At 38.5% G+C, this 121896-nt stretch overlaps 6 protein-coding genes and 1 long non-coding RNA gene across 16 annotated transcripts; 4 read left to right on the top strand and 3 right to left on the bottom strand.

The window, feature by feature from the left end:
• Window positions 1–8283: 8283 nt before the first annotated feature.
• On the bottom strand, window positions 8284–10005 carry LOC116734722 (uncharacterized). Its single transcript, XR_004342256.1, has 2 exons — window positions 9831–10005; window positions 8284–9219 (listed from the first exon to the last, which is right to left on the bottom strand). It is a non-coding gene; the product is annotated as an uncharacterized LOC116734722 (long non-coding RNA).
• Window positions 10006–15842: 5837 nt separating this feature from the next.
• On the top strand, window positions 15843–30458 carry LOC116734227 (sine oculis-binding protein homolog). 3 transcript variants are annotated; one of them, XM_032585482.1, is made up of 7 exons: window positions 15843–16212; window positions 18645–18774; window positions 19073–19267; window positions 21278–21429; window positions 22428–22523; window positions 22706–24625; window positions 27930–30458. In XM_032585482.1, exons 1-6 carry the CDS (start codon window positions 16120–16122, stop codon window positions 24614–24616), a joined length of 2577 nt encoding a protein of 858 aa, XP_032441373.1. In that variant the 5' UTR covers window positions 15843–16119; the 3' UTR covers window positions 24617–24625; window positions 27930–30458. The 3 variants fall into 3 exon arrangements, with proteins under 3 accessions (XP_032441373.1, XP_032441372.1, XP_032441374.1); XM_032585481.1 differs by having other exon boundaries at window positions 15844–16212; window positions 22685–24625; XM_032585483.1 differs by lacking the exon at window positions 15843–16212 and adding an exon at window positions 17962–18176 and having other exon boundaries at window positions 22685–24625.
• A 1236-nt stretch (window positions 30459–31694) lies between these two features.
• Window positions 31695–70972, top strand: LOC116734123 (rho-associated protein kinase 2-like). 6 transcript variants are annotated; one of them, XM_032585291.1, is made up of 34 exons: window positions 31697–32174; window positions 38439–38520; window positions 40086–40186; window positions 40797–40934; window positions 42951–43211; window positions 44233–44377; window positions 44471–44609; window positions 46524–46615; window positions 50989–51148; window positions 52136–52220; window positions 52304–52383; window positions 52828–52876; window positions 52971–53106; window positions 53189–53280; window positions 53581–53827; window positions 54676–54782; window positions 54895–55054; window positions 55739–55899; window positions 56483–56667; window positions 56819–56888; window positions 57067–57170; window positions 58325–58511; window positions 59511–59604; window positions 60282–60376; window positions 60646–60837; window positions 61667–61835; window positions 62009–62224; window positions 62753–62820; window positions 62914–63002; window positions 67697–67775; window positions 67886–68150; window positions 68352–68628; window positions 69662–69752; window positions 70470–70972. In XM_032585291.1, exons 1-33 carry the CDS (start codon window positions 32079–32081, stop codon window positions 69693–69695), a joined length of 4455 nt encoding a protein of 1484 aa, XP_032441182.1. In that variant the 5' UTR covers window positions 31697–32078; the 3' UTR covers window positions 69696–69752; window positions 70470–70972. The 6 variants fall into 6 exon arrangements, with proteins under 6 accessions (XP_032441185.1, XP_032441186.1, XP_032441182.1 ...); XM_032585290.1 differs by lacking the exon at window positions 69662–69752 and adding an exon at window positions 69959–70042; XM_032585292.1 differs by lacking the exon at window positions 69662–69752.
• A 1647-nt stretch (window positions 70973–72619) lies between these two features.
• On the top strand, window positions 72620–77446 carry LOC116734124 (leucine-rich alpha-2-glycoprotein-like). Of its 2 annotated transcripts, XM_032585296.1 has the most exons (3): window positions 72752–73135; window positions 76177–76234; window positions 76316–77446. In XM_032585296.1, exon 3 carries the CDS (start codon window positions 76331–76333, stop codon window positions 77339–77341), a length of 1011 nt encoding a protein of 336 aa, XP_032441187.1. In that variant the 5' UTR covers window positions 72752–73135; window positions 76177–76234; window positions 76316–76330; the 3' UTR covers window positions 77342–77446. The 2 variants fall into 2 exon arrangements, with proteins under 2 accessions (XP_032441189.1, XP_032441187.1); XM_032585298.1 differs by lacking the exons at window positions 76177–76234; window positions 76316–77446 and adding an exon at window positions 73274–75945 and having other exon boundaries at window positions 72620–73135.
• A 15034-nt stretch (window positions 77447–92480) lies between these two features.
• LOC116734636 (potassium voltage-gated channel subfamily F member 1-like) lies at window positions 92481–95782 on the bottom strand. Its single transcript, XM_032586129.1, has one exon. The coding sequence runs from the start codon at window positions 95211–95213 to the stop codon at window positions 93714–93716; it is 1500 nt and encodes a 499-aa protein (XP_032442020.1). The 5' UTR covers window positions 95214–95782; the 3' UTR covers window positions 92481–93713.
• A 2101-nt stretch (window positions 95783–97883) lies between these two features.
• Window positions 97884–104953, top strand: pdia6 (protein disulfide isomerase family A, member 6). Of its 2 annotated transcripts, none has more exons than XM_032585604.1 (13): window positions 97884–98018; window positions 98316–98457; window positions 99129–99186; window positions 99956–100082; window positions 100199–100305; window positions 100395–100522; window positions 100776–100890; window positions 101725–101865; window positions 102357–102441; window positions 102551–102623; window positions 102708–102866; window positions 102963–103059; window positions 104276–104953. In XM_032585604.1, exons 1-13 carry the CDS (start codon window positions 98000–98002, stop codon window positions 104345–104347), a joined length of 1323 nt encoding a protein of 440 aa, XP_032441495.1. In that variant the 5' UTR covers window positions 97884–97999; the 3' UTR covers window positions 104348–104953. The 2 variants fall into 2 exon arrangements, with proteins under 2 accessions (XP_032441495.1, XP_032441496.1); XM_032585605.1 differs by having other exon boundaries at window positions 100398–100522.
• Window positions 104871–116365, bottom strand: hpcal1 (hippocalcin-like 1). Its single transcript, XM_032585606.1, has 4 exons — window positions 115998–116365; window positions 108772–109265; window positions 107487–107592; window positions 104871–105477 (listed from the first exon to the last, which is right to left on the bottom strand). The coding sequence occupies exons 2-4, from the start codon at window positions 109147–109149 to the stop codon at window positions 105380–105382; spliced, it is 582 nt and encodes a 193-aa protein (XP_032441497.1). The 5' UTR covers window positions 109150–109265; window positions 115998–116365; the 3' UTR covers window positions 104871–105379.
• Window positions 116366–121896: the final 5531 nt, after the last annotated feature.

The raw sequence follows: 121896 nt of genomic DNA on the forward strand, positions 1-121896 counted from the left end.
TATTCAAATTGTTTTTCTTGATAGGTTGTTTATAAGGAAACACTTGGAATGAGATAGAGCATCAAACTTCCACTACCAGGTGGATTTAGTCTGAAAATGTGCCTATTATTGATTAAAAAAACATTTTTCAAATATTTTATCAACAAAATAATTGTTTTCAATTATTTTATCAACAACAAATCATCTATTATTTTAGATGATCTGTTTGCATGAGAGCATTTATTTTAAATACTGTAGAAATGCAAATGTTGGGTGTAATTTTATGAAAATCTTCCAGGATTATAAAATTATAGTTGGTTAACCTCACTAGTATGAATACCAAGAAAGCCTGTCTGATTAGTTTCTATTGTTTAGAGGGATTTCTTTTAATGACATTTAATTTTACTGAAATGTGTTTTACAAATAAACATGATTTGACTTGACAAAAGAGAATACATTGGTAAAACCTGGCAGGCTGGAGGCATGGGTATGAAATATTATAATTATAATTTTAATAGAAAACCATTCAAGAGTGATTTTTAGCTAAGAAGAAAGTGAACCAAGCATAACAATATGCCACATAACTAATGGAAAATGAACAATCAACAACCAATGTTGTTGTCTCACACCTTTTCTCAGGTGTGAGAAAAGGAAAAAAATAATTCCAAAATTAAGATCGATAGCATGGAGCTGCTCTACTCAGTACTGTTGAATCCTCCCGAGGAAACAATTCAAATCTTTCCCACCTTTAAAATCAGCTGACCTTCTCAATTACTGATCAGTAATTAAAGTGTAGATAAAATTCAAATGTTGCCGCTGACACTACATCTATTGTTTTGTGAACTGTAAATTTGATGCATTAGCAATTACATAGTTGCATCTATTTAAAATTTTTATCATCTCTTTTATTTTGTTTGCATTCAAAATTAGATGAATGTTTTCACTCGATGCTCTCTGTACTCATCAGCCATCTGAGTATTTCTGTAGATGACATTAGTCTGACTTGTGCAGGAAGTCTGAAGTGTACAAAGGAATGGTGAGAGTAAAGTGCCACATGTCCCTTCAGTTTCACAAACTGGTCTGTCTGTCAGCTATTCATTGACCAAGATGGCCTCCAACTGTGTCTCCTGGAGTTTCCGGCAAAGCAAATCAGACTGAATTGTGTGAAATGCACTGCAGAAATCAAAGAACATGATCCTCACAGTGCCGACTGCTTTGGCCAGATGACAATAGGTTTGTTGAAGGAGGTGTATGATTGTATCTTCAACTCCATCTCCATGGCAATATAAACTGCAGGGGCTCCTGATATCTACTTGTTTGCGTACTCAGGTGGGCCAAGGTGTCTTTTGTTTCAAATGCCAGACATGTAAATAATGCATGAAAGAAATAATTTTCGTTTCAGTTTAAACTGAATTAAAGACTATGTAATAAAAAAGAGAAGGCAAAAGAGAAGAAGTAAAACTTATGGAAGCATTAAGTCAACAAGGCTTATGGGAAGTAACCATCATCAGATTATCTAACAGATGCAAAGTCAGCAACTCTTTTCCCAAAGTTTCCAGGTGACCTCTGCTTTGACGAATGAGACAGCTTTCCTGTGTTAGGGAACTGTTCCAGAGAGAAGCACCATGGTTAATGATGACGGTGTTTTTGAAATCCCCCAATGACGGCATAAGCCATAATTACACAAAGAAATCCACTTTCTTCTGTTAGTTTGAAGAAAGTAAATGAAAGTAAATTTTATGACACAAAATCAAAACACATATAAATATAAAAAAGCTGTTACCTGTAGCTTTTCAAAAAAGGCTTAATAAAGCTTTAATATATGTATATACATATATATATATTTGAGTCATCCTGATGTTTTCTTGTTATTTCCATTTCACCATTAGAACATATTTGTGGGACTTTCAGTTATTACAATGCTTCTTACTGGTGAAACTACATTGACAGTAAAGCATAGACTCAGTGATATCCGGCAAACCAGATGGCCCTGACTCTGTCTCTGACCCCTGTGCTCATTGTGTGCAGGATTAGTTCATATACATTGCAGCTTCCTGGCTGAGGCTGCATATATAACCCTGTTTGTATGCTCAGTGGGTGGAAGCAATTCCCAGCAAACAGGTGCTACGGTGCTGCATCAGGTATCCTTCTAAAAGATTAACGGAGATGAAGCCGCTTTGTCCTACATATTCAGTCAGTGAGACCACAAACTGAGGAGCATCTGAGTTGCTGGCAGCAGGGACATCAGGGTTGTAAATGTGGGATACAACCTGATTTGCTTATGAAATCAGGTTAGCATTTAGGGCTCTCACTCCTGTCATGTTAAATAGGTCATTCAGTGCTTATGAAAGGACGACATGTTGCATGGTGGCAGAGCAAACGTGAATTTGTTTTATCTTATTGTGTAAAAAGAAGCAAAATCATAACCTCAACTGACTGACTACACAATGGACAAGCGATAAAGAAACACCCATCAAAAAACATTTTGATCCAAAAAGGTGCATCCTGGTTAAAGGACGGGTGTTCAGAAAACTTAGCATTATCAGGTCTCCATGGTGACTACAGCTTCCCCTCATCCATTCATCCATTTCCCTGCCTAATTGATGAGCTACATGTGATTAGAAAAAATGAGAGTGAGAAACCAAACCAGTTCCCTTTGTGCTAATTGATCTACCTCTTATGATTGTGGATGCAGCAAATGAGAGCCTTATTGTGTCTAAAAAAACAAACCTCCTGAGGGGAATGCAGTGCAGAAAAATAAATACAGCAGACCATCTGGCAGGAAGGAGTTTTTAGCTAATTTCCAGCCCTTTGGCTGCCTTTTTTTCTTTTCCTTCCTCCACTCAATGATCATATGGATGAGTCTCTGCAACCCTTTTTACCAGTACAATGGAAACCACCTGATTTACAAATCACTGAAAAATGAATTCAGCAAAGACTTATCTATAGGAACAGTGCTTATGCATACTGAAATGGATATTTTGAGGGTTTAAAAATGTGGTTCTGTTAAAAGGATGTAGGCAGTTAACTTCTCAACACCTGGAAATAACGATTTTGTCTTGGTTTGGTGCAAAGTCACAGTAGTTAAATCTAAAGCAGATCCAATTGCAAAGTGTACTCTGAATGTATTAAAGCAACGTTAATCTTAAGAAACTGCACAGCAGTTTAAGCAAACTAGTTTGTGCACCTTTAAATTGTTATGTTACAACAGCGAGCTCACTGATTATTTTCACAGGAATTTAAAGTTGGAGGAAGTGCACCACCTATTATCTTCCTCTGTGACACATGTAATAAAACTGAAGCTGTAAAGCAATTTTGTCTGGGAAAAAGAAAAGTAAAGTGAAGTAAAGTACAAATTATAACAGTGTTTGATGTTAATGCTCTTTTATTTATTTTTCACTGCCTTGCTTTTCTACCCGGTCATTGCACTGAATGACAAAACTTAGGTTTTCTGCAGAGCCAAAAACTTAATGCAATAATGTTTTTGTGGTTTTAAATCTCTTCGCCTTTGTACTAGATATTTACTCTCATCAGAAATCATTCATGTGTTTCAGTTTCAGTTTAAAACATAAATATTCCTGGTGACCTACTCCTCCTTAATGAGTGTAAATAATCATTACCTTCTCTATACACAACTACCCAATCCAAACATAGTACAGCTTCCAGGTCCAACTAATTTGATTTTATAGTAAATAGTTATCTACTACAGGTAAGGAATCGAGCAAGAGTTTAATTTCTCTCAGTTGTCAGACAAGAGTTTTGGGAATGGTGCTACAACTGAGTTAACAAATTCTAGTCACTAGTCTGAGTGACATACAGCTTCTATTTCCCAAAGGAAATTTAGAAAATCCAACACAAAGCACCATTTCTATTACCTTTTATCAGATCCTCACTTAATAAAATTCTGAATCATCACTTTCAGGTTGATCAGAATAAACAACAAAGTCGCTGTTAGCAAAGTCATCATCAACTCATTGTTTCATTATTCAACGAAACAATTCATTGTTTCGTTGAATAATGTTTCATAATTCATTGTTATAAAACAATGAGTTGTTTCATTGAACTGTTGGGAATAAATCTAAATTTGAGATGTGCTGTAACGAATGCAATAAAAAAGTAGTGCGTTTCTTTCAGCTTAGTAAGTAATTAATGTTTGATTTCTGTATTTTGCTTTTTTTTTTTTTACTCAGTCTCAAACTAACCAACCATATTTGTGTTTCTGCTCTGAGTGGCAATCTTTCTTGGAAAAAAATAAATCTGTAAATAATTTACAAGGACACTTGTCCTAACATCCAAAGAAATTGCATTATTAAGAACAAACTAAACAATTCTTTGTTAGTGTTGATAGCATTTGTAAAGAGCTTTTACTGGTTCATGCTGTGTGTCAATACATCCTGTGTTGATGAGTGAGATGTACTCACAGGCAGGAAGGACAGCAGCCTGTTCTGCTTATGAAAGGCAAATGCTAACAGGAACAGAGGATTTGCATGAACAGAGAACATAAGTGATAAAAATAAATGAGGATCAGGATGAGCTCATCATTGCATATTATTTTGCTGTACCACAGCATTTAGATTACAAGATGGTTACTCAAATGGGTGTTAATGAATTTAATTTATTACACATATGGTTTTTAATTGCCCAATATTGTTACTGTATAAGTAACTTTTGTTAGTTTAATTTCAATCCATTTGAATTAGAAAACAATATTATTCATGTTAAATTTTCACAAAATCTAGGAGAAGGGAGTAATGTTTGTATATAATCTCTGGCTCAGTGTAAGCACCTATCAGAGGGCTTTTTCTTTGCTTACAACATTCTTTTTTTTTTCAATTCACAAAAATTAGGGATCAACATGAGTTTTGGTTTCTTCTTCTTTCTTCTAAAATAACCTTTGAAGGAACATAACCTTTCTGCACACTTACTGCTGTGTGCTCCACTTAATGTTTGCATAATCCATCTCCTGAATAAGAACAGCATGACTAACATTTATTCTTCCTTCGACAGTTTTAAAAATCATATTACGCTGCGAGATCACTTCTTGAAAGCAAAACACAAAGACAGTTTGGAGCAATTAATTTAAATCCATGATGTCCCCCAGTTAATTTGGGGATAATTGACTTCATCAAAAACATAACAGATAGACTTTGAAATATAGTTTTGGTTTGTTGAATATTTAATGCTTTGCTTTTTAATAGTTTCATAACTGACTTTTGCAATTAGTACAAAGTAGAGTATAACAAGTTTTTACTGTATTGTAAATGACATTTTTCAAGATAGTATAATGTGATTTCAGAGCTCTTAGTGTTAGAGTAGGTATGCCACTTTTCTGCACATCTGACATCACCAAACATGACAGCATGTCACTGACTTGTAGTCCAGTCAGATACATTGACATTAATAGTGTCCTATAACTTCAATATAGCAATATTGAAGGTATACCTCTGTGAATGGGTACAATGAGCTGTAAAATAAACTGACTGTAAATCTAAATCCTTCTGCGCAGATAAACAGACGTTATCATTTAGACCTATGTAAAAAAAGTAAAAGCTACTTCCAGTTGTTTCCTGTTGTTTTGTGTCTTACAGACATGAAACCTGACACAAAGCAGGGAGGCCTGACCCCTGATGACCTAATCGTCACCGTATCTTATATCAGACTTTACCACCCAAGCATCCAAAACATTAAACCGTACATTTATTTTACTTCATGAGTCATAAAGAAAATTCACACCCACAAAACGTTTCTCCCATTTCACAGTACCGTATGTGAATAATGACCTTGCAATAATCCCACTGCTTGTTTTAACATACAACAAAGATATGTATGAAACAGAACATTGTTGGTGTGGGTTGGAACTGGGTCATGATATGCAGGTGAAACTGTCCCTGCAACAGTGGCACCTGTCTGAATAATTCATAGAGTCAATCAATGATTAAAGGTTTGCTGGGTGTCACACCTCATACCACGGAGAAGGTAGCTCTAGGTAGCGAGGGAACTGTATCAAAGCTGTGGTAAATGCTCTCTAGAGATGAAATGAGGATCTCAATCAGAAGATTTAACTGAAATATTTAGTTTTTATCATGGCATCATCACATCCTGTAAACACAACACTGTTGTTGCTGGTAGTAGTCAGAGTACCTTGATTCTTTACAGCAAAAATGTGGCTTGTAGACTGTTGCTGCTAATGGATCTTACTGGAAGCACCAGTTCTGGTGAAAGAAAGGATGCATCAGTGGATCCAATGAAGGAAAAGGAAATGTTTTCACTGGAAAAGTGCTTCACGGAATGAGACCATTATCAGTGGATAGCTACAAATAAATGCAAAAATACCATAAATATGCTATGAAAGAGTTTTTAAATTAAAACAGCAGGTTCTGTAAAATTAACTCTGTATCTGAAATACTTCACTATATTTTGTTAGGCTTTAACATGTACTTTTTACATTCTATTTACTTGTTTTATTTTGTTGTATTATTATGGTAAATTTTCTTTTTAATTATTTACCATTTATGCTTTTATACCTTCCGTTAGTAAATTTAGTCACATTTGTGTTTAAAAAGGGTTATGTAAATAAAATTATTATGTATGTTAAACTTCAAAAATAATTACCACTCATAAAAATAAAAGATTTGCCGCATCATTTTAAGCTGAAATAAGGTAAAAGATTGATTTATAATGCATTGCTGGAGTACCTTTATTGTGACACTCTACTGTTAATTTTAAGAATATAGTTAAAAAAGCAATTATTATTATTATTAATAATAATAATAATAATAATAATAATAATAATAATAATAATAATAATAATAATAATAATAATAAGTGTTTAAACTTTAGTTTGGACAGTAGGTAAAAATTCAATAGATTGATTCACATTAGCATTGGATAGAAAAGGAAGGTATGCTGTTAGGAAAGGGGACAATAGTGAGAATTCAGAAATAACAGGATGGATTTATTTTATGGTGAGCCGTTTCTGAGCTGCAAGCTGCTCGTTTCGCCATTGCAGGTTCCACAAATGTGCAGTGTTTGGTGTTTGTTTCCTTTTGTCTTTATGAACTTGCCCTGCTGCCTGAAAAACTAGGAACGAACTAACACAATAGTTAAAAATACAACCAAAAAATATCAGAAGTTTATAAGGAACTTCTGAAAAGTTCCTCATAAGTTCAGTACATGAGGAACTTTTCAGAAGCAGCCAGTAATTCTGGCAACTCTGAATGGGCTGCAGAGATCCACAGCTTAGAAGGGGGAACCTAGTAGGACATCAAATGCAACACAGATTTGGCCTTTATACAAGAGTAGCTTTATATATATACATATATATATATATATATATATATATATATATATATATATATATATATATATATATACAGTACAGACCAAAAGTTTGGACACAACTGTGTGTACTGTATATATATCCAGATTCAACAAACATGTGGAACAATGTATTTTGGTCTAAACTAAACATTTCAGTACTATTTGTGGCAGAAATTAACAATACAAATTGCTCTGACACATGGTCCCAGCAGTGAGACATGGTGTTGGCAACATCATGCTGTGGGGAAGAAAGTTCTGCATCTACTGTATGTGCAAAGTTGTTAGCGACATCCTTTAAAAGAATTTCAGCTGTTATTTGAGCAAAAGATGTTGACCTATTTGGGCTGAGTACAAACAAAGAAAGTCTGGGAATTTATATGAGTACTTCCCACATTTTGATTTGAAAACATTTTTCAAAACAAATTTATAATTTTTTTTTCCACCATACAATTATGTGCTACTTTGTCTTACCTTATCCTTAAGCATGTTTTTGTGCTGGTAATTCAAGGCCTACCTTAACAACATTAACTGTTTTCTTTCAGGAATGAAAATGTATTCCTTAAGTTATAAAAAAGGCATGAATTTGAATTTAATTTCAATTTCATTTAAACCTATGACAAGTGTAACACGTATCATCATGCCAGACTCAATAGCTTTACTCCTTTCTGCGTTATCAGGTAAAGAGGCGTCTGATTCTTAATTTCTACGCAATCAAGGATGACATGGCTGAAAACGCTGCCAGTTAGTGTTTCTCTGGCTGCTCTCCAAGTGAGATCTGTAGGAGGAGAATGTCGGGTCCCTTTCTGCCCTGCAGCTCAGCAGCTCCCTGTCTAGACTGGCCGACAGCTTGATGAATACATGGCCACACCCTTTAAGTCCATGTTGAATGGTTTTATGTACAAAAACATCTGCAAATTTAGAAAAAAAGAGGAGAAAAATACAGAGATGAAACTCATTTTTTAACAAAATAAGAAGCAATTCCAATTGTCTGGTTTTATAATTTATTGTACACTGTCATTTCTTCCATAATTTCATTTCAATTTCAATTTATACAAAATATAAACTACTAAGGGGAAATAAAAATCGAACATCACGCTTCCCATATTGTTTTACATACAGTCATTTCCTGGGCTGTGAGACCCATGGATGCAGTAAAGAAAGGTGCCACACCCTCATCATGAAAAGACCAGATTTAAAATTTTAAAAAATCACAGGGCAAAACTAACACAAATCATGTGGCAACATATTTGCTACATACATTTACAGACCAAAAAAGCAAAGTTTAAGAAAATCCAGCTAAATGCACCAAACTTAACTTTAACTAAACAAACACCATTCTGATGTATGGATTGTCAGGTAGATTCAAAGTGGCAAAAGAAAAAGGAATCTGCACACTCTAGTGGTCCACATTTCAATCAGAACTTGTGACATGACACCTGCAGCCCTGAGCGTCTCCAATGCATGTGATGGTGTGACTGTGGAAACGCAAACCGAGAGGGCGCGGCGGAGCGGGATGAACCAAAATTCCTTTTTGAATCCATGCAAGGCAGGGCTTTATGCAAGAGGGGCATGGGGTGGAGGGGTCCTGAACTCCTTTTGTTGAGCGTTGTCATAATTGATGAAGGTCCATCCACGTGAGTTTTGTGGTCTCTGAAGGAGGAGGAGATGCTGGATCAGTTTGGGATGACGGGAGGCAAGGCGGAGCATTGACACAGAGATGAGAAGAGAGACCATTTAGCAGTAGGGCTTTAGGAGAAAGGCCGCCATGATGACTGGGGTCAGGACAGTGAGGCCACCTGCGTTCAGCGAAACTGCCGCTCCCATGGAGGAGTGGGTGGGACTGCTTAAGATGCCTGGGGTGGTGGCGGTATGGTTGTAGGTTGAGTTGGTGAATGTTGCGTTGGTTTCCAGTGAGTCCACCTGTTGGAGGAGGCAGAAAAGACAAGATAACAATGTAGCATGTTCTGGGATAAAGATCTCGAATTGAAGAACCCTGGATGTCCATAATCTGACTGAAAACTCAATAAAATGACTATAAATTTCAGATGTGATTGTTCTAATGCACTCTGTAACAACATACTGATGATTTGTAGGTTGGTTTAAAAGACAGGAGACTTCTGTTTCGAAATGTGACACCCACATTTGGCAAATTGCACCAAAAAGAAACTTTAGATTCTTCGTCCACCTTTCCACATGGTGGAGAGACAGTCAGTCCCTAAATCATTAATCATGTGTGATGCAAACACCAGGTTTACAATAAACAAATACATTCAGATGCAGAAGATGTCTAAAATGTTCAACGTGACTGACAAGAGAACTAAATCATGAAACCTTTTTTCTAATTTGCTTCAATACAAGTTTCCACATTACTTAAATTCTGTTCATAAAGATCATAAAGTTCAATTATAAGTAATTTCCTCAAAACAAAAAACTTCCGTGCCCCTCAGAAATGTGGTTAATTCTCCCCCAATCACGATTAACATAAAATAGCGCTAAAAAAAAAAAAAGCTAGACTGTGAATGGTATCTTACCTGGGTTGATAAGCATATTGCGAACAAAACCATCCCCAGTTGAACGATCGTCATTTTGGACATTTTCAAAGATAAATTATTTTTTCCTGAAGTGGTTTGGCCAGATGGAGGAGGACAACCAACAGGCGCTGCTTCTATGTAATGTGAGCGCAGCATCAGCGGAAGGCTTTTATACCAACGGGTCTGCAGCGTAGGTGGAGCCCTAAAATCCGGAAGATTATGGAAATCTATGCTTTTTATCACTATAACACAAAATTGATAGTGACCACCGTTTTCATAACGAGAATTTAAATCGTGGATGGTTTTGATTAAATTAAATGAGTTTCTAAATTGTTTAAGTGGAGTCCCAGCACGCATGCTCGGTTGCACGTGAACAAATGATCAATTTTCAGCTATGTTGAAAGTAATTCACCTTTCTCATTAAATGTACCGTGTCGAACCCCACCTCACATCCTCCGCCAAAAATGCATCCGACCTTAGTGTTGCCATGGTGATTCTGGAGCCATCAGGAGTATGAATTCTCAGTATCCATGTTCACTAAGATGTCAACACGCCGACTACATTTATCTTCTGACAGACACATATATTTCTATTAAAACAAGCAAAAGCGCTTAAGAAATGTTCAACTGATTAGTTGGCACCTGTTGAATTCTCCAAGTGGTTTCTAAATGCAGCAACAGTGACGCCTAGCGTTAAAATTGTAAAATGATTTTTGTTTTGTTTTTCGTGCCTCAAATTAGAGTTTGTATGCTAGGTGTGTGGAAGATTCTGTAAGACATTGTCAGAAGTTTTTGTTTTTGTTTCTGTAACATGACTTTAAGGTCGACAAAAATCTAAATTTCCCACTTGGAACTCTGAATTTGCCACCTTTAAACTTATGAAATATTGAATTTTGTGTAGAAATGGAACGCAAAGTCAAGCTATATCCTTCAGCATGGATTTAGGTAGAGTTTTTGTTTAATCTGTCTTGAAGATCTTCCTCCTCCACAAGGCTTGTGGCAAACTGCAACTGAGACTTCTAACTTTCTTTCAATAACGACTTTCTTCTCAGCTATGGATCTGTGCAGCTCCTCCAGAGTTACCACCTCTGGTAACCTTATTTTCTCCACCTCTCAATAATGCTCTCCTCCAGCTTGTCAGTTCAAGTGGCTGGTATTTTCTGGGTAGATTTTGTGTAAAAGATTTTCTGTTTTCAAATGACAATCTGCTTTAAACTTGCTTCTCCAAACAGCTGTGCTCCTTGGTGTTTAAGATGCAGTTTTCACACCAATGTTTTGTAACAAACCTCTGAAGCACTTACAGAATAGGTGTGTTCATACTGAGATTAAGTTACACAGCTGTGGAATATGTATAGTAACTGTGTTCCTTCTGAAGACAATTTTTCTGTATTTTATTTCTTTACAGTAAAGCACTTAGTATGACTAATACATTTCCAATACAATACACAGACATTTGTGGTTGTACTAGAAAAAAATGCAACAAATTTGTGGGTATATGAATACTCACTTTCTCAATGCACTGTAATTATATGCAGGAAAAATATCAGATTAAAGGGCTTGTTCACCAATTATGGACAAATATCGCCCTCTGTTGGTGATAACACACAACTATAAACCACACAGACTGTATTCTTTAATCAAGCCTCATAGAGACAGACACATTTTCGTCTTTTAAATTGCAAAGAACGCTTGCTGTAATCATGTTGCCAGTTTACAGTAAAGCAAGCAATCACACACAAAGCGGCCTATTTTCATAATTCGCCCCAGATGTTGAGGATTGTAACTTAAGACCCGACAACTGTCTCTAGTCCCATGTCACTTGTGTTACCCCAGTAGATTGCTGAAGAAACAGCGAGACGTCTTTATTTCCAGCCTTCAGCCCCAGAGGAAGCCGAGGGGACAGCGCTCCCTGCAGAGGCACCAGATGTGCGCTGTTATGGAGAGCATGGAGAGAGGGGCCTTTTGTGAGGCATCAGATAAGCCCTGTTCCCAAAGCCGGGTCGGATCAGGTATCACCACTGGGTCTACGAGGGGGAGAAACCCAAGCCCTGCGCAGTGGATCGGGTTTCTGTTTACACGAGCGTGGTCTCTGGACTTCTCCAGGCAGAGTAGACAGTGAGAGGCAGGAAAGAGGGAGGGAAAAAGAAAAGTCTCGCTGTCTTGTGATTGTTTACCTGTCTGTCTCTGTGCATGAAGTTCGGTGATCTGATGGAAGTCTTGCAAGATGAAAACTTTTGCTTTACCCGATGAACTCGTTCTAACCCATTGCAATGTCCCCAGAGTTTCATCAGCAGTCTTTGAACATGATACAGTAATAAATTCCCTGGCCTTGCTTTAGGAATAATCATGCAGCAAATGTTTATGCTGAAAGCCTCAGTTTGCTCACAGAGACAGGGGAACACACCTTCCTGGTTGTTAACCCTGCCCTCAGGCATGTGTCCTCAAGCAAGGCTGCATGACTTGAGCCAATTGTGGACCTTTCAGGTGTTTTTAGTGCAGTGTGTACACACTGGCTCCACACACCGAGCCCTGATCAAACAGATGCCATTTGAGAAAGCTCCGAACCCTGTGCCATGGATATCATTTAACTCGCAGGGCCCTTTTCATCTCTTTATTTTAAGACAAGAGCGTACAGACAGTGTTTGCACTGTGTCCCCTCGGATAAAACACAGTCTTTGCATTCCTTATGAAATGTATCTGTTGAGATTTGGGAGGGGTGGGCCCAAGTGTTGGGTTACATCAAATCAGAGGGCCCTGCGCTGGTGGAACCGGGAGTCAAATGAGCCACCTTTCATAATAAAAGCGCAGCGTGGGCTAGGCATTTTGTGTAATATTTACACGTACTATAAATATATCATGTAGTTATTTTTGTAACCTGCAAAAATTAAACTTTGCAGTTAAAATGTTGAGAGAAAGCTTGCAAAAGACCTTAGATTGGTACATGATAATCAATGAACATGTTATCAATGGATGCTTATATGCAAGTTAAAGTGGAAAGACACACAAGACACAAAATCTTGTAACTTTCTCTCAGATGAAAATCACAGAAAGAGTTCAAACATTTTGCAACTCTTTTTGAACACATCTGTGACGGCGGAGAGATGCCTTACCTAACATGGCATCAGTGGGTTGTGTATCAATTGAAGCAGAAATTAGTTGTTTTTTTTGACAACTAATGCTGCCATCCTGGTGCTCTTTTTCACAGAACTTGTTCCACACACTCAGAACTTCTCTGAAAATGAACACCGGGATGGCAGTATGAACACTGACCATACTGCCACTTTACCAGCACTTCTCTGTGGGAAGATCTGGTAAACTGAGATATGGTTTCAGAAAATTTTCAAAAATAACAATCTGAAATTTGTGGCATCCATACTTTATGTATTTCTTTCCTTTATTGTGATACCCATAAATGAATCAAATGGACGTTTCCTTCAGAGTTCGCCTAATTAGTAAACACATACCAGTTAAATTAATTAGTAATTTAATCTCAGCGAAGGCTGGCCATTACCTTCCTATGCAATTTCACTCAATTCTCATCTCTTGTTAGTGCACAGTGTGGGATTTCTCCCTTTCAGTTGGATTTCCCTGGATGAATTTAAAGTGGGCCAGTCAGCGAAAAGAAGGAGGAGTTGTTAATGGTTGATTGTCAGGATCTGTGTTTTCTGTGTTCATTTAGAGTTTTTTGTGTCCTTAAGTCTCTTCGTTGTCCTGTCCTCCCCTTGATTGTTCCCAGGTGTGTCTCGTCTCTGTGATTACCCTCCTGTGTATTTAACTCCACCTGTGTTCCTTGTTCCTCGTCGGGTCCTCGTCAATGTTAGCGTCTATGTGTCGTCAGTGTTTCCTTGTGCCTGCTGCTTGTTCCTGGACTTATTTACAATTAAATTCATCATCACATTCATCTTACCTGGGTCTACAGCGTCTGCCTCACCAACCCGCACCACACCTCATGACATTGATGTTAATTTTCTGTGCTGTTTTAGAATTGTCTGCCATCGCTGTAGTTTGGCAATGACAGTGGAGCAAGTGAACAAAGGCATTCAGTTGGTGTTGGCCAAGCTTCCAAATATTGAGCAAGAGGAATGTTTAAAAATTTTTATTGCTGGCAAAGATGTTATAGACCTACTCCCCACAGGGTCTTTTACGACATACACAATTTTAGGTAGCCTTAATTGAACTGGAGCATTACCTAGCAAAACATTAGTGAGTATATAAAATCAGATCTAACAGTTTGAAACTTCAACACTGTCCATGTCTCCAGCAAGCAATCGTTTCTCAGTATCTGAGGATCCAGGCCCTCTGTGAAAAGCAAAGTGAGAAATGGCTTGGTTTTTACCAAACCAATCTCAGTATGAATCCAGCTGCTGTGTAAAGGCCTTAGAGGTTTGTTAAAGAACATTAGCAAAGAATTAGCAAAAATGAAGGTAAATGAACACATTTGGCAGGTTAGGGATAGATGTCAACACATGGCCATCAGCCTAAACCACATGTGTCAAACTCAAGGCCCGGGGGCCAAATCCGGCCCTCCATAGCTTTTTATGTGTCTTTTTACAGGTGTCAAGTAGTCCCTCCAGTTTTTCACAAATCTGCAAAATTCATACAAAATCCACACAAAATCAACAGCTCCCCACATTTCTTTTCCTGATTTTTACAGAAAATTCTTAACATTGTCTGAAAACATTGGGTTTCAGTGACTGCTGCCTCAACCTGACTTGATGTCAAGCTATAGTCCATGACCGATACGGCGAGTAATAAAAGTTACATTTAGCATCATATATTAGCAAAAAAAATAAAATCAACCACAAACAGTCACAAAATCCTGGATGGACTGGTCAGTGTGAAAAGATGTTCAATATTTAATTTTAAGAAACTGACACAAACAGCCATTCATTGATATTTTAGTGGGTTTTATACATTCTGGCCCAACCAGCCCTTTAAGAACATTCAGGTTTTTGATACGGCCCAAAATGAAAATGAGTTTGACACACCTGGCCTAAACTGACGGCTGGCCAAAAAGTGTATTATTTAGATTAGTAGCCAAGATTTTCGTGGCGCGTGTGGAGGTGCAGCAGAAACCCATACCACAAATGCAAAGTCAGCTGAACTGATTGTTATGCACTGCACAAATCTGGCTTTCATGGAACAGAGAAAAGCAACTGTTCATATTTTGCAGGGTGTCTTTTAGGACACATAAAAAATGTGGAGCATTCATTGAACTTGCTCTCATGGGAGCCTAGCCTCATTCTGTGTGGATGCTTCACCTGAGACGTGGAAGCTACTGGAAGATGTTGGAAGAAAATCTGTTAGAAGGTGCAGGATACAGAGGCATAGCATAGGTTTACCTTCTCACAGGATGACATTTTCCTTTTAATAAAGTAAAATGGTTCAACAATTTAATGGTTCAGATCAAAGCCTATAAGTTTTTGTTTTTGGGGGGGGGTTTGCAATGAACCAGTCAGAAATCAAATCTTAATCTGATCGTGAAACAATGAAAATTGATTGAGGTTTAAGCATTTTGCAAAGATTTGGCAAAAATGACACTTTAAAAGTGCAAATTGTTTCCAGCAACAAGTGTTGATTCAGGATGATTGAATGGAAATGCAAGCCGCACTTTACAGATTTTTATTTGCAAAATAAAATTGAATAAAATATAATTTTTCATTTCAGAGTTATGCAATAATTTACCAAGCAGTGCATAGCTGCAACCTTGGAAGGAAAATAATGCACTTTTTTCCCCTGTAAAACCCAAATAGAAATACATTGAAACGTAGAATAAAAATGTTTAATAATTCAAAAGATGCTCCCACGGACATTCCAAAATCTGATTCAAATCCCTAAAATATGATGAGTCTTCATTCAAATTCTTAAACTGCTGGAGAGTTTCGTTTAATCTTTAAACGTCACAGTAAATACGATGTTAATGAATTTCAAACTTTGGGTTTTCCCGCTATGGATTCACCTGTCGTGTGCAGAAGGAGTCTATTTTGAAAGTTTTAACAGGAAGAGGCATGTTGTGCATCAGTTAGAGCTTGGTAGCAGTGGAGCGAGGAGAGAGTGAGGGGATTGTTAAACAGCGGAGCCTCCAAAGAGGGGACTACACACGCATGTTCACCCCTACCCGAATGGAGCGGAGCCCTAAACGAGAGACTCAGGCGTCTGGGGAATGACAGCCACTGTCACCGGGATTGACGAATTCCCCCTGTGACTCTGCGCGACTCCGCGAAAACTTCCCCTCAGTTGACACTCGAGTCACCGATCCGGGTCGGATCCAGCCTGAACGGGACTACAGTATGCCAGAGATGGAGAAAGGCAGACCTCCGGAAAATAAACGCAGCAGGAAACCAGCGCACCCAGTGAAGAGGGAAATCAACCAGGAGATGAAGGTAGGAGGATAGATTTGGAACAATTCTCTACGCGCAAAGGGCGCACAAATCAGTGTTTGGAAAAATCCCCGACATTGAACGCTCATTCCCCCCTTTTTATATTATAATAAAAAAAAATTAATCATATTTTTTTTGTTTGTTGGTAAGTTTAGAAAAAGCATGCCGCTTTTCAATTTTAGAGGACAACAATTGCATTTAAGAAAAATATATATACTTTTTTTTAATATGAATACAATTTTGATGTTGAAGTTTTGATTAAATAATATTAAAATTTAAAAGGAAAGAACAGGCTGACACTTGGTCTTCTAGTGACGCCATGGTGGGCCAGCTGTGGCCGGGCGCGCACTATCCAATGTCCAGAGGAGATCCAGATGTGCGTCACTTCTTCCCCGCTCCCTGCGGTGCGCTCAATCGCCGCACCACAGAGGCTCATGAGAAAGAGAGGGGAGGGCATTTATATTCCTTAAATAGCCTGCTCTAGGCGCGTACTGGGAAAACTCTGCAGATCTGATGTACAACTGTAAAGAATGCAAACACGCATAGTAAATAAAACTCTCACAAAGTGTTTAGAATCCCTCATCGGGGTCCCTGGTTAAATCACAGTAACAGACACGATTCCCTCCCACCATTATGAGCCCATTGCATGGAAACCAATCCGTGGATTGTGTGCTTTGTTTGGGTTTGGACACAGGCTATTTGAGACTCTTGACTCTGCTGTTAAAATGATATTTGAGGACCCTTGAAGCCGTAGCGAGGAAATCAAAAAAGACAACACGTCTTCCTGGGAAGGATGAGGGGAGGAAGGGGCCTTCTTTAGAGGAAAAAAAATCCGTTGTTTTTGTGTGTAAGTGGTTTGGATTGCAGCGTTTGATATCCACAGGAGGTGTTTTGTTTCATCTTAACTAATTTTAATCAAAACACTTGAAACACTATCCCCCTGGCCTGATGTAAGCCTGCCTGGGCTGGATCTCTGGGTCGGCCCAGTTTGTTGCCTTTGGCTTGCAGCTCTCTCTCTCTCTCTCTGTTTCTCTCTCTCTTTCTCTTTATCCGTGGTTTGGGATATGGCTTGTCACTCTCACAAAGCAGATGTTTGTCCAAACTGCCAAAAAGAAACAAAAACAACATTGTGGGAAGTGCAGTGGGTGGATAAGGAGGAGGGAAAAGAAAAATCTCTTATATAAAAAAAAAAAAATACAGGAAAAAAGAGAAAGTGACACCGGGATATGCAGATGGAAGACGGCCCAAACAGTGAGAGAAACTGATTTCTAGTTCAACTGAGGTCTGCCCCGGTGTTTTCTTTGTAACGCATCTGTTTCAGCACCACATCGGACCCCGCTGCCTCCACGTCAGAGCCCGATTCGCAGGCACCAGACACCGGATCCTTGACTTTAATCATCGTTAGGCATATTTAGCGGGATATGATACGGCCGCTTCTACTCACTCACCCACCCACGCACACTCACCCCCACACACGCACGCACACATTCTCTCCCAGACAGGATTGCAGCGCAAGAAAGTGAGCAAGCAAATAGGGAGAGATCCATTTCTGTCGGAGGCCCCGGGTTGCGGAGGTCGGAGCGAGGAAAGAATGTGCAGTCAGTACTACAAGCGCTGCAACACCACAGCACACTGGCTGTGTTGGAAAAGGGGGTGAAACCCGAGAGGCAGCTCCGTGTCGGGTGTCAGGCCTGGAAGGTGCCGGGATGTGGAGAGGAGGACAGGGCAGGGGTGGGCGGGGGTGGGGGAGAAAAAAAATTAAAAGAAACGAGAGGAGAGTTTGGGGAAAGCTGGAAGAGGAGAGAACGAGTTGTGGACGTTAGAAAGAGAAGAGGAGAGAAGAGAGGAGCGGGGCATTTCCGAGAACCGTGGGACCACTCGGTGGTGTTGGGTGTCCCGCTCTGATTTCTGCCCGTTCCGGATCAGGTTTCTTCTCCAATCGGGTTCCTCTAAAGCCACAGAGAGAGGTGGGTGGATGAAGAGAAAGACTTTAGTATGTATTTTTTCATCAGGTCGTAATAATAATAATAATAATAATAATATAAAGTTGAGGTCACACATCTAAATTTTTCAGAATAATATTCCTCTCTCATTCTCTTTTCCAATTAAAAGGGATAAACAAAGGATGATTCATAGATTTCACACTGGTGTTGGGTTATAAACCTTTCCATCTCAGATTAAGCAAGAGTAAACAACTTGAATACATCATGGAAAAAGAGTCACACTGTACTCCACTGTGCCCCTATTCATTTCTCCCAACAGGGCCGTGGCTGAGAAAGAATCCCTCACTTTGTCTCAGACTAGGAAGCTTTGATTATGTTTACCATATGATGAAAACTTCCAGTAATAACCCCAAGATGCACGTTCACAATTTCCTATTGCTTTGCTTGACATAAGTTGGAGTTCTGACTTCTGTTCCTCCTTATTTCTGGCAGACGTTTGCTGAAAGCACCATGAATGAGCTCCTGGGATGGTACGGCTATGACAAGGTGGACCTCAGAGAGTCCGAGGCCAATGAGATCAGAAACTACAGGGAGAGGCGGCAGCATGTGTCTGTGCTAAAAGGTAAGGGGGGGAGGCGGGGCAGGTGGTGACAGGTCACTGTTTAGAGCAGTGTTACACAAACTAACAGGTTCAGCAGGTTTTTTTGCAGACATTGAGTCACTGCAAGACATCGTCTCCTGTGGCTGCAAGTCCTCAAGTTACATTTAACCAGATGTGCCTGTTGTTTGTGCAGAAGTTATTATCGTGTCCTGTAAAGCACACTGTGGTTTTATGTTGTTGTATTGTTTTACAAAGCTGGATTTCTGTTACAGTTTTTTTTATTTTATTTTATTTTTTTTATCTTTTTGTCCGCTCCCAGAAAACTCATTGCCAAAACCCAAAAGCCTGGACGCCAAAGTCAGCCACTCAGTCCTGGCCATGAAGAGTGGAGAGAGGGACCTCTCCAGTGTCCCTTCCTCCTCTCAATCTTCTTCCTCAACAAGCTCAATCCTGACCACCCCGAAGGAGCACAAGAATGCCCCTGTCATCGTCCCCCTCATAAAACCTTCAGCAGGTATGAGAGGTCTTCTCTAGCTATCAAGAACTAAGTGGCCTCTGCTAAGCCTGTACATTAAAATATGTCTTTGGTTTACAAGCATAGCGCACCAGAACTGATAATCCATGATATTTACTGTATGTCCTGAGAGGCCAGAGTGTAAGATCAGCTGCAAGTGATGGAACAGGTATTAGTTTCAGTTCTTTCCTGAGCAGTAACTGAAGCTCTGGAGAAAGTGAGGAGCTGTTGAAGTTACATGACATGTGTGTTTATCCTTCAGTTACACGGTGCTTATCACTGGTCAGTAAGTTGTAAGGTCCCACCAAAACTTAGACCAAACCTACGCCCTTGTGTAGCAGACAGCTTCTTTTTGAGCAAGAAGGCTCAAGTTAAAAACAAGTGAAAGTGTGAAACCATGAAAGAGCAAATTGACAAGCCACTACCAGAGTCTTGTATTCTGGCGTAGCAACCTGAAGGAAATACTGACTTGCCTTTTTCTTTTAAATAACTTCTTAGAGCCTTTGTGCCTCCCAGATGCTCAAAGCAGCTAACCTTTGGTGTTCTTCCTTCAGTAACAGCATCCAGACCAAAGGAGTTATTAGCAGAAACTATTAGTGCTGGAGTATGATGCATACACTATTTAACCCTCTCAACGGTCGCCCCAAAAAACACTTACATGTTGTCCAATGGGTTCATGAGGACTCTAGTGTCATCACGACTGTTAAGGGATTTAAAAAAAGATAAAATTTTGAGTTTCTGGCTGCCTGGTTAAAAAGAAAAGTTCCCAGTTCTGGTCAGCAGCTTCTTTCTCTGTGGATCTCTGGACCTCCTTCTGAATTCATGACAGTCTTCATTGGTTGTAGTAATATAATGTTGATGTACTGTGAAAATTCAAAACATGTAAAGTAATAAAATTGGTGTGAGAGAAACCTAAGTTGATATTTGGTGGGTATCATAATAGTTTGATGTGCAACGGATTTTTTGTTTGTTTGTTTGCTTGTAATCTGAAGGAGTTTGCAAATTTGCAGATAGAAATCTACTATGTTCCCAAACAGGATCTGAAAATTAAACAAGATAGCTGTAACACACTCTACCTGTCATCTACTGCAGTCAACACTGTGTCAGTTTTTGCTTCCCTAATTTGATGAAACATCCCCAGTGAAGGTACGAACTGAGCTGTCGAGAGACACCTGGACACACTGAAGGGTGTTGTAAGCATGAACTGGTACCGCTTGAGCATGGTGCCTTCACTGACCTGATTGTGGTTTTGTGTTTAAGAGTGGCTAATCACAGGTCAGAGGCTAATAAATAGCCCAATTGCAGCCAGTATCTCTAGGGATTTTAGAAGTAAATTTTATTACCTAAATCAATATAATTTTTGTTATAAATGTGGACTAGTAACATTTTTGTGGAGAACTTTTCCTGTGACTACCAATTTACCCGTTAAAGAAACATTTGAAGCAGAACTGGATTTTAATTTGAAAAGGTCTATGAGAGAAGAGTATTTCTTTCCGCTCCCTGCATGCTTTTTCACTACTCAGACATATGAGTTATCATACTCACTTTTCATGGATGTGAGTAGCCTGAAATAATGCTGACATGTTCATTATCAATCAATGATTTCTGGATAGTTTGGTCAAAACAGAATTTCACTGTCCATGTGGTTCCTCACTACAACAAACCTGCTTAAATCCCAGCTGGCAATAAGGTGAACGCAGATGTAACAGGATATCTGGACTCTGATAAAATACAAGCCCGAGACACCTTCATTTAATTTATTACAGGATGCATTGGCTGGAAGCTTTGGCGCACATCCAGTTTTAAATAAATGGTTTGAGATTCTACTCCATGTCTAACTTGTTTAGCTGTTTAATAAGCTCTGAGGAAATTAAACTGTTTTCATTGCTCCACCTGTGCAGATTTGAAGCGATGCATGCGATTTTTGCACAGAATTATGCAAAGAAATATCTCTGCAAATTCTATGCAATGATTACCCTGCTTTCTATGCTTTTTTACATCCCTCTGCAGTGGAAGATGTACAGAACGTGCAAATAGTCTGCGTTTGGTGCCAGAAGGAGGGAGTAAAGCGCTACTCGCTGTGTATGGGCTCAGAGCTCAAGAGCTTCTGCAGTGAGAAGTGTTTTGCTGCCTGTAGACGGGCCTACTTCAAGCGCAACAAGGTTGGTGATGGAGTACAACAATTAACCTTTAGATCTATGTGATTATTAATGAATTAAATACTGTATGGCTTGGCCACAAACAGTCAGGTGCCTACACAAACACATAAATCTGTGGCAGAGTGAATGTAAGGATCATATGTCGTCTTGCAGGTTCAAAGACTTTCAACAACAAATTCTTTCAATCTTTAAAGGTCAGAAGTGATTGGTTTATTTAAAGGATCCATTTAAGGAGTGGTGGGAGGGAGGTCAAACTTTGCACAGGACACGTAGGATCAGTTTCAAGTTAATGCAAAAGGGACCGACCATTAAGTGGCTTTGGTCTGGAGGACAGGAAAGCTACAACTGTAGAGAAACACTCCGATGCACATAGCCATGGTTTTTCCCTTTTCACTGCAACAAGATCTCCTGATATTTAAATATTCAGGCTGACATATCGATGTGTGGTGTTTCATCTTTCTTGTTTTTTTTTTCTTCTTTTTTAATCAACAGAGAGACACATAGTAAATCTAAGCAGAGTGTGCTCAACAAGCTGTCTAGTTTTTTTGTGGCAAGGGAGGAAAGCACTTCTGTTGGCTTGTTGCTGCTTGTCTGAGAGGAAGGCCAGAAGGCCTGGGGCGAGGTGTCCACTTTCAGTGCATACCATACCTTCAGCTGCCTCATATTTCGTAACTCAACACGACTCATTGGGTCACAGAGATGGGGGAGCACTCAGATGCTCTGCAGATCATCTTACATGAATCAGAAGGAATTTCCTTATATTAATTCTGTCACAGGAAGGAAAAATAAAGCACTGCATCAACGGTAATAGGTACCACCAAAATAAGTAGCATGAAACTTGAACTTTTTTATTGACCTTTGTATTTTGACCTTGATGCTTCATAAAGAGGAACATCAAGTGATATGTTATTATCACACAACAATTCCAGTGTAATCTTTGAAGATACTTTTAGTGTGCCTAATAGTGGTGTGTTTGTCACTTTGTGGTTTCTCCTTGTTAGGCCAGAGATGAAGACCTCCATGTCGAGACATCCCCTCAGCACCCCCATCCTGAGGACTCACCCAGACTAGTGTTAAAGATAAACACTAATGTCAGAGTAAGAGGAAATGATTAGTGTTTTCTTTATTATTCTTTGGAAATTATTTATAGGTATAAAATGTATCATCCAGATACACCAGAAGCGCCCATTTCCTCCCTGTTTCTGTATGTTTAGATAAGTTTGAAGCAAGAATGTGATCCTTCATTGACCCCCCGCAGTCTCTCTCGCCTGTACCACAGGTTTGTGACTGGTGCAAGCATGTTCGTCACACAAAGGAGTACCTGGACTTTGGATCTGGTGAGGAACGGCTTCAGTTCTGCAGCATCAAATGTCTCAACCAGTACAAGATGGATGTCTTCTACCGAGAAGCTCGTGCAGCCCTAACCAGCACCAGCTCCAGCCCAAACAGAACCAGTCAGGATGGGAGAGTGGATGGCAGTGTACCAGGGCAAAAGCTACTTACTCCTGAGTCTTGGAACAGCAGCACCATCAGTACGGGGGATGCACGCAATCGAAATCTCTCTCCCAAAGGATCAGTCCTAATTCATGGACCGGGGGATTCAACGTCTTTGTCATCCTTAGAAGCATCTTCTTCTTCTTCCTCTTCAAGGGGCTCAGTTTCAGGGCTTAAGAACCTGGAGAGATCCATTCAGCCATCCATACCTACTATGGATGTCACACCTCATCCAGCTCCTCTTCCTCCTCCACCTCCTCCTCGCCCACCTCTGGATCAAAAGCCATTACCTCAAATCCCCATACCCTTCATCAGGCCCCCGCTTCATGCTCAGGGTCTAAGGAGTCCCCTGGCCAATCCTCCCAGACATGCAGGTCCTCCTTCCAGCCCTATCCACAGACCTCCTCACTCTCCTCTTTTGCAGCCCGCTACCTCTTCTTCAATGAATCCCCCAGGACTCATGCACCCTTTTCCTGGTGCCTATTTCCCTGGCTTACACTCACCTCCTCTAAACCTAATGCCAAGAGGACCTGTCCCAGTGCCTCCAATAATGAACTATGGTATCCCCTCTTTTAGTCCTCTTTTACCCCAACCCACAGTCTTGGTTCCTTATCCTATTATTGTTCCCTTACCTGTCCCTATACCTATTCCAATTCCAATTCCAGTCCCTCCTAAAGCAGCCCTTGAAACACCAAATCATGGTGGAGTTATCCAGCCTGTACCAGAAGGGGTAGAGAGGGCTAGATCCAGGATTACTAGATCCATGTCTCCAGATATCTCTGAAGAGGCTACTAGAGTGGAGGCAAACAAACTGGGGGGGAACTCTTCTCAAACCTTCACTTCAACAAATGAATCCAACCCAAAGGACATAGATTGGGTTAAATCAGAAAGGCAATTTTTGTCCCCATTAGCCACACCTCAAACTAAACCACTCTCTCCCAGAGCACAGTGTAATGAATTGTCCTGCCCAACCAAAATCTCTGAAGGACTGACAGACTATAAAACTATACATCAGCAGACAGAGCGACAAGTCATCCAAAGGGTTCTCCAGAGGACCCAAGTGAAGTTAGAGCCCAGTGCCAATGGGATGGTGGATCTGGCAGCACTGGGAGAATCAGGACCTGGCCAGTTTAACAGACCAGGGTTCCACAATATCATCAGACCGAACATTACTCTGCCACAGTCTCCTTCAAATGACTTCCAGCAATCGGATTCCCTCACTCCATCTTCTAACAGCCCATCCAGTCCTATGGAGAGCAGCCATTCACACAATGTCAAGTCCTCCACTCAGAACCATCCTCAAAATGGTACATCATCCACACCCACGAGTTTGGACTCTTCCTTATCCCAAAGAATACCAGTGACACCCCAAGATTCTTCACTGAATGAACTTGAAGCTATCAAAGAAAACAAGTGTTCTGTTGTTAGCCCAGTGCTAGTCGAAGGTACAGTTGGTCAGTTAGAAGGGCCCTTAACAACCAGTGGGGGTGCAGGGGAGGATTCCCACGTTCCAGATGAGGACCATGCTTATGCCCTGCCCACAGCACCAAAGACAGGTGGGACCACATCCCCTTTACTCTTGCCCAAACTAAGGGACAAGGGTAGCTTACGGAGTCCTGCCAACATGCCCAATGCAGTGGAGATGGAACCAGCCCTGAAGAGGCGATGCCTGAGGATCCGAGATCAGAATAAATAGAGAACCAAGGTGAGTAACTTTACTAGAATATAATGTGGAATGTATAGCAATTACTTTAAGCATCACTTCATATCTTTGTGGTATTATGACTCGGCCCACTAACTGAACAGTTATATGGATCAGCAATTTCTTAGCAGTTTTGATATCCATATTTTTGGTTTAGGTTTCATGAGTCAGTTTCCGTTAAGACCTTATAAGGGCTGCCACACAATAAAGCAAAGTTTTTTTTTTGGTTTTTTTTAAGTAGAGTAGTAGTTTTGAATCAAATGGAAAAACATACATTAATGCATGTCACTAGCACTAACATTTATCTGGATTATATTAAACTTAAAGTTTATGCTCTTGGCTGGTACATTCACAACCTGAATGTGCTATGAGTTCATAGTTTAAATCCATTCAATTAAGAGACAAAAAAATTATTTTCTAGTATTTGACATGTTGATCACAGGTCACAGGAAAATTTTGTGCAATGAACGGCATCGCTTGTTAACTGATATTTCCAGTAATGGTTTAATAACAATGTAAAGTGTAAAAAGGTATTTGTATGGAGATTCACTCATACATGGTGCAAGATTAATCACTGGTCTCACAGTGTGCACATGGTCACTAAACAGTATGGCGCCAACCAGAGAGAATCCCGGTAACCTGGCACCTTTATGTGAGCTAAGGTTACAGCAGGGAGAGGAGGTGGAGGGCAGAAGCAGTGAGAGTGACTTTGAAAGGCAATCACTTCACCACAAGCTGACAGTCACAATGCTTTGTTTGCATGACTGCCTGCAATATAGGCTTGGATTTGCTGGTGAATATGAGTCTGTTGAAGATAGACAGAAAATATTCTGGTTTTTAATTAAACAACGCCATGCCCTCTTCAGGACCAGTTGGCAGCTTATCAAAATGTTATGAGTTTATTGCAACTGCTTACCCAAAGCAGTTTTTGAAATAAGTCACACTTATTTCAGAATATTATATTATATTTAAAGTGTGACTTAGTTAAAATATAGCTCTCCATCTAATTGATCATTCTTTGCATCTTCATTTAGCATAAATCCATCGCTGGTCTTGAAAGATGAAGATAGCATTAAGTGACAGATTAAGGTGATGGCAGCCTTCTGATACAACTCTAATCTTAATAAAAGTTTTGTGCGAACATGATTTTATGAACTTTTAAACCGTTGTCATAATTGCATTAGTTGCTTACACAAAATGTGGATGGGAAATAAAGATTGAAGCCACAGTGAAACCAGTGATCGTCGATACAATGACAAGGGAATATCTTGTCATTGCAGTGTTTTTGGTGAAAGCAACTGTCATAGAGAATTGTACGGCATTAGGTCTTAGATCTAATCTACCCCCATTTATCATGTAAATAATCATTGACCTCAATGTAGATAACTGCTAAATGCTCTGTGATTATGGTTCAGAGAGTTATAAAATAGCATTTGCAAATACCACAATGACATTTTTGATTTTGGAGTTGCTTTTACTGGTTGAGGTTCATTTTGATTTTGGCTCTACTCAGACAGTAAACTTCCATTGTCTGGACTAAAGCTTTTACTTTACCCTCAACAAAACCTCCCTTCAATAGTCTAGAACTGTCCCTTTAACTGTAAACTATGAAGTGACACCGATATCATTCTGACGTTGTTTTGTTAGAATGCAGCAGGGGAGCTTTTTCTCTTTGGACCAATCAAAAGCCCTTCTTGATTTCACTCGCCTTGTAGTCCAAATGGCAGTAACATTACCCGTCATCCTCACTTGTGGTATCTTACCATAACAAGATCATGTTTCTGGTTTACTGTATGTGCTGAGATTAATCCACTGATATTACAGAGATGGCTTAGATTTCAACCCGCCTGTTTTTCACTTCGTATCCCTTTTCAAAGGCCAGGGGTCACGTTAGTAATTGCGTTTAAATCTGACAGCTGCTAAATAGAGATTGAACAATTTATCTAAATCCGTATCTTGGATTGCAGATGTTTGACTGACTCTGTGTAGCAGAAAAGTTTTCACTCAATTAGTTTCCTTTTGCATTTTTACCAAATCACTGTCTTGCAAAGGTATTCCTCCTCCTTACAGTTACAAACTTCATTATACTTCCCTGAGATTTTCTTTGGTAGACCAATGCAAAACTAAAATGAAAGAAACTAAAGGAAAAAAGGGATGCATGGTTTTCAATTTTTGTACAAATAAAAATATGGTTGAAAACTAGCAATGTGTACAGTAATTACCGTATTAAATTATTGTCGTGGCAACAGCATGCTGTGAGGATGGAACATTGCTAACCTTTTTGACTTACATGCAAAACATTGTATGAAGAAGAAAACTAGCTCTTCGCATCACTCCAAACACTCCATTCCCACAATGATCCATAGTAGTGGCAGCATCATGCGAGGCTTTTCCTTCCACAGGGAGAATGAAGCTGATCAGAGTTGATGGGTGAAGCTTACTACAAGGAAATTCTAGAAGAAAATAAATTTAGTTTGGCATTATTTCCCTTGCAATTGAAAATTATCCACCACTTTGTTTTGATCTATTACACAAAACTGCAATAAATGACATTGAAGGTTATGGTTCTAATGTGACCAAATGTGGAAAAGTTCAAAGCACATAAATACTTCAACGGGACGTTGTATACTAACTATTATATTTGAAATAACAATGCCTTAGTCATGTTGTTCAAACAGATTTATGCTCTTTCATTGTCTGTAACAGGATCTGGCTGCTGTCTTTGGATGACTTTAGTTTGCCACCTCTATCCTCTGAGCTGAGCTGCTCTATTGTCCCAACTGTAAAAATTCTTTTTAAACAAACACCCACTCTGACAAAGTCAGCAGCCAACTGGAGGATTTTACCTCAGGAGAAAGCCAGTTTTTTTTTTCCTATTTGTCTCATTTTTCTTTGCCTTTATTTGGGATATTTTATAGCTGCGTGTAACCTGATTCCACCACATGGGTATTCACTGAGCGTTTCAAACTAAAATGCAATGGGACAGAGCAAGTACAGAGTCCTGCTTTGGTCCTTACATGTATGTGTGTGTTTAACTTTAATATGTGTGTTTGAATTAAAGTGTGCAAAAGAGAAAATAGGCCAGATGTTTTTGGTTTGATTGCACCCTATACAGCAGTTATCTGAGTGTTGACATGACTAAAAGCCTCATTCAAAGTGTTTATGTGGAATGGGTGGATTAGGGAATGAGCGTCCAGAGCTGTAGATCTTGTTTTAAGATATGGTAGAAATGAAATGTAACATTTCTTTGCTCTTTTTCCTCTTTCTCCTGTTTTTCAAACTTCTATCATCCTGTCCAAATGAACAGACTCCCTGTTTGACGTTGTCCAGCAGTGCCAGATTCAGCGCCACGCCGTTGTGTGAACAACACCAGAATGAACACCCTCCTGCCCGCCTGCCTGCCTGTCCCTCAACCCGTCAGACCAGCAGGGTGCCAACCCAGGAAGCAGTCCAGATGGCCGAGTCATCACAAATCAACAACGTGGAAGAACACACAACTCAGTCACACGTTTTTTTTCCCCCTTGGACCAAAAAGTATCACTGGGTTGTGTGTTGTATTGAGCTGACTGAGAGTTTGAAAGGGAGGTCCTCAGATCCTCGTCCTGTCTGACATTGCCCTCAAGCGTTTATATACGCACAAGTTAGTGTGGCTGCCCAGATGCGCTCCTCCTCCTCCTCCTCCTCACCTTCCTCCACTCAGCAGACAGCGCTCTGATCAGCCTTGTGTGGTCTTCTCAGATGGAGCCTGAACATGATCTCTTTCCAGGGGAAACGGTTTGTTTTCTCTGCCCGGCTTGCACAAAGAGCCACATTGTTTCTCTCCTCATATCCCACGCTAACTCCCCACTCCAGGTTTTGAATTACCTGGCCGATCGGGGCTCAAACTTCAGGAGCAGGGTTTTTCTTCCTCTTTTTATTTTTTTGAGCAAAAGCCAGGAATATAGTATAGCCTTTTCTATTCCGCCTATCCGCCCAACATAAATACAAGACATGCTACACTCACTCGGTTCTGAGATTTTATCCTCTTGCAAGTGACTGCCTGAGATTTGCCAGCCTTCTCACTTCTTCTGAGAAAGGAGAGAAATCTAGTGAGATGAATACTTTATCTGCAGGCAAGTTTCTCCGAGTGTTGGAAGAGTCAGGCCAAAGATTTCCCGAGGAAAGCTAAACTACGAAGGTATATGAGGATGCGCTCACCAGTGCACTGTAGCTTTGATAATCTAAGGTTCCTGATTGTCTAGACAAAGATGGTACACACTGGTCACTATTTCCCCTTCTGATCTACAAAATCAGAACTACTTATAGCACTGGGTGCCATGCATGCTTGCAGCCTCCTGACAGGGTATTTGATTTTAATATTTTTGCTCTTTTCTGACAATTCTGTAAAGAAAGATCAGCTTTGTAATATTACCAGATGAGGTATTACACTCGAAAGCATCAAATGCTGTAGCAAACAGTGATCAGTATTACAGTTGCCACAGTTGAGGACACATGCGTTTAGACAGATAGCTTTGAGGCTTGTCAACTCTTCATTTTTGCAATTAAAAGGTACAATTTTATGTTATATTAACTTATGGAAGAAGCATAGGTAAAGTTTCATTCGATGCATTTTTTTCTGTTGTATTTTTATTTGAATATATTTTGTGAGTGCCGAAACAATTTTGTGCCCTTTCACGTTATTATTATGATAAATGCCCACTAGAGGGGAGTGTTTGCCTTTTTTAAACTTTGCACCTGAGTACACATGGAAACTAGAATGCAGTTTGCATAAAGTCATTAGTTACAAAGATTTACTCATTGCTATTTCATATCAGATGCCAAATACAGACATTTTTGCTATTATTTTCTCTTTGATACTAAATACTGCCATCAAGGTTATATTTACTCATAATATACATTGGGCAATTCACTCCCTTTCAGCTCCTCCATATTTTGTCATACAAGTACAGACCTGGTGTACTTCCTTATGCTTGTATGTGATTGAACGGAAAATAACCACATTTTGTTGCAACCGCTGCTGTAAGTCTCTATCAGCTTTGCACTGGTAGAAATTGACATGTTTGTCAATTTTGCAAAATGTCAATTGCAAAAAGTGGAAGGAATGCATTAAATTAATTTGCAAGTAAAATATGGTTGAAAAAAAATACACTAGCCCTTACTTTGCACTCACCATTCATTCAGTGAAACATAGTGGTGGAAGGGTCATGGTGTGGGGATTCTTTGTGAAGCAGAGCTAACAAAGCTCTGCAAAGATTGCAGGTCAAACATCATTGGAAGAAGACCACCTTAGAGCTGAAAAAAAAATGGAGGCTGAGGTGACAGTTTGTCCCAAAGACTTTGTGGGCTTCAATTCTAAAATTCAGTGTGTGCTTACTCATGCAATTGCAGCACTTTTCTTTTGTTCTGTTAATTCAAGGTCACCTACAGTATATTCTGCAGGTCATGACATAATGGTGGATTCATCCTCAGCCAGTAAGGAAACTTTGTCAACAACCTCAGTGTTGAGTCAGTGGTGACATCACTCCTGAAAAACAGCTGCACTGTCAACAACCTCGTGCCCAACTTAATAGCACAGGCCAAATTATTTACAATCACAGTTGTCATTATTCATTTATTTCCTTGTATTAATTATTGGAATTTGACAAGAAAACAAAAGTTTGTTGCTTTTGTAGCCTGGCCAATAGGTACTGTCTGACCTCCACTTGACACACATTTAACCTTCAGTCTGGAATGAAACTGTCAGATTGTTTGTATTAAATAAATATTATATATCCAAGATCCTTGATTGAGATCTCTTTGTAAAATAAAAATAAATAAATGTTATTCTATGAGCAAAGACACGTTTATGATATGTTTTTTTCTTTTCTTCCTTTTTTTACAATATATTTTTTTTCAATTCTGGTCCCGTTTGAAGTTCTACAATTTACATTATGAAATCATCAAACGCGCGCATAAAAGAAATAACTATATTGTGACAGTGACGCACTATGGACCATGTAAATATCTATTCTTAGTGCCAAAGTGTCTGAAAGGCAGTGAGTCAACATTCCTAAAATACTGAAAGCTACTCCAGCCTATCTGCTGTGTCTGTAAAGTCGATGGATGAGAGAAGACAGGAGGAATCTCGGCTAATTTCAGTCGCAAAAAAAACTTTCTTTCTTATTAATATTATCAGCATCATAGAGAGACAAGTGATAGATCGACATGCTTTACGTCAGGTGTGAAGTCAAAAAGTTAAAAGCAACGAACATTGAACTTGTAAAAGGAAGTCGACGACATGTGTGAAGATTCCTTTGCAGCAAGTTACCAATCCCCTCCACGGGAGAACCGGATGTAAAGAAATTTCTCAAAATAAAATCATTTTGTTTTTCAAAATGTATTTATTTATCCAGCATTGTCTGCACTTTCTTCTTCTTGCAGGGCTGCTGGGAGTAATGAGGGATCAGGGTTCACCTGGACAGATCACCAGTCCATCACAGGGCAACACAGAGAGAGGGGACAGATAGCCATGCATTTACATATACGGGCACTTTAGACTAATCATTTAATCTGACAGGTGTGTTTCTTGACTCAACAAAGAAGCCAGAGTACCTAGCAAGAACACATAGCAACAACATAGACCAACAACATCTACACATATGACTTCTGCTTATTTTTGGCACAAATTGAACCCCACAGCAAACTCCATGCAAAAAGACTCATGCTGAGATTCAAACCAACCACCCTTTATGATGCAAGTAACATGTTACAAACACCACACATGTTAAGTTGTTTTAGTATTTAATTAATAAGGATATTTCAATTTGTGTCAGTCAGTTTTTAATTAAATAGCACTTTTATGTCTAAAATATTAAGCCCTCTGCAGTGGCTTCTTGAACTCAAAGATTATCAACATTGCTTTGAAAAAAAAAAAGATATTTATATAAATAGCAATGCACAATTAGCCAATACAAACAGTATATTTACTTCTTTCTTGTTTGCTTTTATTTTGGTAAAACAATCCTTAACCGGAAGTTGTACGGTTGTGTGTTAACCATTGGCGACCGTGTCACACAGGTTGTACCCCCCTGCGGTGTTGTGTGATTTTAGTGCAACTACCTGGTTTGTGACGCTGACGGGGCGCATCTGTGACTAAAGATCCCGTCTCTGAACTCCAAGACATCGGGATTCTCTCTCTCTCTTTTTTTTAGTCGCTTAATGTTTTATTAATGGGAGAAAAAAAGTCGGGAGGTTTTATTTTCTGTGGATGAATAATTAACCTGACAACTCAAGCCCTAGTGTACAGAGGAGCCATGATATGAGAAGCTGAGCCACGGATCGGCGTGCGCCTCCACCATTGGTCGAGAAATATATAAAAAAGAAAAAAACAAACAAACACAAAACTGCAGGTGTTTTGTTTTAGTTTGTCTTTTAGCATTTTTTACGGCATTTGAACTGGACATAGTGGACTGTAATCATGCTGGGAGCGGAGAGCAGAGTGGAAAGCCGGCTAAAGAAGCTGGAGTCCATGGTGAAGAATCCACTGTCGTCGCTTAACTTATCAACGCTACTGGTGAGTGAGCAACATGCCCTGGGGCCCCACGCAGGTACAGGCGTGAGAGAGCGAGCTGCGCGCATACTTCAGAACAATTATCCTTCCATAAAAGAGAGATCACAGCCGAAGTAAACGCATGCGGAAACGTACAGCATTAGAATAAATTATATTCTAGATTACAACTTAACGCGTTTACTGAATTAGCTTAACATCAAACTGGGGTGAAGAAAGAGGCAGAAGGAGCCCCACCTATTAATGTTCAGCCGCTTTTCCTGCGTGGAATGCAAAACTCCCTGTTTACACACTACAGCAGAGCTATATGAGTGTAAAGAGGATCAAATGTGACTGACTTCAACAGCGGACTAGAGTCTAACTGAAACTGAAAGTCATTTAAAAAATAGGCGGCTGAATGCAATCCAGTCTATTTGGAATATTTTCTAAATAATGAACATGTATTTAGACAGTAAACTAGCTGTTGTACATACTTCTACCTTAACTGATTTTGCATACCACCCCAAATCCTGAAACACTACTTCTTGTCTTCCAGCACTATGATTAATAGATATGGATCAACATGTCCTGTGCACTTCACTTTATATGGAACCACACTTTACCAAGGAAATACAACTAGATAAAAACATGTTATTTTGGTTATTCAGTTCCTCAGGGAAAGGTTGATCATACATCTAGTGAGCTTTGGAACGTTTCAAAATCATTCCAGAAAACATCTTGTACTCCAGAGAGATCAGGGATAAGTTTAAGGCAGGACTGTGCTATAAATCAATATTGGGGGGAAAAAAAGGTGTTTTGGTCAAGGAACCAAAATAGAAACATTTTGCTTACCGGTACTTTAAAAAATATACGTATACGTGAGGCTATCATCCTGGACACTAGGATAACAACGCTAAACATACAGTTTTTTTAAAAATGCAATGGTTCAGATACAACTCTGAACAATCGCATGTTCATGTGGTGGAATTTCTTGGTCAACTGGATTAAAGCAAACAGAAGTACAATGAAAAAATATTCTGAAAACTATATACGACTAATTTTTCTGCCAGCCAGCAATCATGTGCTAATTTGTGCTGGTCCGTAGCATACAATGTGAATAAAATACATGTAGGCTTGTAGTTAGGCATGACAAATGTATCAGGGGTCTGTATTTGTGGAACAATCATCAGTAGGAAAACGTGACTGGCAAATAAGTTTTAAGTTTAATTAGAATTTGTGACCACTCTGCTTGTTAAATGACAGAATTGTGTCTATTCTTGGGCTTGATGATTCACAAGCAAAGTACTGAGTACAGGACAGTGATACCTGATAAATCCAGCTCGCCTCATGTTGCTGAGTAAACAGACAACAAATGATGTTTGAGTACATTCACCTCTGTGTGGTCATTTTTCAAAATGTTGTATTTTTTATATTTCTATTCGGCACTGGCTCCCCTTGTTAAGCAGTTCTGGGTCGACGTAACAATGGCCACCATGCTTCCTGATGCTGGGAAAAAAACAGGCAGGAAGCTGGAGTTGTTTCCTGGAATAGAGTCTGAGATAATTAGTCATGACCTCACCTCACCGTTTCCTGTTTGTCTAATTTTTTTTTTGTATTGGCAGTGTAACACAAGATTAACAGTATCACATAAACATATAGAAAGTTTTTCAACCCTTTTGTTTTAGAATCTGTTTTGGTTATTTTTAAAGGGTTATTGATCAATGGGACAATAACTAACAATTTATTGAACTACAAATCCCTTCTCTCCAGTGAGAAACTCCAGCTTATTCTGGGGATCACAAGCCAGATGGGATATATTGTTCCTCTGGGTGAAAGAGAACAAGAGTCTGGGATTCCCTCCTGAACCTGTTGCCCTCACAACCCGATTTCAGATAAAAAGAAGACAATGCATGTATCGGGCTACAAATCCTGTTCAGAAATGTTCCATTTATTGATGATGGCCTCTTTTTTAAATTCAAAGACAAAGGAGTGTTGTATTTGTTCAAAAGATCAACAGTTATTTGGGGAATTAGTCATGTAACTTGTATAAAAAAGCAAAACACCTTTACATTCATGTGACTTATCTCCTAAGGTTACATAAATTAAGCGTCATGTTATGATTACATGTAATTTTTATAATGTATGCTTAAGATTAGTGGCTTGTGGAGTGGTTATTGGGTGGCTTATGTCTTTATCTAAGATAAACCATGATCAATATATTGCTTATAACATTTAATTTCCTCTTTTCAGCCATTTGTCTGTGTGCTTGTGGTATTGGTATAGTGTTCATGATGATAAGTAAAACGCAGCAGAGGCTTTTATTTTATCAGCAATATTCATGGAGTTCTAACAATTATGTTTTCAAGAAGGCCAAGAAAAAAGAACTGCTCTGGATAACTCTAAAATCATTTTAGAGTTATCCAAAGTTGTTGGTTAATACAAGATCAGCCTTTTCTGTTCTTATCTTTTTAGTCAAGCCTTTGTTATCGAATGCATACCTGATGGTATCATTTGTCGTGCCTTACATTATAAAAAGACTCTACCATGATGAGACACACAGTTGGTAGCAACTGGATCATGTTCAGATTTTTCCAAATTCCTGAAAACAAAAGAAGTCAAACTTCTTATTTGAAAGAAGTTGAAACCTTTCACTGCTACAAATTACATTAATGCAGCAACATTGTCTTCCCTGTGAGGGTGATTGCAGTTAACTTTTCAGGTGTTTTTATAATTGTTTTTCTAGTCGTTGATGCAAACTCTTTACTGCCAACGAACAAAAATGTGTGTGTACAAAAACAGCACAAATGCAAATAATGGGGTTAATGGTCCCTGAATTTCAGTTTTCTGCTTTGTTTAAAGCTTAATGTCTTTACATGTCTCCAGGGTAGATGAAACAGTGTACTACTGTTGGAGCAAGTCTGACTCCTTGATCATAGCCAATAATCCAATGGCTCTATGGTATCAACCACTTTCACCTTATCCTTAAACACCACTTTTTATTTCTCTCTTTCACTGGCAAAGATCCATGTGTCAATAATTCGAGCTCTAAATGGTGGACATGTTTTTGACATTCTGAAAATTTGTAATCCATTATCCGCTTAACGTGTTAAACAGATGTTACAGATTTTTCCAAAGCTGCCAAATGTGCTGCGTTCATTGAAAAGCCCAGATGTAGATGAAGATGAAGGAAGTGGAGTTACAGAGTTTCAAGTTGACATTTGTAAAACTAATCCTGCACTTTCTGCTCATAGTAGTTAATTACAAATTTCCCATAGACTTGAAGATGTACTTTAGGCTTTAAACGTTGATCAAAGTATTTGAATCCATTGGTTATATACATGGTGTGACATACACCCTTTGCTCAAAATCAAAAAGAGAACATGCCATGCAAGTAAAACAGACATTTGTTTAGCTTCATTTGTGATAAATCGGATGAATTTTCTATAAGAAAATAGATACTTGCCTGAAAATTCCCTATACATTCAGAGCAAAGCTTAAATAGACTGGAACTGTGACAAAATTACAGGGACCCAATGCTCACTTCTAAAGAGGTCCAGCATAGACTCTTTAAAGGGTCACCAATCTGTCTGCCTTTCATTTCTTTAGGAAGTTTATGAGGAAATGGCCTCTTATGTCCTACTGTTAAAGACACACATGTGGAAAGCTTGTTACATGTTGTTAAGGGTTTCACAGAGACTAAATGCTTTGTCCTAAAAATCAAACCATTGTGGACCCTATTGTAACACTTTTACCTAGTACAGTTTAAAAAAATGTCTTTGTTGGTTTGATTTAAAAATGTGTATTTTCTAACATCATGATGGAATAAAATTGCCAAGCTGGGAATCATCAGATGTTAAAGCGGTTTATGATTTAGCTGTTATAAATGAGCTTCTTCCTGTTTCCTCTGAGCTTTGTGTATTAGATTTACTGATATTGCTTTTGTAAAAGTGCTTCGGCGTTCTTGTTTTGGCAGGAATGACAAGTGTTGTTTGAGTTTATTAGATTCACTTTAATAAAAACAGTTACACACTTGCTAAATTTAACAAAAAGTTTGATTAGATACACTAGATCTCTGTAAGAATGCAAACAAAATTAAACGACTATCTGTCTGATATTGCCAAATCCAACCAGGGTATGATCATGCATTGCACTGGCATTGAAGTACTGCAATGTTGGGTAACAGTGTCTTGTAGGATTATTTAGTAGAAGTAGATGTTGCATCAGACTGGGATCTGAGCTGAGTGGTCACTTCTATGCTGGGGAAGGTCATGGCAACAATTCAGATTGGACTAAATTCATGCATGTAGAATAAAGTATTATTATTTTAGAAACTCATTAATAAGGGTTGTCATTAGTAAGAGTTTAATGAGAGTATGAGCTCAGAATTTGTTCACAAAGCATGCTTTTTTTGAGAAGATGATGCATGAAAATAACTGTGTTTAAAATATTATTATCACTGTAGTTAACAAAGAAGAATATTAATGCGATTCAAAGGTTTTTCAACTATCACCACACACAGTTGACTTTATGTTTCCTCCGGTTTTATTGAACGTGTTATTACATCTTTTAAGCAGACCTCACTTCTCCCCTGCAGTAACATACCACAGTCATAAAAATCTGAGTAAATACCGACTGTAGAAAGTGATCACAGATCTTTGATTGCTTAGACTGAATCCAAACCTCTATGCGGCTCGTCCCACAATAGCTTCTGAGCCTTTACGTCTATTTCCATCCGCCTGCAGTGGTGGGGGGGGATTTCGCCTCACCACTGCTATTTAAAGGTGCAGAATTGTTCCACCCCTGATCACCCCAATCCCCATAAGTCCTCGAACAAACAGACCGATGGCTCAACTTCCCTAGACACACACATGCATGTTTCGTGACTCAACTTGACCCCTGGCTGCGGGAACAGAGGGTCACTCCGCATTCTAACCCCCACCTCCCTCACCCACCTGTCCAACTGTCCTGCCAGCCCCTTAGGTCGAGGATCACAGAGACATTTTGGATTTACATGCAACCTGAAACCCCTAATTTGAGTTCTGATGACACCACAGAGACCCCGACTGTTAGTCAGATGCTCCCACTAACCCCCTCTCTGTTGAGGCACAGAAATGGTCTGTGTGTTCTGGAAGTCGGCCTTAACCTCTTGTGATTAGCCTTCGTTTTGAAATGACTTGTCAGATGTGTTTTTCCATTGATCCAGAATATATTGAACTACTGTGTTTATTTCCTTTAATTTTCTCTCCCATTTAAGAATTTGGTTAATAAAATACTTCCCCTGGTTTTTACTGCTTTGTCCATTTATTTGGTTCTGGTACCTGTTATCAGGCAAAAGTAGGTCATCTAGCAGGTGAAAAATTATTTCAGATAGATTAGTAAACACGAAAATGAGACATTTAGCTTTGAAACATAGTTTAATTTTGTCTTGTTTATTTAGAACAATAAAACTCCACAAAAAGAACACCTTGTAGGGAAGGGAGCAGAATGTTTAGACTTTACATAAAAGATACACGTTTCGAGAGACTTCAGATGTTCTTTTGGAAGGAATACATTTAGTTTTTTTAAGAATTGGCACAAAAATATGAAAAACATGGAAGATTGCCGTCACATGATTAATACATCCAGTACTTGCCAGAAATTCCCACAGCTGCTTTATTGTTCCTGCACTCCTCTTGGAAGACTGTCATTAATCTTCGATGGATGTCTAGTTTTTGGTAATGTTGCTGCTGTGCCATATTTCCTCCATTGTGCTCCTTGGTATGTTTAATGCCTGGTAAACTATTTTGTACTCTTTCTCCTTCTCTTCAATGTTCTTCAAATCATAGTGATTTGTTCATCAATTAAACAAAAACATATTATTGTACAATGCTGTCTTTTAAAAAAAAAAAACAGATGCAACACAATTATTAGCTTTCCAAACATATTTTCTAACCTTCAATAGTCAACAATTTGTAGCCAAGTATTCTATAGTTTTTCAGCAATATATCTTTTGTAAACTGGCCTCTAATTTTTGTGAGATAATTTGGAGGTTGAAGATGAATCGATGATTTAAAAGAGATTGAATATGTGAATTTTCTGTGATGTATACCTTGATATGCAGGGATATCAATGTTATGTGTCCTATAAATAAATACAAATGTAAAACATTGTAAGAGTTTCTAACTCTGAATTTTGAGTGTTAAAAGGCATCCAAACTTGGAAATTAAATCATTTGAATATAATATTAGCATTTGTTTTCTGTCTTAGTTGTCACTTAAAAAATAAATTAATGTTTTTTGTTTTGTCTTTCAGGATTCCATGAATGCCTTAGCTCTTGATCTCAACTATCCAGTCCTGCGAAAGAACAAGAACATTGAGGCATTTCTGGACAGATGTAAGAGCTACTCTTTGTGTTTTTAGTGTTTTGGTGCTTTGTGTCCTTTTTATATTTACTTTCCATCTTTTTTCATCCACCGTTTATTATTTAATCCCAACAAACATGTTTCAGTACTGCAGTGGTTGTCGCGTCAAATATGCAAGACTTATATAATTTAAATAATTGATCTTCACTTCTTGGCCAGAGCTGTGTGTTTGTTGCTTTTCTCATTTCAAAAAGTTCAAATGTGTTGTTGTTGTTTTTTTTTTTGTTTTTTTCTTTTCTTTTTTCTTCGGGGACTAATAGGTTGGTACCTCAGGCAGTCGAGTTTAGTAATACCATTCTTTTACTATAGAATCATGTCATAAATATTCAGCTCATTATTCTTCCTTGAATAATAAAGGGATTCTAAGTGACAGATATCATCATCATCTGGAGGCATGCATATGTTGATGTTGTCTAAACTTGTAGGTGCAAGCTACCCTGAGGGCTGGGCGGCAGTTGCCAAAATATGAATGACTTTTTCTGAAGCTGTAAAATGCCAGTTCCTTTTCCTGGAAAATATGTCAAATAAAAGCTTAATCTCGAGTTGCTTAAATTTCCATATAACAACTTTCCAGGCAAATTTGCTTTTCTTGTTAGACAGAGAAAATTCTCAGAGCGTTTTCTGGCAGCGTATAGAAACAGGTAGGGGAGAGCAACACTTCACTACTCTTGACTCTGGTCATAAAATGTATTTCAAACCATAAGAGGGGTATGGCAAAAACCAGTAGCAGCTTTAAAATGCTAATCCTCAGTAAACCTTGATGCCAAGAGTTGCACCTTAATATAAAAGTCCAAAATGGGTGGGAGTGTTTCTAGCTCTTATCTTTAGACTTATCTTTTTCAGAGGCTGATTGTGTTCATAAACAATCTGCAACATTGTTAATGATCGATGTGTGTGCAGAGTGGTTTTATTTGAAACACTTTTGAATTTTGTTGCTGGGATCAAATTCTCCTCCTTAGTTTCACCTCACATAGATTTGTCGCCCACAAAGTGTTTTAGTTAAATGTATGTTTAACTAAATTAACTTAATGCAAGTATGTGTAATTATTACAGATATATTTTGAGATGTGTTGTTTGTTTTTATTTAAAATTATCCATTCAAGCATCTTGATTACTTCTGCCATTTATTTTGTTTTTGTTTTAGTAACATATCCCCTAAATACGTTTTCTAATTAAATAAGCGTTCTTTTAGTTCATATTATTTATTTTATTTTATTTATATATATGTATGTATATATATACATTCCAGTTCTTGTCCTAACAGCTTTTGATTTACTCAAATTCTTGTTCGAAAAGTGTCATTGCCTTTTGGACAATTATAAACTGGACCGCAAGACTAATCTAAGTAAATTGATGGTATTGTCCATGTTTTCTCTGCAGTTCCATTTGAAATTGAGATGATAAACTATGCAGATCACAAAAAGTAAATTTTCCTTGACATTTGAAAAAAAATCTCCAAAAGGTATTTTAAATATAAGTGGCAGCAGCTTGAACTTTTGGGTTGCTGAAGTATTTTACTCCCATCTCTTATCTGCAGATGAGAAGCTGGTGAATGAACTCCAAGAGCTGCAGGTGAAGCTTGACGACTTTGAAAGAGTGAAGTTGATCGGAAGAGGAGCTTATGGTGAAGTGCAACTGGTGAGGCGTTTCTCTTCTAGTGCCCTATAAAAGAAGAAAATATTTACTTTAATCTTTTTATTTCATTGTTAAACTCTGCGTTTGAAGTAGAGAATTTTTTCCTGCTTTTCCTGAATTTAAGATTTTGCTTCTGGGCCACTAGAGGGAGCAACCATCAAGACAAATTTTAAAACACCCTGTTTTAAACAGAACTGTAAAATATTTTTCACATCATTTCCTACTTAGTGAATCATACATTTTGAAATTGGCTGTAATTCCTCGCTCTCCTCTTGGCCTCGTCTTTTAACTGCCTTTCTTCTGCTGGTAGAATCAGGTATCTGATAAGATGTTTGTCTGTTGGAACGAGTCCGGACAGGCTTTGTGTGGGGTATGAATATGAAATCTGGTGAGGGGGTGTGAAGGGGTACTCGTCTGTGTTTGTGCTTAGCACTTGTGTAAGCATGTCTTCTTATGGGTGTGTACAACACTGACTGCTTCCCGTCTCATGTCTGAATCTCTGCTATTATCTCAGCAGAATGGTGACTTGCCAACAGTTTTCTCCTTATTGTCCTTGTGCAGCTGTTACAGTTTACATCACCACCTCTCTCTATCCGACTGGCCTTATTTACAGGTCCGTCACAAGGCCTCGAAGAAGGTTTACGCCATGAAGCAGCTCAGCAAGTTTGAAATGATCAAAAGATCAGACTCGGCCTTCTTCTGGGAGGAGAGGCACATCATGGCGTTTTCCAACAGTCCCTGGATTGTTCAGGTGTGGATGTGTATTTCTTTCCGCAACACGTACAGTGCGAAAATATTCATACCCTCTTTAACCTTTTTCATGTGTTTTCGTAGGCTTTTATGTGATAGACCAGTACAAAGTGGTACATTATTGCAAAATGGAAGGAAAACATAGAGGGTATCCATTATTATACCTTTACTTTGGTACCTCTGAATTAAAGAGACTCAAATGCCTTTAGAAGTCACCTTAATGGTAAATTCAGTGCAACATGAGTTTAATTTAATCTCACTATAAATCCAGCTGTCCTGTGAAGGCCTAAGAGCTTTCTTAGAGAACATTAGTGAACAAACAGCATCCTGTTAACAAAGAAACCCAGAATTTTAAGAGAAGTTTAAAACAAGTTTAGGTTATTACACTGCATTCAATGTCTTATACGACGCTGCTGAAAAGTGAACATTGCGACTCTATCTAGACGTACCTGTCCACATAAATTAGGAGGCCTGACAAGGAGAGATTAAAACGGCAAAGCAGTGAAGACGCCTATGCTAGATGAGAGAATCTGTTGACAGTCCAACTATTACTTGCACATTCAACAGGCTTTTACTTTTTAAATTCCTGACTGCTGAGTCACTGACGCATTCAGGCTAAAACACCTCCAGTAGAGTCATTGAAATAAATTACTGTGGTGGTTGAAAAAGGTAATTATTAACATAAAATGGGACGAAAATAGACTGGGAAATCTGAAAACGTTAGTTTAGAAAAGTATGGAAACTGTATAGGACCTCTGCTTTCTTGCTACTTTAATAACACTTAGTGGTCATGAGTTGCTTGGTAAATGGACATTGTTAATCCCAAAGTTTTAGGACATCTCCCAAATTTAGGGTATTCTAATTAGAATATGGTCACAATTTAAATGACTAAAAACAAAACATCAGTGTTTTCCTCAGAATTCTGCAGCTTTAGCTGTGCAATGTTGCTGCATCCTTCTGCAAGTGGCTCACTCTAGCCTTACTCATGTTTACACCATTTGTCTTCTTGCAGCAACAGAACCACCCACAAGTTTTCACTTTGAGATTTCAGCTATTTGTCGGGCACACCTTTAACACGGCAGGAATCCCATCCATAATAGGATCCCACACAGGGAAAAAAAAAACAAGAAACAAAAAGCAGTTTCACAGACAACGCCTCTTTAGATCATCTTGCAGATATGTATCGTGTTGTTAATCCAGATGTTTCAATCAAATCCTACAACCTTAATGGTTTTATTAATTGCTAAGGCAATCAAAAGATGTGGAACAAGAATCCAGTTTGAAATAAGTTTCAAACTGGTTAGTTACAACTTTATAGCAAACTTTATTTGCTATAAAGTTGTTGTACAACTTTATAGCCAACTTTATTTGCTATAAAGTTGTAACAAGGAACTTGTGTGTTATCTAAGTAATTTTGAATGAACTTGAAATAGAACATATGTTTAAATTAAAATTTTGAAAACTAAACTAATTAAGTTACAATAACTTAATGTTTTAGATAAATCAGTTCAACCTGGTTGTGATTTTGAATGTCATAATCCTGGCATCAAATCCGTGAGGGACGACGGAGTCCCTGCTCCGTGAAAGAGGTGTATGAAGCCTCGTGCCGGAAGCCCGTTGAAAGGCTGTTTACATCGTTTTAAACTGCGGGATTGTGAGCATGAGTGGGAATAAAAATACCAATAGGTATTTCGTTCCATATAACACAGTAGGAGTGTAACCGGTAAATCTTTTATGGATGCAAAAGAAAGAACCCCCCACTTGATGACTTTGTGTTTCTGTGTTTGATATAATGTAAATCACTTTGAAATGCCTTGCTGCTGAAATGTGTTATACAAATAAAATTTGATTGATTGATTGATTGGTTGAAGTTTGCAGTAATGATTTTTGACTTTCACTATTGGCTGTTGAACAATGAAAACCAATTGTGTAGAAATAAACCAGTGTTGTCAAATCTGTATCAAAATCTATAAACACTTCAAAATGACATTAATGTGCGGAATGAACTTCATTCCAGCTTTGCTGCGCTTTCCAAGATGATCGGAACCTCTACATGGTGATGGAGTTTATGCCTGGCGGAGATGTGGTCACGCTCACCATAAACTACGACATCCCCGAGAAGTGGGCTCGCTTCTACACGGCTGAGTTGGTGCTGGCACTGGATGCCATCCACTCTATGGGTTTCATCCACCGTGACATTAAACCGGACAACATGCTGCTGGACCAGCACGGACACCTCAAACTAGCCGACTTTGGCACCTGCATGAGGATGAACTCGGTAGGCTTATTGTTGTGAATTGGAGTGAATGAGATGTTTCAGTATTTCAGAAACTTTAGAAGTTATTCTTTGTCAGGGAAATATGTTTCTTGCATTATTACTTAGAGCTCTAGTGCACCATCAGGTGTTCAAATAGTGGAAGTGGCACTCAAAATTGCACTGAAGCTGTTTTGAAAAGCTTCAGGATTTATTTTCCAAGCTATCAAATCAAAATGCCTCTGTGGTTCTGCCTCTGGTGTGGAGCAGGAAGTGTTTCTCAGCTTTTCACCACAGCTTTTTAAAATAGCTGCTCCTACATATTTGTGTCTTTGGGGAAATCCTCTGAACTCGTTACAAACACCTCGACATGCATTATGGTTTCTTACGATTTAATTTCTTATATAGTTAAATAAAAAGACTTGTATTGCTGGTAATTAACTAAATAAATTATAACAGTAAGCTTCATTTATTTTGCATCTTTCAAGACAGAAAATACAAAGTGCATCAGTAACATTTTAAAAATTATAGAATTAAAAAGTAAAAACTGTATAAGCAAAAATAAAAAATAAGTACCAGAAGCAAAATATTTCAAATAAAACAGCTAACTAAAAATATAATTTAAGATTAAATTCAATAATATTTATAACAAAGGTATAACTCAAAGAAAAACACCTTGTTGAGAAAAAATATTAGTACCCTGACAGAAAAACTTAATCATTCTAGGTAAAAGTTTTTCTTCCTAGACACTAATTTGATTAAATTAAGAATAAGCAGTGCCAAACGGGGGCTTCAGCAGCCACTACTGTCTCTTATTTTGTGATTACCGTTGTAAAACATAAAAAGTTGACTTTTTTGGATCCGCAAACTAGCACAGCTTACAAAACAGTTTGCTATGATGTGTTCTGTAAGATAAACCACAGGTGTTGGAAGACGGGTTTAGTTGGGCACTTTGACACAGATCATCTCGGTATATATTAATCAGTGTCCACAGACCTGATACTTTGAATCTTATACTTGTGATTGTGTGTGTGCTTGTCTGCAGTCTGGTATGGTGCACTGTGAGACAGCTGTAGGCACACCAGACTACATCTCCCCTGAGGTGCTTCAGTCTCAAGGCGGTGATGGGACCTACGGTCGGGAATGTGACTGGTGGTCTGTTGGAGTTTCTCTGTATGAATTGCTTGTTGGTGAGTTACATTTTAAATTCACAAGTATGAACTTCTTTCTGTGGGTTTATTGGTAAAAATCTAGAAAGTTTTAATGTCTAATATTCATCACAGGCGAAACTCCGTTCTATGCCGAGTCTCTCATCGGAACGTATGGGAAGATCATGAACCACCATAACGCTCTGGTCTTTCCGGACGATGTAGAGATGTCTCAGAATGCCAAAGATCTCATAAGTGCCTTTCTCACTGACAGGTTTGCTCATCAAACATTGTCAAATGTTCTTAGACCATTTTTTAAAAATAAATCATAATCCACTTCATGTGTATGAACATGCTGATTAGCTGGAGCCATTTACACATATAAAAATCATTGTATGTGTGTAAGTTAACGCTACATGATCTGAGAATGTGAGAGGTGTATGTTTGTCTGCATTACCCAATTATAGATCTACTAACTGTTTGGTCGTCTGGGTCTTGATACAAGAGAGGATCGCCCAAAAAAACAAAAAAAACAAACGTGTTCTTAGATTTGCTTGAATTAGATTGAACTTTACTGGTTCCTCTTGGAAATCACCAGCAGCAGTACACTGACAGAAAAAAAATGGGACAGTCATACTTAACAAAAAATTAGAAATCCAAACAAAATTGTCATAATTTTATTAATTATTGATCTTTGAGGTAAAGTTATATTGTTTTGTTCAAAAATGGAAACCAGTTTGTGAACAAAACCAAAATTCCTCTCTGTATCCCCTCAACCCTCTACCTCTGGGTGCATGGCGGCAGAGGGGTGTGGCAGTTTGAGTTGGTCATAATGGAATGACTAGCTCAACTTCAGGCATATGCTGAAGCAGAAAAGCAGATTTGAAGATGATTATGATGTTGATCATTTTTATGTATAACAATTTAAAAAGATCATAACTCAATACAAATCTCCTTAGGCAGCTGACATTTGTTTTTCGACTGCTTTTGGTGTTATCTAGAAAATTCCACCCTGATCAGTGAGTTATTTAACCCATATAAAAAAATAAATAAAAAAAACATTCAATTTGATGCACTCCAGGCAATAGTGAAATTAGGAATTATTCATTGTTGAAGTATTTTCAAATTAGACAATGTTTTTTATGAGTCTGTTTGCCTAAAATAACTGAATGAATCCAAAGGTTTGTTTATGACATCAGAATTTAAGCATAAATTCTTTGCTGATGTATTCATTCATGAATGAATAAATGGGTAGTGGTCCTGCTTTGTGGCCGTTTCCAGTGGAAGCGACCACTTCCTGTTTATATTACTGACCCCTCCCCAGAACAGGCTTCAAACACAAGCCCTTTCTGCTTCTCTACAGAGCAGCCTTTCATTTTTTCCTTCTCACTGAGTTTATTTACCTTCTCACTCACTATTCTCTCACCACACACAGAATCAGATGTGTGTATGTGAGGCAGTCTCACACACACACATTCGCTAATCACTGCATGCAGTTAACCCACATACTCTGTCATTGTCTTCCCATTTTGCTGGATCACCCATCCGGTCTCGATCCCCTCCCTCCCCCCATCCCATCTCTCTTTGAGTTATCTCATTTTTCCTTTATGGTTTTTTCAATTCATAATGTGCAACATTTTCTACCTGACTGTTGCCAATTTCCATTTCTCTTACTCCTATTTACTCCTTTAGTGTTCTGGGCACTAAGGCATAGCTTTTAAACTTAGCTCGGTTGCACGTGTTTTTTTTCTTTTTAATGCACCCATCAGAAAACTCCACTCTCTCCCCTTCTTGCTTGATCTGGAATGTCCCACACGTGGCAAGCCCAAACTGCCACACCCCTCTGCCGCCATGCACCCAGAGGTACTGGGGGTGGGGGGATGCAGAGAGGCGTTGAAGGAGGGAAGCTTCTGTGTCACCGATGGTTCCTCGTGCTAACTTTCTGCCATTCTGAAACTATATTATCTTGGTTCTGGCTGAACACAGGAGGTTCTCTGCAGCAGCAGTCATGCGGTTCTCCATTCTGGCCAGTTTGGTCAGAGCAGTCATTCCACTGGGCTCTGTGTTTTTGGGTTGACATGTTAGTGATGGTGGGTGGAGGGGCGGGATGATGTGGGGAGTGTTTTGCATTCTCACTAAGGCAACTTGCCTCTTAATGTGTCTGTGTCCTCCTTGTTGCTGTGTGCAGGAAGGTTCGACTGGGCCGCACTGGAGTGGATGAGATCAAACGTCACCCCTTCTTCAAGGACGACCAGTGGACCTTTGACAACATCCGTGACAGTAAGTGGGCACCTGGGGCATGTCTCTGAGTCTGTGCAGGTGTAGGTTTCCTCTGTTATTCCCATGTCTGGTAATGTGTGCCTTAGTCTTGTTGCCATTTCTGTCTTATCACCTCCAGCTCATTCCATTCCCTTTCCAGATTTGCTCTGCTTTAGCCTGTGATTTCAGTTTATTTCCAGCCCCTGCACCAGTAAGCCTTCACTTATGCTACACATGCTCTCCATATGGTCTCATATCTGGCATCAAATTACGGGATGCTTTGTAGAGCAGGACATCATGTTATTTCTCAAATCCTTCTGGAAATCAGCTCATATGGAGTATATCTTAAAAATGCATTAAAGATAACTGCAGCAGATTTCAAGTAATACTGTGTTGCTGTCATGTATTTAACGACATCAACCCAGTGTGGGTTTGCTTTGGAATTTAGATGAATCTATATTTTTATTGTCGTTGACCAAACACAACGTGCATTGAGATTGGTCCGCTTAACAACAAAAACATAAAGTAAAAACTGTTCAGTTTTTGGAAACTTCCAGCAAGGGATGAAAATAAAACAATTTCTATTTTTCAAAAATGCAAGATATCATAACATGGAAGCAAAAACAAAATGTGTTGTCTTCAAATTATTTAAAGACTTAATGTATTTAAAATTTAAAAGACAACATGCTGGAATGAGAGCAACGGCAGCCACTGTTGGTGAAATTAAATGACTTGATTATGGCAGTTTTACTAACATTGTCCACTATTTTAATTGTTGTTTTTAATTCTAAAATTATACACACTTGCAGTTTAGTTGAAGATTAAGTGACTAATTAACCATTTATTAGCTGGATAATTGGTCTTTCTTCTGAGGTTGGCATCCTGCAGCCAGCTGCTTAATAGACATTCCTAGGCCTTCTTAATTGCGGTGGTAAAGCAGCATGACCCTAATAAGACAGAGCTGATCAGCAGTGTACAGCAAAAGTTGAGGTGAGGGAAACTTTGTTTTGTTTCTCCCTCTCCTCTGGAGCATCACTCAAAGTATTATTTTTTTTATCTCTGATTTTCATCAATTGTTTTGCTTTTATGATTTATACAATATTTGTCATGGAAAGCAATGTTATATTGTTTTGATGTTTAGTTAATTATTAAATTAGTTTTCCATATTCTTGCCACGCTTTTTGTGTTCTTTTTTCCATAACATTTTATGTAATTGCCATATTCAAAACATTTAATTTCAAGTCAGTTACTTTAACATGGATATCTTTAATATTTTAACTCATAACTCATAAAATGTTTTAATATTACTTGATTCTGATCAGGTTCTTGTCTCTGGACGGTTTTGTGTACATATGACAGATAAAAATCTTGTCATACAGGTCCGTAAGATTAAGTATGAGATTTGGATAACATTAATCTACTGTGTGCACTTCTCTTTGTAACATAAAACAAAAAAAATAGTCTTCACAAGAAGCTCTTTGTACATTGCTGAAATTATGGGATATGTGGGGAAAAAAGAGGAAGAAAATTAGAATTTCTACATTAGGATTATGAAGAGCACCTTTGTGTCTGTGAGTGATTACATTCAGAGCCTTTTCCTTTCGCCTCTCCATTTCTCCGCTGCACCTGGCTCTGATTATAAGGGCAGACGAAAGTTCTGATCAGAGCCTTGCAGTCTGGAACATAAAACCACCGCTGTGCCACTGCTGCGCTGCACATGCATGTCCTCTTTCTCTCTCTCTGTCTCCAACACACACAGGCTCAACACATACTGGAAACATGAGAAAGATCTATTTCTTGTTTCCTGCAGAGCTCTATCTGTGCACTCTTTAGATCTTTAAGAATGAAACGACTCCCTGCTACGTAAGGCCTTCGCTCTGTGCTGCGACTCTTATCTTCTATTTGCTTACGGCGATGATTGCAGTGAAATGATGGACGAGTGGATGCAGGGGCTGAGAAAGGCGCATCCTCCGTAGCAACGGGCGGGACGACCGTGTGGCCTCATCTAATGAGAGGGGCGCCCCGTTTCGAAGGGTTTCGACTCTCTTTTTCACTCTCACTGTGGCCGCGGCTGCCTGTCATTAGACTCTCCCTATCAGAGAGCATTCTGGGAAGTCTTGCCACAAGGCCATCCATGTCTCTTTCTGTCTCACCACATGTTTGACTTTTTTTTTTTTTTTTTTTAAGTTTCCAGTTTTATATCACCCCCTACGTTGATTTTCATTCCTGTGTATTCATCAAACTGACGGTCAAGTCCCGACCTAACAGCAATGAGCTGCTTGCATAGAGCCAGAATTACACCCGTCTGAGACTGCTTCCTTTTTATTTAATTGGAATCTTTTTATAGACTAAAGGACCATTTTTATCTGATTGGCCCCTGCACGGATTTGTGTCTGTACGCCGTGCCGTGTTCAAAAGTGTGCTTGCTCTTGTGAAAGGAGAGCAGAGGGTGCTGTATTTTTTTTTTTCTGCTGCTGTGGTCAGGATTCATTTGTGAAAGGTAGCTGTGTGTGTGGGGCACAAAGCAAGCACTGTGTGGGGAAAAGGAGTGGTGTCAAGCTCACGCCAACCTGTAGAAAACGTACTCCTACTGCAGGCCCTGCCAAAGTTGGCACAGGGCTGACTGAAAGGGGTGAAAAAACATATTCAGTGCTAAAATGTTTTCAAGGAAGGGTTTTTAAATGCTCTTCGCCTGCTGGAACTTCTTCACATTTTGTCACATTGCAACCTCTATATTCACTGCATTTATGGCAGGGACCAAAAGTTGTAATGTTAAAGTGGAAGGAGGATGATATCATTTTTTTCCCACAGTTTTCTTCCAAGTAAAATCTTAAAAACAAGGCTACTTTATCTTGATGCACTTAGCTAAAACCCAATGCAATAAATGGCCCTTAAAAGTCACTTTTTTATTTTAATCTATAAGGATAAGTGCAGCACAGCTGTTTTGTGAAGACTTCAGAGAAACGGCATCATCAAGTTATTTTAACATTTATAAGGAACACAGCAGGCATGTGAAATGAGATAATCAGTTCAGATGCAGAATGCTTTTATAGCAGAACACTTATCATCAGCCTGAACAGACCATGGTGTAACCCAGGTGTCCGCCATACTTGCTATATTTTAACAACTTCATAGAAAAAATAAAAAAGAAAGGAGAAGATAAAAAGAAAAATTAAATCCTTTTTAGAAAAAGCGCACTTCATAATTCAAGTTCAAAATTGCCTAAATAATATAATCAGCAGTCGTTACAAACAACCAATATTGAATCAAATCAATCAACTTACAAATGTGATTGATCAAAGTAGCTACAAACTAAATCATATTAGGTACCAAATTTCATTGCTGCACCAACATGGAATGCAACACCAATAAAGAAATCATGGAAAAAATAATCAAATCTAAAGTTGAAAGGTAAACCCTTAAATATTAAAGGTGTGCTCTTTAATTCGGCTGCAACAGTGTGATTCTTCATTAAGTAAGTAATTAATAAGTAGACTAAACTGATGTGGGCCACTGATTGTCGATGGATCAGAGCTAATGCTAATGCTAACTGGCGGAGCAGAGCGAAAATAACGCCCTATTATCTACTCACCATCGAGTAACGGATTATCTGATGAGGTGGATGCAATGATAACTTGCTCAAATCAGTAAGGTTCACCAGCTGTCAATGGATCACAACCTGGCGAGTGATTCAACGGGAGGGAAATATTAGCGGCGCTATCATTGCAGATACTATACAACGTCAAGTCAGATGGTATTTAACAACTCACCGCAATCTACAAGTTTTAGAGATTAAATGAGTGATGAGTCGATTCAGAAACTCCAGGTTGTTTTATAAACAACCAACATGACAACCAACAGTGAGCAGCAGCAAGGTGGGGAAGAAAAAACAAAACCCGGAAGCACACATGACAATCAACTTAAAAGGGACAGCTTAAAGGGAAGGTGATTGGGTCATGGCGGACACCTGGGTTACAATGGCCTCTGTCAAAGAGTTCAGAGTTGACAAGAAGGTGAATGAGGCAAAAGAAAGAAGACAGTGGAGGAAATTTGTAATAGCAGAATAAGGTGGATCCAGAGACTACTGCCATAGGAAATACAAATGTACTCCACACTTTTCAGATTTCTGTTCGAAAAGAATATTAAAAACCTTTTGTTGCCTCCCTTATGCCTCCCATTTATACACTGTAATATAATATTCTAATCATTCGCTGTTAATTCTTGTAACATGGTAAAATGTGAAATGGTTCAAAGGATCAGCAAATAACTGAGGCAATGTAACGTCTTTATACTCAGCAGGATCTTTATTTCGACTTTAACCCTCCTGGTTTGCACCGCCTCCTCCTCCTTGACCCGTTTGACTCAACGACTCGCCCTCTGCTCCTGTATTCCAGCTGTGGCTCCAGTGGTTCCAGAGCTGAACAGCGACATAGACACCAGTAACTTTGATGAAATAGAGGTGGAAAAGGGAACTGCTGAGACTTTTCCTCCTCCCAGAGCGTTTGCGGGCAACCAGCTACCATTTATCGGCTTCACTTATTTCAAGGAGGATCAGTAAGTCTTTTAATCTTGTGTTCTTTTCATTTGACTGGTATTTTATCTGAATATATTATTGCTCAATTTTTATTTTTGATTTATTTGTAATGCTGTAATGAGTTTATATGAAGAAAAGCCAGTTCCTTGCACTGACGAAGGACTATTTACAGGAATGCTTAACGGGAAACAACAGCTTCACACTGAAGCCAGACACTGGATCCCTGTTTTAGACCCATACTGCCGCCTTGTTCTGACAGTGTCTTTAAATGCCCTCTCTGCGTCTTATTTATCATAGTTTCCTGCCTCACTTTAACTTAGCATAAAAATTGAGGAAAAAAACATTTATTTGTTAAAGTTATGTTGCTAAATTGCCTTAATCCACAAACTTGCTACTTAAATACAGACGACAGAGTAACTGTTCGTATGTAGCCAAATTTTATTGGGCATATTTGTCAAAATGGTAAACAGTACTGAAAATAACCAAGTGCAGCAACTCTGCATCTAAACTCCAATGATATATATGTATATATTCATAAATATCACACAATTCGTAAATTTTTATTGCTTTTTAATTCTTTTAAATGAATTTCACAATAAAAACTAGGTACAGAAGTTTAAATTGATAATGGAGTGGGCGCAACATGTTAACACCACATTAGGAAAAAACGTTGAAAACCTTAAATGCTTTTCTCCTTTTTCATATTTTTTTTTACTTGCTAAAATTAAATGTATGGTTTTAATTTGAACAATTATTAATAAATTTTAGCTGAATACTTTTGCATGGCTCTGCAGATGCTTTTATGAGTTTGGCCACATCAAAAAAAACGTCAGAAAGCAGGGCTTCTTTACAGCAAATTGTTTTAGAGTAACATTAATGGTTTTACAAACTGACACTATGTTATGCTTGATCTTTGAACCTCACATGCTCCCTGAAGTTTGGACTTGTGTGTTACTACCAATTAAAGCGGTTGCATACATTCATTGGTTTCCTCTCTGTATTTGTAGGCTCCTGAGCGGAACAGGCAGCAGCCCTGAAGAGGATTCAGACGACTGTAAGGATACAGAAAATTCTGCGGATAGCAAGAAAGACGTGAGTGGCTTTGTGTCCAAAGTTTTTTATCCTGTCAGAGAGGATAGATGGAAGACATTTTTCTTTGTTTTTCCTCTGAGCAGCTGCAGAAAAAGGTTAAGCAGCTGGAGGAGCAGCTTGATCATGAGATGCAGGCCAAAGATGAACTGGAGCAGAAGTGCAGGTATGGATGAGACACACACATTTGAACATCATTATGATGGATTATATCACAGTTTGTACAGTCTGAAACTATAAATCAACTTTTTGATACACTGTTATCTATAAATTGTGATTTTAAGAATAAACAGAATTCATTTCAGATTAATGTTTTGTTGATATATTAGCAGAATCACTTAGGAAAGAGGTAGTAATTAACATCATAATAATGGTAGTTGCAGTATAGGCTAAATGAAACGAGAAGAAGAGTGGTAATGTCAAATTCGGCTTCATTTTTGTTTTATTTATTTATTGTATTTCACCAGTTTGCTCTTTTTGAAAATTGGAGAAAATGTTTAAAAGAACAGGTCAAATGTGTTGTGTTTTTAACAAAGGAAATTGTTTTTAAATCTCTATCTATCCTATATTTTAATGGAAAAATTGTAATCAAGTTTGTTGTTGTCTTCAGAAATGCCACCAATCGTTTAGACAAGCTGGTCAATGAACTGGATAAGGAGGTAAAAATGGACTCAGAAGTGGCTACAGGTGCTCTAAACCTGTCTGATATAACACGGTAGCTGTAAGTTTGCGTTTACATTCTTGTTTTATCAGATGAACAGTCGGCAGAAAGTGGAAGCCTCCATGAGGCAGCTGGAGCGAGAGCGAGCCCTGCTGCAGCACCAGAGTGCGGAGAACCAACGCAAGGTGGAGATGGAGGCAGACAGGAAGCGCATCCTGGAAAACGAATGTGAGCACCCAGCAACCTTTATCTGACACTGGGTTTATCGTTTTCAAAATCAGAATAATGTTCTTCTCGACTGTTTTTACAGTAAACAACTTGAGGGACCAATTGGAGGACCAGAAGAAGAGGAACCAACACTCACAAATATCTAATGAGAAGAACATCCAGCTGCAAAAGCAGGTGAGGAGGAAACTCTGTATTGTTACTCACCACAACATGATTTACTTTTCTCGCAGAAAAATTAGAACTTGCCATCAAAGTTTTTTATGCGTTTGTATCATGATTAATTAACAAAATACTATTTTGTCACTTTGCTGCTGCTTCACTTTTATTTCATCACACATTGAATGGTATTTGTGTTCTATTCTGTTCTGAAACAACAGATATTTTCCCCTTATGTTACTAAATCTGCTGCTATAATAAAAACGTTTTGCCATTTAGGCTAAATGAGAACTAACTTCATCTGTTTCTCACCTGTAGCTCAATGAGGCTAACGATGCCCTGCAGGCTGAGCAGGAGGCGGTGGCTCGGCTGAAGAGGAGCCAGGCGGAGACACAGAAACAAGCCCAGAGCCTCGAAGTCAGCCTCAGGGAGATGGAGAAAAAGTGCAGCGGATTGGAAGCGAGCAAGGCGGAGCAGGAGAAGCAAATGAGGGGGCTGCAAGTCGAGCTGGAGGAGGAGAGGGGAGAACACAACCTCAGGACGGAGACCCTCGCTGACCTGCAGGGTGAGACACGGAAACAGCTAAACAGACAGTTTAACTCATCGTTCATCGCACTAATTATGATCTAGACCAGGGGTACCCAAAGTCGGTCCTCGAAGGCCGGCATCCTGCATGTTTTAGTTCTCTCCCTGGTGGTACCAACAACCTTTTCAGCATGTCAGTCTTCTTCTTAGGCCTCCTAACGAGCCATCATTTGGTCCAGGTGCGTTAAACCAGGGAGAGAACTAAAACATGCGGGATGCCGGCCCTCCAGGATAGACTTTGGGCATCCCTGATCTAGACATTTAAAAGTAATCAGATTTTTGTGTTTTCCTGAAGTAGACTTCTCTTCAGTTTTGGAAAAAGAAAGACATTACATAACTTGGCAGTGTGCAGTTGAACTGAGAATTAGATGTGAATCGCTTTTTGGATTCAGCCCTGGGAAATATTGGATCATAGGTGGAAACATCTGCTGGAAGAGGTGGAGAGTGAAGCAAGACGCCAGAACATTGCAGGGTTTTTTTTGTTTGTTTTTTTTTCTTGAGAGGTGGCTTTAAATTTCATGGTCTCTGTAACACAGAGACGCCGCCCTCTGAGGTCAGAGGGGAATTTGTTAGGTCAAAGATTTACCTGTTTGCCGTGATGCCGCATGCTATTTTCTTCCGTTGGTCAAAGTCTCCTTTAGGGTTGATTCATGGAAAAGAAGAGGAAAACAAACTTAAAGTGCCGTATTTTGTGTGTTTTAGGCCAAACATGAGGTGTCACATAGGGAATGTCCAAAAATAAGCGGCCCAGGTGTTAAATTATTGCATGTTTGTTGCAAAATTGTTGCTTCCCTCTAATTTGATTGTTTTTACATTCCTCCACTTCAGGAACAATTTCACTCCTAGAAGACGAAGTGAAGGAGGTGAAATCTTCTCTTTCCAAGGTCAACAGTGAAAAAAAGGAGCTACAGACCAAGCTAAATAATCTCGAAAAGGTATTTTCTTCTCTCCCAATCACTTTTACTATACAAAATATTCCTCCATTAAAGACTTTATTGTGTAAAAGACATTATTCTAAAAAACTTAACATATATGCTTTGATTGCAGGAAAAGAACAACCAAGCGATTGACCTTGCGTTCCAGCTCAAGTCGCTCCAGCAGAGTCTGGAGCAGGAGGAGGCAGAGCATAAGGCTACCAAAGCTAAACTCGTAGATAAAAGCGAAATCTACAAATCTATCGAGGAAGCCAAATCTGAGGCCTTAAAAGGTGAGCAGAAAAATCTATAGACGTATAGATGCTGATAAATGTGCTGGCAGCCCTGGTAAGAATTTGTTAAAGCCTTAAGATTAATAGATCTTTTATTGGAGAAGTAAAATGTCACCCTATGAAATTTTGATTACAAAAATACTCAATGTAAACATTTTTCATTCAAGTGGGGCAAAAATATCACCTTAAGAAAGTATTGATTATAATTGTTTTTTGTTTTTTTCCTGTCACTATTTCTACTGATCAGTTTTGCCAGTAAAGCCTAGAATATTATTTTTTAAATTTATATTAAAATTTTTAATCTCTAGCCACCTGGTTTCTATTGAGAAACATCCTGCTATTTCCAAAAGCTAATGTATTCAAAAAGTAATAAATGCATTCAATTTGAAATTGTGATTTTTGTTAATGTTTTTGGGTGTGGAATGAATGCATTTTAGAGCTTTTAGACATTTACGTCTGTCTGCAGGTGTAAACTTGGTTTTATACAGATAAAATCTATAGTTTAGCAACGCTATTCAAATAATGTCTACTAAAAAGTGACATGAGATTCAGTTTGATCTTCTAGTACTCTGCTAATCAAGAACCCTTAGTGCTACATGCAAGTTTATAGCAAAGGCACAAACGTTTTACTGATCCTATCAACAATTTTTTATTTATTTTTTGGTTTTGTTTCTTTTGTTCCAGGGATGGAGAGCACCCTGCAGGAGGAGCGCAACTTGAAGCTGCAGGTGGAAGAACAACTGCTGCAACTAAAGAAGGAGCACTCCATGCTAGACTGTGATCACAAACAAGCAGAGCAAAAGCTGGAGGAGTTGCAGGCACAAAAGGAGAAACTTTCTGAAGAGGTAACTTTTCTGAGATGTAGAAATGCATGAGCTGTTCAAAATCTGCTTGTGACAATATAGGAGTTAAATGTAGAAAAAATGCCTGTTCCTTTATACAAAAAGAGTTCATATTCATATGCTGTAATTAAAATGATGAATATAATGAAATATTTTATTTGAAAAATGTTATGGTACATTGAAGTTTGTGCCTGTAAATACTAAAATTATTTGAAAAATATGTTTTAAAATGAAACTATTTTAGCCTGTGATGAATTCAAATTTCATTAAGGAATTTATTGTGAATATATTTGATGTATTTATTTATTATTAATAATTTTGCATACATTTTTTAAATGGATTCTGGGCACATTTTCCATCACGTGATTTTTTGGTTGCTGTATCAGCTGGGATTAAATAAACGTGTATAAAATAACCCTCATAGAATCCCATTATGAAAATGTTACTTTTTCTGGCCCATTTATTTACAACAAATGTTTTCAAATTAGTTAGATAAGAGAAGCATATAACTTTTTCTTCTGCAGCTGAAGTTTCTCCCCACATGGCTCTCTACCTAACGGCCTGTTCTGTTTGCTCGTGTGTCCAGGTGATGGACCTCACCCTCCGCCTGGAGCAGGAGACCCGCAAGCGAAGTTTGAGCCAGTCGGATCTAAAAGTGCAGAAACAGCAGGTGTCTGCGCTCGCCTCCTCGGAGAAACAGCTCAAACAGGAACTCAACCAACTGCTGGACATGAAGCAGAGCCTGGAGAAGCAGAACCAGAAGCTACACAGGTCAGGCTCAAAAGCATTTCAGAATGAGCCCAATTTGCAACCGCACTCAGTGCTCCAGCTTTGATGTCTGTCATGTTTTTTTTGGCTGCTCTGGCTCTCGTGTTCAGCTTTGCCTCCGCCTGTGATTGACAGATTTTTGGTACCGTTTCAGGGAAAAGCAAGAGGCTGATGGCCAGCTGAAGGAACTGAAGGACCAGCTGGAGGCAGAGCAGTATTTCACAGTAACTCTCCTTTTCTAGTGCATCTGTCAAACAGTAGCGACAGCCGAATATTTTACAGTCAGCAACAGCATGAATGTTCAGCATAGTGGAAAAAATATCATAAATCTGCATCATTAAGCGCTAATGTGCGATGTAAAAACCGCAACTTGTGTGCTGTTTTTTTTTCTTTCTCCCGTAGACCCTTTACAAGACACAGATTCGTGAGCTGAAGGATGAATGCAATGAGAAGAATAAGATGTATAAAGAGGCGCAGCAGCAGCTGGCAGAATACCAGGAGGAAAGGTAACTGTACCTGTCAAGATTCAACTGCTTTCAACATTCACTGTTCCAACAGAAAAAAATTGTGATTCAGTAAGAAACATTGAGATGTATGGAGAAAGGATGGAAAAAATAAAAAAAGCAAATAGCATACACAACAACTACAATCCCCTGTGAACTTATCAGTCTCTGTCAAACTGAGACACAAACTTCTGAACAAACCAAAGCAATATGTGTGAATTGGAAGTAAAATTATATAATCCATCTTCCATTTGCATGATTGATTGTTTTTTGTGTCTCTCTCTTTCTACCAAAACCTTGATGACGAAAGGCTTCAGTCTGGTGCACTGGCCTCAACTAGCCCCTTTTTTGAAGGACGATTTTGTTTAGAGAATCTTCAGTTTCCATTTTATTGTTTATTTATTTTGGATATTTAAAATGGCTGCCATTAGCAGTGTTAAATAGTAATTAGAAATGAAAGATTATTGACCCTTGAAAGGGTGTCCTTGCATCATTATGCCATTTCCATTATTGCTTGAAAATCAATAACGTTTATCCTAATACCTTCGGGGACAATTTATCATCATGGAATATTTTTATTGTGACAGGCCTACCACATTTGTAAATTTTACTCCAATTTATCATTTTTGCCAAAATTTTTTGAAGTAGTTTCATTTTCCCTGAACTTCACAGTTATTAGACACTTTGTGTTGGTTTATCTCATAAAACACATTGAAATTTGCGGTAGCAATGTGGCAAAATGTGAAAGAGCTCAGCTGTTATAGCTGTTTGTCTTGCATTGTCAGTGTGAGTTGCTGTGTCTCAAAACTAGAAAGCTTGTATTATCTAGCGTTTGACAATGGAGCAGACTTCCCAGATTAGTGTCTTTGCTTCCCAGTGAATTCATCTTGCAGCCAAAAAACAGAACATGATTTTTTACACCATTATGGAAGTTTGGAGATGTCCCAAATATAAAAAGTTTACTGTTAAAGAAGCTGGCTCAGCATTCTGTCGAAGATCTGTCAATGACAAAAATGTCATTGATTAATTATGTTCCGACTCACCACAGGCAGAGGATTTCTAACTGGCATAATGATGCCAGGGATTAAGTTCTGTTGAAAGATTTATCCAGCTCCAGCAGCTTAATAAGGGTTCATGTGTTTCTCCCCCCTGATCAGGGATTCTCTGGCAGCACAGCTGGAAAGCAGTTTGACCAAAGCGGATTCTGAACAACTGGCTCGCTCCATCGCCGAGGAACAGTACTCGCTTCTGGAGAAGGAGAAGATCATGAAGGAGCTGGAGATCAAGGACATGATGGCGAGACACAAACAGGAGCTGAGTGAGAAGGAGGCCACCATCGGCTCGGTGAGAAATGGTCATTTGGCCTGGACTTTGGCAGTAATCAAGTAGAATAATGTTTCATTTGGCCTCAGCACACACAGACTTGACCGCATCATACAGAAAATATTTACACCAAATAAACCTTTTTCTTAAAATAAATGCTAATAAGGGTAATTAGTTTAAACAGTTTAATGAAATTACACAAAAGAAATATTTTTGAATGCCAGCCACACCTCAAAAGTAGCAAGCAAAAGCTTAGAGATGAAGGTGATTCATCCAAAAAATTATTCCTTGCAAGGATTGATTGTAGTTTATTTATATTTACCAAACTCTGCTAGGAATCATTCTTTGGTTTATATTTTATTTATGCACAAATTCAACTTCAGGAGTTTTACCTGGTTTAATTTGTAAAAGAAGCTAAATATTTAATTTCAATAGTTTCACATACTCCATTAACAAAAATGCTAACTACGGCAAATTACTGGAGAATCATTTTTTTATTCATCACTTCTTTTATTCTGATACCATTAATGTCAACCTTATAATCGGCATAGTTTGGTTTTTGAAATGATTTATTTTGGAAAAAGTTTGGAGATTTATCTCTAAAGGTATTTTTTTCATTGAGTTAATGCAAAGTCTGTTTACATTTTCAACGTAACACTCTGGTATCTGCAACTCTCAGATAAAAGACTTGATTCCTCTGACTAATGTTTGCATTCATGACTCACATTTCTTATTTACATGTAAAATATTCAGCTTAGTTTCAACTACAAAGTGCTGACAGTCATATCAGTGAAAGGAAAAGATGCTAAATAGCTACACTTACACATTGTGTATGAAATGCCTGTCTTTAGTCTGGCGTTTCAATCTAAATTCTGTGCAATATGATCAGCAGCAAGCACCACCATGTCTTTGTCACCTTCACTTTTTCTGCTTCCTGTAGGCTTCTGTTTTTGAATAACTTCAACAGATTAGTTGTCTGTAGCCAGAATCAGCTCACGTCTCCCCTGTCTTCTTTCTCAGCTGGAGGAGTCCAACCGAACATTGACAGTGGACGTGGCCAACCTGGCCAGTGAGAAAGAAGAGCTGAACAATCAGCTCAAAGACCTGCAGCAAGGTGAGGCTCCCGTTGTGCTGATGAGCACCGGGCAGAATAAATCTCCACAAAAGGAGAATTTGAGCTGACGGGTGTAAAAGCTGTCTTGGTCTACTTCAAACACTCCAATGTCTATTTCAAAACTACAAAAAACAAAACACTTTTTCTACTTTCTGCACTGATTACAGGTTTACCTGTCTAACCAAATTTATGACAAGATGGAGGTTATAAAGTAAAATAAAACAGTTCTCAAAACAACAGTTCCAGATTAGTCTCTTTTAGCCTCAAACATCTCAAAAATCCTTCAGACAATAAAACAAATTACAACATTTCCTTTGCTTGTTACAAGAAAGATTTCAGTTGCTGAAAAGGTTATGGGCACCATATTACAAAATATATTTTTTTCTTCAAAATCTATCAAACATAAGTTTCATCAATCTTAATATTTGAGAGAAAAAATGCTGATTTATATTTAAGCATTCGACAGTTAATTATTCACTAACTTATTGAAAATGTACAGGAACCTTATGTAGTCTTTCTGTCATTATTGATGGGTTTTTTTATTTTTGAGACGTGTTTGCCCAGATAAAAATCATCCTATTTTGTCACGATCTGATTTTCTTTTATGTGATTTAATATGTATTGAAGAAAATATATGTTTATAACTACTAAAATTATATGCATGTTTGCCTTTATAGAACTGCAAAAAGCCAAAGAGTTGAAGAAGGAACTGGAAAGTCTAAAAGTATCTTTTGAAAGACAAGTACAGACTGAAAGGACTCTGAAAATTCAGGTGTGTGGACCTACACAGGTCTGAAAACATATGCATATTTTCTACACTTTTCAAGTTAAAAACGGATAACCTCCATGTTATGCCATCTTTTGTTAAGAATAGCTCAATGCTACAGGCTTGTATTGAACTCTGGACATCTGCAAAGAAGCATAAAAATTCCCTTTCTCACAGCAGCATCGATTCCTGCAGCCCTCCCCGCTTATTCCCCGGGTTTATATTTACCATAAAAAAGAGCTTTGTTTTACTGCAGCTTGTTTTTTTGCTCCCAGGCTGTGAACAAGCTGGCCGAGGTGATGAACCAGAAGAAGGAGAAGGGGCGAGGGGGCGTCCGAGCTGTCGACTCCGAGGTGCACAAGAAGGAGAAGGAGAACAGGAAGCTGCAACTGGAGCTGAAAGCAGAGAGGCAGAACCTTAACAGCATCATCTTCAAATACCAGAAGGAGCTGGATGACATGCAGGCGGTCAGTGCACCCACGATGCCCAAAATACACCCAGAATATATACTTGTTACCAGAAAACATCTGCTGTTTTGACACGTCAAACAGAGATGCATTTTCTTTTTACTGGTCAACTTGTTCTGCAGAGCTGGATGTAGACTGACATTGCTTTATTTGCAAGGAAGGTAGAATGCAATGCAGATGAGAGGAGTAAACTAGATTTGTAGAACCCATGATTATATTAGGTTCCAGATTAGGTCAGAAGTTTAAATACACACATCATACTCGTGCTTAACTTATTAATTTTGGTCATGTGTCTCAGCAGTTATTTTCCAGGATAGATTTATAATAAAATCTAAAGCTTGAGTGATTTTTTTTTTTCCAAAACCAGAAATGGATTCCTATCTGAATTTATTGTGGATTTTTCAAAATGTAGTCATATAAGCTCAAATATATGCACAAACTCCTGCATCTCTGCATCTTACTAATAGACAATCATCTCTGTATAAGTGGGAGTATCTGAGTATATCTGATCCTGTGTTCAAAAGAAACCCTTTTGAACCCAATTGTTCAAAAATGATGGAGGTTACTTTTTTTTTTTATTTATCAGTTCATCCAAAAAAAATGGCCAAAGCCAAGAGTAACTAACATAAATTATTGTGGCATTCATGCCCATGATGAAACTACAATACTGTGATGTGAAAAAGTTCATCAGACAAATTTAAATTCTGAGCTAACGATAAAGAGTAAATTTTAAAAAAAACTTTGTTTATAACACTATTTGTTTGTTCTGGATCAGCTGAGCATAAGAAAAAAAAATGTACCCAACTCAGTTTTGAGTGTTTGTGCACAGATGATGGTTGAAGAGACCCACATGCGCCAGGAGCTGCAGATGGCTCTGGACAGTAAAGACAGCGACATCGAGCGGCTTCGGTGTCAGATCACGTCCCTTAGTGTTCACTCTCTGGACTCCACCAGCATCAGCAGCAACAACGATTTGGAAATGGCGGACGGATTCCCAGGTAGGCCCTCAAACTGAAATCGTCGCTACATATTTCATGGTTTTAAACTGCATTATTGAACCCTTGGACAAACTTCTGCATGGATTCTTCCTCTTTTTATTAGTTGCTTCCACTTCTTTCTCAATGCTTCTATTTTTCCCTCACCACATCCTTGCTTTCGTGCTCCTGTACAGTGAGCATTACTCACTCTCGCATCTCCGAGTCAATGTCCTTCACCTACCAGCGCACGCACAAATCTGTCCGCGTTGACACTCGGCCCAACCTTCACTCAGCCCGGGCTCTGTTTGACTCCGAGTCTGAGGATGAGGAAGAAGACGAAGAGCCTAAGGAGCATTGCCAGCGCCCTCTGGCTCTGACCTATCTGCAGTCCCGTGAGCCAGAAGCTGGAGGTGACCCTGCATGGCGTGGAAGAATGAAACGTAACCCTATTTTTGCTAAAATTGTTTTTAGCAATTTTTGTCCTCGGTCTTGTCACTACTTTAATGCAGCTAATCCGCTCCCTCGTTTGACTTTTAATGTTTGCGGAACACATTAAAACTCACAGCATGGCACTGTTGAGCTGTCCTGAAATTGAGACAGACTTGAATTAATGTTGAGATCTTTCCAGACTCAGGATTAATTCTTCTTTCTCTACCAAAATCCTGTCCTTGCTTTGTGTGTACATTTTCTTGTAAATTTTGCTGTCATTACTAATCAAGCTGTTGCGCTCCGTGACAGCAAGGAAGCAGGATTTCCCGTCTCTAGGACCTTTGTCTTGGCAATGAATCATTTCCTCCCAGAGTAATGAGTGCCTTGCTTGAAGAAAATGCCACAAGCACTTAAAAATGTCAAGGTGTTCTTTTAAGTGATTCAGACGATTGAAGGCTGTCCTTTTAATGCCAGCATCTTCCTGTTTTTTTTTTCTTTCTGCTTTTTAGATTCCAGGCTGGAGGACTGGATCTCACTTCCTTCCAAGAACACAAAGCGATTTGGCTGGGACAAAAAAGTAATCAGTGTCCAACAGTGTTTCTTGCATTTAAGGGTTGTGTTTTCTTAGTTTTTAGCAATCTTTGATCCTTGTTTTTTTTTTCTTTTGCAGTATGTGGTCGTAAGCAGTAAGAAAATCTTGTTTTACAACAGTGAGATGGACCAAGAACAAGCTAACCCGTTCATGACCCTGGACATCGAGTGAGTCGCTGAAAGCTGAACATCTAACTCACCAGACTGTGTGTCTTTTGAACACATTTCTAGATATGGATACTTGATATCAATATTATCAATACTGGGACTCTCCCCATGTCCTGTCTGGCAACTCTCAATAAAAGGCCAATAGTGCCAAGAACATTTATTTTTATTTTTTCCATTTTTTTTCTCCGAAGAGTTTTTGCGGCGCTAGTGGCTCGTATTTTTTCAACAGTAGGCAGACAGGAAGGAGGGTGAGGAGAGGGGGAAGACATGCGGCAAAGGTCGTCGGGACCGGGAGTCGAACCCGCGACGTCCGCGTCGAGGACTAAGACCTCCAAACGTGAGGCGTGCTAACCCCCTGCGCCACCACAGCACGCCCCTTAGTTATTTATTTTTACTACCAATACCGAGACATTCAATGGTTATAGATAAACAATAAAAACTGATACCCAAAAATCTTCAGAAATGTGTAATGCAAATATATAAAATCTTAACATAATAATATCTTGCAAATTGATAGGCTGACACATCAAGCACACTTGATTAGAATATCTTCACGCAGCATTTTTAATAGGTTTTGCTCTGTCTAGTCCTCAGACATTGAGTTTGGCACACTGCTGCCTGTTGGAGTCAGAGGGAACACAGTGGTTAGCACCTCATCAGTCTGTTGTATGAGGGGCCGTTTAGGACAAAATTTACGTTTTGTCTCTCACACACTACCAAAAACTCTCGCATACTCCAAAAAAGTAGCCACGCACACTCCAAAAAATTACGTTTTGTCTCTCACACACTACCAAAAACTCTCGCATACTCCAAAAAAGTAGCCACGCACACTCCAAAAAATTACGTTTTGTCTCTCACACACTACCAAAAACTCTCGCATACTCCAAAAAAGTAGCCACGCACACTCCAAAAAATTACGTTTTGTCTCTCACACACTACCAAAAACTCTCGCATACTCAAAAAAATTACATTTTGTCTCTCACACACTACCAAAAACTCACGCATACTCAAAAAAATAGCCACGCACACTCAAAAATTACTCACGCACATTCAAAAAATACTCAAATTGCGTATACACACACTACTAAAATGTCACACACACACACACAAACGTTAACTTTCTCGCTCACATACACTACTAACCAGTGTTGTATAAAGTACTGGAATCTCAGAGTCAAGTAAAAGTACAAGTACCTCTCCAAAATACGACTTTGGTAAAAGTCGAAGTCACTGACTGAAATGTTACTTGAGTAAAAGTCTTAAAGTATCTGAAACTTCTTGTACTTAAGTATGGAAATTACTGTAAAAATGGATGTACTCAAGTAATGTAATGAAAAGTACAAGTAAAAAGTAAAACAAGGCAAGTTTGAATGACATTTCTTATATCTTGGTAAACTTGTCAAATAAACTTAAAATAATGTACCCAACCAAGTGCAGGCAAAATGAAACCTGCTAATAAATTGTTCCAGTTTTAAAGAGTAGCACATGTTAATGGTTTGTGGTTTTGAACTTGCATGCCTTTCCTATATTCGTTAAATTTAGTCTAAATTGCTATCGCTATGGCTTCTGTCCCCCATTGAACTAGGGTGACCAGACGTCCTCTTTTTCCCGGACATGTCCTACTTTTCAGACCTAAAAAGATGTCCGGGGGGAATTTAAAAATTGTCCGGGATTTTGGTCAATTGCCTCAAAACACATTACATAGCTTACAGTGGATTATAGGGCACGGCGCTGCGTGTCACGTAATCCCTGAGCCGCGTCAGTGCGGGCAGCACTCTTCTCTGTTCGACCCACCATCCCACCCGATGCAAGGTGTTCCGATTTCTGATTTCCCCAACAATGGGAGAAGCGAAACAGGTGTATCCTATTGGAGGTGATGAACAAGCCAGGCAAGCAGGCTACGACTTTGTTCGGTAGCCTGCTTGCTAATCAGTAGGTGGGGTCAAAACACTTCGTTTCTCTCTCTCGCTTTTTTGTAACGAGTAACTAAACCACACATTGAAAATGTATCGGAGTAAAAGTACGCAATTGAGTTCGGAAATATAGTGAAGTAAAAGTGAAAGTCATCAAACATTTTCATACTCCAGGAAAGTATGAAGTACTCCAAAATGTACTTAAGTAAAGTAGTGAAGTATTTTTACTTCGTTACTATACAACACTGCTACTAACAGCTCGCTCACATACACTACTAACAGCTCGCACATTCACAAACGTTAACTTTCTCGCACACATACACTGCTAACAGCTCGCACACACACAGACGTTTATCTCTCACATACACAAGACTAAAGTTGAACACACACACAGTACTAAGACTCGTTTTATGTATGTGTGAGAGCGAGACTTTTTATGAATGTGTGAGAGCGACACTCTTTATGAATGTGTGAGAGCCAGACTCTTTTTGAATGTGTGAGAGCGACACTCTTTTTGAATGTGTGAGAGTTGTCACGGAAGAGGCGGGGCATAATTTTTGGATCAAACTGCGCATGCGTAGATCCTAAACTATAAGTTTCGATTGTTGACTCACTGTATGTTCTATTACTTAGTATATTTGTGCTTTTAAATATATATAGAACGTTTAACTTTCTTGTAGATTAATTGTGCTATAGAAATAAATGAATCTGATTGATTGATTAAAAATAGCAAAATTGCTGTAGTACAATCTGTCCACTGGGTGCCAGATTGTAGCACTGCGGGCAGTCGTTGAATCGTTTAATGCGCCTGTCAAAGTGCTGGTTGCCTCCGGAGAAGATAGAATGGTGTTTAAAATGGCAGCTGCCTGACCAATTCTCTCTCGTTTCGAATTAGAGTTAGCCATGTTCGGTATAGCAAACTCTTTCTTCTTCGGCACTAGTTGGCGCCGGTTAATAATTCCTGTAATACTGGCACCCAGTGGACAGATTGTACTACAGCAATTTTGCTATTTTTAATCAATCAATCAGATTCATTTATTTCTATAGCACAATTAATCTACAAGAAAGTTAAACGTTCTATATATATTTAAAAGCACAAATATACTAAGTAATAGAACATACAGTGAGTCAACAATCGAAACTTATAGTTTAGGATCTACGCATGCGCAGTTTGATCCAAAAATTATGCCCCGCCTCTTCCGTGACAACTCTCACACATTCATAAAGAGTGTCGCTCTCACACATTCAAAAAGAGTCTGGCTCTCACACATTCATAAAGAGTGTCGCTCTCACACATTCATAAAAAGTCTCGCTCTCACACATACATAAAACGAGTCTTAGTACTGTGTGTGTGTTCAACTTTAGTCTTGTGTATGTGAGAGATAAACGTCTGTGTGTGTGCGAGCTGTTAGCAGTGTATGTGAGCGAGAAAGTTAACGTTTGGGTGTATGTGCGCGAGCTGTTAGCAGTGTATGTGAGCGAGAAAGTTAACGTTTGGGTGTATGTGCGCGAGCTGGTAGTAGTGTATGTGAGCGAGAAAGTTAACGTTTGTGTGTGTGTGTGTGTGACATTTTAGTAGTGTGTGTATACGCAATTTGAGTATTTTTTGAATGTGCGTGAGTAATTTTTGAGTGTGCGTGGCTATTTTTTTGAGTATGCGTGAGTTTTTGGTAGTGTGTGAGAGACAAAATGTAATTTTTTTGAGTATGCGAGAGTTTTTGGTAGTGTGTGAGAGACAAAACGTAATTTTTTGGAGTGTGCGTGGCTACTTTTTTGGAGTATGCGAGAGTTTTTGGTAGTGTGTGAGAGACAAAACGTAATTTTTTGGAGTGTGCGTGGCTACTTTTTTGGAGTATGCAAGAGTTTTTGGTAGTGTGTGAGAGACAAACGTAAATTTTGTCCTAAACGGCCCCTCATACTGTTGAGGGATTCAATGTTCTTAAGAACAGTGAGTTCTTAAGATGTTGTCGGATCACGGTGCACCAAAAAAATAATACATCTGGCATTATACTCAGGTCTTGCTGTCCACTCGGGTGCACCTCGAAAGGAAACTGTGAAATGTTCCCCAAAATGTCATCACAGGACTTATAGTAGGCTCTGGTAAGTTTCATGCGCAGATTCTAGTTCTACAGGAATTGGTCTCTGTAGAATCAGCGACTGCACAGGTTTAACTTTCAAAAGAGGCAAGCAGGGAGGAAAATATAAGAAACACATGAAGGGCAGATTAAAATTACCACATGGAACACAGACTAAAACCAAAGCTTTTCGATTAGTGTTCTTTGAACAGATTAATCAAAAATAATCTAGTTGGACAGCAGTACAGATGGCCCAGTCACACAATTCAAGGAAAAGGATCTTATGATTTGAAGCATGGAGGGGGAAGTGTCATGATTTTGAGATACTTAGCTTCCCCAGGACCTGGGGAAATCATTCCGCAAAAAGGGAATGGTGTCTCTTAACTTTCTCACGTTAATGTAGAAACTGTGACTTACAATTACTTAAGGAGATGCTGACACTTAGCAAATTTTTAACTTTTTTATGTCGTGAGGACAAAGAAATTTGAGCAGAACTGCTTGGTCTCAACTAACATAGATCACTTTTATGAAAGTGCTCATTAACAAGTTGACTGATACTACTTTATCTTTATTGCCTGACATTCAATCAGACTAAACTGTTGTCGTTTTGGGTTCCCAACACCATTTGTGCTTAATAAATGCCAAAATATTAAGACAGATCATTTTTGAGACTTTCTTTAACTGCCCGATTCTATTCCCCCTTTAGAAAGCTGTTCCACGTTCGACCCATCACTCAAACTGACTGTTACCGAGCAGACGTCAAAGAAATCCCTAGAATATTCCAGGTATTCTCTGATTTCTTAACTTTCTATCCAGGTTCATCTTGTGCATAAGATTATCATCAAGTAAATCCTTTTTTTGCACCACATTTCATGGCCTTCCTGTTTTCCTTCAGATCTTGTATGCCAATGAGGGCGAGAGCAAACGCGACCAGGAGGCTGTGGAGGAGCCCGCACCTTGCGAACGATCCAGTTACATCATGCACAAAGGTCATGAGTTCATCAACACTCTGTACCACTTGCCCTGCAGCTGTGAGGTTTGCGTACGGCCCCTGTGGAATGTCTTCAAGCCTCCGGCGGCCCTCGAGTGCCGCTGCTGCCATACAAAGTACCACAAAGACCATCTGGACAAGAAAGAAGACATTATTCCTCCATGCAAAGGTGTCATTTCTCTCCTTTAACAAGCTCTTTTGGAGCTTCTGAAAATTTTTGTGTACAGTAGTTATCCCCATTGAACTTGTTACAAACAGTGAAGAGGATCATTAATTTGAAGTGATTCGCTTCAAATCTTAGAACAAAAAGACTAAAAAGCTCAAATCTTGATCTTAATTTGAATCTTTTCATATCGTCAATCTTCCCTAGTGAACTACGATATGTCCACTGCCAAAGAGCTGCTACTGCTGACCAGCTCCCAGACGGAACAGCAGCGTTGGGTCAATCACCTCCTCAAGCGCATCCCGAAGAAAAACCCAACACTAAGTCCTCCGCCGGCAGCACGGAACAGCCCAATTGAATCCCTGCCATTCTCCTCTCCTCACATGTCGCCGGAGTCTTCCCCCAAGGACTCTCCTCGCCTGTCCCACCGCCGCGCCATCAAAATCCCGTCCACCAGACAGCAGCAGACGTCAGACAAGTCCAGGTGAGGGGCACAGAAAACGGGTCACATCATCTCATAAGCGTCAAAGCTTTGATCATTACAAGCCGTAACTACAGAAGTATTCCTACCTGTCAAACATTACAGCCATCAACTTTGATGTGATTAACTGGAATTATGTGAATGACCACCCCAGAGTATCACATGGTTTTAGAATAAGAAGGACTTAAGTAAATTATGAATTCATGACAGATATTTCTGGATATACAACATGGAAAAAATGTGAGATTAAATAAAAAATTGAGGGGGAAGAGAAGGAAATAAGGACAAAGGGAGGGAGGTAGGACACAATGAAAGAAGGAAGAACATAATTGAGGATGGAAATCATACTAGGGAAAGAATGAAGAAACTTTTGGACTCAAGAGCAGGATATAAAAAAGGTTAGAACAATGCAAGGAGAGAAAAAAAGATTGGAAGAATGAAATGAGCAGAGGGAAGAAGGAATTAAGGGCAACATTGAATAAGATTTGATACAAGAAAGAAAAGGATAAAAAATATAGAAAACAGACCTGTAGGGCTCAAGGTTAAAAGGAAAGAAGAAGAAGTAAAATACAAGAAAGATAGGAGGGAAGTATATAATAAGAAAAGGTCACAAAACTGGATTAAAGGAATAAATATAGGACATTAAGAAGGGAGCAAGGGTGAAAGAAAGAACACAATATTTAGACGAGATGGGGAAGAAAGTATGAAAATATTTTCCATACTTTCTTCCCCCATTTCCAGGCTGTGTAAGAACAATGAATATCTTCGTTTGCAAACACATTATATGTCCAAACATTCCTTCTGTGTAGTTAAAATGTGGCAGTTTTTTTTTCTTTTATTGTGCCATAAAAAGCTGCTGCTGGGACAGAGTGTTTTTGCTTTCAGCAGGCTTCCTGAGTCATTTTCACATGCTGAACGCGGCACTAAAACGCACTTATTCCTGACCTGTTGGCGTAGTCACTAATCACATTTTTTTTGGGTACTGTATTGAAGCTTTATCATCTCAGCCATGCCCTAACTGGCTTTCATCCTGCAGCACTGGCCCTATGCTCCGCATCATCCTCCACTGACCCCTGAACTCCTCACCTCTGACCCCACATTTCTAAAATTTCTCACACTTGGAGACTGTAAGTAGGAGAAGCCTGGTGAGCCCCAACCACCTGCTTTGTTGCTGTGCTGCCGTGTCAATTAACACTTGCCTCATACCAAGCAGCATGTACTGTACATGCACATTAACCCAGAAGCTAGTCCTTGCTCCACACTGCCCCCTGGTGACTGTGGCAGGTATTGCTACCAACAAAAAATGTCTTTCCCTGAACCCTCATTGTTTCAGGCTGCTTGAGTTAGACCTGAAAGACTGGAGTTGGTCGATGGATGATGATGATGATATTTTCTTCTGAAATCGGAGAGTCAGAGGGTAACTCCACCTCTGCATGAGAACCGTGTGAAAACTGTCCGGGAGGCATATTTATTATCTGAAGCATGTTTTTGTGTAAGCCCTAAATTAAACAGCTGAGTGCAAAACAAGTATTACAGTGTGTAACTTTAAGCTTAGAGAATTTATGCAAACCTTGTAGGCGGCGTTTTCTGCATGTTTCAAGTCTTCACCAAAGGACAACATCCTCACGATTGCAAACATGTAGACAGTCTATCCCTGGATTTGTCTGTTTTCTTGTGTGTGTTTTACAGCCCTGATGGGTTTAGATGCAGTGTAGCTTCCTTGTTTTTGTATGTGTGGATTTCGTGTGGGCGTTGCCTTTGATTTCTTGCCACTCTGCTGGTTGCATCTCAAGTTTTTCTCACATTATTCTGTTTTTTTTTTTTTCTACATCTCTCTTTTCCAGTTAACCCCGGCTGTGTTTTCATCCATGTGGATTGTCTGGACCCAGTTGCCTGCACGTGAAAAGTACAGAAAAAAAAAGCCTGAAAATAATAGCAAAACACATGACAGAGATTCAGATTAACTGACTGTTGTCATGAGAACTGGGATGCTTTTTGTCATTTTTGATGAGAGGAAACTCAACCACATCTTCATAATGAGACTGCCTTTTTTTATATTCACCGATGGACTCATTCAAAATCGTTTGTGAAATGTTCTGCTTCTTTACGAACACTAAAAGCAGAGCTGACGTTACATTTTTATGGATATTGTAGTGGCACATTATACAGGGTGTCCTGTAAATGTATGAACAGAGTTTTAGAGAGGGAGGGCCCTTTTGAGCTTTAATATCATGGACTTGTTTTATCACACTAAATATAGCCATCACAGCATTACGGAATAATGTGAAATGTATTTCTTCTTTCAATTCAATATTCAGGACATTAAAAAGAAAACATACAAAACTTACAAGGATGCATTTTGTGTATTTGTGTCTTACTTTAAAGCCTGCTGGCTTATATTTGAGTATCTCATGGGGAGTCCATGACATAAAGAGCCAGTAAATTGTACAAAATAAGGAGGAAAATATAGCATTTATGCAACACATTTCAATCAAAGAGCAACACAATGTGCTTTGCATTCAGACACTAAAAGCGTTTCTGCTGCTGGTCCCAGCATGGTGTGCCTCTGTGGCTTCTGATCATTTTATTTTATGTCTCTTCCTCAGGTAGAAATTTGTCTTAGATGGATGAAACCTGGACTTGGTTGTTCCAACAGGACACTGAATCCAAATATTTGGTTTAAAAAAAAAAAGAAAGAAAGAAAACCATTAAAACTATGGCACTTTAAATGAGCCCAGACATTTCTAATACGAATAGTGGTCAAATATTCCATCAGATAATGGTGAGTGTGTGTATGATAATTTAGCCATATGGTTATTTGAGAAAAATGTATGATAAATTCCAATGTTGCACTTTTTTAACAGCAGTCTACTACTAGCCTGTCACAGTTTGTCCCTATTTATTTTGCTTAATTTAAAACAAAACAGATAGAAAAATCTATGTTGACCCCAGAGAGCCATTAGTTGAAAATTTGGCAGACAGTTGATCTGCAAAGGGATGATGCATCTTTCAGTTTTTTACTTCAATTTTATAAGTTAGAAAGATGTGATGGTCTTCTTCTGCTTTAGATGCTTTAAAATATTTGTGGTATTTCAAGCCATCTTGGACAACATCTCATGTTTTCCATCCAATTTTATAAGAAAATAAAATTAGATCAGTGATATCTGATCATGTATTTTAAAGCAACTGTTTTAATTGTGAAATTTTCTAGGATACCTCTGCCTGTATCTCACAAGTGCATGAGTACTGAGTGGGCTGGTCTGAAATAAATCTTTCAGAACCCCTAAAGCCAAGTGGCTCCCACTATCTATAATGTAATGGTTCTCCATGTTTCCAAATGCTAAAATCCTATCCCATGTCAAAGGTTTTAAATATGAGCGTGACGCCACAATTTGGATAACTTACCAGCAGATGAAACCTGCTCTACCTGCGGACTGTCTCCTCATTATGAATTTTCTTCATCTACATTTTTAAACCAATCAGTTTCTATTCAACTGAGATCAATTCTGCATTTTGTTGGTTTTGGTGTTTCTCTACATGCAGCAGGACACATTTTCATTTTACCTAAAAACTGCAGATTTATAAACTAAAATTGGAACTTGATTGCCTTACTGAGCAATAAATGGAATCCAATTAGCTATCCAAATATTTCAAATGTTTTATGTAAAAGGCTTAAGAAAACACAGAGAACCTCAATTATGTTAGAACATTCAGAAGTATAAAGCAATGTTTGCAAAAAAATAAAACGCAAATAAGAGCTGCAGAAAATGCTAGTGATATTATTTTTGAACTACAACCTCCCTGAATATTTGAATCTTCTAGGGCGAATAAAAGCCTTAAAATGAAGGACTGTTTTAAAGCAGAAGAATAATCTTGTATTATTCTACTGAATTTCACAATTTTAGCTTATTCAGTGGAGGGGGAAAATCCCACTTTGAGAAATATTTGTTGAACCCACCACCTTGTATACAATAATGTACCAGTTCTTCTCCTATTAGATTTCACAATGTTGGAAAAGTCTGGAATGAATTTCTGACAATTTACTATTTGGGCGATCTGGAGAGATTCTGCAGATTCCTTCATCTTCCCTCATATTGTCTTCTCAGGCTTTCTTAGGACATGAAAGAGGTTTCAATTTGATTCTGGTTAACAGTTTGTGTTTTTGATTTGGCCATTTGTTTTGGATCATTATCCTGCCGAAAGACTCAGTTATGACCAGTTTTCCGACAGAGATTAATTTTAAAACTCCCCCCTTGCTGTGTGACCTTTTCTGCACCTCTTCCTTTTCAGTATTTTTCAGTCGCACTGAAAAATACTCCCTTTGAAGGTTTTGGACTTTCCCTGCAACTCTGTTGCAACTGCATGGCCTTGAAAAGTGACTGTGCAGGGACATTTCATTATTTACACAATAAGTAATGATTAGATCACAGGATTTGACCCCTTAAATGACAGTAATTTGCAAGTGACCATTACTGGAGCAGTCTAGTTGATCCTTAACTGGAATACCGCAGTAAGTCTTTTTTTCTGTTTCTGAGCATTGCTTGTGAAAACTAGAATAGATTTCTTAACAATTTTATTTGCTGTCACTCATTTTGCAATATCTCTCCAGGTATTTAAACCTTCATGTTCTCATTCCGTTTTATTTTAGCGATGAAGTTCTGTGTTGCTGCTTTTCTCTTCCTGGCGTTCTTCTGCCACAGCAGTTTTTCCTGTCCAGCTTTGTGCAAATGCTACCCCACAAGTATGGAGGTCATTTGTAATGAAGTTCCTCTGACAGAGTATCCATCAGCGGGTCTTCCAGAGAACACCACCATGCTGACAATTCAGCTGACAAACATCACCTCCATCTCAGAACACCACCTCAAAGCAACGCCACTTCTGAAAGAGCTCCATCTGTATGGGAACCAGCTTCAGAGCCTCTCGTCTCATTTACTCAGAGGCGTTCCTCAGCTGCATACGTTGGATCTGACTGGAAACGAGCTGAGTGATCTGCCTGTAGACGTCTTCAGCGATGCTCCACTTCGAAACTTGGTTCTTAAGAACAATCAGATTAAGCGGGCAGATCCAAAGTGGCTTCCTCATAACAGCAGCCTGACCTGGTTGGACTTGTCTGAAAATCATCTAACAGAGATCCCAGTTGGTTTGTTTCAGAGGCTCCCTCACCTACAGAATATTGACTTGTCCAACAACCGACTGGAAAAGATACCACCAAACTCCCTGGACCATCTGACTAAACTTGAGAGGCTAAACCTGCAAAACAACAAGCTTGAGACTTTGGATGCATCTGTTTTCCAGTTCACACACAACCTCACTTCTCTGTTTCTCTCTCAAAACAAGCTCACCAAACTCCCACAGAACCTCTTCCAGGGACTCAACAGACTCACACATCTCAGTCTGGATGACAACCAGCTCAGTCGCATCTCCAAAAGGTTCCTTGACTTGCTGAGCTCCCTTGAGGAAGGCGGACTGGACCTGTCTGGCAACCCATTACTTTGTGACAGGGAAGTAGAGTACCTGTGGCAGTGGCTTCAGAGGAACAACAAGAAGGTTTTGTTGGCAGACAACATCACTTGTGCATTGCCTGAGTCTCTCGCAGGGCGCTCAGTAATTTCCCTTACAGAAAACGATCTGAACATTGGGTCTCAACCTTCCTGATTCTGACTGTGATTAGGTGTATAAAAGGGCTAATTCATGAATTTTTCCTTGACTGAGGTCCTATTAAATCATATAAGCTGTTAATTTCTTGCCTGCAACTTTCACAGAAGCTGAAGATACTGGCTAGTCTGAAGTGAAGTTCTACGTCCTCAACATGTTTCTAATCGCAGAAATGGCCCATCTAATCGCAGAAATATGCTTTGATTGTGGTTTATGATAATGCAATCAAAGCATGTTTGATTGATTGGTCATATAAAAAATGATTACTTGAGGAAATAGCAGTAAAGTGTTGTGCTATTCCATTAGTCTTTTTGTATGAAACCTAAATGAAAACAAAATGTGTATTTTTTTATATTACAGTTATGTTGTATCTGTAATATAAGAATAAAAAGATGTAAAAAGTTAACAGTTGTTCAAGTCAACACTTTCATTGATCTTAAAAATCTGCCTGATTTTTTGTGTATGTCCTCTGGAACCATTTTATATGTTTTGTCTTCATGCATGTTTCAACACTGGAAGGTCATTGGTGGCGCACCAACAACTTTCTTTTCCGGAGTAAATAACTATTGTTTTCTGTATAAAATTGCACCGAATTCTTGTTGGGCAAGATGGTGTACAAAAATATAATATCTTTTTAGTTTTAAATGCAAATATAACAGTAATTTAAAACATACTAAATTAACAATGACAATTTTGAGATGCAGAAGATTGGTTTGGTCTTTTTTCCTCTTGGGTTAGCAGTTAGCTTTAGCTACTGGGGCTTCCTAATCTGGACAAGAAGTTATCTGCTGCAAACGAGATTTTGGCTCATCCTGACATTTCAATAAAAAAAGCTTACTGTTAGTTCTGTAGTTATCCTTTAAGAAATATTTTATATCAATAAGATTTAATACAAACTAAATGTTTAAGATTCTCCATTTGCTTGTTTTTGTTTAGGCAGGAACAGTGGTTAATGAATATGTATTCATTAACCACTCATTAATTCAAGCACTGAAGATTAATTTTTTAAAGGAAATGGATAAAGATGCAACCAAAGCATTATAATGACTTGTGGACATTTTTTAATTTCTTTCCAAAAAATAAAAAATAAATAAACTTTTTGCAGACATTTGAATATTTGCGTTTTATATTTACCTTTACTCCAGAGAGTTGTCTGGTTGTTTTGGACTTTGACTCTTCTCAGTAAGGCTTGACAAGACTAAACTGAAATTTGCAATGATAGTTTAGGATAGTTTGCAGCTACTTGTTTACTGCAAGAGTTTTAATCTAGCTGTGTTCCTTTTCTATTAAAATTTGGAGCAATTGTTTCAGCATTCCATAATTAGGTGTCGATTGGTCCCATTTAAAACCTTTTTATGAGAGATTTATTTTTCTTTCAGTCTTTTCAAAGATCATAAAATGGAATTAGATGGGTTTCTATCAATACTAAGTGCTCGACAGTGGTTCTGAAATCTAACATAAAAAAATCCCACCTGTTTCTGTTTCAATTAATAAATTACATTTCACATGTTGACTATATAAAAAGATAGCAATATGACCATTTTGTCTTTTGTTGTTGAATTTCAACCTGGATTGAATGTGAATATAGTAGCAAGGCTTTAAGTGATATGTCATTATCACTTCTTCCCACGCAACTCTTTTATAATAAACATATATGTGAATCAGTTTTGGATGTGTTTTGGATTTTTGCTTTCAGTTATATGCATGCTTAAAGAAATCCTTTGCAATAGTATATGCAATAAAATGGTTTTTGGGAGACAGAAAGAAGAAGATATTGATTTGCATGGCAACATTGTTGCTGTTACAAAGTACAGGAAAACAGTAACCACTTTATTTGCTCTGTTCTGTTTGCCTTTTGCAACATTTCATCCTGATTCGCTGCCATAATATGCTCAGCCTTGTGTGAAAAACAGTCCAGACTTGAAAGGGAACAAGTTCCTGCTGCTCTATTCAGGTAGGCATATATTAACAAGAACCATTTATACAACAAAGTGTTGATTTATTCTTAAAGTGATTTTTTTTTTTTTTCCCCCAGTGTTTTGCTGCAGAGATGAAGTTGTTGCTCCTTGTCACTTTCATCGCACTAGCTGAATTTGACTACAAAAGAAGAAATGCTCACTCGTGTCCAGATCGATGCTCATGCTCTGTTGAGCCTTCAGATGCTGAGGTGGTGTGCGGCAAAGGTGGCTTCACAGTTTTTCCTAGAACTGGTTTTCCTACCAACACCACACTAATATCCATCCAAAACACACACCTCAGCAGCATCACTGCCGGTGATCTGAGCGCTGTGCCGTTCCTAAACAAGCTGCAGCTCTATCACACCAATCTGGCAAATCTTTCCTCAGATCTATTGGTCTCCTTATCCCACTTGGACACGTTGGATCTCACAGGAAACAAGCTAGTTAAATTGCCTGCAAATGTGTTCAGTCACAGCTCGCTTCGCAACCTGGTAGTGAAAAATAACCAGCTGCTGGAAGCCGACCCAGCATGGTTTTCTGGCAACAGCAGCCTTCTCTATCTGGATTTGTCCAATAACCATCTGACCAGCATCTCGGCCGCTCTGCTTCACAAACTCCCCCTTCTGCAGACCCTGGATCTGGACGGTAACAGTCTTCAAGAGTTACACGCTGACGTGTTCAGTAACCTGCATCACCTGGAGACGCTAAATCTGGCTGGGAACAAATTAATAACCCTAAAACCTCAATTATTTGCTCATAATCTAAAACTAAAATACCTGTACCTGCAGGAGAATCAGCTTCAGGATCTGCCAGTGAACCTCCTACACAGACTTCAAAGCCTTGAGCTTCTGTTGCTGAATCAGAATCAGCTTCGCCACCTCCCCGCAGGCCTGCTGGATGGGGTTAATCCCTCTGTGCAGATAATCCTGACAGGGAACCCCTGGGAGTGTGATGGGAAGATGGAGTACTTGTGGAGGTGGCTCACCAACCATCAGCAAAATGTTCTCTTTGAGACGGAGGTGACTTGTGATAACCCAAAGACACTGAAAAATCAGCAAGTTTCATCTCTAACTGACAGTCAGCTTGGTGTAAGATTACAATGAATGGTGGTGTGAGAAAATGCAGGAAAGTAAATATTTGACTTTTGTTTCCTTTTTGGTTGCATGTCAAGTAAATAAATAATGATAAACATTGCTGTGTTCTCCTGAGGTGTTTTCTTAATTTCCAATATTTTCAAATTCTCTAGAGCCCTTAAGGTGGCTGCCATGAATCAATTTACAATGCCTTTGCAAACATATTCAGACTGTTTCACATTTTGGTATGCTACAACCAAAACCATCAGTGTATTTTATTTGGATTCTATGCAGTAGACAAATATGTGTCTACTGCACATATTCACAATGCTAATCGTCATTGTGAAGTGAAGGTTGTCTCCCCTGAGTCTCTGTAGAAAACTTTTCCACCTGAGTTGCTGCTACAAGTGTTTAGTGATGTGTCTCGATCAGAGTTGAATGTTAAAGTCTAATGTGGTTCCACATTCTTTGCAAAACTGTTCTGGCCTAGTTTGACTAGAAATAGTGTCTGTGAACAATTTTCAAGTCTTGGCACAAATTATCAATTAAATATCTGATAATGTTTTTAAAAATGAAGCTCTGGTTTTACGTTTAGGGTTGTTGTCCTACAGGAATGTAAAATTCAGCCATGTCAGTTTTTTGCAGTGTCTTACAGGTTTTCTTCCAGGATTGCTGTTTTTTTTCTTGTTTTGTTTTTGTTTTTATTAAGCTCTGAAATTTTTTCCATCTGCTCTGAAAAGGATTATTATTCCAGCTTGGAAAAAACAACATCCACAGTATGATGCTGCTGGGTTGTGTTCAGAATAATGTCAAATCTTATCCCTGATCTGATCTGTTAGGTTTGTTTATTGTTCTACATGTTTATTTTTTAACACAATATATATTTATATCACACTGAACTTCATTGAGTGGTGCTATTGTAAAAAGATCTAAACAAAGATGTTTGTACTTTTTTCCAATTTTATTAGCAAATATTTTCAAAAATCTCCTATCTGTTGCCTTTCATTTACAGAATTGATCTGGTTGTAAAACAAAGTATGAAAACTTTCCATTTATTCTATGCCTGCTGAAACCAAGTAAGTAATTGCAGTGTTCAAACACAGGAACTAAAAATACTGGACAGAAACAGACAGCTGCAATCAAATCCCACATTTTTATGGGTGAAGAATTGCGTGAAAATGAAGGCTTTTCTCTTGTAAGATTCGTGCAGCGCAGCCTTACAGCAACAAATCTGTCTCAGTTGGCTGCATCACAGATTGCTACATTGTTTCAGTGATGCCCTTTTGTTTTTAATGATGTTCAGTACGTGGGCGTGGGTGTGTGGGCAATAAAAATGGCTGAGTCTTGAAACTGACCTCTGCTGGATGTGTTTAAATATCTACTTCTTTCTTTTTTCTTTGGCTATTTTCTTTATCATGTTGTATTTGTGTGTACCATCGGTGTGCCCACACACTCCGGTCCTGGAGCCTCGATCACACTGAGGTGTGCTGGGCTCTAATTTATAACTCTTTTAAAACATGAATCACAGCAGTCTCTGGATGCTGGTACTTATGAAAATGAAACCTCGCTCATAGGTGTTCCCCAAAAGGCGGAAAACAAAACTTAAGACGTTTGATGTATGTCTTTCTTTATGCTGGCATCCTGAAGGTTAAAGGTAGAGGAAGTGGGCTGAATGGTTCGAATCCTAATTCTCTTTTATTAGAACCCCCTCGGGACTTGAGCATCTGTTTTGAGGAAAGTGAGTCTTCTCCTCTTTCCTTATAACTCCTGCTTCCTCTTAGGTGGACATTTAATCTGTTTGTGCTTCTCCAAACCCCCAGGCTTGGACATATTTAAGTGGACAACATTGCGTTTCTTGGAGAAATGGCAATGATTAGTAGGTATAATGTTTTCTGGCTGGCATGCTGCCGTTTGGTGTTTAATACTGATGATTGAATGATAGTGAAAACTAAGAGGTCACGGAAAAGGTTTTCAGGCATTTTCTGGTTTCAAGTTGTAATAACGTAGATATTATTATTTCTGATAGCTGCTCATTGGGGTAGATTAGACAATTTACTGCACAACATTGATGACGGCAGTTTTTTCTTTATTGATTATAGTCAGTATATTAGGTTTCCTCTCCGCAAGATGACAAATCATCAGTGAAATGAAACGCCTTTTCTAAAGCCAGACGTTTGGCTTCAATTATATTTCAACCAATTTGTGTCATGATTTTTGGTCTGATCATTAGACCCAAATGTAGAGCAGACTTTAGTGAAACAATAACTAAACAAGAACTTACAAATAGGAACGGGGTACATGCAGTATAATGGAGCATAACAAGGGAATACAGCAATTAAAGAGTGAAAGAGAGGTGGTTTAATACTGGGAATGTGAATGCTGGATCAATTGACTGGGGCGGCTCAAAGCTGCTGTATTTAATTTTTATAAACAGTATGGTTTTTTTGTTTGTTTGTTTGTTTGTCTTTTTACATATTTCTTAAAATTGTCACCATCAGCTTCCGGCCAGAAACAACCAATCAGAGCTAGGAGGAAGGTCTTAGCACTGTCAGTCACCCTCATTTAATGTGTTTATGGCAGAGAAACAACTTACAATTACAGGAAAATTATTTATCCATTGTCTTTGGTTGCCATGCTAACTAGCCTGATCATTCATGTTGGGCTCTGATGTGGAGAACTAGCTGTAGCCCAGCAGAGAGTGAGGGGGAGAGGAGAGCTGCATTGCCACTTACTGACCCAACATGTACCTCACATCCAGTGACATCCACTGAAATTTGCACAAAGTTACTCAATGCGGCAACCTTAACTGGAAATATTACTGAATGACACATAACGCCTTGCAGAGTCTCAGTCTACACTGATGAAATTAGATTCAGTTTTGCTTCATTAAATTTCTAAATAGTCTGACATGGGGGGTTAGAACTATTTATTAACTAATTCAGATTATAACAACTCAACCACTAGAGGACGCTCATATACTGAGTGCAAAGCAAAAAAGGGATCTGTAGCACCAGCAAGGCAAAATAAAACACATTGCTACAGGGGCTTTATATGTTACATCAAAAGTATATCAGATGTCAAAACATTGGGTTATGTGAACAGAATATGTTAAAAGTGAAGATGATGCAGCTTCTTGACAGAATATCACGGTTTGTGGTCAAATATTTTAAGCAACCTCTTGTGATTTTAAAGCTTAGGCAAAAAGGGTTCTCACATTTGGGGTTATTGATGCCGTTATGGACAGGAGTAACACACTAATTGGTCTCGGCAAACTCTATGTACTTCATTGGATAACAGTTTAAAAGAAAATCCCCAAACTATAACATATATAAAAAAAGAACACCTACAAGAATAAAGGCCTTTTTTATCTGCTGCAGTGCCCATTTTTCTCTTCATCTTTGACATTTCTTTAGTCACACTAACCTTTTAGCGTTCGACTAAGTCTACAATAAGAAAAGAGATTGTTAGACTCATTAAAAGCTTTTGTCCTGGTGGGTGAAAAAAGTCACACTGCTTCTGCTTTTAGAAATTTGAAGCTATTATCATGAAACTTAATGCCCTGTAAAACATTCCAGCAAAACCTTTTATCAATCTTCAAAAGCTTTTCGCCCACGCCTGTGAACACACACAGGCTTATCCCACAGATTTTGCTGCTTGCACATCTAATCAATACGTAGTTAAAGGTCAGTGTGGGGCAGGAATGATCACATGCTTTCAAATGCTTCTTCATTTATCATAATCTTTCAGAAATGTTCTAGATCTTATTCCCTGGCTCATAAATCTCCACTCCACATAACAACACACTTGAGGTAGACATGTGGTAATGCCTCTGTGCATTATCTTGTTATAGGCAAGGAGAACAGAGGTCACTTACCCTGCCATATAACTCGTTCTTGTAAATGGCCTCTCCAGATCTCCAAGGAAATAAGCTATTAGCTGGCTTTCTGTTGGTGGACGTTAAGTTTAATAGTTTTACCACAAACTGAGGCCATTTTCCTGATGGAATAAAGTGTTGTTGAAACCTGAAAGGCAAAATTCAGAGACAGCTGTTTACAGACTAGAACATATATTTAGACATGCAATTTATGACAACAATTGAATGCAGGTGCACATAATATTTATTTATTTATTTAATTTTTTTTTTTTTTTTGAAAATGTAGAGAGAGCTTAAAGTGCTCATTTTAAACAAAAAAACACTGACCAGGTTCTGTTTAGAGGATTAGTCCAGTCAAATTGGGTTTCTTTACTGAAAGAAAAACCTCAGGGCACCAACCTTTGAAAAATGTTTATCACACTGGAAACAATGTGTGCAAAATCTGAAAACAAAATTATATTAGTATATCATACAACAAATGTTGAGACATTGTTTTGCTCAGTAAAACAAAACATCTCCTAAAAATTGTTATCGAAATTATTAGGTCAATTACTTCATTTGTAATTTACTTTTCCTTTTTGAAATATCACAGACTCTTTCTCCTTGTCAATCTTCAGAATGAGAAGGTCAAAAGATTATGTCATTAAAGTATTGAAGAATATCTTTCACTACTACTTTTTACTACTATATAAGTAAAACTATACTGTTAATTTTGCTTAGGGATAATTTCAGACTACACCATCCACCTCTAGGTTCAGCTTGAAAAACTGTAAAACTCTTTGACTGAGTTCATTGCCTGTTTAAAAATGTCAGACTTTTTACTCCTCCTCAAGGTCCTTCTGTTCTCCCTGACTGGAGCTGCTTTTGTAAATAAGTATATCCTCCTGTGGTGAGTGAAATAAGTCCCGCTGAAATTTGTCCAAGGAATTCTTTCACTACTTTTCTTGTGCCACTTGGGGTGTTTTTTCCAAGCTGTGGCAGATTTACTTCTCCATTGGTATTCATCTGTTATCAAATGCAGTGACCCACACAAGAGACAAATGTTCCAAAGGATTTTATTACCTCCAGGCACAAAGACAACACATTTCATCACCATTTGACGTTTTGTATATCCACTGTGACTTGTTGAATCCGCTACCGTAAATTGTCATGTCTGCTTATACTTTTTTCTCTTTTCTTTACATTCCAAAAGGCTTTCTGCAGTGCCTGTAACAGGACTTTCACCTGTTATTGTTGTGCCTGGTGCAGAGTCATGCTGAGGTTCCGGGTAGCTACTGAAACGTGTTCGCAGCATGTTGAGAAAGGTCAGGGCTGCTAACAGATATCATGTCATTAATACGCTGTGAGAATAGGTCAGTACAGCTGTTTACGAGGTCAAGCTTGAATCAAGTAGGAAGAAACAAACAACTGCTGGAAGATTTTAGAAACAGCTTATGATGGTTCAAGGTTAGGACAAGCTTCTGTATGCCAAGGATGTCTTTACTTTAGCATGAAACAGGAAGTGCATCCATCCATTCATCTGTCCGTCCATCCACTATTGGGGTTAACAGGTACTTAAGGAAAATCCAGACATCCCTCTCCAAACGACAACACCTCAGCTGATTTTGGGGGATCCCATTCCCAGGTCAATAGCTCCTCTAGTGGGTCCTGAGTCTCCCTCTCCTGTTAGGACCTACTTGTTTAAACTCTAAAAGGAGGAGTCCTTAACAAACCCCTGAACCATGTCAACTGAATCCTTTCAATGTGAAGCACTTCAAGCTTCAATGAGTACACTTCTGTCTCTAAGGCTGAGTCCAGAGAAAGCTAATTTCAGTCTCTTGTTTGAAGGATCTTGTTCTCTTGATTATTAGGATTTTTAAAAGCAATCACAATTATAGCAAGCAAATTTATATTTACCAGTATTTTTACATAAATTTAGAACACTGGTAATTTATGCAAAACAATTTGTTACTTTCCTGCAGCCTGCATCAATGTTTAATGATCCCATGTGTGCAGGACTATCCTTTTGATCAAACTCAAACTGGAGGGACATGAAGATGAAACTTTCAGACAAATGTGACGGTTCCTCCTGTTAAGTCTCAGCAAGAACACAAATGAGTCCTAAAGAGACTGCATGCAACAAGTTTCTGTGAAAATGTACTTATTCATTTCATGAAATTATTTTTCCATAGCAAGTGGCCTAATTTCACAACTCCTATTTTTGCATGCATTTCCACTCCTCTCTTATGTAACTCTTAAATGCGAGGAGTTGATGTAAGAATCAGTCTCCTGAGCTGAGAGGGCTTCATTTATTATGAGACGAATATAGCACATTTGCATCTAGTTTTAAAACCTTTCTCCATATTAGCTCAAGTAGTTTTGAGCCCGAGGCTGCACATTTCCATACTGCCAGCCGTCATGTTTTCACACATGAAAAATGCATGTGTGAACTCTCTGTGAGAATGATGAGTCTCAGAGGACAGGTAATTCAGGTGTTGCAGTCACTAAATCAGATTTTTATATAATTCAAGCCTGAACTAATTGTAATTTTTGAATCAGGACAATGATCTACTTCATCAAAGTATTTTGTCTCTGAAGAACAGGGTCATAAGTGTACATATCAGTTCCATCAGGTTTGGTCTCGCAAGACCAGTTTCAATAATTGGATGTCCATATATTTTTTTAAACAAAGTGGCACAGGGCCATTACTGCAAGGAAGATTAATTAAAATATGCCCTCTGTAGCTGTTTTTAAGGTCTTTCAGTGAAGGGCATACACCACGACTTAAACAACAGACAGCTCCTCACCATACAAGCTCTACAAAGCTGGAAAGCCCTGCCTTTTATGCTGCTGTTTATAACGCTAATTAAATCCATTTGCTAAGAAAATCCAGCAAAGGACGGATTGATTTTTAAATAAACTCAGGCAGCTTTAACCAGCTTTGGCTTTGAACAAGTTATTTGAAGCGACCTGTCCTCGCAAGGCTTGATCAAAGGAGCTCTGCACAACAGCAATGCATAGAACACAAAACACAAGACTGACAAGCCAAACCCTGAGCGATGCACCGAAAAGAGAGGAACAACGGTAATAAATATTTAAAGGTTCTGAATTTTAAATCAAACGTTGCATATGCATACTTGCTAGATTTCCAGAGGACTCTGCAATGTCAGCCAAGTGAATGGAATGCAAAGAAGAGATTACATGTTAATATGAAGCCAATAGTGAGTTGAATTAAAATGGTTTTTGCTTTATTTCTCAAATTTCTACTTTCAAAGGGACCATTTTGCTGAGGGAAAAGATAAAGAAATACCCACTGGGAATTTTCTGTCTGAAGCTGCCAATGAGAGGAGGAGCTGGGAATTTAGCATAACTAGATATAACTCTAGAGGACTCCTCATCTTCTCATTGTTAATGCAGGCTGTTTCCAGACTGTTCAGTTCATTCCAAGGTCTGACTTTTAACTGTCTGTTCCCCAGGAACATTCTTATCCTTTGGCGGAATCACAGTCGATCCTGAGGCAGCTATAATTTATAATCTCTTCAGTGAGCTCTGGGTTCAGGGTCTTCACATACGGTGCCTTGCAAAACTAGTCATACCTCTTGATTTTTTTTCAACATGTTGACACATTATAACCACAAACATGAACATTTGGGAATTTTGCATTGTGAAGAGAAAAGAGAAGGTTTTGAAATTAAAAATCTGAAGTGTGGCATGCATATGCATTTTGACTTGACATTTGACATACATGCAAAACAATGTGTGTATTGAGGAGCTGATATTGCACATCTATTCAAACCCACTACCTCCACTGTGAAGCATGATGGTGGCAGCATTATGCTGTGGAGCTTCAACAGTGACATAGAAGCTTGTTGGGCATAATGGGGTTAAAGACAGAGTGATTCTCAAAGAAAACCTGCTTGAAGCTGCAGCACTTCAAACATGTAGTAATTTTACACAGTAGTGACTCTGTGTAGCTGAATGTAAATGCATGCCAAACCTTTAAGATTTAGACATTTGTATCTCATGTAGCTTCCCCTTTGAAATTCTCCCTAACTTTGTCCTGGTTTATCACATATAATCTCATTGAAATGCTACTGGCCAGAAAAACACAATGATGTTTTTGTGTTGGCATAATAAAATCCGGAAAAACTCCAATGGTGTCAATAGTTTTGCAAGGTGCTTTTGCTGAAGGTCTTGGTATTGCTGACAACAGCTGTGATGGCAGAAAAGCAAGAGGTGCTGTGGAGAAAAGATCAAGGCAATGTTAATGTGAAGTTTTTGTAATAATGAAGGAAAAAAATAGATCTATTTTAAATGTAAAAATCAAAATCTCTTAGATGTGTATTTTCACGACAAGTTACATTCACCAAAAGACATGTAAAGTATTAAAAGTATTAAAATGTTTCTGAATAGATTAGCTTTGAGGCTCCATAAGCCCCCCAACATGAAGTGTGATATGGTTTCATTAGTATGAGAAAGCTATAAAATTTTCAATATTTCATTTTTAGTTATTCAATGTTCTGAATCAAACTAATATAATCAGGAACAATAAGCTGTAACGATTATTTAAAGACCCCGACTGTGCATGTGACTTGAAAACAAATCCTTCCATGTTTGACTTTATAAACTACAATTTACAAAACCTATTAAATACCACAGAAGAAGATAACAGATTAAACTAATTAGTTCATAACAGCTACATTGCTACCTGTGATTTGATTTACATGCACCAGAAGAAACATTCTGGTGTGAATCTGCTCAGCTTTCACTTGGCATTATCAGTAGAGAACAGGTGTCGTGAAGCGTCTGGATGTTTTCACAGTGATAAGACCACATCACCTCCTTGAGACTCACTAGCATTCACTGTGGTGGCCCAGAGGCACTCAGCTTGTTTTTCATGTAAAAATCCCCACAAAAGTGGTTAACAACCAGAACAAATGAGACCATAACTTCCCCAGTAAACCTCAGGATACGGAGACTAGACTCGGACCAAGTGCAACTCCTGACATTATCCTTCTTTGCTTTTGGCATTACATGTTTCCTAGCAGCAATATTCTCTAAGTGTTAATGTGAATTACCATGTAATAAAAAATCTGACAATATGATACACTACCACTGGAATATTCTCAGTGCACTCCTAAGTATTACTCAAAGTGTCTACATGTGGAATTTAAACGTTCTCAAGGCCACATTCAGCTCCCTGCGGAACTGAGTTATTGCCTAAAATGAAAAATACATGTGAGAGCAACTCTGCATGCAAATCATTCTTACATAGAAAGTTTTATCTATCATTCAGTTTTATTGCCTCCATTGTTAATCCAGGTAGGTTATGAACTTTTCCAAAAAAAAAGTACAACTCTGTCGGCCTTGCAAATGTACTCCTTAAAATTGACATAAATTAACATTAGAAGCAAAAACCTTAACATATTCAAATAAGTTTAGTTATTTGCTTGTGATTGGGCAAGAAAAAGTTGAGCACAAATGTAATCTGTGTGTGTGGTGTGCATTTACAGTTGCCGCCCCCTCGTTTTGATACCCTTAAGTAAAATCCAAGTACAAAAGATTACATGCAGACATTAACTAAGCTTATTAAAAGTAGGTCAAAAAGTTCAATGACAAGGCAATTACTCGCACTGTATTTAACTCAGGGGTATCCGATTAAAGGGGCTGAACACATATCCATGCCAAATGGTTTTATTTGTCATAAAAATGGATCAATTTATTACATCTTGTTTGTTGCAATGTTTAATCCTTCAGAACAACATCTTGAATTATAAGTAGCAAGGGATCCAAATTATTAGAGCTTCCACCAGCAGATGCATTAGGCTAAATAAATTTCATGTATTTTTCATCTGCACATTTGAAACCCCACAGGCAGATAAGCGGAAGATTTTCCAAGAGAACGTTCTGAAAGGCAGGCGCTCTAAAATTGATCGGTTAAAGGCGAAGAGAGAAATGTGAATCCACTTTGGAGAGATGTGTTTTTCTGGGTTAGGTGCATCTCCTCCTACCACTTCACAGAAGGTCATATTTAATCTGTGTAATTATTTTCAGGCAATTTTGATGCAGCTCGCCTTCTGAATTTAAGTGCTTCGGGGTGCACCTACGCAGCATTTAAAACACTCCTTGTTAAAGCAACAACATCTCTGGAATATGATTTTTATTTTTTGTCGTCTTCAGAATCTGACATCAGGGAGATTACCTTTTCCCTCTCTGGCAGCTGCAAATATCTCTTGAATGAAGAAATGTCTCAGAGAGGCAGGCTGCTAAGCCATGGCATTATGCACAAGCATTCTTACTCCAGCAGGATATAAATGCAGGTTTTTATCTTTTGTCGATATGATAATATTCAAGTTTGTTGAAATAAACTGTTGAGATGAATCTTTCCAAAAAAGCACCACTCTACAACATGATTTGTCTGAGTTTGTCTGTGTCCGTTCATTTGTACACAGAGGTTTCACTATTTTTAGAAGGGGAACAGGTGTTGACAATCTCCCCTTACCAAAGGTTGAGGGAGAAGGAAAAAGGGAGACAAGTCTGTGCTTCCGCGCTGTCATCGAAACTGTTGGGTGACACTCAAAACCGGCCACGTCAACACTCAACAATCAGCCCCGAGGCTCGACTGGACATAGCGTGACATTTCAGGAATCGCACTGATTTCCTGAAAGCCAACCAATACCAGCTCTCCTGGTGGCACCCCATCTGCTTGGAGCATACAGTAAATCTGCTCTGAAAGCATACAAAATTTTCAGTCTGGGTGTTTATGTACAGAATCATACAGGCATGACGTGGGGCTGTAACGCGGGATTGTTCCCACAGCGGCGTCGAACCGAACAAACATGACATGCATGCACTGCAGATGACTACTGTCAGCCTTCTCTGCCTGCAGCTGTTGATGAAAATCTGAGGCGGGCTAATGTAAACACTGTGACAGTAAACACTAAAATAGATGTTCAAAGCAGGGAGTCAGGAACCCATTGTGGGCTACGAAAAAGCAGGGGAATCAGAATAATTCTGTGTATTTTTGAAAAAATAATATTTTTGCTGGCATTATTGCAAGATATAACAATAATAGTCACAAATGTATACAAATTCAGCACCTGTGTTATTATATGCTTCTTAAACTGCCTTTTTAGGACCATGTGTATAATCTCACACTGAAAAAAATTATGTAAACCTTTAAGTTGAGCTAACTTATTCAGAAGGGAAGAAAACACACATTGAGAAATTATTGTTTTTGATTTTACAAAAAACACAAAACCTTGAAAAGTAACTCTTTTTGGACTCATGCAACATTTTTGTGTTACTCATAAGCACTCTGAAATGCCTTGTTGCTGAAAATGTGCTATATAAATAAAATTACCTTTACCTTTACCTCGCTGTTAACTGTTAGAGAAAGGTGGAAAACACGCAAAGACTTAAGAGTTTGGTTTTGTTTGAGTTCAATGTTCTGATTATTATGTTTGGAGTTATGTGTTTTATATTTAACTTTGTTTTCATGGTACTTACTTGTGTTTAGTTAGTTTCCCCATTTCCTGCATAGTCAGTTGGTGTAATTTCCAAAGCCTCTGTTCACTCCAGCTTTATGCTGCCAAGTTCTATTATTATTCACTAAGCCTGTTTTGCTTTCCCGTATTTTCCTCCTTTCAGCATAACCAGCTTATTTCAGATAGTTTTTCCAGATGCTCCTGTTTTTCACCCATTCTTTAGCTCATTGTCGGTGTAAAACTGAAACCTTAATCCTTGCACACACTCTAGAACGATTCTAAAAATTCATACAGCACATGAACGTCTCACTGTGTGAGCTCGATATGACAGCAACTTCCGTGACACTCCACAATAGAAGATGTCAATCAGTATGACTTGTTGCCTCAGCAGAATGCTGTCCGACAGATCTATCAGTCCATCAATTAATCTGACAGCAAGTTACAAGTGTTGACGTGCTTATTATTAGAGTCGGATGCTGAAAACAGGGAGAGAGGGAGGAGGCAGACAACAGGTTGTCTTTGGCTGTGGATCTCCCACTCTGATGGACAACGTCATTGGATCAAGCTCTTCTTTTCATTTTTAAATATTTTTGCCAAGACAGCTGACAATCAAATTCAGATGAGACTAAGGCTGAGCTTTATGGCAACAAACACATAATATTGTTTTACATGAATCACACAATAAATTTGTAGGAAAGCTCCTTGGCCAGTGTTAAGCATGGTAGAGGAACTGTGCTACTGCGGGCCTTGGGAACATTCTAATCACATGGCATCATTTGCTATTTGAAACACCCAGACATTTTAAATGTATTCTCCAACCTTGTGAAGTTCAATGGGGGAAAAAGAAGTGGTGTCATGGCAGTACAGGGTTGCAAGAAGCAATAGCAGCCAAAGTGGCAATAATTATGACACAAGTGACTTTATTAAAAACAATAATTTACTAGCATGGCAGTTTTACCCATACTGAAGAAAAGTATCATATTAAATGTCAGAATATAATAAAGTAATTCAGAAAAGGAACCATATTGACTCCATTTATACCAACAGAGATGCTAAAACAATTATTGGAGTCTCTTCTGCTAGATTTTATTTTAGACAAGCTTTATTTTAAATCAACTGTTTTTAAGAGGAAAGCAGTTGGTAGTCAAGTTAATATATCTGTTTTTTTGGTGAGGGGATAATGAGCATTTTTGTCTGTTGTTGCTTGTCTCAAACACCCACAGAATGCAACAAATGAGCAACATGTGGGTGTTAAAACTTGTGAATAGCTGGCAGATCACAGCAGGTCATTGTAGAGTACATTACACGTGACTGCAAGTGTAAAGACGAAACAGGGCTGGATTTGGGTGAGTGCAATCATTTGTCTGCTGTTGTGGGTAGGTGGCGGACAGGAGAGGAGTGATGTTTGGACACACATGCGATTGTGGATCTAAATTTGAACTTGACGGTACACGTGTGTATTTGCATGTGCATCGGCTGTGAGGGGAGCATTGTGCTGTTACACAATGGATGCTTTTCACATTCCTCCCTTCACCTGTCAGTGCCAACAAAGGCCCTCTTCTCTGTCTTTGACATGTATGAATCTACTGCTGGCCAGAGGAGATAGCTGTGGAGTAAAAGATGTGAGTGGGTGGACAGTCTGAACAGTACCCTTCCCTTCTGACCACCTTCATGTTCTCGCTTTCAGGCTGCAGAACGGAAGACTTAGAGCTCAGTTGAGAACATCACCGAGGAGGAGGTGGTAGAGAAGTTTCTCTTTTCCAAACTGACATGTTGGAGAAGTGACATATTCACAAACCTCGTCACTGGCAGAGCAGCAGTGTCCTGTATCTTCTACTCTAAGTAATAATAAATTGATCTTAAATATGTTATTTACTTTAGTTGGGAGCTTGGGGAGTTTCATGTTGTCATGTATGTGCATGTGATGCTACATACACTGTTAAAAGGCAGTGATTTTTCTCAAAGAAGCTAATGTTAGTTTAATTTAATTCTTGTCAAGAAATAATTATGCAACTGGATGCATTAGACCATGGATAAAATAAAAAGTCAAGAAAGCTAAGAGGAATCCAGGAACTAAAATCAGGTGGAGTTTAACATAAATGATAGATAGATAGATAGATAGATAGATAGATAGATAGATAGATAGATAGATAGATAGATAGATAGATAGATAGATAGATAGATAGATAGATAGATAGATAGATAGATAGATAGATAGATAGATAGATAGATAGATAGATAGATAGATAGATAGATAGATAGATAGATAGATAGATAGATAGATAGATAGATAGATAGATAGATAGATAGATAGATAGATAGATAGATAGATAGATTATTTTTGATGACATTGTCAGATGCACTGATGTCTAATCTTTCTTGAAGGAACTTTTTTTTTTTTTAACATTTTTATTTGCATTGTCTTTAAGAAAATTGATGGCAATCCCACTAAAAATGTTAAGCAGTGTTTTTGTGCCATTTTTGTGCACACATATTGATCATGTCAGTGTATCAATTCTTGATAAGAATCCATATAGCTTTAAGTATATGCATATATTTATTTGTTTATATGAATCATTTTTTGTGATTCACCAGTCAAATAGTCATTGAAACTAACTAGTACTCTGACTAGTATTTCACTGGGCAACCACTGAATAAAATGTTCTTAATGTACAAAAATAGTTAACCAGCACATATACATGATCATACTCCAAATTCAGCTGCTTTAAAAAAAATCAACTAATCAGTCTACTTACAATCAGGCCTCTTAAGTCCTCATCAATTGCTTTTTTCTCTTCTCCTTCTTTTTCTTGCTCATGCTTCCTGTGAAAAGATTGTGCATTTAGTGATTTAATGACCCTAATGTCACAAAATGCTCTGCAAAGATGTACAGTCTTTGCTTGAATCATGCCGTGACATGTCGGGCATTGCAGTATCCCTGCTGTGCCAGCTAACTGTTAAAGTGACTGTTCTATTCGTGTAGCAAACTCAACATCATTCAGACTTGTCAGTGTAGGAGTTGAGGCATTTCAAAAATATGAAAAATTTCCTTTTAAAAATGGCACCTGTCAGGATAATTTAGAAAAGCACAAAAAATGCTGCATTCAACTTTAATCACAATAAAATACATATTCCACACAACTCCTCATTTTTTTAAGTTTCTTTTTACTGATGATTTTGTTGGAGTATAGTCATGTGGTTTGGGATTTCTTCACCTCCGGATTTTTGCTTCTTTTATCAGCAGAAAAATGGCAACTTGGAACGAACCCTGGAGAAAGAGAAACATTCAAAGCCCCTAAAATCTGCTTAACAAAAAGTCAGGCAAATGACGCAGCTGCTGCAAAAACTCTTGTGCATTTTTCATGAGATTTCACCCTACACTGACATAAAAACAATAATCACGCTGATGTAAATCACGGGTGATAAACAACATTTAAGAGTCCTTGAGGGCTTGCAATTCTATGCTTTGAGCAACGCCGGTGAAATGTAGATAATTAAATCACAAGCTCACAGTACAATCTGATTTTTTTTTGTTATGCTTATACAGTTATCATGAAGGTATTTGACTTTTCTTAATTTTCTCATGAACAAGCTGCCTCACATGAAAAAAAAAAGCTACAGACCAATCTACAGTATAAGTGAAATTTAGTTGTATGGGAGTGTTAAATCACAACCAGTATGTGTTTGTGGATTTTGCTCAGACTTGATGGCTACTGTAGTAGGTGGGTGTGAGCTCACAATGTGCTTCATGTATGGGTCCAACTTGGGTTTACTAGACAAACCTCATTTCAGCAAAACCAGTAGGACATCCTAAAAATGTCTTTGTGGGGTCTCACTCGGGTATAATGAATATACATTCAAAATCGATGAAATAGATGAATATGGGGAATCTTTGTACCCGGATTTGAGTTGTATCAAATAAGTACAATCAGATAACATATAACCTCCATTCATACAACCTGTCCATGTAGGGCCTGCTTTCAACCCTTGTCCTACCAAAATGTCCCCCATTTCTTAAATATTGGCATTCATGAGATGACTAAAAGAGAAAAACTAATTGCTGGAATAGAACAGCTGAACAAACATAAACCCACTGCTATCTGTGAAAGGACTGATATATAGGCAAATGACATGGGGGCATTTAGCACAGCTGAGGCCCATTTTAAACCCCATGTTTTACTGGCATTATGTGTAAATGTTAACTTTGATCAGATGCCTAAATGGGGAAAAGTGGCTTTTCGAAGAAAAACCTTCTTCAAATAGGTACTTACTGAAAGAGGCAAAATAAGAATATAGTTAAATTTCCTTTTCACAGTGAATCAATTGCAACTGAGCAAAAGCTTCAATATTTCCAATCCTTTTGGGCCACATATGTAAATGGTAGCAGGCATAAGGTGCTGACATAGGGAAAACCTTTCAGGAAACATGGATTCCCTGCAATAGGCAAAGTATAGGCAAATAACATGGGGCAATTATTCAACCTGCAGTAAAATACATGTGGGGGGTATTTTCAGCCCATTTCCTACCCTTATAATATATGCATAATGGATCCAATGTTACCTTCATAACATACCAACATAAAAACAAATGTTGTAACAATACCACTCAGCAAAAATAGATTCACTTTAAAAAGGTCTTGTAAATATTACTTTTCCCTACACGTTTGGTTCCATATGGAAATTTTTGCTGCCTGGACAGAAAAAGCTGCCAGAACCCCTCAGTGGCAAATAATGTAATCATTGAGCCTAATGTGACCTGCATACAGTCCTTACTGGGACCCCTTTTCAGGTAATTTTCTAACTATTTGGCAGCATATGTAAATGTTGGCTGAAGTAAGATGCCTGTATGGGTGTTCAAGTGGAGGCCATATGCAAATCTGGGTTCGCTGTGAGTTTATCAGGTCCAAAGCTAATGCATTTTTCTGTTTAATCTTATTTTGAGAGCGGGGATATTTTCAAATCCTTAACCAATCTCCCATACATATATAGTACTTCAAATAAAAAAGTGATTAGATCATCTTGTGGATGCTTTTTCTTATCAGATAAGACAAGTTTTTCCAAATTCATGAGATGAAATATTCTGAGGCCTCTGCTGTGCTCTCAAAGCTAGTCTCCATGCTCGGGGTCTGCATACTCGGCCCTCCCCTGGTGTCCTTCAGCAGAGGTAGGAACGTATCGCTGTGACAGGAGCTCATGGAGGAGTCCCAAACCCGGCTACCGCAAACATGTTCACGGTGCTCGGGTGCAGCCCTCAGTTCGCCTTCAGTGGAGCGCAGCGCCATCAGTTCAATCTCATGCTTGGCTGCGGTCTCCAGCACCTGTTGCTTGTTGTAAAACAGCACAAAGTTGTTAATGATGGGGTGTATGGGCAGCGCTATGGCGATGACCCCGCACAGAAAACTGATGGCCGCGTTACACCGGCCTAAAGTGGTCTTAGGGTACACGTCCCCGTAGCCCACAGTGGTCATAGTGATCACGGCCCACCAGAACGACTGCGGGATGCTGGTAAACAGCGTGTCCGGGTGGTTCTGCTCCATGGTGTACCCCAGCGCCGAGAAGAGGAACACCCCCACCCCCATGTACATGAGGAGCAGACCCAGCTCTTTCAGGCTGCTCTTCAGCGCAGATGTGAGCGTCTGGAGACCGGATGAATGGCGCGCCAGCTTGAAGATGCGCGCAATGCGCATTATGCGCAAAGCCTGCACCGCCTGCTGCACGTTGGCCAGCTCCATCACTCCGGCGCCGAAGGAGGTCAGAATCAGCACCACGTAGAAGGGCATGATCGCCATGAAGTCGATTATGTTCATGAAGGACAGGACGAATTTGATCTTGTTTGGAGAGGAGATCAGACGCAGGAGGTATTCGATGGTGAACCAACCGATGCACACCGTCTCGATGACCTCCAGAGTGGGGTGCTCCGTGAGGTTGCCATCGGAGTCCTCCACCTGAAGCTCGGGGATTGTCCCGACGCACATCACCACAGAGGAGACGAGGATGAAGATGAAAGAAAGTATGGCAATGACGTGCGCAGGCACTGAGGACTCCGGCTTTTCCATCAGCCTCCAGAGGGACGCCTGGAAGCGCTGGCAGCCTCCAGCTGACGGGTCTCCCTCTCTGTCCACCAAGATAGTCCTCACTCTCTCTGCGATCTCTGCAAGTTCATCCTGAACCTCTTTAAGGTTGCTTTTGCAGCATTCATCCAAAAAATCGGCGCCGATTTTCCAGAAGTCCATCTCCTTCATGAAACAAATCGGGCAGATGCCCCTTTTCATGTGTACCTCTCCGTAATAATACAGCTCTACTATACACTTAAATGCCTCAGGGTCCCTGTCAAAATAAAATTCCCCGGTGTCTGGGTCATAATCGTCGCACAGTGAGGATATCTCTTCGGGAGACTTCAGAGAACAGTCCACCAGCTCTGCCAGCCGGGTCTCCGGGAACCGATTCAACACGTCGCCATACAACACCTGTTTCACTCCGCCGATGTTCACCACGATCTCCGCCTCTTCACTCGCTTCAGAGCCGTTGCAGTCCGCGTACCGACTTCTCTGGATTCCCCACATTATTCCGAAGATTGCCCGCTTCAAAACTGAATAAAATGTCCACAGAAATGTCACCAGGCGCCCTGGCGCGCTTTATGTAGCCGCTAGATTCCTCTAAATTAAATATATATGTATATGTATATTAGTTATGAAAAAGAAAATCTGTTTTCTTCGACCTGACTGCAGCATGAAGTCCTGTCAGTTCCATGCAGCCTTGTTTGGCAGTGAACAGTGCGCCTGTGCGCGCTGCAAAAGTTGGCATTGAAGTGCGCCTGTTGTCAAGTCAGAGCAATTGAAATGCAAACTTCCGGCAGAGATTTCAAAAATAAAACACTCAAAAGATAAGAAGGGTTTTCTTGTAGGTTCATGGTTAACCAATACAGGTGTGGAATAATGTGGAATCACTTACAGGATAAAAATGGCCAATAGAGTCACGATTCTAGTAATAAGTGCGAGATGCAATATAATGATTATTAGGTTCAATAGTTTTGAGTTACCATTCTGACTTTTAAAGTTAAAAGTCTCTCTGAAATCAAGGTTCTCTTGTTCTCTTAACTCGTGAAATTCAAAGTCATAATCCAAACTTTAAAGCAAGAATTATTACTTTCTATATCAAAATTTGGACTTCTGTTTTCTCAAACTTATCACTTTTAACATTGAAATTATAAATATATATCCCAAACTTATGGACTATATTTCAACATTTGACTTCAGAAGTCGATATGTCCACCCACCCACATTTATTTCTGAAGCTGATTTCTCAATTTCCGGCTGCGTCGTGGGATTGCTGCGTGTTTTGCTGTTTACTGTCTGGACGCAGCGCAGTGCAGCCAGGCGCTGCGGATCGCAATTTTCCGCGCATTCATGGGAATCATTGTGAGGTGTTAGCTTGACGAAATTACAGATGAGAACTGCAGCTTTCCATCGCAACATGAGAGCAACCTGTTGAGAAGAAATATCCACAAGACTTTCTCCATCAGCCCAAAATGTGGCCGTCCTGTCATCCACACTGGATTCATCATCATGAAACTCTAACTGAAAGCTTCTCAGCAACAGTTTTAACAGCTTTATGAAGATGAAGAGCTTTTACAGTGGGAATTTTTTTTTTATACCAGTAACGCAGACCAGTGAGTCATTTGGCCTGTAAGACGATAATGATGACCTGACAGCTGATCTGATAAATTAATGGAAAGCTCATAAGAAAGACGTGAATGAATAGATGAATAATTTATTTCAGACAAATAACACGAATAACAAACACAAATAAGACTTACACACACACATGCTACGAACAATACATTTGTGATTGTGTCTGAGAAAAGAACGAATTACAATGGTTATAAAAGATAGTGACAAATAACTCTATTTATTTATTTATCAAACTTTATATTTTACAAATGAACACTTTTTCACTACTTGTATTAAAGACTTGGTGTACCGTGAGTATTGGACTTTGTCTCCATCTAGTGGTCACATCGTTCCAATGCAGCTCATCCTTTGTTGCACTAATCACAACCAATCAACCTGATCTGTTTTACTTATCACTTAATAATGTACTTTTTGTGCTTTTATGGAGTATTTTCCCCCTTTTTAGTTTGTTTAACATTTATTGTTTTGAAATTGCTTCGTAAAGAGAAATTACATTTCTGCAAAAGTTGTCGGTTTCAAGAGCCAAACATGTTAAAAGTTCAGAAAAAATAAAGAAAAACTGATGAATTTATGGATATGTTTTATCTTAATTTAAATGCTGTGTTTTTAGTTATTTTTCTGTTTGTTATTGTGGAATACATTTAGTTGAAAATATTATTTTTTCTAATTATTTTTAATTTAAGTCAGATTGTATTGTTTTTAAAGAAGGTTTATTACAATACAAAGCATATATTAACTTAAATTTGTTCCCTGTGTGACTTGAAAAAAAATTGCCATTAATTTCTCCATAAAGTAAGTAAACAAAATATTTTATTGTTTATGTGATGAAGAAAAGCAGTGCTTAATTGTAAAGTGCAAGAAGATGGACTGTTTTCACACATTTTTAGAGATAATCTGAACATTGCACATCTTGTTGAACACCTTTTGATGTAATTATAGGTAGAAACTTTATACTTGCTGCGCTCCCTGCCTGCCTTGATCTTCAAGATGTTGTTTGTTCACAAATAATCAATGAACAAGCTTGTTCATTCATGATCAGAAATGGATTCTATTTGGTAACTATATTTGAATTGGTTTCACATGATTTTATTTGGTGTTATCAAATTAAAATGGACTGAACACAAGTGCCCAACAAACATGTACGTTTAATTCAGAATATTATTTGCTGTCATTTTTTTTATCCCACTTCAAATTTATGCACTACTTTACGTTAACCTATCATTTAAAATCCAAACAAAATACACTAAAGTTTTGGGGTTTGATGTGGAAAGAATTGGCAAAAGTTCAAAGAGTATTAATAATTTTGTTCTTCGTTGTATTTTCTAGTGCTAAAATAAGTTTTTTTTAAAAATGGTTCAACACGTATCCTGCTGTCATTAAATTTTAAGAATGAGTCAGCCTAGTCATATCTAACACATCCTGGTGCAGCGAAAGTACCGTATACTGCTTCCATCCTCCTCCTTTCCTTCACGCCTCGTGAAAACTACACGGCGCACGCTGATTGGTCTAATCTCACCGTCTCCGATAGCGGACCAATCAGCGTGGGCCACGGTGAGATTTTTTTTTTCCCCTCTGCAATAGACTTTTGTGAGAGTGAGCAGCGGCGGTAGTCTGTGTGTTGTTTCAATCGAGGAGACGAGCAGAGAGAAGTTAAAACCATGAGTTCGCTTTTATTGGGTAAGTTATAAGTTAGAGAATGTTATAATATTATTATGCTATATTAGTAACGAGGAGGAGCTAGTGTTTTAAGTATTTTAGTGCGTTTTAGCTACTATTGTTAGCTTGCAGGGCTAAGTTTCGGTGCAGGAGTGGGCCTTTTATATTTTATGTAATGATTCAAAATCAAATCTTTAGCTCTGTATAAACAGTCCTCTGCTGTCTTCCTGCAACCTTCTGTAGCTAGTGTTTTATTTAATTGATTTAACATAACTAGTCGCTGAGATAAACCTGCTGGTTGTTCACCTTGTGTTTTAGGAATGCTGGGCTGCTCGCTGGTCCTGTCGGTCCAAGCCATGTATTCCTCCAGTGATGATGTTATTGAGCTCACACCGTCCAACTTCAACAGGGAGGTGATCCAGAGTGACAGTCTGTGGCTGGTGGAGTTCTATGCTCCCTGGTGAGTTCATACAGATGTTCGCATTCGTTGATCACAATAAGGATGCAGCTGTAATCGTTTTTATAAGAAGGGATTTGTGGTTGAGTGACAGTCGCCTGTTTGAGGCATTTCCTTCCCTTTTAAACATTTACATTTGAATCACAAAAACAAAACGAGGCTTGTATGCAAAATTTGCTTTCCACTTTTTAGCTGTGAAGAGCACAACCCTCACAGAAAGATGAGGTGAACAAGTTTGTGTTTTCATCTGAAAGAATAATACAATACAACTGTCCAGTTGATTTTTGTCCTTTGCTGGCATTGAAAGTTTTAGAGCAGCACAATCTAAGAAATTGTCCTGATTATGACCCTCAATAAAAACAAAAGGTGAGGAAGATTCAGATTTTACAGGGTTTTGATGTACGAATCTCAGAACAGTTTTTATTCATTTTGCTTTTCTGTGACTGTTACAAATGTAGAGAGAAAAATGTTTAGTTTTGATTAATTTATTGAATGTGAAAAGAATAAGCAGATATTCAGTATCTGAACTACCATTAAGCTGTTAGAGCTCACCCAAAAAACTTTGTCTGTTTCCAGTCTTTTGCTGACCAGTTTGTTCGTCTCTAATTGCAGAAATTTATGGTCATTTGGTCAATCATTTGTTGCTTTTTTTTTTCTTCCATTTTCTGTCATAGGTGTGGTCACTGTCAAAGTCTCGCTCCAGAGTGGAAGAAAGCAGCAACAGCCCTCAAGGTAATCAAACAGAGCCATCACACATCATTTTTCTTCCTTCTGCTTTTATTTTGAACAGACTAGACAAGTAGAGTTATACTGATATGTGTCCAAGAAAAAGAAGGGCCTGGGTGATATATTTGTATCCAAAGCTTCAAAATTGGCAAGTCTGCTTCTTGTTGCAGCAGAATAACTGATGCACAAAATGTTTCGTTCTAAAACCTCAACGGACTCCTCATAACGGCTCGGCAGCAGAAACCTTCTTCATAAACAAAAAGTTAATAACAATTAAGTTATTATGTGGCAAAACTAAAGTTATGCTGTCAAATTAAAAATGAAATTGTCAGTATGCAGCACAGATTAACCATTCCCTTTATTTTTATCTGCTTGATACGGTAATGGTGAATTAACTTAAGCTCCAGATAAGTTTTCTGGTGGTTTGAGGTATACACAGTTACACACACACAGACACACACCTTCTGATTTGATCAGTTTCACTCGAGAGCAAAAACATAAATGTAAAACTCAGGTTACTGCAGTTGAAACATTGTACTCTACTATGGTAATATAGCTACAAATGAGATGCTAAAGATGTAGATAAAATTATGGCTTGCAGCTCATTTTTAAGTGCGGCTTTTTGTCAATACTTCTTTCTTTGTTTAACAAAAATCCTCCATGTAGATTCACATAAAATGTTCATGTTTGACCTGCAAACATTGATGCTTTTAATTAGACTAAATGTAGTCTAATTACACTAACCATAGCCAATGTGTCTGTATCAATCTTTCAGGGTATTGTGAAGGTTGGGGCTGTAGATGCTGACCAGCACAAGTCATTGGGAGGCCAATATGGCGTCAGAGGGTTCCCCACCATCAAGGTCTTTGGAGCAAATAAAAATAAACCGGAGGAATACCAAGGTGAGTATTAGAAGTGCATTTTTTATTTGATGCCATCATAAAATGATTGGTTGCTGATTTAATAACCATATGTTTAAAGATGTATAATGCAATGAATACATCTTTGATGCCACTAGGAGGACGCAGTAGTCAAGCGATTGTCGATGGAGCAATGAATGCTTTGAGAACGCTCGTCAAAGAGAGGCTGAGTGGAAAGTCTGGTGGCTCCAGCTACAACAAGCAGGTAAGTAAACCACTGGAACCCGTTGAAACTTTCACTCTCTTAATGGAAGTGATGGAAATGAAAGGTTTTTACTTTCCGCTGCCTTCCAGCAGAGTAGCGGTGGCAGCAAGAAGGATGTGGTGGAGCTCACCGACGACAACTTTGATGAGACCGTCCTGAACAGTGACGACGTGTGGCTGGTGGAGTTTTTTGCCCCTTGGTGTGGACACTGCAAGAAGTAAGATTCAGTAGCTAACAGTCTTGTCTCATCAAACAAGATAAACCTTCTTACTAAGCAATATGTAGACCTTAAATCACTCAAGATTTGTTCTGCCACTAGAATAAAGCACAGATTTTTAGTTGCATTTTTCTAGAAGTTGTGAAATTTGTCAACTCCACAACTAGAAGCCATGAGCCTGCACAAAAATTTAATTCGAGGTGATTTATTATTATTTTTGTGTGTGTAACGGTCACTGTGTCCTCCTCCACAGCCTGGAGCCTGAGTGGGCAGCTGCAGCCACAGCTGTTAAGGAGCAAACCAAGGGCAAAGTTCGCCTTGGGGCTGTGGACGCTACCGTACATCAGGTTGTGTCCAGCCGCTATGGGGTGAGTAAAAACTCAATGCTGTGTCATCATTCTCCAAATGCAAAATAGCCCTGATATTTGTGCAAAACAGCGCTGTGTATTCTCTACCAGTGCATCTCATTTCCAGTGGTTGTAGCTTTACATATACAGAGCTTTGGTCTGCTTGAAAAACAAAACATTAGTGTGAGGGTACAGTTATTTGGTTTGCATCTTTTCTCCAGTGTTGGATGCGGAGGTTAAATATCTTTATAAAGCGGCTTAATGAAGGATTGCTCGAGTTTCACATCTATAAGGAAAAGCAGAGGGAAGACTGCGATGTTCTGCTTTAAATATTTCAGCATTTACAATCAGAGCCATGGCTGTTCAGTGATCAACCGCAGATGTTTTGGTGCTGGTGATTTAGAACTGCAAAATAATTGAAATATATCATTGGATACTAGGTGTATGAAATATCACAAACGTAATGGAGTGCTTTGATACAATATCTGGTGTTAAGCATTCACTGGATGTTTATCTTCAGTGGCTGAAACTTAATAGTGTTAGCGTATTGGGAAAGAGAAAACTCAGGAAAATGTCTCCTGTGTTCTCTAAAAGAGATAAATACATTTAGCCAGTTTGTTGGTTTTTAAAAATATTTTTCTATAAAGAAAAAACTGCTAAGATATTTAACCAAATAATACATGCATATTTGTGATTCAGTCTTTTGTATTTGGTGGCTTAAACCTCTGTCCTGAAATCCCCAACATGGATGTTATGGTATATTTTTAAGCATAAAGCATAAACAATGGCTTTCCTTTTGTTTTTCACATCAGACAGCTGATACTGGTATTAAAGGAATGTTTTTGTATGTTTTAGGTCCGTGGATTTCCCTCAATCAAAATTTTCCGTAAAGGGGAGGAGCCTGAGGACTACCAAGGAGGCCGCACCCGAGGGGACATCATCGAGAAGGCCATGGATTTGTTCTCTGACAACGCGCCTGCTCCTGAGCTGGTGGAGGTCAGTGTGATCATCCACCACGTACTTATCACTTTGGTTGGTTACTGTGGTATGACTGCTTCAGGTGTTGTACAATTAAAGCTAAACTATGACTAAAATAGAAGCTTTAATCAATGTTCATTCTGTCCTCAAGAAGCATTGGAATGAAAAAATATTGGTTTGTATTATTAAAAAAAATTAAGGTTTTAAGATGTGTTAAAAGGATTTAAATATTTATTTTTCATTTTTATGATTTTTGTTTTTTAAATTAGTTGGTCTATGCATCCAGCAGTCCGTCAATGTTTCTGGCCTCATATTTAAAACATTGATACTCTACAGATTTTCTTTGTATTTTACAAATACACAGAAATGTAATAATTTAGCAAATTTAATTTGACAAATGTTGATCTGAAAATGTGTAAAATCACATTTAAGAAATAAAAGACACTTATATGAACCCTGTTTTTTTTTACAGAAAATACTTTGAGTTTAAAATGAACTTTCTCTCTCAGATCCTTAATGAAGACGTCTTGAAGAAGACCTGTGAAGACAGTCAGCTGTGTATAATTGCCGTCCTTCCACACATCCTGGATACAGGTGCTGAAATGCGTCTTTCATGTTAAAAATTTGTTTCCAAATTACATAAAAAGTCTAAAACACAGATTTCATACAGAAATCCTAATACCATTCTGCTGTTTCCAAACAGGTGCATCTGGTAGAAATGGTTATCTGGATGTGATGGTAAAGATGGCAGAAAAGTATAAGAAGAAGCTGTGGGGGTGAGGATTAATGCTACGGAATATTACTTTGTGTCAATCAAAGTTACAGTTTTCTGATCTTTTTTTTTGTTGTTTTATTTCCAGTTGGCTCTGGACGGAGGCAGGCGCTCAGATGGAGCTGGAGGCCTCTCTAGGAATCGGCGGATTCGGTTACCCGGCCATGGCCGCCATCAACGCACGCAAGATGAAATTCGCTCTCCTCAGAGGCTCCTTCAGTGAGACTGGCATACACGAGTTCCTCAGGTAGAGGGCACACTTTTCCTGCTTTTCTAGTTTTCTTTAGTAAAAGAAAGCAAAAGGCAGACTAAATGGAGGACCTGGTGCCGCTGATGTTTTCAGGGAGCTTTCCGTGGGCCGAGGCTCCACCGCCACACTGGGAGGCGGAGTCATGCCAAAGATTAACGCTGTAGAAGCCTGGGATGGGAAAGATGGACAAGTGAGTGTGGCTGCATCAATTTCCAAATGTGAGGCACTGATGCTCTAAAAGGAACATTATAAAGATGGGATTTTCAAATGAACAAGCCTAAACTTTAATATCTTAACAGAAAATAAAGTGGGTTTCATTTATTAACATTATTTAGAATAACACTAACGTTGTGTCTTAAAAAGAGCTTTTTGAAATTGGCTTCTAATTGTGTTATCTGCAATTAGTCAACAGAATCATTAACTCAAATGTTTCAAACAAAATTCAGTTTTCATGCAGACTACTGTGTAGAGGGCTCCATACTATCGCTGCAGTGTTCACTATTAAGTACTGTTTGTTTTGAAACTGTAGGTCAGACAAAGCTGACCAAAGTGCCTGCTTTCATGTCCAATGACTTTAATTTGTTTATTTATATAGCTCCAATTCACAACACATCATCTTGAGGCAATTTGCAAAAATATAGTCAGATTGTTAAATTTCAAAGGTTGAAAAGGTCTCAAGTTGGTTAGCATAATGGCATTTGGATACTAAGGGAACCACAAAACAACTGCCTGCATAAAAAGCAGCTGAGGAGATGAAACACAGAGGGTTCTGATTAAAGATTAAAGCTCTGTTTGTTTGTTTTTTTTATTTTGTTCTGGTACGTTTGCCTCACTAATTGCCTCTGAATTATCGTGTAGTAAAGTGCTGACGTTCATATCTAAATGAGCTAGATGAACTCAAAATATCTATATTTGATATCTATCATTTAGTCTCTAACTGAACTGAAGCCTACATTTTTTTTAAATATTTGGCTGCATTAAATATTTTTTAACATGCTTAATGTTGAACTTTAAAGTCTGAACAATGTGTAAAGTCAGTTATGTACATATGAGTGCAAACATTATTGCTGAACGTATAAATTAAATGGCTTTTGTGGAGGAAATTATTTACTGAAAAAATCTGTTGCTAAATTAATGAGTAGTTTTGTTTTGTTTTTCTAATGTAGCTCAACAATGATTGAGTGCAGTTATGATTCAGCTCTTGCTGTTTTGAACTTGAAGGAAACATTTAAACATCCCTAGTTTTTTTTTTGTTTGGTTGGGTTTTTTTAGGTTTTCATCATTTATCTTTCAAAATCACCTGTAGTTAAAAGAAAATAATCCATTACAATAAAGCTGAATTCAGATTTTCACCACAACCCATCATTTATTATAACACTCCCTTTTTTTTTCTCTCTCATGTTCAGCTTCCTGTGGAGGAGGAATACGATCTCAGTGACATCGACCTGGATGAGGACTTGGAGAAGGACGAGTTATGAGTCCAAACGTAAGGATCGGACCCAGACTGATTTGGGTTTGGTCTTGTCTGGTCCTGTCCCCCGCCTCCCTCTTCCTGTGGACGAGTGGGAGGCCACGCCGGCCAGTTACTGAAATACTCCAGAAAAGGCGCATGAGAGTCACCTGCGGTTTTTCACACCATCTTGTCTTTCACCCAGGAGGGAGGGGAGTGTGTGCGCGTGTGTTTGTCCCTGAGGTGAACTCATTTTCACAAACCTGCTGAATGTTTAAGGCTGAATATTTATAAAGCTGCCGCTAGCTGAAGAAAGGAGGGGGGAGGTTCTTTTAAGTTTTTTTTTTTTCCAAATGCGACTCCCTCTCCCTTCTTCAGCTGCCTTAAAATTACTATTTTAAGATGTGAACTTGTGAAAGGTGATGATTCAACCTGACTTGGCATATTTTCCCTTTTTAAAAAAAAGAAAAACGGTGAATGAGACTCTGGGTGGGTTTGCGTCATGTTTGTCCAGGACAGGGGAGGGGGGAGAATCTGTGGGACGACTTGTGTAGATTTTCTTACACGACTTTATTTCAATTGTGTGAAAACAAAATGACATTTTTGTTACAAAAATAAAAAGGAATAAAAACAACCAGTCCCTGCCTCCTTATTCACATACAGTATACTCACAATATCCAAAAATACAAATAACTGAGCCATGCTATATCAAGGCATACAGAGCTTCGTAAGTATCTGTTATCTTAAACCACAATAAGCCACATTTGAATCAAATTCTAAGTCATTCAATTAGTTTCCTTTTGTAACATAATGGTAGCCATAACACTTTAAGCTTTGAATCCAGTCAATATAAACATATGGCACTTAAATTAAACAAAACGGCTAAACAGGAAAGAGTTTTGGGAAAAGCACAAAAATAATACTTTCAATTAAAAGAGCTCCAGAGAGAAGACACATCAATGTAAACAAGAGTGTTAGCTGAAAGAGGGAGGTAAGGAATGGTATAAAGCTGGATTTATGCGGTAGGTTTCCTCATGCAGCAGAGTAGGTTTCTCTGTCCTCAGAACTGGCGGGAGGTTCCCTGATCCGACTGCAGCAGTCTGACGATGGACGGGTCGCTTTTGGCACCTTTAATGAACTCCTCCAAAGACAATCTACCTGCAGAGCACAAACCGACAAGAAGCGCGATATGAGTTATCTAACGAACAAAAAACCAAGCATCTGATCTTTCAGTGTTGCAACACAATCACTTCTGCCCCAGTTACCGATATGTGTGAAATCCACAAAATTCTTTGAAAAAACACGTCATGTTTGCTTCCAGAAAGCTTTGTGCAATTTCTTACATGACTAATTTCATTCCAGTCAGTTTAAAAATGGATTCAATACACACCTCATTTAAGCTTTCAAGAATATTAACTGTTTTCCTAAAACAAAAAAACTTCATACTTACATCTACATACATTTTTGTTTTATCTAAACAAGCAGCACAATTCCATTTAAATCTGAATAGCGTTTAGCAAACTCTAAGTTTACATTTGTGATGGTAGGTTAGAAAAAAGGTTTTTGTTCTCACATCACTACCAATCCACTGGTTGCCATGTAGATGGCATCAAATTGTTACAGAGATTTCAGTGACCCCAAAAAACTGTCCTCAGCTGCAATGAGCTTTCAAGATTTGTTTTTCATCCTTTAATATCCTGTTCATTGTTTATGCAGGCAAGATTATTACTTGTCCTGCTTTTTAGCCACCAGCAAAGAGAAACTGACCTCTCTGTCATGTCCCACTCATACTCAAAGGGAGTGGAAAGTTACAGCTTCCTGATTAGGAGTTTCTAAAAAGGATGTTTTGTAAATTATAGATAAAGAAATGTCTCAGTAACATTTATTTTAAAAGTATTATTAGGAATGCTAATAAATTAACAACTTTTCCAGGCAGAATTGTTTTAGAATTTGAATACAGGTTTAGTTTATCCCCACTGCTTCAGTTGCCTTTCTATGGAGAGGAAATGGCTGACAAACCCATCCAGGAAACTAATACTTCTCGTCCTGATTTTCCATACTTTTGTTCCCAGTTTTTTGTATTGTGTGGAGTAATTGTTGTTAGGCCCCCTGTTTCATCAACCTGCTTGTGAGCCGGTCTGTAGTAAAAGCACTTCTCTCAAACTAAAAAAGCCCTCTGAGAGGAAGTTACTGCCATATATGGATGATGACGCTGCAGCCATAATGAGACCTATGACTCTATGTGGCTGTAGGCGGATAATGAACTGTTTTCTTGACTAGGCACATTTTTAGTGGAAATAAAATGTGCTGTGAGAACTTCTGCTACAAAGATCATCTATGCAGGAAATGTGGGTGAGCTCTGCTAAAGTAAATACCTCTGTTGAAAACAGAGAGGCATTAACTTCCAAAAAAAGAAAACTTGAACTTAAGGGAAGGTTTACAACTTACAAAACTTTAGGTAATGCCATTAAATCAATAGCTGCTCTCTGGAAACAAGTTTTTAGGTTGTGTAGTAACTCTAACAAGCTTCAGCTTTGAAGGACTTTTCTTCTTCGTGTCTGAGCCAAATGAGTGATGGAGTCTTATACGGACCCTGCAGTCTGATTATGTATTGCTCCTATTAATTCACAACATTATAATAGTGTATATTAATTCCTAGTAATAAAGCACAAACTGACTTGATGGAGAAATAACTATTTGCAGAAGCATTTGCTATGTAGTGGAAACTTAAATTTGAGAATGCTATTGAATCTACAATACTTTTGCAAGAATTAAGTTATTTTTTTAATTGAGCAGACTGTAAAACAAACAAAAGAAATCAGATAACAGTGAGTAATAACAGTGAGAACCAGATTTTTGTTTAGTTGCGTGTTGTGGTTTTGAATGCTGCACTTTTTTGCTAAGCAGTTTGGTAAGACTAAAGCCCTAAAGCTGAAAGTGAAACAAATGAAATTCACCAAATAATTTTTTTAATCATATTTTAAGATTTTAACTCCATGTCAGCCAATGTGCCATGTATTCTGGTCGGTGAGAAAAGAATATGTGTGTTCTTACAAGGCAAACAACTTATTTCCATTAAGGAGAAAATGCTGAGGAAAAATCAGTTATAGCATGAGTATGATAGACAAAACACACACACACATACACACACATCACACCAGTCTTACCATCATTGTCAATGTCCATCTGTCTGAAGATCTTATCCGTTCTTTTCTCTGGCGTCGACTCATCCTCTGGCATCTTCATTACTGATGACACCATCTTGTAGATGGCCTGCAAATTAACATAATTAGGATTGCAGTTGTGTGTATGAGGACTTTTCTAATTATATCTTAAGTGGAAAAAATATATATTCTTATGTGAGATTAACCTTACGCTTACTGATGCTTAAACCTGTTTCTGTTGCTCAGAGAACTAAATCTGCGGAGGATTCTCAGACAGATTTCTACAGTACAAAAAGCAGCTTCATGGTCCAACTTTGGTTTCCCTAAAAGAGCATGAGTATGTACTTCAGCATCATATATGGTAGTGACATACAAGACTAGTTTTACGAGGTCATTCGTTTTATATCCTCTGAAACTACCAGGCAAAGAAAAACAGTTTCCCCAGAAAACCTGGTAAGCCTGTACTTGGTAGATAGAGGTTTGTAGAGAATGGCAGCTAAGCATTTTTAGATTGGAAGGATATTTAGTCTTCCCAATAGAAAGTTAGTGTTTTCTCTTAACCTTAATTGTGAGAGATTAAAATGCGATAGATTTACCGCAAGCCATTACAAAGGGGAGTACACAAGCACCAGATGATCTGTCAGTTGCCTCGTAAACGTGCGATATTTCTCGCTTACTTGTGCAGTCAGTGCTCTGACCCTTAAATGACTTGTGGCAAACTACAAGCAAGACTTCTTAAGGCTTTCCTTCAAAAATAGATTTCTTCTCGCCACTTTAGAATAAAGGTCAAATTTGTGTATTGCACAGTTCTTGTATGTAAAAGTCAAATGAATTCCCTTTCCTGAGCTGTTTTAAACCTGCTAAAATATGAAACGTTTTAAGAGGTGTACATACGTTTGCAGGACAATAAAATTATAAAGTGAAGAAGCTACGATGCAGTTATTGGTTTTAGATTTATTCCAGAAAAGGCTTTTTTCCTCTTGATCTCCTTCACATTCTTAGAAACCCTCCTGCAAGCTGCAGGCTGTAATAAAGGAGGAGTAAGCTGTGAGTCTCTCTCAGCATCAGTGGAAATTGTTTAATTAAAACACCTTAGATATTAGAAATGCACACAACAAACAACCAAGAAGGGATTAAAAGTTTAGGGTAATTGATACTAAAGAACCAACTGGTTCTGACAGCCTCTATTGTCTTTCTCATCTGTGGATGTAAAACCTCCCCTACCTCTTCATGCAATCTGACACATTTAACATGCAATCAATTATAATGCAGAACACGTTATCCTCACCTGAACTATCTCTAGCATTTCTGCCCGACTGATGTAACCGTTCCCGTCCAGATCATACATGCTGAAGGCCCAGCGCAGCTTCTGCTCCAGCCCGCCACGCGAAGTCACACTCAAAGCTATGATGAACTCCCGGAAGTCAATGGTGGCGTCGCTGTTTGTGTCAAACGTGCGAAACACGTGCTCCGCAAACTTCGAGGCGTCGCCATACGGGAAGAAGTTGGCGTAGATCTTCTTGAACTCCTCCACTGTCAGGTGGCCGGTGGGACAGTCCTTCAGGAAGCCTCTGTACCACTCCTGAAGCTCGTGGTCGGTGAACTCTGTGTTCTCCCTCAGGTCGTTCAGGACCTCAGGTCGCAGTTTACTGTTCTGCTTCCCCATGATGCAGCGCTCCGAGGCGGACGGCCGAGGTGGCGTTTCTATCTTCTCTTCTCAGTATCTCTACTCAAGCCGCACTACTGCTCCCCACGTCGAAGGCTGCTCCGCTTCCTCTGCTCCTGCAGGGGACCAACAAACCTCATTAACAACCTTGTGTGAATTTCATAAATGATTCATTGGATCAATTATTCTTCTCAGTTTTCAACAGTGTTTCATTCTTAAACATGTGCTAGTGATTCGTCTCAATCATGCAGAAGAAGAAAAGGTGGATTGTTCAACACCAAAACACCAGAGATTTCAACAATGTTGTCATTGAGAAAGTATTCTGCGTATGTTTGGGAGAGAATAAGTGTGTGTGGGGGTGTGTGTGTGTGTGTGGGTGTGGGTGTGTGTGTGTGTGTGTGGTTAGGGTTAATTTGTTAACCTTGCTCTCCACTGGAAAGGGGACAAGTATCCTGGGGGGCCATTGTAAATCCTAATAAAGCAACTTTGTAAAAGGTCAGGTTGACAGCCTGCTGTAGCCGAGAGAGAACCAGACGTTCACCTCGATAACAATCCCTTCCATCCTGGGAAAATGGGTAATGTAATTTAATTTAAGCAGGTGGAATTTATATACTGAATAAAAAGCAGACACAAATGATGGCTAAAAAGCATCTGACCACCTGGGCCTATTCACCTCTGGTTTCTGTGGTTTGTCCAAATTCAGCTCCCATGGTTACAGTATACTCTGCAAAAACAGTTTATTCATGTATGCAGGGGCATTCATGATTGGTGATATGATAAGACGCATTAATGCCGCGCATCCAGAACAAAATCTAATTTTTGAAAGTGACACCTTGCATGATGATGTAAAGATAAAGGTTGGTTTTGGTAAGCAAACACACAAAAAAAAGTAATCTGGCGAGAGAAATTTGTGAAGGCGGATTTGTTTTTATTCCAAATATAAGGGAATTGATTTTGTTTTATCAAACAAGAAAAAACACGATGGCCACTTTGAATCTGACCTTGAAAACAACACACCAAAGAATGGTCAGAAAACCTTTTGAATACAGACTATTTTTACACGTTATCATGTTTCAAGCACAAACTCCAGTGTTCATGCTCTACTTACGTCTGAGTGTAAGAGCAGGACCAAATTTTAAACGCTTTATATTTTCTGATGATGGGTTGAAAAAATATTGAACCTTCAAATTTCTTTTTAAATAAACCAACCCTGCTTTAAACGTCTCTACAACATTATCTTTTTTATTCCTTTGCTTCCACTATGCTCTTAGTGAATATGCTCTGTAGTTTTTACAAAATTGGATTTCAACTGATATTAAAAATAAACACCTGTGGACTCTTTTCAGATTATTTTTAGTAGTTATGTAACTTCTTGTTGCAGTGCAACAATGCAACATTTTTTCAACATTGCAACATTGAAAGAATTTGAAATTTTTCATTCAATTTCACATTTTTAAAATTTGTATTTTAAAACAATTATTATTTCCATTCTGCCTTGCAATTATACTATACTATGTAATGGTCCATCATATTTTATAAAGTACATAGAAATTGGTGGTTGTAACATGGCAAAGGGCTAATAGCATATAAAGGCACTTTTTGGTTACTTGTAGTAAAAAAATTTTAAAAAAGTAAATGTTTCCACGATACAAAACACGATAGATAGAACGGATTAGTAAAAACACAAAACTTCCAAGTAAAATTTAAGCAAATGGCACTTCTGCTAAAGTGTGGAGGCAAAAATTGATAAAACTGAGCTAATCTTTTACTTGTATCTGTTTAAGTGTGAGTGGGAAGGATGGAAAACAGGGGTGTGTGGGTGTAGGGAAGAATGGAAAAAGTATGACACATAGAAGAAAAACTATTTCCAGCCGTACAGTATGAGTCGCTTTGCTAATACCAGAGGTTCTATTACATAATAACCTTTCTATATAACACCTCCACTTCTCCTTACTCCCTCTAATGAATTTTTTTTTTTTTTTTTTTTGCTGAAAGATATTAGATCTCACCGCTCCGCTCTTCGCTGCCAGCAAGACTGATTCTTTTTGAAGAACAGATGAAGACAGTGTGAATCTGAATGCACACATGCGCTGTCATTTCTTTTAATTGTCTCACAAGTTTAATTTCCTGCGCTTCTATGAACCAGAGTCACAATGTGACGAGAGAAGCAGATGTGAAAATTTGATCTTAACAATGCAGCAGGGGCTCTTAAATGAAAAAGGAATAGATAAGCACATTTGCAAAGTGTTGCAGCTTCGATTTAATGCACATGTCTCAGTTTTTAAGGCCTTTTCTGCTTAAGAAAAAAAAAATCTCCTCATACCCTATTTTTTTCTTAATTTTTTTAGCTTCTCTCAGACTTACCAAGTCTGACATTAGACTTGGATTGCTTATTGTTACCAAGGCAAACAAAGGTTTTCCATCACACCATCCTTGTGGTCATTTCAGTTTAATTACGTAGATGCTAGTAAAAGTGTTGCTGTAACCATAAAGTCTCCTCACAAGACCTTGAGCAGACTCCTGTCTGTTACTGTTGATTCAAAAGTTGTCCTGAAATCCTACTGAGCAACAAAGCAAATTTTGGTTTATGTTTGATAACTAAAACAAGTTTTAAAAATATGATTAGACATCAATATTGAATTGTACTTTTTCCTTTCATATCAATGAATGTTGCCCCTAGTGTTTGTTCCTGCTTTATTTAGTTCACAATGGAAGTTTATGAAAATGTTTTTTTTTTCTTTTAGAAAGATTATAATAAAGTAAAAATGAACATGTTTATAAAAATAATCCCCAGTGCTTATTATTTTATTGTGTGTTAATTTTTGAATGCTTAACTTAGTGTTAAGTCAAGGAAAACTGAAGACAGACTCAGTGATTCTAAAATTGAGAACATAATGTCATTTCTGTCGATTTGGTGTTACCTAGACTGCAGCATAAATAACGCACTAGCCTGCGAGCCTGAGAGTATGACTTCCTCTTGCACATGCAACAGGATGAGGAAGCGGCAGAGAGTGGACTTTTCCAAGACAGCTCAGTGTGCAGGCTGAGCAGAAACAGACATAAATATGGGCGTTACTGTTTATCAGCACAAAGCCACATGAAACCCAGCAGGGCCCAAACTGGAAAACTGAAGTGCTTTACAGATACCAAGCTCGGAAATTAAACATTAACTTCCCAGAGGACGTCCTCATTGAAAAAGGGGTGTACTGTAGCAAAAATAATCTTAGGCAAACAACTTAATAGATTATTCTAACTCCCCGGCTTGCTTTTCTTTTTTTAACCTCCTGCAGGGGCGTTTTTTCCCCTTCTGCTTATAATTTGACATATGTTTGTCTGGTTTTGCTCTTACAGAGAAATGAAACAGAAAAGGCTGATAGATACAGACACTGTCCTCAAGACATCCTTTTGCAGATGAAATCATGCGCTGACTGTCATGGAAAACTGAAGTTTGTGACCGGACCTTGATACACAGCAGCCCCTGGAGATTGCCTTTCTACGCTCTATGTTTGCAATTCTCCTCAATTACACAGCAACAGCCTCCCTCCCTGTCCCCAACCCCCATCTCTGGTCTGCATGGTCCACTATTTCCACTGGTTTGCCTTGCCTAATGAGGCTGCTTCACACATGCTCCAGAGCAGCATTTGCCCCTTTCCACCCCTTCCACGAGCCCCGTGTAGGCTTCCTGTAAACCCCTGGCCATTTTTCTTTACTGCTGTTTTCCATTTTTCGGCTCACCTTATTTTCTGTTTTAAGCTTTATGCACAAGGATGGAGAAAAAAGTTACCTAAAAGAGAAATTAGAAATTATTCTAAATATATAAACTCTCTGATATGATTTACGCTGTGTTTAAATGACACTCTGAGTGTTTTGGAAGTGAGAAGATAAAGGGGCTTTTTAATGTTCAAGCAGATCTCTTCTTCAAAGTGCTGCACAATGCAATTATTTCTTTAATTGTTTTCAGAGGAGAAAAAGACTGGGCCGTAAGTAAGCCACTTGGACCATCTTACCGCAATGTGCAGAGTGTGATTTGGCGTTGTCTTGGTGACATTTGCAGGGCCAATGTTTAGGAGGTTCCAGTTTACGTATTCACATTTTGTCACTTTTAAACACTAAACAAATAATGTGAATATGAATTCTGCCCCTTTTACTCCTAAATGAAACCTAGTGCAATCAATTGATTTCAGAGTTCAGACAAAGCAAACATGAGATACAGGGTCTTCTGGTGTGATGTGATCAAAATTTTACTTTTTGGCCTACATGCAAAAGGATAAGTGAGACATAGAATTAGCTGCAGATCATCCTGAAATCACCATCCACCCTGTGGAACAGGTTTATGGCAGCATCATGCAGCATGTATGCCTTTCCTCAGACTGATAGAGTTTAATATAAGACAAGCCTTGTAGAAGCTAGAGGCTGCAAGAGACTTAAGACACAGGCTCATCTTTTAGCAAGATACAATATAACAAACAGCCAGAGCTACAAATTAAATGTTAGAATGGCCCAGTCAAAGTCCAGGAGTGAGATTATACAGCAACTCTTGAAAAGGATTTCCAACCATCTATGACTGAGTCTAAGGTACTAAATGTCTGTTTCTGGATGTGCAAAACAGGTGGAGACATAACCCAATACACTTCAAACTGTAAAATCTATTCCTCTCAGATGTGTTATACAAATAAAAACTATGTATCCAAAACTCACAGCTGATATTGTTAACTAATCATAAATCAAACAGTAGTAACAGTTATTGCACCCAGAGCCTTTTCAATTACCTGCCAGAAATAATTCATAAAAATCTCTACTTTTATTTATAAAATAGCTCTAATGTATTTTAAAAAATTTAGGCAAAGCTTTTTGACCATTTTTTTAAAAAAGACAAAAAAATTAACCAATATGAAGCACAGACCATACTGTATTCATGTTTTTTGTAGATGAACAAAAGTTCATCTTGAAATATTTCTGGCTCCTGCAGTCAATACTGCAGCAGGTGGGTGAGGAGCCAGAACATAAGGAAGAAAATGAGAAAACTGAGCCTCCGGAAAATTCTCGCTTCCAGCCCTGCCTCTCTTTACCTGTGTCAGTGAAAATCGGGCAGCGGATCAGGATGATGTCCCCTGACACACATCGGTAGTCAAGGCAACAGAATAGTAAAACCAAATACGGTACATTGGTACTAAAGAAAACAAAGCATGTTTTCAGCAAGTGTGCTTTTAAAATGTTCAACTTTAAGAGCTGCCAAATTGGAAGTAGACCCTTTGTTCTGCTTCCATTTGCTCCAGCTTTGTCTTTTTTTTTTTCCTTTATCAAAACTAACATTTTAGGCAACATTTACAGCTGCCATTTTCAGTTTTAAAATGTCAAATGAATACATTTTGAATGTATTGACTTCATAAACATCTGAATGTATGGAACTTACATTTTAGTTTGTAAATTTCAACGTTTCAAGCAAAATTTAACCTGTGCAGTACAAATGTAACCAAGAATTCACTGAGACCAGGATGCAAAAAATGGTCTTAAACACAAGTCATACTCAAATGAAAGCAAACCTTTTTAAATATTATCATCATTATCAGTCTACCATCAAGTGCACAAAAAAAATCTAAACAAATTCTACATGGTCTGTCTATTATAAACACAAACAAAGGCTAAATGGACAAGCTGAGTTTGTAAAACTATCCATGCTCTTGCTGTTTCCATGGGAGTTCACAGGGAAAGTAGCAACCAGGTTGTGCTAATTGAATGCACTGATTCCTTTGTGTGGATTCAGGTCATCAGGAAGTGTGACCAACTCTATTATGGTAGCTGGAGCATCCAGAGCATCCAGTTGTGTGTTAATACAATTATAATGTGAAAAGACATCAACAATGACCTTAGAGAAGTAGCTGTTGCTACTCATCAATCTGGGAAGGGTTTCCAGACTTTTTCTAAACAATGCCATGCCCATCATTTTAGTTGTCTGGAAGATGAATCCTCTTTTGAAAAAGAGGACAGCATAACTTAGGTTTCCAAAGTTGCATTTGGGGAAATAATAAGGAATAACAAGACTTCATCGTGTCCATAGTGGCAGCTGTGTGTTTGTGTGGGGTTTTCGCAGCACCGAGGTGGATACGTCATGGTTTGGGCTTGTCTTGCAACCCAACAACATGGGCATCTTGCAGTTATTAAGTTGACCATAAACTTCTTTATATGCCAAATATTTTATGTAGTCAAATGTGAGGCCATCTGTTTAGCAGCAGGAGCTCGGCCAAAATCAGGTCATGCAACCAGAAAAGCAACCCTGTGGTTAGAAAGCTGAGAAACAGTGAAAGTCCTGTAGAATAAATGACAACTTATGGCCACTGATGCTAGCAGCTGGTAAATAGCAGATCTATTTAAGTTGGGTGCACGTTGATTTCACTATTAGACACAAAGAAGTGTCTGCAAGGACAATATATATTTTTACCATTTCACTATAATAAAAGAAAAGATGGAGCTAGTGAAGCCATATTGCTTTTTTTTTGTCAAATTGCGTTTTTCACAGTCTAATGAGGAGGAAGAAACTGTATTATTACTGTTATTCAATTTATTTTTAATTGTTTAGGCACATTAAAAGCCATTCATTAATTTTGTAATATTTTTGCGTGGTTGTGTCAATATTTGGGATGAACTCTCCTCTCTGTGACATCTAGAGTCTGAATAAACTTTTCAGAGGAGGTGTGATGTGATGTGTGCAAGTCCAGAATGGGTGTTGTCCGTCTGTAAAAACCCGCCTCTGTCGGGTCTTGACTTGCATCAGAAATCCAACTGACCAGACTGTGACACACTAGACGTTACAGTAGAAAAATAACACATTAAACTCAACTAAAACTTACCTCTTTACAGGTTTGGCTCCTGGTTAGAAGACAGTCCACTTTATTCAGCTCCACTTTCCCACTTTATTCCGCTGCAGGCAGCCTAACTTGCGCGTCAACTTATAGCGGTTTAAAGAAAAAAGCAAAAAGCCAAAAATATACGATGCTCCACTGACTCTGAGCGGCCTCAAGTGAAAGTAACAAAGAAAATCCGTGTTTGATCTGCATGGACTTGAACGTCTCTGCTCAAGCTCGGTCTCGGCAGTTTGAAGTGGCCTTATCATTTAGTGGAAGATGTGGCGCACACACACAGCTCGGTTTTCATCCGACTCCACCAAATCAACTCAAAAGGGGGTTTTTTTTTCTTTCAGAAAACAATTAAAAACCGATTCCCAATGGCTGCTGGAACTGTGTAAATATTTTACAACACATAGAAGCCTTATAAAATAGCAAACAGAGAAAAACTCCTGCTCGAAGCCCATCGTATGTGGAGGAAAATATTTACAATTTATCAATGTTGCTCCTAGACGCCCCCGCGCGCTGAATGGATCCGCCCAAACTCGCTGCTTCCACACCGCCAGAAACACACACACTGTGGAAAAATATCTCTGAGGACTATTATTAGCGCAATATCTAAAATAAACTGTACGCATTTCAGGGCAAAATCGTGACAGTTACGCAAACGTTGCACAAGTGCACCAAAGACGCGAGTTATAGGGAAAACATGGGAATATGTTCTTCACTTGTCGCTCAGTCTGTAGTTCTGTCAGAAGTAGTGGGAAGTTGACAATGTACAGCATATTTGATAACCAGTTCCTAGTTTTCAAACATTTACAATCAGCTTCTCATATTTAATCAGACATGTCCATCTCCATAAATTCATGTGTCACATGACAATAAACGTATTTCAGTAGTTCAGCTCAAAAAGTGGAACTCATACAGATTATTACACATGAAGTAGGCTACTATATTTCAAGCTCTAATTTTTCTTAGCGTACAGCCGAGGAAAACCTAGAGCTTATTTTGTCAGAAAATTTAAATATTTGGAATAAGAAGTCAATGACAAAGTTAGTTTTATATATAAATGTGATATGATGGACTAAATTGACTTCACAGCCATACATTACACAGTCTAATAATATCAAAGAAAAATTTAGTGGAAGGGAAAAGTCTGGAAAAAAAGAATGAAATGCACAAATAGGAGGGATGAAAACAGCCTTGATGGTGTTGTGAAGCAAAGTCATTGCTGAGTTTGAGACTTCAGCTGAAGTCAGAGCTGCAATAGCCTTCAAACACATTTCTGCTTTTAAACCACTCCTAAACCAGGGACGGCATCAGAAACATCTCATTATGGCTAAAGAAAAAAATGGCCAGACTTTTGCTCAGTGATTGAAAATCCTCTTTTTAAAATATTAAAGTATATTTTTCATTTCATTTGGAGATTAAGCTCCCAGAGTCAGGAGCTTTAAGCGGACGGAGCGGCACACGATTCACATGATGTTTCCTCAAGGTTTGGGGGTCCATGTCATCAGCCAGTATTTGATTTTAACTGTTTAAACTTACTCATGAAAATAAACTACTCTTCTAATGCTATTCTAATTCATTATAAGACTTCCTTCAGGGCTTTTCTCTTGATCCTCCATCAGAAACTTCTCTGGTGACACTGCAGGCAGGATGGTGTGTATGTCAGCGGTACAGTGGGTGGATAAATAATTAACCATGAGTGTATGTATGGGTGTTGGCGTGAGTGGGGGTGTATGCGTGTGTGTACAACCTGCTGAAGCCTGACACCTGTTTCTGTAAGCACATAGAGTGTTTATCTAGACCAGAGCATGAGTACTATACAGATGGAGGAGGGGATCCGAGGTGGTAATAAACGCCTGAAGTTGCTTTTGTTGCTGCACCCAGTTTGACACCTGATATTGACAGTCTGGTATTGCTAAAATAATGTTTAAAATTAAATATTCTCCTAAGGACAAAGGGGATGAGGTTGCTGATCGGGAGCCTGTAGATGTGCATTAACAAAATCCAAAAAATTGATAACTTCAGCACACTGTTAGACCTTTTATTGTAATTTTACAGTAACTTACTGGCAACACTGTTGCCAGCAAGTTACTGTAATTACCATTCTACAGTACCTTTACTGGCAACAGTGTTGCCAGTAAGTTACTGTAATTACCATTCTACAGTACTCTTACTGGCAACACTGTTGCCAGTAAGTTACTGTAATTACCATTCTACAGTACTCTTACTGGCAACACTGTTGCCAGTAAGGCAACAGTACCCTTACTGGCAACACTGTTGCCAGTAAGTTACTGTAATACTATGTACTATACCCATAATGCAATGCAAATTACAGTAACTACTTGTAAAGATGTCTTATGGTAGTTTTACTGGGCATTTTGTGGTATTTAACTGTAGAAAATACAGCAAAGGATAACAGTGCAGTTACTGTGGACAAGTATAAATGTCCAAGTCTATAATCACAATTAGATTAAATTAAAAAAAAAACAAATTCATTACCTTCTAAAAGCATGGCATTGTAAAGAGAATGTCATGTTGACCTCTGGAAATAGGTCAACATGACTCTAACTTAACCCTCCTGTTATGTTACCCTCCAGCAATAATGTTCCTGGGTCAGTTTGACCTGTGGAGTGTTTAATCATGCAATAGTGTCAGAAACCAAAAATACCCTCCAAAACATTTTTGTATCTGATTATTACCTCCAACACTAACTATTTCAATCAATATTTGTGCAATGATGTTTTTTTTTATTTCTCACAATTTACTAATTTACTCATTAGTACACATGAAGTGTACTAATGACTAATGCACTAAAAAAAACCAGCAGACAAAAAAACAATAATTATCCTTGAAATAGATTTTTTGTAGATTTTTTTTTTATATTACATTTTGAATTTTTTTTCAAGGGGTGATCTTTATAACTGAACTTGAGACACGTATTTTGTTCTGGGTCAAATTGACCCACTGATTAAAATCAAGACAAATGAATCATGCAGAGAGTATTTTTGTTTTCCTCCTCTTCTGCTGAGTGTCCACTCAGTGTGGGTGGAGTTTACCCACGGGAACAGAAGAGGTTCCCGTTAAAAGCTGTATGAACACCTACTTTCTTGCAGTTTCCCAGTGAAGTAGAGAGAATAGTGAGAAAGTGAGCTTGTGTGTGTGCACGTGTGCATGTATGTGTGTGGTGTGGTGAAATATGGTTCATAGCTGCAAGGAAACATGTAGAATTGGATATTTTTTAAATTTTTTTTACCCTTCAACTTGTCTGCTGGGTCAAATTGACCTGAACAGTATCTATGTAATATGTAGACGCAGGGGGAGTTACAAATGTGTAAAATGAATAAATGTTCAATTTATATGTAGAGTGCACCTATTAAGACAAATAGAAAAAGTTTTGTGCAAAAAAATACTTTCAACTATTAAAAAAAAAAAAAAAACTTTAAAATGGGTCAATTTGACCCGGAACATAATAGGAGGGTTAAAAAATTGTTAGTCAACTTAAAAAAAAAAATGTTTTGCTACTTTGTTACGTGTAGCCAAATTAAGTTTATCAAACTTAATTTATTTACATTTGTTTAACATGATAATTTCCATCCATCCATTATCTTACGCTCTTATTCCTAGTGGGGTCACCAGGAGTGCTGGTGCTTATTTCCAGAGGTCAGCATAGCAACTCAATATATTTACTTGGGTAAACTAAATTTGATTACTTGTAACAAATGAAGTCATTTAAAAAAAAAAAACAAACTGGATCACCTGCTTTCCATCTGTAATCTGAAGCTTGACCAAAATTAAAGCATCCAGGAAATACAAAATCAATGTTGCACCAAGAGTTGGAAAAATAAAATCCTTCCCTAGATGAGAGAGTGACGAAGTCATGTAGAAAATTATTACTTTAAGATATTAGTCCTACATAAAATAATAAAGTGACTAGTTTATTCTATTTCATTCTGTCCTATATTATTAAATTATGAAGTGTACTTATCACTCAAAGCTTTTAAATTCATGTTTGTTTAATGAATAATGGTGCTGATGAAATTGGTGTCACTGAAATTCAGTGTAAATTAAGCCCTGCAAGTTAAAATGGTTAATGACAGAATAATCAGCTTTAAAATGCATGATACAGTAAACTGTATCGCACATTAAAACACAAGCTACACACATACAAAAAAAAAAAAAGTTATGATGAAATACTAAACTAAAGAGTACATATCAGTGGCGATGTGTTCGTCCAGTAGAGGGCACTAGTTGCTCTCCATTCTGCTTTAAGGCAATTATTACTGGATATTAAGTAGGTCACATTTGAAGCTCGTCTGATAGGAGGGCTTCATGGGACGAGTGAAGCTGAGGCTGGCTTAGACCCGGGGGGTCATGGGGACAGTTTCCCTCCAGCCAATTATAAAGAAGTTTACCTTGTTAGGATGTAGTGGTGCCATGCTGTGACATACCATCCTATTGATCACTAATAGTTTGTTACATCACCTTTTTACCTCCTCCTCCCCCTCCCCCAAAAAAGAAAAAAAAAACTTTCAGAAATTCATTAACAGGTACATTAACAACATTTCTAAAGTAATGGACTTTTTTTTTTTTTTTTTTGCCAAAAAGTGATTTTCAGAAGATGACAATATAATAAAATAATAATAATAATAATAATAATAATAATAATAATAATAATAATATCTACATACTACACTGTTTTACATTCAATGTGTTTTTGTTTTGATTAAATCTCTAAATGCCTCATTATTAAATTCTTTGTACATCTTTATACATCTCTCTGACCCTTTGTCCTTCGTCTGGGACAGTAAAGTAAATTTACTCTTCCGCTTCATTTTCAACAAGACCTTGGTTAGTTATTGAACTGACTATCTTTACATTAAACAGACTGCAGGGCATTGCCCCCATCTTTAGTTATAACAGATGATTCTGCTGGATTCACAATTTAACTTGACTGTGGTGTGATAGTGTCTCTTTAAATGTTTTTGACAGCTTTGCAGACATACAGGTATTATGTTAATGTAATACCAACATTAGAAGAACACAAAGCTGTGTGAGCTTATGCAACAGCAATAAAATATGAATATGTTTGAAGCCTTTTTACACATTTTAAAGGGGTTCAGGTGAGTGTAAAGGGTACTCTAATCACTTGTGTCTGATCCAAGGCCCACTGGTGATGACTGGTGCACCAGTTTAACTCTACCAGTGCAAACAGTAGAAATGTCCTGAAGGCATTTGGTAAAACACACATAATACAAATTCATTAGACATTTAGCAACTACAGATCTTTATCAAAAAGTTTTGGGGGAAAAAAAATACCAAACAAAACCTTTTGACTGGCAGTGGAGAAATAATCTATTTATCTACATTTTTACTGCTTTAATTAAGTTTTTTTCTCAGGGTAAAGGCTTTCTTAAAAATCCAGATTTGTTCCATTTAAGGTAGAAAGTGAAATTATATAATTAGGGTTCAAACAGTAGAATAATTTATGCTGATAAGCGACATAAAACCTTCACCTATCTTATCACAATTGCTCTTCTGCACTTTTTATTGCACTCGATCACTGCACTGTTACAAGTCTGCAAATAAAGCTGCTCATGAGAACGGGACAAAAAAAGTTCTAAAATTGTTGACTAAATTTAAACGTTATCCGTAATGACACACTACAATGATTAGATGTACCAGGAAGTAAAATTTACAATTCTAAAACTGGACAACAACCTCTCTTTCCATCTAGTTAAATGAGCTCTTTAAAATGGTTAATTATGGGATATTTTATCTGTTATGAATGAACTTTGACCTCCTTCTGTGGAAAGGTTGTATCAGAGCAGTCATGTCTGGTTTAAGGTGTCTATCATCTGTTGATAAAGCAGGAGGACAATATGGTGAACCAGTTTAT

This window comes from Xiphophorus hellerii, chromosome 15, assembly GCF_003331165.1.
Source record: "Xiphophorus hellerii strain 12219 chromosome 15, Xiphophorus_hellerii-4.1, whole genome shotgun sequence".
Lineage (NCBI taxonomy): Eukaryota > Metazoa > Chordata > Actinopteri > Cyprinodontiformes > Poeciliidae > Xiphophorus > Xiphophorus hellerii.

Bases quoted from the DNA above. Each gene is read 5' to 3' on its own strand.
- LOC116734227 (XM_032585481.1), top strand. From the start codon at position 16,120: ATGCCAGAGATGGAGAAAGGCAGACCTCCGGAAAATAAACGCAGCAGG. The intron at 18,775-19,072 runs GTAAGGGGGGGA...GTCCGCTCCCAG, and splicing joins GCATGTGTCTGTGCTAAAAG to AAAACTCATTGCCAAAACCC. The intron at 22,524-22,684 runs GTAAGAGGAAAT...GACCCCCCGCAG, and splicing joins AGATAAACACTAATGTCAGA to TCTCTCTCGCCTGTACCACA.
- LOC116734123 (XM_032585290.1), top strand. From the start codon at position 32,079: ATGCTGGGAGCGGAGAGCAGAGTGGAAAGCCGGCTAAAGAAGCTGGAG. The intron at 38,521-40,085 runs GTAAGAGCTACT...TCTTATCTGCAG, and splicing joins TGAGGCATTTCTGGACAGAT to ATGAGAAGCTGGTGAATGAA. The intron at 55,055-55,738 runs GTGAGCAGAAAA...CTTTTGTTCCAG, and splicing joins CAAATCTGAGGCCTTAAAAG to GGATGGAGAGCACCCTGCAG.
- LOC116734124 (XM_032585296.1), top strand. From the start codon at position 76,331: ATGAAGTTGTTGCTCCTTGTCACTTTCATCGCACTAGCTGAATTTGAC.
- LOC116734636 (XM_032586129.1), bottom strand. From the start codon at position 95,213: ATGTGGGGAATCCAGAGAAGTCGGTACGCGGACTGCAACGGCTCTGAA.
- pdia6 (XM_032585604.1), top strand. The intron at 102,624-102,707 runs GTGAGGATTAAT...TTTTATTTCCAG, and splicing joins TATAAGAAGAAGCTGTGGGG to TTGGCTCTGGACGGAGGCAG. The intron at 102,867-102,962 runs GTAGAGGGCACA...TGATGTTTTCAG, and splicing joins GGCATACACGAGTTCCTCAG to GGAGCTTTCCGTGGGCCGAG.
- hpcal1 (XM_032585606.1), bottom strand. From the start codon at position 109,149: ATGGGGAAGCAGAACAGTAAACTGCGACCTGAGGTCCTGAACGACCTG. The intron at 107,593-108,771 runs GTGAGGATAACG...GTTAATTTGCAG, and splicing joins AAATGCTAGAGATAGTTCAG to GCCATCTACAAGATGGTGTC. The intron at 105,478-107,486 runs GTAAGACTGGTG...TGTGCTCTGCAG, and splicing joins GATGGACATTGACAATGATG to GTAGATTGTCTTTGGAGGAG.